This window comes from Pelodiscus sinensis, chromosome 1, assembly GCF_052426305.1.
Source record: "Pelodiscus sinensis isolate ZL-2025 chromosome 1, ASM5242630v1, whole genome shotgun sequence".
NCBI classification, from domain to species: Eukaryota; Metazoa; Chordata; order Testudines; family Trionychidae; genus Pelodiscus; species Pelodiscus sinensis.
In genome coordinates this window covers 140,842,842-140,984,567 of record NC_143052.1, presented here as the reverse complement: position 1 = coordinate 140,984,567, position 141,726 = coordinate 140,842,842, and positions in this window count along the sequence as shown.

The window sequence follows — 141,726 nt, the reverse complement described above, 5'->3', positions numbered from 1 at the left end:
GGTGAAAACGGAGACCCGGGCTGCGGAGCCAGAAATCCACGTCCGGAGGCCGAAAATGCCCTTCTCAGGCCGCAATGCCCGAAATCGACTTTTGAAGCTGTGACGGACCGGACCGTGTCTGGGCACAGCTGAGGGCATCCGCTCAGGGCGAATCGCTTGAATCCGGGGTTCCCTACAGCCCCCAGATTGGTGACCTCTCCAAACAGGCCACAAATCAGTCCCACAGAGCACTTCAGCAACCTGCCTGAAGCCTCCCGAGCAAAACCCCTCCGACACTCCAGCAATATCCGTGCCCCAGATGGCCCCGGGCCTCATACACAGGTGGCAGGTCCTAGCACCTAATCCCACCTACCCCGAAAAAGTTCTGTCCGGTTCCAAGGAACCAGCCACAGATCACTGGTCAATTTACCCTCTGGATCTTACCCAGAAATCACGCTGGGCCAATCCTTTAGAATAGATATCTAAAGGTTTATTATTACAATAAAGAAAAGCATGAGAGTAAGGTTGTTAAAGAATATTACGTTACATGCACCGAATCTCCCAGTCCTCGATGCAGGCTCTAGCAGAGATGTTACAGCTGCTGGTTTAAAAGTTCTTGTTGCACATCCTATCATCAGGATGGGTTCACAGGTCTTCGATGCCTGCAATGCTGCCTCTGGGATGAAGTGCTGAGCTGAGAACAAAATGTCATCGACCACATGGCCTCTTTATACCTCCTTCCTGGCCTCTTCTTGTATGCAGCAAGTCACCTGGTCAGAGGCCAATCTCTATGTTCCCTGCTGGCTGCTCTCAGGTGACAGCCCCCATTCTTTGGGTGTGTCTTTGGCCCATCAAGTGCCATTGTCCTACAGGGCCTGGCTAATTAGCCTGTTCATAGCAATGCTTAACCACATTCAGAGAAATATTCAGCTTCCACACAGATTACAGATTCCTACCTACACACATAGACATTATATACTCTCATAAATAGCGTACATAAGATCAACAAACAATAAGCTCCCATTCAACACCCCACATGGCTCCCTTTTATATCAATTTCTGGGGCCAACACCCCCACCAAGGGGTGCAGCAGTGATCTGTCTGCTACCCTCCAATTCAGAAATGTGACAGAAGCCAAAAATGGCGACCCGCGCTGTGGAGCCAGAAATCCACGTCCGGAGCCTGAAAATGTCCTCCTCGGGACGCGATGACCGAAATCGACTTTTGAAGACAAAAACGGTGAAACTGGCTTCGGAGTCCTAAATCCACGTCCGGAGCCCGAAAATGCCCCCCTCGAGAAGCGATGGCCGAAATCGACTTTTGTAGCCGAAAATGGTGACTCCGGCTGCGGAGCCAGAAATTCACGTCTGGAGCCCGAAAAAGCTCTCCTCTGCCAATATGGCCAAAATCGACTTTTGAAGATGAAAACGGCGACACGGGCTTCGGAGGCCAAAATGGACGTTCGGGGCCCAAAAATGCCCTCCTCGGGCAGCTATGTCCAAAGTCGACTTTTGAAGCCAAAAACGGTGACCCGGGTGCTAAAAACACGTCCAGAATCTGAAAATGCCCTACTCGGGCCACGAGGGCCAAAACCAACTTTTGTAGCCGAAACCGGCGACCCGTTCCGCGGAGCCAGAAAGTCACGTCCGGAGCCCCAAAAAGCCTTTTTCAGGCCACGATGGCCGAAATCGACTTTTGAAGGTGAAATGGATACCCGGGCTGCGGATCCAGAAATCCACGTCCGGAGCCCGAAAACATCCTCCTTGGACTGCGAAGGCCGAAATCGACTTTTCAAGGTGAAATGGATACCCGGGCTGCGGATCCAGAAATCCACGTCCGGAGCCCGAAAACATCCTCCTTGGACTGCGAAGGCCGAAATCGACTTTTGAAGGTGAAAACGGCTACCCGGGCTGATGATCAAAGTCCACACTTCATTGGGAAAACTATGCATGAACTGTGTAAAATATTAGGCATTAAGCAAAGGTTCCATATAATGGGACACCCCCAATCCTCAGGATAAGTGGAATGAACTAACCGCACTCTAAAGGAAGCTCTGAGAAAAACGGTAAAAGAAAATGGAAAAGATTGGGATGAAAAGCTGCCTATGATTCTAATGGCCCTAACCAGCAAGTCATGGTTACACTCCCTTTGTAGCAATGACAGGAAGGGACATGTGAACACCCCAACAGTGATGGTTAAATGTTGATATTCCAGATGGGTGGCAACCCAAAGTGTTACATGACCAGCGTATCTAGTCTCTTGTAGAGGCATTAACATAAATCTACAATGAAATAGCAGAACAGCTAGATGTTAACATGGAAAGAAGGCTGAGTTGGGTGAAAAGGCCTGTTGAATGGGAAGTCAGAGATCAGGTGCTGTATCGGAAGTTTGCAGAGCAAGATCACACTTTGAGAATGAAATGGGAAGGCCCAGTGCATATTGTGGAAAAGGCCAGCCCAACAGTGTACCAAGTAGAAATGTGGTCAAAGAGGCAAAGTTAAAATGTTTCCATTCTTCCCAGCTTAAACCATGGAAAGGGGACTCCAAGCAGTAACCTCTAACTGCCCCCTCCCTGCCCGCGAGTCAATGTAAAAATTGACTCAAAACTGTAAGCATTTAACAGTTTTCCTTTAGAGCACAATATCACTGTCGTAAGAAAAAAATATTTAAGAATATCAACATTATTAATACTCTTTTGAATAAATTCCCACTGTGATCTCTTAGGGTATGGCTACACTAGCTCATTAATTCGAGCTTGGTAGGGTAATGAGGGCAACCAGAGTTGCAAATGAAACCCAGGATTTAAATATCCTGGGCTTCATTTGCATGTTCCCAGGTGCCGCCGTTTTTAAATCCTCCTTAGTCCGAACTAACTGGCCGCGGCTACACACAGCAGTTTAAAGTTAATCCGAACTATGTCCTTAGTTCGGATTAACTGTTACTCCTCGTGGAACTAATTTAAAATATATATCGGCTTACAGGGTGGGTGGAGTATGCGGGGGGGGGGGGGTGAGACTAGACCAGTTCTGGGCACCACCAAAAATTATAGAAGCCTGCCACTCCTGGGTGTGACTGAACACTATTGGATTGATTCAACATTGTGCCATTACCCAGAATTTATTTCTCCATACATTTACTGCATGGATGTGGACAGGCCAGAGAATAGGGTTTGCTATGACAGCAGCTTCTTCCTAATGGTGTTCAGGTCACTTGTGTTCTTCTGCTGGAGCCAGCCTTTTCTTAGAACTTTGAAAGACAAAACAGACATTTTTCTAACCGTCCCCCCTACCCCGGGCAGGGAGGGGACAGTTAGAGGTTACTGCTTGGAGTCCCCTTTCTATGGAGCTATTTCGAACTCCGGAAGTGATTTTATCGCTCCACCGCCCGGGTCGCAGTTTTCAGCTTTAAAAGTTGATTTCAGCCATCGGTGCCCGAAGAGGACGTTTTCGGGCTCCGGACGTGGATAACTGGCTCCACAGCCCGGGTCGCCGTTTTCGCCTTCAAAAGTCGATTTCGGCCATCGCGGCCCGAGGAGGATGTTATTGGGTTCTGAACATGGATTTCTTGCTCCGCAGCCCAGGTCGCCGTTTTCGGCTTCAAAAGTCGATTTCGGCCATCGCGGCCTGAATAGGGCGTTTTCGGGCCTCGGATGTGATTTTCTCGCTTCGCGGCCCGGGTCGCCATTTTCGGCTTCAAAAGTCGATTTTGGCCATCGTGGCCCGAGGAGAGTTTTTTCGGGCTTCAGACATGGATTTCTGGCTCCGCAGCCCGGGTTGCCGTTTTCGGCTTCAAAAGTTGCTTTCGGCCATCAAGACCCAAAGGGGGTGCTTTCGGGCTCCGGACATGGATTTCTGGCTCCGCAGACAGGATCGCCGTTTCCAGCTTCAAAAGTCGATTTCGGCCACCGCAGCCCGAAGAGGAAGTTTTCGGGCTTCAGACGTATACTAGTGGTTCGGCAGCCCGGGTCGCCGTTTTCGGCTTCAAAAGTCGCTTTCAGCCATCGCGACCCGAAGGTGGTGTTTTCGGGCTCCGGATGTGGATTTCTGGGTCCGCAGCCCGGGTCGCCATTTTCGGCTTCAAAAGTCGATTTCTGCCATCGCGGCCCGAGTAGGGCGTTTTCGGGCTCCGGACGTGATTTTCTTGCTCCGTGAACTGGGTCGCCGTTTTCAGCTTTAAAAGTCGATTTCAGCCATCGCGGCCCGAGAACGGCGTTTTCGAGCTCCGGATGTGATTTTCTCGCTCCGCGGCCCAGGTCGCCATTTTCGTCTTCAAAAGTCGATTTCGGCTATCCCGGCCCGAGGAGGACGTTTTCAGGCTCCAGACGTGATTTTCGCGCTCAGCAGCCCTGGTCACCGTTTTTAGTTTCAAAAGTCGATTTTGGCCATTTCGGCTCGAGAACTGCGTTTTCGAGCTCAGGATGTGATTTTCTCGCTCCGCGTTCTGGGTCGCCATTTTCAGCTAAAAGTCGATTTCGGCCATCTCGGCCCGAATAGGGAGTTTTCGGGCTCCGGACATGATTTTCTAGCTTCGCGGCCCGGGTCGCCGTTTTTGGCTTCAAAAGTCGCTTTCGGCCATCGCGACCCAAAAGGGGTGTTTTCGGACTCCGGACGTGGATTTCTGGGTCCGCAGCCCAGGTCGCCCTTTTAGGCTTCAAAAGTCGATTTTCTGCCATCGCGGCCCGAGTAGGGCATTTTCGGGCTCCGGACGTGATTTTCTCGCTCCGTGAACTGGGTCACCGTTTTCAGCTTCAAAAGTCGATTTCTGCCATCCCGGCCCGAGTAGTGCGTTTTCGAGCTCCGGATGTGATTTTCTCACTCCGCGGCCCAGGTCGCCATTTTCGCCTTCAAAAGTCGATTTCGGACATTCCGGCCCGAGGAGGAGGTTTTCAGGCTCCAGACGTGATTTTCTCGCTCGGCACTCCTGGTCGCCGTTTTTGGCTTCAAAAGTCGATTTCGCCCATCGCGGCCCGAGAACTGCGTCTTCGAGCTCCGTATGTGATTTTCTCACTCCGCGGCCCAGGTTGCCGTTTTTGCCTTCAAAAGTCGATTTCGTCCCTCGCGTCCTGAGGAGGACCTTTTCAGGCCCCGGACTTGATTGTCTCGCTCCGCAGTCCGAGTCGCCATTTTCGGCTTCAAAAATCGCTTTCGGCCATCGCGGCCCGAGGAGAGCTTTTTCGGGCTCCAGACGTGGATTTCTCGCTCCGCAGCCGGGGTCACCATTTTCAGCTTCAAAAGTCGATTTTGGCCATAGTGGCCCGAGGGGGGTGTTTTCCGGTTCCTGACATGGATTCCTGGCTCAGCAGCCCGGGTCGCCGTTTTCGCCTTCAAAAGTTGATTTTGGCCATCACGGCCTGAAGAGTGCGTTTTCGGGCCCCAGACGTGGATTTAGGCCTCCGAAGCCAGTTTTGCCATTTTCGGCTTCAAAGGTTGATTTCTGCCATCATGGCTCTAGGAGGGCGTTTTCGGGCTCTGAATGTTCATTTTGGCCCCTGTAGCCCGTGTCACCGTTTTCGGCTTCAAAAGTCGATTTCGGCCATCGCGGCTCGAGGGGTGCGTTTTCGGACTCCGAAAGCTCATTTTGGCCTTCGTAGCCCGTGTTGCCGTTTTCGGATTCAAAAGTTTTTGGGCTCCGGACTTGGATTATTGGCTCCGCGGCCCGAGAAGGGCGTTTTTGGGCTCCGGTTGTGATTTTCTCGCTCCGCGGCCCAGGTTGCCGTTTTCGCCTTCAAAAGTCGATTTCGGCCATCGCGGCCCGAGGAGGACGTTTTTGGGTTCTGAACATGGATTTCTTGCTCCGCAGCCCAGGTCGCCGTTTTCAGCTTCAGAAGTCGATTTCGGCCATCGCAACCCGAGTAGGGCGTTTTCAGGCTCCGGACGTGATTATCTCGTTTCGCGGCTCGAGTCACCATTTTCAGCTTGAAAAGTCGCTTTCGGTCATCGCGGCCTGAAGGGGGTGTATTCGGGCTTCGGACATGAATTTCTGGCTCCACAGCCCGTGTTGCCGTTTTCGGCTTCAAAGGTCGGTTTCGGCCATCGCTGCCCGAGAAGGGCGTTTTTGGGCTCCGGATCTGATTTTCTCGCTCCGCAGCCCGGGTCGCCATTTTCGGCTTCAAAAGTCGATTTCGGCCATCGCGGCCCGAGTAGGTCGTTTTCGGGCTCCGGACGTAATTTTCTCGCTCCGTGACCCGGGTCGCTGTTTTCGGCTTCAAAAGTCGATTTCTGCAATCGCGGCCCGAGTAGGTCTTTTTCGGGCTCCGGACGTAATTTTCTCGCTCCGTGACCTGGGTCGCCGTTTTTGGCTTCAAAAGTCAATTTCGGCCTTCGCAGCCCGAGGAGAGTTTTCGGGCTTTTTCGGGCTTTGGACATGGATTTCTGGCTCAACAGCCCGGGTCACCGTTTTCGCCTTCAAAAGTGCTTCATCACCCTCCTAGTTGTGGAGGCAGGAAAAGGGAATAAGGGAATTTGTATGCAGCCATCTTCGTCTTGTTAACAAGAGCGCAAGAGTCAGGCTAAGTCCGTGGCCTGACAACACGAGATCTGTAATTAGATGCTGCCTTCGCCTCTCGCCTCCATACAGAGATAAGGATAGAATGCTGACTCTGGTAGGGACCTTGAGATAAGGAGCATCTGGGTGGAACTAAATAACTGTTAGCCATTGGTGTTTGTAATGGGAAGGAGACTAATTGTTATTGTTATTATATTTAATAGACAGGCATTTGCTTGATCAGGTCCCCATTCCAATTGCCGCCCTTTCTTTAGGAAAAATACAGCGAGCGACTCTTGTCATCAAACATTTCAATCAAATTTTCAAGAAAGTCAGGGTTCCCAAAAGGGCTCTTAAGGACGCCACATCAGTAGAGGCAGGAAGTTTTCCAATCAGTTCCACCCATTGTGCATCTTGGGTTCTTCCTTCTTTTCCCAATGTGACCCCCCTAAATACTTTACCTCTTGCTGCACCAATTGGGCTTTGGCTCAGCTAACCTTGAATCCAGTGTTTTGGATGATCTGTAACACACTCTCCGTTATCCTACCAACCTCCTCCCTCTTGTCCCCCTGCACCAGTATATCATCAACACAGGAAATTACTCTCTTTTGGTCTTCAGGTGTTAATTTTCCCACATCTTAACCACATGAGAGTGACAAATTGCAGGGGTGTCATGAAAACCCTGTGGTGTTCTTGTGAAGTAGAACTGCTTCCCCTGTAAGAGAACCCATATTTGTACGGCAACTCAGGGGCTATGTCTACACTGCTCCTATTTTGTGCAAAAATTATGCAAATGAGGCAAAGTGTGGAATATTGCCACACTTCATTTGCATAATTAACGAGGCTCCGTTTTTCTGCAAGAGGCTTTTGCACAAAAAGGGGCAGACTACAGTACTCGTTTTTGCACAAAAGACTCTTGCACAAAAACGGCTGCTCATTAATTATGCAAATGAGGCACAGTGATATTCCACACTGCCTCATTTGCATATTTTTTATCCTAAATGGGGGCAGAGTAGACATAGCCAGAGTACAAGAGAATGGCAAAAAAGGCATTTGGTAAATCCATTACTGAAAAGCAGTGTGCTCCTTCAGCTACTGCAGCAACTACTTCTTGGTACTTAGCCTCGACTGCAGCAGTGGCAGGGGTTACTGCATGTAATGCTCTAAAATCCACTGTCATTCACCAGGTTTTCCCATCCCCTCTCAGTACAGGCCAAATTGGGGCATTCTTAGTGCTAGCCATTTGCACAATAACACCCTGTTCTAACAAACTTTCAATGGTAGAGTTTAGTCCTTCTACCTCCTGGGGATACTTGTATTGATGCTGTGGAGGAGGGTCAGGCTCTCAAATTAAAACCTAAGCATCAATTTTTCCACACCAATTTATTTTAGCCCAACCCCCAGGAAACTTTTCTACTCATGTTTCCCCTGGCTTTTCACTATTTGCCCATAGAAACCCATTGGCTAAATCCACTATTCGTCTCCCCGACAAAAGTAAGGCATTCCCAATATTCCACCCTCCTTATTCCCATTAACCGTGTGATCCTGTATCTGAACACAGTATTTGATCCATGACTCCCGGGTCGCCGTTTTCGGCTTCAAAAGTCGATTTCTGCCATCGCGGCCCGAGGGGGGCGTTTTCAGGCTCGGGACGTGGATTACTGGGTCGGCGGCCAGGATAGCCGTTTTCGTCTTCAAAAGTCGATTTCGGCCATCGCGGACCGAGTAGGGCATTTTCGCCTCCGGACGTGGATTTAGGCTTCCGAAGCCCGTTTCGCAGTTTTCGGATTCAAAAGTTGATTTTGGCCATTGCGGCCCGAGAAGGGCGTTTTCGGTCTCCGGACGTGGTTTTCTCGCTCCGTGGCCCGGGTTGTGTTTTCGCCTTCAAAACTTAATTTCGGCCATCGGTGCCCGAAGAGGACGTTTTCGGGCTCCAGACGTGGATTACTGGCTCCGCAGCCCGGGTCGCCGTTTTCGGCTTCAAAAGTCGATTTCAGCCATCGCGGCCTGAAGAGTGCTTTTTCGGGCCCCAGACGTGGATTTAGGCCTCCGAAGCCAGTTTCGCCATTTTCGGCTTCAAAAGTCGATTTCTGCCATCTCGGCTCGAGGAAGGCCTTTTCGGGCTCTGAATGTTCATTTTGGCCTCCGTTGCCCGTTTCGCCGTTTTCGGCTTCAAAAGTCGATTTCGGCCATCGCGGCTCCAGGGATGTGTTTTTGGACTCCGAAAGCTCATTTTGGCCTCCGGAGCCCGTGTTTCCGTTTTCAGCTTCAAAAGTCGATTTCGGCCATCGTGTCCCGAGGAGAGCTTTTTCGGGCTTTGGACATGGATTTCTGGCTCCGCAGCCCGGGTTGCCGTTTTTGGCTTCAAAAGTCGATTTCGGCCATCGTGGACCAAAGAGAAAGTTTTCGGACTCCGAACTTGGATTACTGGCTCCGCAGCCGGGGTTGCCGTTTTCAGCTTCAAAAGTCGATTTTGGCCATCGTGGCCCAAAGAGGAAGTTTTCGGGCTCCGGACTTGGATTACTGGCTCCGCAGCTCGGGTTGCCGTTTTCAGCTTCAAAAGTCGATTTCGGCCATCGTGGCCCGAAGAGAGCTTTTTCGGACTCCGGACGTGATTTTCTCGCTTCGCTGCCGGGTCGCCATTTTCGGCTTCAAAACTCGCTTTCGGCCATCGCCGCCCCGAAGAGGGTGTTTTCGGGCTCCGGACGTGGATTTCTAGCTCTGCAGCCCGGGTCGCCGTTTTCAGCTTCAAAAGTCGATTTCGGCCATCGTGGCCCGAGGAGAGGTATTTCGCGCTCCGGACGTAATTTTATCGCTCCACTGCCCGGGTCGCAGTTTTCATCTTTAAAAGTCCATTTCGGCCATCGGTGCCCGAAGAGGACGTTTTCGGGCTCTGGACGTGGAATACTGGCTCCACAGCCCAGGTCGCCGTTTTCGGCTTCAAAAGTCGAATTCAGCCATCGCGGCCTGAAGAGTGCATTTTCGGGCCCCAGACGTGGATTTAGGCCTCCGAAGCCAGTTTCGCCAGTTTCGGATTTAAAAGTCGATTTCGGCCATCGCGGCTCGAGGAGGGCGTTTTCGGGCTCCAAAAGTTCATTTTGGCCTCCGGAGCCTGTGTCGCCGATTTTGGCTTCAAAAGTCGATTTCGGCCATCGCGGACTGAACAGGACTTTTTCGGGCTCCAGACGTGATTTTCTTGCTCCGTGGCGTGGGTCGCCATATTGGGCTTCAAAAGACGATTTTGGCAATCGTGGCCCGAGGAGAGCTTTTTGGTCTGCGGACATGGATTTCTGGCTCCGCAGCACGGGTTGCCATTTTCAGCTTCAAAAGTCGATTTCGGCCATCGCGGCCCGAAGAGGACCTTTTCGGGCTCCCGACGTGGACTACTGTCTCCGGATCCCAGGTCGCCGTTGTCGGCTTAAAAAGTCGATTTCGGCCATATTAGCACGAGGAGAGCTTTTTCGGGCTCCAGACGTGGATTTCTCGCTCCGCAGCCGGGGTCACCATTTTCGGCTTCAAAAGTCGATTTTGGCCATCGTGGCCCGAGGGGGGCGTTTTCCGGTTCCTGACATGGATTTTTGGCTCGGCAGCCCGGGTCGCCGTTTTCGCCTTCAAAAGTTGATTTGGGCCATCACGGCCTGAAGAGTGCGTTTTTGGGCCCCAGACATGGATTTAGGCCTCCGAAGCCAGTTTTCCCATTTTCGGCTTCAAAAGTAGATTTCTGCCATCTCGGCTCGAGGGGTGCTCTGAATGTACATTTTGGCCACCGTAGCCCGTATCGCCGTTTTCGTCTTCAAAAGTCGATTTCGGCCATCGCGGCTCGAGGGGTGCATTTTCGGACTCCGAAAGCTCATTTTGGCCTCCGGAGCCAGTGTTTCCGTTTTCGGCTTCAAAAGTCAATTTAGGCCATCGTGGCCCGAGGAGAGCTGTTTCGGGCTTTGGACATGGATTTCTGGCTCCGCAGCCCGGCTTGCCATTTTAAGCTTCAAAAGTCGATTTCGGCCATCGCGGTCCGAGGAGGACATTTTCAGGCTCCAGACGTGATTTTCTTGCTACGCGGCCCAGGTCTCCGTATTCAGCTTCAAAAGTCGATTTCGGCCATCGCCGCCCAAGGAGGACGTTTTCAGGTTCTGAACATGGATTTCTTGCTCTGCAGCCCAGATCACCATTTTCGGCTTCAAAAGTCGATTTCGGCCATCGCGGCCCGAGTAGGGCGTTTTCGGGGTCTGGACGTGATTTTCTCGCTTCGTGGCCCGGGTCGCCATTTTCCGCTTCAAAAGTCGCTTTCAGCCATCGTGGCCCGAAGGGGGTGTTTTCAGGTGGATTTCTGGCTAAGGAGCCCGGGTTGCCATTTTCAGCTTCAAAAGTCGATTTCTGGCATCGCGGCCCGTGTAGGGCGTTTTTGGGCTCCGGACGTGGATTTCTGGGTCCGAAGACCATTTCGCCGGTTTCAGCGTCAAAAGTCGATTACGGCTATCGCATCTCAAGGAGGGCATTTTCGGGCTCCAGATGTGGATTTATGGCTCGGCAGCCCGTGTCACCGTTTTCAGCTTCAAAAGTCGATTTCGGCCATCGTGGCCTGAGGAGAGCTTTTTCGGGCTTTGGACATGGATTTCTAGCTCTGCAGCCCGGGTTGCCGTTTTCGGCTTCAAAAGTCGCTTTCGGCCATCGTGACACGAAGGGGGTGTTTTCGGGCTCCGGACGTGGATTTTTTGCTCCTAAGCCCGGGTCGCCGTTCTCGGTTTCAAAAGTCAATTTCGGCCATCACGGCTGAAGAGGGCGTTTGAAGAGTGCGTTTTCGGGACCCAGACGTGGGTTTAGGCCTCCGAAGGCAGTTTCGCCATTTTCGGATTCAAAAGTCGATTTCGGCCATCGCGGCTCGAGGAGGGCGTTTTCGGGCTCCGAACGTTCATTTTGGCCTCCGAAGACCGTGTCGCCGTTTTTGGCTTCAAAAGTCTATTTCGGCCATTGCAGCCCCATGGGGGTGTTTTCGGGCTCCGGACGGGGATTTCTGGCTCCGTGGCCAGAGTCACCGTTTTCGCCTTCAAAAGTCAATTTGTGCCATCGCGGCCCGAGGAGGGTGTTTTCAGTCTCCGGACATGGATTTTGGCATACCAAGCCCGTCTCGGCGTCTCACTCCGCAGCATGGTGTAAACACTCTTTTTCCGTAAATACTTATAATGGAAAAATCGTCCGTTTTAAGCATTTCTGGAAATTCATGCCAGTGTAGACACAGCCAGGTAGTATAGGTGTATTACAGGGTGAAGTTGTATAAACAAGTATCCCTTGTTCAAGGAGGGAAGAGATTACAGGCTTAATGCCCTCTTGTGCCTCGCTAGACAATAGATACAGGGGTACCCTTGGGAAAGGCTTGTTGTATCTGTATGTTATTTGCACTGGTGTTGCAGAGGCTAGCAACCCCACTTCATTCACATGGGCTGCCCACAATGTCTCTGGGACATCTGAGAGATGTATGTCCTGAGGTCTCATCAGATTCCTCTGAGAGTAGTAATGCCATCAAATTTGGAGCCTGATAGGGGGGACAGTCAACAAATATCCCTTCCTCTCTACAGAGGTTTGCACCCAATTTACACAAGTCACGTCCCATAAGGTTTACAGGAGAACAGGGAGATAACAGGAAAGAATGTTCAGCTGACAAGGATCCAAGGGGGCGGGGGTGCAGATGGCACATCTGGGGAATCAAGCTGTTTCTTTAGAGTAGCCAATTCTTGCTGCAGCTTTTCAATAGAATCTTTTTGGCTAGCCATAATGCTCTGATTCTTTTTTTCTTACTGCCACATCCTCCCAGAGGCACCAATATTCCATCTAGTTAGGATGTTTTTCCTCGAGGAAAACTCTAAGATAAGCAAGCTTTTATAAGTCAAAACTCTAGTTGCCATTTTTTCTGGGAATTCCCCTGAGTATAGCCATTCCAAATGCTCAATAATTTCTTAAGTCTCCTTAGGGAGTCTGCTTTAGGTCTGTCCTTAAAACAGAGGGGGAAAGGTGCAGGCTGGGCCAGTCTTATAGCTCACACCTAGCAGGTGTGACGCAGGCTGACTCAAGCCCTTTAACCCTTCCCCCCAGGGACACTGGAGGAAATCAAAACTCTCTAAAAGAAAACTGCTGTAAGGGTTAAAAGTTTTCCAGACCTCTCTCCCTGTAACAGAGTGAAATCATCTTAACTCTAATCAAGACCCTTACAATGCCTATCTCAAGTTCATGGATACTCCTAGTCTGTCACAAATTGTCATGTAAACTCTTATCTTTGTCACAGTTTGCCTTGTAGACTCCTCACTCAGATTCTCATGTGCCTTTGTTCTGTAAAACTTACTTCTAGCACTCCTGGTGTGAACAGAAACCTCTCAGAGTACTTCTGCTGAGACTTTGATATGTTAAAGAAAACAATCAACAACTAAACTGTCTGAACATGCTGTATAAAGAATCCCTGAAACTGTCTCTCTGAGCTGCTGCTGCTCTCTGGTAGCTGTCAGCCTGCATGCATGCATAATAAAGTTTTCCTTCTAGATTTCTCTCCTGCCTCACTGCTTTGACCTCCAGCCTCAGACCCTTCTGGAGGCTCTGTACCCCAGGGGAGCGAGATTTCCCCAACAGTTGCTTCTTTCCACAAACCAATGTCCCCATCAAGTAGGGCTTTCCAGGACTTTTCACTACTTGATGGGGAACCAGGACAGAGTATTTAAATTTGTGACTGTCCCGGAAAAATCACTGTTACATCCATAAGCATCCCCATCACCACCAATTTGTCGTGGTCAGATGTATGGAGCAGCAGAAATCCAAGGGAAGCTGCCTATTCCCTTCTGTCTGCCACTCTTGTAGGGAATCATGCTTCATTCAGCTCACTCAGTTCAGATCACGTCTCTTTTAGGAGGCCATGGCTACCATTCTACAACACGGACAACAACTGAGCCCATTGTGTACCAGTTGGTGGGCTCTTTTGTATGGTTCATGCTTTTGCAATGAGCCATCTACCCTCCCTTGCCAAGTATGCACCATACACATTGTGACAGGGTGAGGTCACAGAAGATCCTTGGGGGGGGCTTCCCAAAGTGTTGACACAGCCACTGCCACTCAACTTCCCGCTCTCTGGAGCTTTCCACTGCCTGGTCCTGCTAGGCCAGCTCCTCTGGTCTCCCCCAACCAAGGCACCAAGCTGAGATCACTGACCCATCAAGAAGCAGTAGACACTGAACCTCTTCAGGTCCAAGGAGAGTGGAGTTTTGGGCCCAGGTTCCTGGGATACCACTCCACAAATGGGATCAACCCCCCCAATGAGTTATTTGGATAAGCTCCCTTTAGCAATGTTAGGGGGGATAAACACACTGGTTGCTCCCCCAAATAATTGTTTACACTGGGCTTGATAGTAAGTAAAAGTGATTTTGTTAAGTACAAGCAGTAGGATTTAAGTGGCAATAAATGAGAACAGGCAGAGCAAAGTAGATTGCAAATCAAAAGTACCAAAAAACGCTTAGCTAAACTATAGCACTAACATCCTCAGCACAAACTTATTATAAACTCACCCTAAAACTGTTTCTGTTTCAGCTGCTTTCCAAACCAGAGTTTTATCCATTCCCCTGGGGTGTCTGTTTTACCCCCTTCGGGTGTGTCCAGCCAGCCAAAGACAAAAGACACGGACCTTCCTATTCTTTTCAAAGAATTCCCTTATTTCATGGGGAGTGTCACCAGTCACTCCCCACCAACCACTGCTAAGACTTAAGGACAAAGGGCCAGCAGTAGAATTATTTTTGATTGGCTTTCCATTTACATATTTCAAAATCATAAAGGATTCCCTACTCCTCGTAGGGAGCCTAATTCGAACAACCTACTCCGTGCCGCGTGTAGCTGCGGGCACGGAGTCCGCACTAACGGGGATTTAAAAATGGTGGCGCCTGGCAAGATGCGAATGAAGCCAGGGTGGGTGTGTGCACACACACATGAAATTGTCACTCTTCTCTAGGGGAGGGGATATGCTTGAGTTCTTCAAATTTTCTAAGTTTCCTTTACTGACTTAAAACTTGCATATCCTTTGATCCCAATGGCCACACCTATTTACGAAATATAGTGTTGATAAATGTATTATCTCCTCTTCCTTCACTCGGGCTGTGAAAACACCCCAGAAACACTACTCTGTGCAGATAGTGAGAAGATCATGCATATTCTGTACCTTCTCTCTCTGTTAATGGTGCTGCTGGTCACTGCCCACTCAGGTGAAACCGTGGCTCCCTGCAATAGCCATCTGAGTGGAGTCAGGCTCCCTGGATAGATTCATAATCCCACAGGGTATCCTCCTTTGTCTTTCAGATGCAGAAAGAAGACTAGTTGAGCAGTCAGCCCCATATCTAATGCACGTTCGGAGCCAGAAAACACCCACTTCAAGCCGCGATTGCCGAAATCGACTTTTGAAGCCGAAAATGGCGAAACGGGTTTCGGAGGCCTAAATCCACATCTCGGGCCCAAAAAGTCCTTTTTGGGCCGTGATGGCCAAAATTAACTTTTGAAGGCGAAAACGGCTACCCGGGCAGAGGAGCCAGAAATCCACGTCAGGAGCCCGAAAACGCTCCCGTCAAGCCGTGATGGTCGAAATCGACTTTTCAAGTCAAAAACGGCGACCCAGGCTGCCGAGCAAGAAAATCATGTCCGGAGCCAGAAAGCGCCCTACTCGGACCGCGATGTCCGAAATCGACTTTTGAAGGTGAAAACAGCGACCCGTGCTGCGGAGCCAAAAATCCACGTCCAGAGCCCAAAAACCCTCTCATCGGGCCACGATGGCCGAAATCGACTTTTGAAGCCGAAAACGGCGACACGGGCTTGGGAGGCCAAAATCCATTTTTGGAGACCGAAAATGCCCTCCTCGCGACGTGATGGCCGAAATCGACTTTTGTAGCTGAAAACGGCAACCGGGGCAACGGAGCGAAAAAATCATATCTGGAGCCTGAAAACGTCCTCCTCGGGCGGCGATGGCCGAAATCGACTTTTGAAGGCAAAAACGGCAACACGGGCTACGGAGGCCAAAATGAGCTTTTGGAGTCCGAAATCGCACCCGTCGAGCCGCGATGGCCGAAATCGACTTTTGAAGCCGAAAACGGCGACACGGACTATGGAGGGCAAAATGAACATTCAGATCCCGAAAACGCCCTCCTCGAGCCGCAATGGCAGAAATCGACTTTTGAAGCCAAAAATGGCGAAACTGGCTTTTGAGGCCTAAATCCACGTTGGGGCCCGAAAACGCACTCTTCAGGCCGTGATGGCCGAAATCAACTTTTGAAGGCGAAAACGGCGTCCAGGGCTGACGAGCCAGAAATCCACTTCAGGAACGGGAAAACGCCCCCTCGGGCCACGATGGCCAAAATCGACTTTTGAAGCCGAAAATGGTGACCCCCGCAGCGGAGCGAGAAATCCACGTCTGGAGCCCGAAAAAGCTCTCCTCAGGCCAATATGGCCGAAATTGACTTTTGAAGCCGAAAACAGCGACACAGGCTACGGAGGCCAAAATGCACGTTCGGAGACCGAAAACGCCCTCCTCGAGCCCCGATAGTCGAAATCAACTTTTGAAGGAGAAAACGGAGATCCGGGCTGCTGACCCAGAAATCCACGTGTGGAGACGGAAAATGCCCCCCTCAGGCCGCGATAGCCGAAATCGACTTTTGAACCTGAAAACGGCAACCCGGGCTGCGGAGCCAGAAATCCATGTCCGAAGTCCGAAAACACCCCCTTTGGGGCCACGATGGCCGAAATCGACTTTTAAAGCTGAAAACTGCGACCCGGGCGGTGGAGCGATAAAATCACTTCCGGAGCGCGAAATAGCTCCATGGAAAGGGGACTCCAAGCGGTAACCTCTAACTGCCCCCTCCCTGCCCGGGGTAGGGGGGACGGTTAGAAAAATGTCTGTTTTGTCTTTCAAAGTTCTAAGAAAAGGCTGGCTCCAGCAGAAGAACACAAGTGACCTGAACACCATTAGGAAGAAGCTGCTGTCATGATTGTGTGTCTGTGTGTTTTATGTTACATGTTGTTTGTCTGATAGCAAACCCTAATCTCTGGCCTGTCGACATCCATGCAGTAAATGTATGGAGAAATAAATTCTGGGTAATGGCACAATGTTGAATCAATCCAATAGTGTTCAGTCACACCCAGGAGTGGCAGGTTTCTATAATTTTTGGTGGTGCCCAGAACTGGTCTAGTCTCACCTCCCCCCCCCCCCCGCATACTCCACCCACCCTGTAAGCCGATATATATTTTAAATTAGTTCCACGAGGAGTAACAGTTAATCCGAACTAAGGACATAGTTCGGATTAACTTTAAACTGCTGTGTGTAGCCGCGGCCAGTTAGTTCGGACTAAGGAGGATTTAAAAACGGCGGCACCTGGGAACATGCAAATGAAGCCCAGGATATTTAAATCCTGGGTTTCATTTGCAACTCTGGTTGCCCTCATTACCCTACCAAGCTCGAATTAATGAGCTAGTGTAGCCATACCCTAAGAGATCACAGTGGGAATTTATTCAAAAGAGTATTAATAATGTTGATATTCTTAAATATTTTTTTCTTACGACAGTGATATTGTGCTCTAAAGGAAAACTGTTAAATGCTTACAGTTTTGAGTCAATTTTTACATTGACTCGCGGGCAGGGAGGGGGCAGTTAGAGGTTACTGCTTGGAGTCCCCTTTCCATGGTTTACGCTGGGAAGAATGGAAACATTTTAACTTTGCCTCTTTGACCACATTTCTACTTGGTACACTGTTGGGCTGGCCTTTTCCACAATATGCACTGGGCCTTCCCATTTCATTCTCAAAGTGTGATCTTGCTCTGCAAACTTCCGATACAGCACCTGATCTCTGACTTCCCATTCAACAGGCCTTTTCACCCAACTCAGCCTTCTATCCATGTTAACATCTAGCTGTTCTGCTATTTCATTGTAGATTTATGTTAATGCCTCTACAAGAGACGAGATCCGCTGGTCATGTAACACTTTGGGTTGCCACCCATCTGGAATATCAACATCTAACCATAACTGTTGGGGTGTTCGCATGTCCCTTCCTGTCATTGCAAAGGGAGTGTAACCATGACTTGCTGGTTATGGCCATTAGAATCATAGGCAGCTTTTCATCCCAATCTTTTCCATTTTCTTTTACCGTTTTTCTCAGAGCTTCCTTTAGAGTGCGGTTAGTTCATTCCACTTATCCTGAGGATTGGGGGTGTCCCATTATATGGAACCTTTGATTAATGCCTAATATTTTACACAGTTCATGCATAGCTTTCCCAATGAAGTGTGGACTTTGATCTGCAGCCCGGGTAGCCGTTTTTGGCTTCAAAAGTCGATTTCGGCCATCGCTGCCAGAGGAGGACGTTTTCGGGCTCCGGACATGGATTTCTCGCTCCACAGCCCGGGTCGCTGTTTTCGGCTTCAAAAGTCGATTTCAGCCATCGCGGCCCGAGAAGGACTTTTTCGGGCTCTGGATGTGATTTTCTTGCTTTGTGGCCCGGGTCGCCGTTTTCACCTTCAAAAGACGATTTTGGCCATCGCGGCCCGAGGAGGATGTTTTCGGGCTCCAGACGTGATAGTCTGGCTCCGCAGCCCGAGTCGCCGTTTTTGGCTTCAAATGTAAATTTCGGCCATCACAGCCCGAGGAGGACATTTTCGGGCTCCAGACGTGAATTTCTGGCTCCGCAGCCGGATTCGCCGTTTTCGGCTTCAAAAGTCGATTTCGGCCATCGCGGCCCGAGAAGGGCTTTTTCGGGCTCTGGATGTAGTTTTCTTGCTTCGCGGCCCGTGTCGCCGTTTTCGGCTTCAAAAGTTGATTTCGGCCGTCGCGGCCCGAGTAGGGCATTTTTGGGCTCCGAATGTGCATTTTGGCCTCCGAAGCCCGTGTCACCGTTTTCATCTTCAAAAGTCGATTTCACCCATATTGGCCCGAGGAGAACTTTTTCGGGCTCCAGACGTGGATTTCTGGATCCGCTCGACGGCCAGGTTAGGCGTTTTCGCCTTCAAAAGTCGATTTCTGCTATTGCTGCCCAGGGAAGGACGTTTTCGGTCTCCGGACGTGAATTTCTGGCTCCACAGCCCGGGTCGCCGTTTTTGGCATCAAAAGTCGATTACAGCCATCGCAGCCCGAGGGGCACATTTTCGGGCTCTGGACGTGGAATTCTGGCTCAACGGCCAGGGTAGCCGTTTTCGCCTTCAAAAGTCGATTTCGGCTATCGCTGCCCAGGGGAGAACGTTTTCGGGCTCCGGACGTGGATTTCTGTTTCCGCAGCTGGGGTCGCCATTTTTGGCTTGAAAAGTCGATTTCGGCCATCGCGGCCTGAGGGGGGCGTTTTTGGGCTCCAGACGTGATTTTCTTGCTTAACGGCCCGAGTAGCCGTTTTCACCTTCAAAAGTCGATTTCGGCTATCGCTGCCCAGAGGAGAACGTTTTCGGGCTCCAGACATGGATTACTGGATCCGCAGCCCGGGTCTCCATTTTCACCTTCAAAAGTCGATTTCGGCCATCGCGGCCCGAGAAAGGCTTTTTTGGGCTCCGGACGTGAATTTCTGGCTCCACGGCACAAGTTGCCCTTTTGGCTTCAAAAGTCGGTTTTGGCCATCGTGGCCCGAGTAGGGCATTTTTGGACTCTGGACGTAATTTTATCGCCCGGGTCACCGTTTTTGGCTTCAAAAGTCGATTTTGGCCGTCGCGGCCCGAGTTCGGCATTTTCAGGCTCCGGACGTGGATTTAGGCCTCCGAAGCCAGTTTCACCGTTTTCGGCTTCAAATTCGATTTCGGCTATCGCAGCTCGAGGAGGGCATTTTCGGGCTTTGAACGTGCATTTTGGCCTCCAAAACCCGTGTCGCCGTTTTCATCTTCAAAAGTCGATTTCGGCCATATTGGCCCGAGGAGAGATTTTCGGGCTCCAGATGTGGATTTCTGGCTCTGCAGCCGGGTTCGCCATTTTCGGCTTCAAAAGTCGATTTCGGCCATAGCGGCCCGAGGAGCGCATTTTGGGCTCCGGACGTGGATTTCTGGCTCAACAGCCAGGTTAGCCGTTTTCGCCTTCAAAAGTCGATTTCAGCTATCGCTGCTCAGAGGGGGTCTTTTTCCAGCTCCAGACGTGGATTTCTGGCTCAGCAGCCCGGGTTGCCGTTTTAGGCTTCAAAAGTCGATTTCGGCCATCGCGGCCCGAGGAGGACATTTTCAGCCATCGGCCTAGTAGGGCATTTTCGGCCATCGGCCTAGTAGGGCATTTTCGGGCTCTGAAAGTGATTTTCTTGCTCCGCGGCCCGAGTCGCCGTTTTTGGCTTCAAAAGTCGATTTCCGCAATCGCGGCCCGAGGAGGACATTTTCGGGCTCCGGATGTGAATTTCTGGCTCCGCGGCCCGGGTCGCCGTTTTCGACTTCAGAAGTCGATTTCGGCCATTGTGGCCCGAGGAGAGCTTTTTCGGGCTCTGGACGTGGATTTCTGGCTCCGCAGCCCGGGTCGCCGTTTTCACCTTCAAAAGTCGATTCTGGCCATCGCGGACCATGGAGGACATTTTCAGGCTCCGGACATGATTTTCTGGTGCCGCGGCATGGGTCGCCGGTTTCGCCTTCAAAAGTCGATTTCGGCCATCATGGCCCGAGGAGAGCTTTATCAAGCTCCAGACGTGAATTTCTGGCTCTGCAGCCAGCGTCGCCGTTTTCGGCTTCAAAAGTCGATTTCAGCCATTGCGGCCCGAGAAGGGCTTTTTCGGGCTCTGGATGAGGTTTTCTTGGTTCGCGACCCGTTTTTGGCTTCAAAAGTTTATTTCGTTCGTCGCAGCCCGAGTACGGCATTTTCGGGCTCCGAACGTGCATTTTGGCCTCCGAAGCCCGTGTCGCCGTTTTCATCTTCAAAAGTCGATTTCAGCAATATTGGCCCGAGGAGAGCTTTTTCAGGCTCCAGACGTGGATTTCTGGCTCGACGGCCAGGTTAGGCGTTTTCGCCTTCAAAAGTCGATTTCTGCTATCGCTGCCCAGGGAAGGACGTTTTCGGGCTCCGGATGTGAATTTCTGGCTCCACAGCCCGGGTCGCCGTTTTCGGCTTCAAAAGTCGATTACAGCCATCGCGGCCCGAGGCGCACGTTTTCGGGCTCCGGACGTGGATTTCTGGCTCGACGGCCAGGGTAGCTGTTTTCGCCTTCAAATGTCGATTTCGGCTATCGCTGCCCAGGGGAGAACGTTTTCGGGCACCGGACGTGGATTTCTGTTTCCGCAGCCGGAGTCGCCATTTTCAGCTTGAAAAGTCTATTTCAGCCATCGCGGCCTGAGGGGGGCATTTTTCGGCTCCACACGTGATTTTCTTGCTTCGCGGCCAGAAAGTGTCTGTGGTGCAAATGCCCTAGCTGGCAACACAAAAAAAAATGTTTGCAGGTAAATAAATAGTTTGATTAGCAAACTACCTGAGACCAGAACAAAACGGTGTCTGCATATGGAAAAATTTCAAGATGGTTTTGAACACACTGGCCTCAAGGCTAGGTTGTCTAAATAAAGGCATGCTATCACAGGGTACTTAAACACCTATTGATAAGATGCACAAGGCTACTTGTTATATAATGCTAATGTTCATAAGTAACCCAGTAATATGTACATGATTTTCTTTTAAAAAAAAGAAAAACCTTTAAAATGTTAAAATAATCATTTTGTCTTTGGAAGAGGGAGTTTTAGATTTGAAACCACAGGGCAATGGGGCAAGACTTGTGTGGCCGAGGAAGGCTGCAGGTTTTTCAACCTAGAAACCCAAAATTGTCAGTGTACACTTGGGATGGATTGGTTCCTGCTACTTATGCTAACGTTCATGACCACTTTACTGCAGTTACTAAGAATGTAACAATGTTGAATGTGCAGGATTTTGTATCAAAACCCTGGAAATGGTTAAAAAAATGTACCCAAGAGCACATTGTATGTTCAAAAGCCTTGTGACACTGGTATTTTACTGTTCATACTTGTAATTAGTGTTGGAGCTTCTCACCTGAGAAAGGGGAATCCAAAATTGGTGTATAATGTGAAAAGGGAAATGGAGGCACACCACTAATTTTGTTTTCACGGCTAGATGCAAAGATGCCTACGCTATGTGAGATGAGTGCACATACATTCATGCACTGTTAATTGGGTTTCAGACTGTTGCCCAAGCTGCCCTGGATAAAATCACTATTTTCTGTCGCTCTGGGCAAAGTCACCTAACCTGGATAAAGAGAATATTGGTTACATTACAATCACAAACACATGTTGCCTCACAATATCTTCTCTTAAACAGATTAAATAAAAAGTGACACTACGATTATACCAGATATCGTAGTGTCAAAAGGGGGAGTATGTAGAGATAAAATATTAATGTATTGAAAATGATTCCTCCAAATGGAAGTGACCCCCCATAATTTGTTCCCCACAACTTAAAGTGTTTAGATTTATTATTCATTCATTCTTCTTCTTCTTCTTCTTCTTCTTCTTCTTCTTCTTCTTATTATTATTATTATTATTATTATTTGTTAAGATTGTTAAATGGTTAGATTTATTATTATTGCCCCTTTAGAGTATATTATATTAGGTCATGAACTGTTAAGACTATAATCCTATGTAGCCAGATACTGCCCCCTCCTCCCTCCCGTGCCCCAGGCATGGTCAAGTTTGTGCAAGGCGCTGCTTGAAATTGGCATTGCAGACATACATTGTAACAGTGCATTGTCAAGCCACTAACTCTGCTATGGGAGCCCATCCCTGTAATTGACTAAGGGCATTGTTACATAATTGACGCCTGTTCTCTTTAAAACATTGTAACTTTACTCAGCACTCAGAGAATTTTTTAAGCAATAACACCCAGAAACTTTTGTAACTACTTTTATTATTATACAAAATACTGTATGAATGTATGAGAGAGTGCTTGGCCGATGGATGAATGGTTCTGAGAGGTGCCAGCCTGAGAAGACAGCAACAAAGGGCTGAAGAAGGTATCAGGTGCCAGTGCAACCAAAAGGTGTCAAGTGGAGAAAACCAAGTACTGGCGGTCCACCCGATGAGATCACTGACGAGCACCTGGCAGCCACCCTGGAGACATCAGCATGATGCAGCAATTTCCATAGACTGGCATAGGAAAAAAATCCTATAAGAACTGGACTAAAAAACTATGGAATCAGAGTCCAAGGTTCTGCTGCCAGCCTACCAGGAGCTTCAGATGCGCATCTGATCAGGACTTCGCTCCCCACTACCATCACTTGTGTAGAGAATACCTGGCCAGTATTCTGTCACAAGCAACTTCCAGGCTGGTTACTATACACAGAAATAGAATGAATGGATGTATGAATGTATGGTGTGTGTGTGTGTGTGTATAAGGGTTAAGTAGTGTTAGGAATAAGTAGTTAAACAACGTTGTTTGCTTCTATCTTTTCTTTATTTTTTTATTATTATCTTTACAATAAATGTGGCTTTTTGCCTTATCCCCTCATAAAATCCTGCTTGCTTTTAATTGGTATAACATTTTGGTGGAGAATGCGAAAGGGGGAATATTGGTAAAAGAGCCTCAGGTATTGCGGACATTGGTGTGCACACAGCTGACTACAGAGAGAAGTGCTATTTTTTTCTCTCTTTCTCTTTTCTTTTTCTTTCTTTTTTTGGTTAACCAAAGCCTTCTGACCTCCAGAGGGTAGAGGCTTCACAAAAGAGCTCATAGTAAAAAGAAGCTACTATTATTGAAATAATTTAGGCTGTAAATAGAAGCTATGGTTATTGATTGAAATAATCTAGGCTGTGTAAGAAGCTACGATTATTAATTGGAATAATCTAGGCTGTGTAACTAGAAGCTACAATTATTGAAATAATTTAGGCTTTAAAAAGAAGATACGATTATTCATTGATAGTCTAGGCTTTGTCAATCGCTGCAAGGGTTCAGAGGTGATAAAGGAAACTACACAAGTATTAAAGATGTTTAAGAAAAGAACAGGGAAAGCGTCTCAGAGGAAGGAATAGAGTTTGAAGGCACTGAAACCTCACCTTTTATAAAGAAATAACACCCTTTAAAAAAATCCTTCAGAGATATGGGTACAAGTCCTTGGACTGAAAAAGCCCTTGAAGATGTTTGTAATATTTTGGACCTAGAGGATAGATTGGCACAGTACATGTACAAACCTTCTAATGCTGGCAAAGAAGATGCAGCAGCAATTTAGCTATTATGGGAGGAATAAGTAGTTAAACAACGTTGTTTGCTTCTATCTTTTCTTTATTTTTTTATTATTATCTTTACAATAAAAGTGGCTTTTTGCCTTATCCCCCTAATAAGATCCTCCTTGCTTTTAATTGGTATAACAGGGTCGCTGTTTTCGGCTCCCAAAGTCGATTTCGCCCATCGCGGCTCGAGAAGGGCGTTTTCGTGCTCTGGACGTGATTTTCTCGCGCCGTGGCCCGGGTCACCGTTTTCGGCTTCAAAAGTCGATTTCGGCCATCGCGGCCCGAGGGTGACATTTTCCTACTCCAGACGTGGATTTCTGGCTCGTCGGCCAAGTTTACCGTTTTTGGCTCCAAAATCGATTTCAGCCATCGTGGCCTGAGGAGAGCTTTTTCTGGCTCCAGACGTGGATTTCTGGCTTCGCAGCCCGGGTCTTCGTTTTTGGCTTCAAAAGTCGATTTGGGCCATCGCGGCCCGAGGAGGATGTTTTCGAGCTACGAACGTAGATTTTTGGTTCCGCAGGTCGGGACTCCATTTTTGCCTTCAAAAGTCGATATCAGCCATCACGGCCCAAGGAGGACGTTTTCAGGCTCTGGACATGATTTTCTCGCTCCGCGGCCCGGGTCGCCGTTTCAAAAGTTAATTTCGGCCATCACGGCCCAAAGAGGGTGTTTTCGGGCACTGGACATGGATTTAGGCCTACGAAGCCCGTTTCGACGTTTTCGACTACAGAAGTCAATTTTGTCCATCGCGGCTTGAGGAGGGCGTTTTCAGGCTCCAAACCTGCATTTTGACCTCCGAAGCCCGTGTCTCCGTTTTTGGCCTCAAAAGTCGATTTCGGTCATCATGGCACGAGGAGAGCTTTTTCGGGCTCCGGATGTGGATTTCTGGCTCCGCAGCCCGGATCGCCGTTTTCACCTTCAAAAGTCGATTTCGGCCATCGCGGCCCGAGAAGGGCCATTTTGGGCTCCGGACGTGATTTTCTCACTCCGCGGCCCGGGTCGCCGTTTTCGGCTTCAGAAGTGGATTTCAGCCATCATGGCCCAAGGAGGATGCTTTCAATCTCCGGACATGAATTTCTGGCGCCGTGGCCCGGGTCGCGGCCCTAGTAGGGCGTATTCAGGCTCTGGAAGTGATTTTCTCGGTCCTCGGCCCGGGTCACCGTTTTTGGCTTCAAAAGTCAATTTCGGCCATCGCGGCCCGAGGGGGACATTTTTCTGCTCCAGACGTGGATTTCTGGCTCCGGAGGAGGGGTCGCTGTTTTCGTCTTCAAAAGTCGATTTTGGCCATCGCGGCCCAAGTAGGGCGTTTTCTGGCTCCGGACCTGGATTTAGGCCTCCATAGCCCATTTCGCCGTTTTTGGCTTGAAAAGTCGTTTTTAGCTATCGCAGCTCGAGGAGGGCGTTCTCGGGATCCGAACGTGCATTTTGAACTCTGAAGCCAGTGTCGCCGTTTTGTCTTCAAAAGTCTATTTTGGACATCGAGAAGGATGTTTTCGGGCCCGGGTGTGGATTTCTGGCTCCTGAGCAAGGATCACCGCTTTCAGCATTCAAAAGTCGATTTCGGCCATTGCGGCCCAAGAGGAGCGATTTCCGGCTCCAGACGTGGATTTCTGGCTCGGCGCCCCGGGTCGCCGTTTCCGGCTTCAAAAGTCAATTTCGCCATCGTGGCCCGACGAGAGCGTTCTAGGGCTCCGGAATTGGATTTCTGGCTCCGGAGCAGGGGTCGCCATTTTCAGGATTCAAAAGTCAATTTCAGCCATCGCAGCCCGAGGTGGGCGTTTTCCGGCTCCAGACGTGGACTTCTGGCTCGGCGGCCCAGGTCGCCGTTTTCTGCTTCAAAAGTCGATTTCGGCCATCGCGGCCCGAATACGGCTTTTTCAGGCTCCGCACGTGATTTTCTGCCTTCACAGCCCGGGTCTTCGTTTTCGGCTTCAAAAGCCGAATTGGTCCATCACGGCCCGAGGAGGATGTTTTCGAGCTCCGAACGTAGATTTTTGGTTCCGCAGCTCGGGACGCCATTTTGGCTTCAAAAGTTAATTTCGGCCATCACGGCCCGAAGAGGCTGTTTTCGGGCAACGGCCGTGGATTTAGGCCTACCAAGCCCGTTTCGACGTTTTCAGCTACAGAAGTCAATTTTGTCCATCGCGGATTGAGGAGGGCATTTTCAGGCTGCGAACGTACATTTTGGCCTCCCGAAGCCCGTCTCTCCATTTTTGGCCTCAAAAGTCGATTTCGGTCATCGTGGCACGAGGAGGACGTTTTCGCGCTCTGGATGTGGATTTCTGGCTCCGCAGCCCGGGTCGCCGTTTTCACCTTCAAAAGTCGATATCGGCCATCGCGGTCCGAGAAGGGATTTTTCGGACTCCGCACGTGATTTTCTCACTCCGCGGTCCGGGTCGCCGTTTTCGGCTTCAAAAGTCGATTTCGGCCATCGCGGCCCGAATAGGGCGCTTTCGGGCTCCGCAGGTGATTTTCTCACTCCGCGGCCCGGGTCGCCGTTTTTGGCTTCAAAAGTCGATTTCGGCCATGGCGGCACGAGGATAGCGTTTTCGGGCTCCGGACATGGATTACTGGCTCCGCAGCCCGGGTCGCTGTTTTCGGCTTCAAAAGTTGATTTCGGCCATCACGGCCCGAAGAGGGTGTTTTCGGGCACGTGGATTTAGGCCTACGAAGCCCGTTTCGACGTTTTCAGCTACAGAAGTCAATTTTGTCCATCGCGTCTTGAGGAGGGCGTTTTCAGGCTCCGAACGTGCATTTTGGCCTCCGAAGCCCGTGTCTCCATTTTTGGCCTCAAAAGTCGATTTCGGTCATTGTGGCACGAGGAGGACGTTTTCGCGCTCTGGATGTGGATTTCTGGCTCCGCAGCCCGGGTCGCCGTTTTCACCTTCAAAAGTCGATTTCGGCCATCGTGGCCCGATTAGGGCGTTTACGGGCTCCGCACATGATTTTCTCACTCCGCGGCCCACGTCGCCCTTTTTGGCTTCAAAAGTCGATTTCGGCCACGCGGCACGAGGATAGCGTTTTCGGGCTCCGGCAATCGATTACTGGCTCCGCAGCCCGGATTGCTGTTTTTGGCTTCAAAAGTCGATTTCGGCCATCACGGCCCGACGAGGGTGTTTTTGGGCACCGGACATGGATTTAGGCCTACGAAGCCCATTTCGACGTTTTCAACTACAGAAGTCAATTTTGTCCATCGTGGCTTGAGGAGGGCGTTTTCAGGCTCCGAACGTGCATTTTGGCCTCCGAAGCCCGTGTCTCCTTTTTTGGCCTCAAAAGTCGATTTTGGCCATCACGGCCCGAAGACGGTGTTTTCGCGCTCTGGAAGTGGATTTCTGGCTCCGCAGCATGGGTCGCCGTTTTCAGCTTCAAAACTCGATTTTGGCCATCGCGGCCCGAGTAGGGCGTATTCAGGCTCTGGAAGTGATTTTGTCGCTCCGCAGCCCGGGTCGCCGTTTTTGTCTTCAAAAGTCGATTTCGGCCATCACAGCCCGAGAAGGGCTTTTTCAGGCTCCGGACCATATTTTCTCGCTCCGAGGCCCGGGTCGTCGTTTTCGGCTTCAAAATTCAACTTTGGCCATCGTGGCCTCAATAGGGCATTTTTGGACTCCGCACGTGATTTTCTCACTCTGCTGCCCGGGTCGCCGTTTTCGGCTTCAAAGTCGATTTCGGCCATCGCAGCACGAGGAGAGTTTTTTCGGGCTCCGGACGTGGATTTCTGGCTGCGCAGCCTGAGTCACCGTTTTCAGGATTCAAAAGTCGATTTCGGCCATCCCGGCCCGAGAAGGGCTTTTTCGGGCTCCGGACGTTATTTTCTCGCTCCGCGGCCCGGGTCGCAATTTACACCTTCAAAAGTCGATTTTGGCCATCGTGGCCCGAGAAGGGCTTTTTCGGGCTCCGCACGTGATTTTCTCGCTCCGTGGCCCGGGTCACCGTTTTCAGCTTCAAAAGTCGATTTCGGCCATCATGGCCCGAAGAGGGTGTTTTCGGGCACCGGACGTGGATTTAGGCCTACGAAGCCCGTTTCGACGTTTTCAGCTACAGAAGTCAATTTTGTCCATCGCGGGTTGAGGAGGGCGTTTTCAGCCTCCGAACGTGCATTTTGGCCTCCGAAGCCCGTGTCTCCATTTTTGGCCTCAAAAGTCGATTTCGGTCATCGTGGCGCGAGGAGGACGTTTTCAGGCTCCGGACGTGATTTTCTCGTTCCGCGGCCCGGGTCGCCGTTTTCGGATTCAAAAGTTAATTTCGGCCATCCTGGCCGGAGGAGGATGTTTTCGGGCTCCAGACATGGATTTCTGGCTCCGCAGCCGGGGTTGCCGTTTTCGGCTTCAAGAGTCGATTTCGGCCACCGTGGCCCGATTTCGGCCATCCGCCATCCTGCTCCGGACGTGGATTTCTGGCTCGTCGGCACCTGTTGCTGTTTTTGGCTTCAAAAGTCCATTTCAGCCATCGTGGCCTGACGAGAGCTTTTTCGGGCTTCGGACGTGGATTTCTGGCTCTGCAGCCCGGGTCGCCGTTTTCATCTTCAAAAGTCGATTTCGGCCATCGCGGCCCAAGTAGGGCGTTTTCGGGCTCCAGACATGCATTTAGGCCTCCGAAACCCGTTTCGCCATTTTCGGCTTCAAAAGTCGATTTCAGCTATCGCAGCTCGAGGAGGGCGTTTTCGGGATCCGAATGTGCATTTTGAACTCTGAAGCCCATGTCGCCATTTTTGTCTTCAAAAGTCGATTTCGGATATCGCGGCCCGAGAAGGATGTTTTCGGGCTCCGGATGTGGATTTCTCGCTCCGGAGCAGGGGTTGCCGTTTTCAGCATCGACTTTTGAGGCCGAAAACGGAGACACGGGATTCGGAGGCTAAAATGCACATTCAGAGCCTGCAAGCGCCCCCCTCGTGCCGCGATGGCCAAAATTGACTTTTGAAGCCGAAAATGGCGACCCGGGCCACGGAGCGAGAAAATCACGTCCAGAGCCCGAAAACTCCCTACTCGGCCCGCGACAGCCGAAATCCACATTTGAAGCTGAAAACTGCGACCCGGGCCGCAGAGCGAGAAAACCATGATCGGAGCCCAAAAACGCCCTACTCGGGCCGCGACGGCCGAAATCAACATTTGAAGCCGAATACGGCGACCCTGTTATACCAAAGAAAAGCAAGCAGGATCTTATGAGGGGGATAAGGCAAAAAGCCACTTTTTTTTGTAAAGATAATAATAAAATAAAGAAAATATAGAAGCAAACAACTTTGTTTAACTACTTATTCCTAACACTACTTAACCCTTTTTCACTTTTATATATATATATATATATATATATTTTATTTAGACAACTTAGCCTTGAGGCCAGTGTGTTCAAAACCTTCTTGAAATTTTTCCATATGCAGACACCGTTTTGTTCTGGTCTCAGGTAGTTTGCTAATCAAACTATTTATTTACCTGCAAACATTTTTTTTGGTGCTGCCAGCTAGGGCATTTGCACCACAGACACTTTCTGGCTTGCTTTTAGATTAAAAGCTGTTTGTAGCTTTGTCTTAAAAAGGGACACAATAACTTTAGCCAGAGATGTACAGTTTTGAGATTTTACTTAAAGTCCTGATCTCTCTCACAGCAACCTGAAAAGGAAATTACATCCTGTTGTGGCTCCTGGAGCCCTCCCAGGATTTAAATTTGTTTCCAGTTTTTACCCCTTCTACAGTATACATTGCATGTTACAGGAAAATGTGCATTCTTTGTTTATAATGTTATTTAGCCATATTAATTTTTGCATCGGGTATAACTATTTCTTTTATGCTCACTGAGTTTTCTTATACTTTTATTAAACAACTTGGTATGAAATGGCTTTACTGAAAGCAAAACAAACCAATTTGTTTTAAGCATACAAAACAGTTTACTAACCTACAAAACAGTAGTTCTGGATCTGAAAAACCTTACCTACTATTTACACTATATTTACACACAGATCCATGCATATATTCGCTGAATATTTCTAACACTATTTTTACATACCTGTACAAAGATTACATTCACTTTTATTCATTTGGGGGTAGTTAAGTTCCCAATAGTACCCTCTTGAAGTTCTTTAGTCAAATTTGCCTGGATTATTTACAGACACTCTTTTGGAAAAGGGCCCATTTTTCCTTCAGAATGGCTGCAAAGAAACCAAGAAATCTTTTCCTATAACATTTTAGCATTTTCACAACTGCTCAATTCCTTCCATACTCTGTAGAGTTAATTTCTGCTTGTCTGGGCCTGATCCTGTTTTTCTTGCTGAATGGCCCTTTTCCATGGACACAGGCTTTGTCCCATTACCAGTTGAGCAAGGAGGGTGGACTTGTTCACTAAACCCCACACCTCCTGGTCCTTTTTCTTAAGCATTTCCCTGAAAATTTTGAGAGTACTACTTTAACTCTCAGTACCCATCCTTAAGGGAATCTAGCTTTGTCTGGGTACTGAGGGACAGACATTTCAACCTTTTTGCTTCTGCAGCAGAGGCTTTTACATTTTGCAGTTTCATATCTGAATCCTTATATTCATTTACTTTGAGGAACACCTCTTTACAGGTTTCATAGGAGCCAAACTGAATCTTTGTTTTCTTTTCCCTTTTTCTTTTGGGTTAAGCTTTTCCTGCAGAGAGAGATTTTTTTTTCTTCTTTGCAGGTAGCTAAGTGGAGGTAACTGTTATTACATGCCTCCCATAATAGCCAAATTGCTGCTGTATCTTCCTTGGCAGCATTAGAAGGTTTGTACATGTACTTATTATTATTATTATTTGTTAAGATTGTTAAATGTTTAGCTTTATTATTATTATTGCCCCTTTAGAATATAATATGTAACTTAGAACTGTTAAGAATATAATCCTATGTAGCCAGAAACAGCCCCCCTCCCGCCCCGTGCCCCAGGCATGCTCAAGCTTGTGCAAGGCGCTGCTTGAAATTGACATTGCAGACATACATTGTTACAGTGCATTGTCAAGCCACTAACTCTGCTATGGGAGATTTCGGCTTCACGATTTTCAGCTTCAAAAGTCAATTTCGGCCATTGCGACCCGAGTAGGGCATTTTCAGGCTCCGGACGTGATTTTCTCGCTCGGCAGCCCGGGTCGCCGTTTTTGGCTTCAAAAGTCGATTTCGCCCATCGCGTCCCGAGTAGGGCATTTTCCGGCTCCAGACGTGATTTTCTCGCTCCGTGGCCTGGGTCGCAGTTTTCGGCTTCAACTGTCGATTTCGGCCATAATGGGCCGAGTAGGGCGTTTTCGGGCTCTGAACATGATTTTCTCGCTCCGCAGCCTGGGTCACCGTTTTCTGCTTTAAATGTCGATTTCGGCCATCGCGGCCCGAGGAGGACGTTTTTGGGCTCCAGAAGGGGAATTTCTGGTTCCGCAGCCCGGGTCGGCATTTTCGGCTTCAGATGTAGATTTCGGCCATCGTGGCCCAAGGGGGGCGTTTTCGGACTCCGGACATGAATTTCTGGCTGGGCAGCCAGGGTAGCCATTTTCGCCTTCAAAAGTCGATTTCGGCCATCGTGACCCGAGGAGAGCTTTTTCGGGCTCCGGACGTGGATTTCCGGCTTCGCAGCGTAGGTCGTAGTTTTCGGCTTCAAAAGTCGAATTCGGCCATCGCGGCCCGAATAGGGCTTTTTCGGGGTACGGACGTGATTTTCTCGCTCCGCGGCCCGGGTCACCGTTTTCGGCTTCAAAAGTCGATTTCGGCCATCACGGCCCGAAGACGGCATTTTCGGGCCCCGGATGTGGATTTAGGCCTCCCAAGACCGTTTCGCCGTTTTCAGCTTCAAAAGGCGATTTTGACCATTGCGGCTTGAGGAGGGCGCTTTTGGGCTCCCAACGTGCATTTTGGCCTCCGAAGCCCGTTTTCGGCTTCAAAAGTCGATTTCGGCCATCGTGGCACTACGAGAGCTTTTTCAGGCTCCGGACGTGGATTTCCTGCTCCGCAGCGCGGGTCGCAGTTTTCGGCTTCAAAAGTCGATTTCGGCCATCGCGGCCCGTGGAGGACATTTTCAGGCTCCAGACGTGTTTTTCTGGTTCTGCAGCCCGGATCGGCATTTTTGGCTTCCGATGTCGATTTCAGCCATCCTGGCCCGAGGGGCCCGTGTTCAGGCTCCGGACATGGATTTCTGGCTGGGCGGCCAGGGTAGCCATTATCGCCTTCAAAAGTTGATGTTGGCCATCATGGACCGAAGAGGGCATTTTCGGGCCCCGGACGTGGATTTAGGCCCCCGAAGCCCGTTTCACCGTCTTTGGCTTCAAAAGCCGATTTCGGCCATCGCGGCTTGAGGAGGGCGTTTTCGGGCTCCGGACGTGGATTACTGGCTACGCAGCCGGGGTCGCCATTTTCGGCTACAAAAGTTGATTTCGGCCATCACGGCCCCAAAAGGGCGTTTTCGGGCCCCGGATGTGGATTTCGGCCTCCGACGCCCATTTTGCCATTTTCGGCTTCAAAACTCGATTTGGGCCAAATCGGCTCAAGGAGGATGTTTTCGGGCTCCTCACGTGGATTTCTGGCTCCGCAGCACGGGTTGCCGTTTTCGGCTTCAAAAGTTGATTTCGGCCAACACGGCCCGAAGGGGCGTTTTCGGGCTCCGGACTTGGATTTCTGGCTCTAGCTGTTCTGCTATTTCATTGTAGATTTATGTTAATGCCTCTACAAGAGACTAGATCCGCTGGTCATGTAACACCCATCTGGAATATCAACATCTAACCATCACTGTTTGGGTGTTCGCATGTCCCTTCCTGTCATTGCTACAAAGGGAGTGTAACCATGACTTGCTGGTTAGGGCCATTAGAATCATAGGCAGCTTTTCATCCCAATCTTTTCCATTTTCTTTTACCGTTTTTCTCAGAGCTTCCTTTAGAGTGCGGTTAGTTCATTCCACTTAACCTGAGGATTGGGGGTGTCCCACTATATGGAACCTTTGCTTAATGCCTAACATTTTACACAGTTCATGCATAGCTTTCCCAATGAAGTGTGGACTTTGATCTGAATCAATTTCCTTTGGCAGCCAGTGCCGGACCTAGCCATACTTGTGCCCTGGGCAGCGGGCGCGCGGCGCATGCACAGCCCTGCCTCCAGTCGTGTGTCACCTGATTGACATGGTAAGGGGTGCCATGGCCCCGCCCCCGGGTGCCAACCTATGGGGAGTACTTGATTGAAGTAGTAAGTGGCCCCCCATAGGTTGGTGCCCTGGGCAGCTGCCTGGCTAGCCCCCCTCCCTTAATTCGGCCCTGTTGGCAGCCCCCACTGGCTAAACAACACATTAAACAATTGCCTGGCTGTAGTCAAAGCTGTGTTAATCTTTGTTGGGATGACTTCAATCCATTTTGTAAATGGATCTCCAATTACCAAACATTACTTGTTAGTCCTTTGAGTAACTGGTAGTGGTCCGATATAATCTGTCTGTAACCAGGCCCACGGACCCTCAACCCTATGGTGAGCAATGGGGCTATTTTGTACCTATGGGTCTGCATTGACCATAGCACATCGTAAACAATTATTAGACCACCACTTTACATCTTCCCTTAGGGTGGGCCACCACCCTGTATCTGACTCTTTCCACAGTTTTGTCCACCCCAAAATGCCCTTAGAATCATAGAACTGGAAGAGACCTCAGGAGGTCATCAAGTCCAGCCCCCTGCTCTAGGCAGGACCAATTCCAACTAAATCAACCCGGCCAGGGCTTTGGCAAGCTGAGACTTAAACACCTCTAAGGATGGAGTCTCCACTACTTCCCTAGGTAACCCATTCCAGTGCTTCATCACCCTCCTAGCTGTGGAGGCAGGAAAAGGGAATAAGGGAATTTGTATGCAGCCATCTTGGTCTTGTTAACAAGAGCGCAAGAGTCAGGCTAAGTCTGTGGCCTGACAACGCGAGATCTGTAATTAGATGCTGCCTTCGCCTCTCACCTCCATACGGAGATAAGGATAGAATGCTGACTCTGGTAGGGACCTTGAGATAAGGAGCATCTGGGTGGAACTAAATAACTGTTAGCCATTGGTGTTTGTAATGGGAAGGAGACTAATTGTTATTGTTATTATATTTAATAGACAGGCATTTGCTTGATCAGGTCCCCATTCCAATTGCCGCCCTTTCTTTAGGAAAAATACAGCGAGCGACTCTTGTCATCAAACATTTCAATCAAATTTTCGAGAAAGTCAGGGTTCCCAAAAGGGCTCCACATCAGTAGAGGCAGGAAGTTTTCCAATCAGTTCCACCCATTGTGCATCTTGGGTTCTTCCTTCTTTTCCCAATGTGACCCCCCTAAATACTTTACCTCTTGCTGCACCAATTGGGCTTTGGCTCAGCTAACCTTGAATCCAGTGTTTTGGATGATCTGTAACACACTCTCCGTTATCCTACCAACCTCCTCCCTCTTGTCCTCCTGCACCAGTATATCATCAACACAGGAAATTACTCCCTTTTGGTCTTCAGGTGTCAATTTTCCCATATCTTAACCACATGAGAGTGACAAATTGCAGGGGTGTTATGAAAACCCTATGGTGTTCTTGTGAAATAGAACTGCTTCCCCTGTAAGAGAACCCACATTTGTACCTCAACTCAGGGGCTATGTCTACACTGCTCCTATTTTGCCCCAAAATTATGCAAATGAGGCAAAGTGTGGAATATTGCCGCTCTTCATTTGCATAATTAACGAGGCTCCGTTTTGCTGCAAGAGGCTTTTGCACAAAAAGGGGCAGACTACAGTACTCGTTTTTGCGCAAAAGACGCTTGCACAAAAACGGCTGCTCATTAATTATGCAAATGAGGCACAGTGATATTCCACACTGCCTCATTTGCATATTTTTTATCCTAAATGGGGGCAGAGTAGACATAGCCAGAGTACAAGAGAATGGCAAAAAAGGCATTTGGTAAATCCATTACTGAAAAGCAGTGTGCTCCTTCAGCTACTGCAGCAACTACTTCTTGGTACTTAGCCTCGACTGCTGCAGTGGCAGGGGTTACTGCATGTAATGCTCTAAAATCCACTGTCATTCACCAGGTTTTCCCATCCCCTCTCAGTACAGGCCAAATTGGGGCATTCTTAGTGCTAGCCATTTGCACAATAACACCCTGTTCTAACAAACTTTCAATGGTAGAGTTTAGTCCTTCTACCTCCTGGGGATACTTGTATTGATGCTGTGGAGGAGGGTCAGGCTCTCAAATTAAAACCTAAGCATCAATTTTTACACACCAATTTATTTTAGCCCAACCCCCAGGAAACTTTTCGACTCATGTTTCCCCTAGCTCTTCGCTATTTGCCCATAGAAGCCCATTGGCTAAATCCACTATTCGTCTCCCCTGACAAAAGTAAGGCATTCCCAATATTCCACCCTCCTTATTCCCATTAACAGTGTGATCCTGTATCTGAACACAGTATTTGATCCATGACTCCCGGGTCGCCGTTTTTGGCTTCAAAAGTCGATTTCTGCCATCGCGGCCCGAGGGGGGCGTTTTCGGGCTCGGGACATGGATTACTGGCTCGGTGGCCAGGATAGCCGTTTTCGTCTTCAAAAGTCGATTTTGGCCATCGCGGCCCGAGAGGTCGTTTTCTGGTTCCAGACATGGATTTCTCGCTCGGCGGCCAGGGTCGCCGTTTTCACCTTCAAAAGTCGATTTCGGCCATCACGGCCCGAGTAGGTCACTTTCGCCTCTGGATGTGGATTTAGGCCTCCGAAGCCCGTTTCGCCGTTTTCGGGTTCAAAAGTTGATTTCGGCCATTGCGGCCCAAGTAGGGCGTTTTCGGGCTCCGGACGTGGTTTTCTCGCTCCGCGGCCTGGGTCACCGTTTTCGGCTTCAAAAGTTGATTTCGGCCATCGTGGCCCGAGGAGAGCTGTTTCGGGCTCCGGACGTGGATTTCTGGCTCAGCAGCACAGGTCGTCGTTTTCAGCTTCAAAAGTCGATTTCGGCCATCGCGGCACGAGGAGGGCGTTTTCGGGCTCCAAGCGTGCATTTTGACCTCCGTAGCCCGTGTTGCTGTTTTCGGCTTCAAAAGTCGATTTCGGCCATATTGGCCCGAGGAGAGCTTTTTCGGGCTCCAGAAGGATTTCTCGCTCCGCTGCCGGGGTCACCAATTTCGGCTTCAAAAGTCGATTTTGGCCATCGTGGCCTGAGGGGGACGTTTTCCGGTTCCTGATGTGGATTTCCGGCTCGGCAGCCCGGGTCGCCGTTTTCTCCTTTAAAAGTTGATTTCGGCCATCAGGGCCTGAAGAGTGCGTTTTCAGGCCCCAGACGTGGATTTAGGCCTCCGAAGCCAGTTTCGCCATTTTCGGCTTCAAAAGTTGATTTCAGCCATCGGGGCCCGAGGAGAGCTATTTCGCCCTCCGGAAGTGATTTTATTGCTCCACCGCCCGGGTTGCAGTTTTCAGCTTTAAAAGTCGATTTCAGCCATTGGTGCCCGAGGATGACGTTTTCGGGCTCAGGTCGTGGATTACTGGTTCCGCAGCCCGGGTCGCCGTTTTCGGCTTCAAAAGTCGATTTGGGCCATCGCTGCCTAAAGAGTGCATTTTCGGGCTCCAGACGTGGGTTTAGGCCTCCGAAGCCAGATTCGCCACTTTCGGATTCAAAAGTCGATTTCGGCCATCGCGGCTCGAGGAGGTCGTTTTCGGGCTCCGAACGTTCATTTTGGCATCCAAAGCCCGTGTCACCGTTTTTGGCTTCAAAAGTCGATTTCGGCCATCGCGGCCCGAACAGAACGTTTTCGGACTCCGGACGTGATTTTCTCGCTTCGCGGCCCGGGTCGCCATTTTCGGCTTCAAAAGTCGATTTTGGCCCGAGGAGAGCTTTTTCGGGCTTCGGGCATGGATTTTTGGCTCTGCAGCCCGGCTTCAAAAGTCTTCAAAAGTCGCTTTCGGCCATCGAGACCCGAATGGGGTGTTTTCAGGCTCCGGACATGGATTTCTGGCTCCGCAGACCGGATCGCCGTTCTCGGCTTTAAAGGTCGATTTCGGGCACCGCAGCACGAAGAGGAAGTTTTCGGGTTTCAGATGTGTACTACTGGTAACGCAGCCCAGGCCGCCAATTTCGGCTTCAAAAGTTGCTTTCTGCCATCGCGACCCGAAGGGGATGTTTTCAGGCTCCGGACGTGGATTTCTGGGTCCGCAGCCCAGGTCGCCGTTTTCGGCTTCAAAAGTCGATTTCTGCATTCGCGGCCTGAAGAGTGCGTTTTCGGGCCCCAGACATGGATTTAGGCCTCCGAAGCCTGTTTCACCAATTTCGGCTTCAAAAGTCTATTTTGGCCAACGCGGCCCGAAGAGGACGTTTCCGGCCTCCGGATGTGTATTTCTGGCTCCGCAGCCCGGGTCGCCGTTTTCGGCTTCAAAAGTCGATTTTGGCCATTGTGGCCGGAGGAGGGCGTTTTCTGGTTCCTGAGGTGGACTTCTGGCTCGGCAGCCCAGGTCGCCTTTTTTGCCTTAAAAAGTTGATTTCGGCCATCGTGGCCCAAGTAGGGCTTTTTTGGGCTCCGGACGTGATTTTCTCACTTCGCGGACCGTGTCACCATTTTCAGTTTCAAAAGTCGATTTTGGCCATCGCGCTCCGAGGGGGGCGTTTTCGGGCTCCGGACATGATTTTCTCGCTTCGCGGCCCGGGTCACCATTTTCGGCTTCAAAAGTCGCTTTCGGCCATCGCCGCCCGAAGGGGGAATTTTCGGTCTCCGGACGTGGATTTCTGGCTAAGCAGCCCAGGTCACCATTTTCAGCTTCAAAAGTCGGTTTCGGCCATCGCGGCTCGGGGAGGGCGTTTTTGGGCTCCAAAAGTTCATTTTGGCCTCCGTACCCCGTGTCGCCATTTTTGGCTTGAAAAGTTGATTTCGGGAATCGTGGCCTGCGGAGAGCTTTTTTGGGCTTCGGACATGGATTTCTGGCTCCGCAGCCCGGGTTGCAGTTTTCGGCTTCAAAAGTCGCTTTCGGCCATCGCGACCCGAAGAGGACCTTTTCGGGCTCCGGACGTGGATTACTGGCTCCGCAGCCCGGGTCGCCATTTTCGGCTTCAAAAGTCGATTTCGGCCGTATTAGCCCGAGGACAGCTTTTTCGGTCTCCAGACGCGGATTTCTCGCTGCGCAGCCGGGGTCACCATTTTCGGTTTCAAAAGTCGCTTTCGGCCATCGAGGCCCGAAGGGGGTGTTTTCGGGCTCCGGACGTGGATTTCTGGCTAAGCAGCCCGGGTCGCAATTTTCAGCTTCAAAAGTCGATTTCGGCCATTGCTCGTCGAGGAGGGCATTTTCGGGCTCCGAAAGTTCATTTTGGCCTCCGTACCCCGTGCCGCCATTTTCGGCTTCAAAAGTCGATTTCGGCCATCGTTGCCTGAGGAGAGCTTTTTCGGGCTTCGGACATGGATTTCTTCTTCGCAGCCTAGGTTGCCGTTTTCAGCTTTAAAAGTCGCTTTCGGCCATCGCGACCCGAAGGGCGTGTTTTTGGGCTCCAGACGTGGATTTCTGGCTCCGCAGACTGGGTCGTCGTTTTTGGCTTCAAAAGTCGATTTCGGCCACCGCAGCTCGAAGAGGAAGTTTGCGGACTTCAGACGTGTATTACTGGTTCCGCAGCCCGTGTTGCCGTTTTCGGCTTCAAAAGTCGATTTTGGCCATCGTGGCCCGAGGAGAGCTTTTTCGGGCTTGGGACATGTATTTCTGGCTCCACAGCCCGGGTTGCCATTTTCGGCTTCAAATGTCGCTTTCGGGCATTGCACCAGAAGGGGGTGTTTTCGGGCTCTGGCCGTGGATTTCTGGCTCCACAGCCTGGGTCACCGTTTTCGGCTTCAAAAGTCGATTGCTGCCATCGCTGCCCAAGAAGGGCGTTTTTGGGCTCCGGATGTGATTTTCTCGCTCCACAGCCCGGGCCGCCGTTTTCGGCTTCAAAAGTCGATTTCGGCCAGCATGGCTCGAAGAGGGAGTTTTTGGGCCCAGGACGTGGATTTAGGCCTCTGAAGCCCGTTTCGACATTTTCGGCTTCTAAAGTCAATTTTGGCCATGACGGCTTGTAGAGGATGGTTTCGTGCTCTGGACGTGCATTTCTAGCTCCGCAGTCCGGGTTGCCGTTTTCGCCTTCAAAATTCGATTTCGGCTATCGCGGCCCGAGTAGGGCGTTTTCAAACTCTGGCTGTGATTTTCTCGCTCCGCATCCTGGGTCGCCGTTTGTGGCTCCAAAAGATGATTTCGGCCATCGTGGCCCGAGGAGCGCTTTTTCGGGCACCAGACGTGGATTGCTGGCTCCGCAGCCCGGGTCGCCGTTTTTGACTTCAAAAGTTCATTTCGGCTATCACGGACCGAGTAGGGCGTTTTTGGGCTCCAAACGTCATATTCTCGCTCCGTTTTCCGGGTCACCGTTTTCAGCTTCAAAAGTCGATTTAGGCCCTCACAGCCCGAGGAGAGCATTTTCGGGCTCTGTATGTGGATTTCCGGCTCCGCAGTCCTGGTGGCCGTTTTCGGCGTCAAAAGTCAATTTCAGCCATCGCGGCCCGAGGAGGACGTTTTCGGGCTCCGGACGTGAATTTCTGGCGCCGTGGCCCGGGTCGCCGTTTTCGGCTTTAAAAGTCAATTTCGGCCATCGTAGAACGTGATTTTCTCGCTCCGCAACTTTTGAAGCATAAAACGGCGACCCGGGCCGCGGAGGTAGAAAATCACGTCCGGAGCCTGAATACGTCCTCCTCGGGCCGCGATGGCCGAAATCGACTTTTGAAGGCGAAAACGGCGATTCGGGCTGCGGAGCAAGAAATTCACGTCCGGAGCCCGAAAAAGCTCTCATCAGGCCACGAAGGTTGAAATCGAGTTTTGAAGCCGAAAATGGCGAGCCAAGCTGCGGAGCCAGAAATTTACGTCCGGAGCCCGACAACGTCCTCCTCGTGCCGCGATGGCCAAAATCGACTTTTGAAGCCGAAAACGGCGACCCGGGCCGCGGAGCGAGAAAATCATGTCCAGAGCCCCAAAACGCCCTACTCTGGCCACCAAGGCCGAAATCGACTTTTGAATCTGAAAACGGCGACCCGGGCCGCGGAGCCAGAAATTAACGTCCGGAGCCTGAAAACGTCTTCCTCGGGCCGCAATAGCAGAAATCGCCTTTTGAAGGCGAAAACGGCGACCCGGGTTGCGGAGCCAGAAATCCACGTCCGGAGCCCGAAAAAGCCTTTCTCGGGCCACGATGGCCGAAATCGACTTTTGAAGGTGAAAACGGCGACCCGGGCCGCGAAGCAAGAAAATTACGTCCGGAGCCCGAAAATGCCCTTCTCGGGCCGCAATGGCCGAAATCGACTTTTGAAGCTGTGACCGACCGGGCCGTGTCTGGGCACAGCTGAGGGCATCCGCTCAGGGCGAATCGCTTGAATCCGGGGTTCCCTACAGCCCCCAGATTGGTGACCTCTCCAAACAGGCCACAAATCAGTCCCACAGAGCACTTCAGCAACCTGCCTGAAGCCTCCCGAGCAAAACCCTTCCGACACTCCAGCAATATCCGTGCCCCAGATGGCCCCGGGCCTCATACACAGGTGGGAGGTCCTAGCACCTAATCCCACCTACCCCGAAAAAGTTCTGTCCGGTTCCAAGGAACCAGCCACAGATCCCTGGTCAATTTACCCTCTGGATCTTACCCAGAAATCACGCTGGGCCAATCCTTTAGAATATATATCTAAAGGTTTATTATTACAATAAAGAAAAGCATGAGAGTAAGGTTGTTAAAGAATATTACGTTACATGCACCGATGTCCCTGTCCTCGATGCAGGCTCTAGCAGAGATGTTACAGCTGCTGGTTTAAAAGTTCTTGTTGCACATCCTATCATCAGGATGGGTTCACAGGTCTTCCAGGCTCTTCGATGCCTGCAATGCTGCCTCTGGGATGAAGTGCTGAGCTGAGAACAAAATGTCATCGACCACATGGCCTCTTTATACCTCCTTCCTGGCCTCTTCTTGTATGCAGCAAGTCACCTGGTCAGAGGCCAATCTCTATGTTCCCTGCTGGCTGCTCTCAGGTGACAGCCCCCATTCTTTGGGTGTGTCTTTGGCCCATCAAGTGCCATTGTCCTACAGGGCCTGGCTAATTAGCCTGTCCATAGCAATGCTTAACCACATTCAGAGAAATATTCAGCTTCCACACAGATTACAGATTCCTACCTACACACATAGACATTATATACTCACATAAATAGCGTACATAAGATCAACAAACAATAAGCTCCCATTCAATACCCCACATGGCTCCCTTTTATACCAATTTCTGGGGCCAACACCCCCACCTAGGAGTGCAGCAGTGATCTGGCTGCTTCCCTCCAATACGGTAATGTGACACCCCCAATGCAAAATTGATGCAGGAAGTGATGCCAGTAACATCACTGAGGGCATCACAGGCCTCCCCCAACAAAATGGTGGCATGCCTCAGTTTCCCTTCTCACACAGGACCTTCTGGCTGGAACCCTTTTTGTCCGGTAAGAAGTTCCAAGACTAGTTACAAGCATTAACCATGAACTAGCAATATCACAATGTCCCCTTATATACCGTCTGTCACTGGGCACATTTCCTGACAAGTTACAAAGTGTTTCCATAAGATCATGCACATTGTATACCTTTATAATTCTCTGCCACAATAATACATTGGTTACAAGAATTAACATCAGTAACAAGAACAATCCTATACCAGGTGTAAATTGACATTCCCCATCCTGCCCCTTCTTTGGCTCCACACCATTGCAGTTTTGGCCCTTCAGGTTCAACCTGCAAATCTTCTTTGTCAAAGCAAGTCCTACCCCTCCTCCCTGTCCTGTGGGCTCCAGGCCTGAAACCTCTGGCCTGAACAAGACAAAGGGCTGGCTGGGCGTGACTCCCTGGCTCACAATGGCCCTGGAATTCTCCCCCTTCCCTCACTCAGTTGGGTAACAGCAGTAAGCTGTAGACTCCCAAGTCTCTCCTCTGTCCACCTCCAACCTCTGTTTCCACATGGAACCAGCTATCCACTTCCCTGATTGAGTATGAGTGTCCACCGTGTCCAGAGATGGGAGCTTAACTGCCATCTCCTCCATCCTAGAGAAAGTAACCACACAGCCGTTCTGCTCTGCATACTTAGCTACACAGTCCTTCTCCTGAACCTGAGACACTAACTTCCCACTCTCCTCATTCACCCGGGAATAATCCTGTTCCATACACACTGACTTCCCAGCAAGCTGGTCACACACAGTCACTGGGTTATCAGCCTGCTCCAGTTCTCTGGCTGCTCCTGCCTCATCTGGAACAACCCTCAGTCCCTCCGAGACTTCTCCAACACCATCCACACTGGGTTTCCCTAAACCCAAGTTAGTGGAGTCACTGCTAACAGACAAGTTCTGTCTGTCAGGCACTGCAACAAGTGCCTCACACAAGAAGCTGCTGCCTTTTACAGGCAGAGCTTTCTCCTGAATGCCTTCTCCCAGCAAGGCCCTGTCAGCTCCCTCAGTCACAGCAAACTGCTTGCTACAAGCACTGCCAGGACTCTCCTCCCTATGAGCTTCCTTAAGCAGCAGTTCACCCTTCCCTGGCTCTGCAGCAGCCTTGCCCTGCGGAGCCACAACCAACTCCTCCTGCAATTCCCTAACTCCCTGAGTTATCTCCAGCCCCTCTGGTGGATTCACAAACAATCCCCTCTCAGGCACATAGACAGACTCACAAGATACAGGGTCAGAGGCACCTTCTCCCCCTTTGCAGCTCTCTAGATGGCTGTAAACGTCCCCATCATCATTAGGTTCCAGAGTCAACATGCCCTCATTCTCTCCTTGTGCCTGGGCTAAGGAGTCACCCTGGTCTAACAGAGTTGCTCCCCCCTCTTCCAGCAACACAGCAGCATCAGGCACAACATTAGTGTCACCACTGTCTGGTCTCTGGGGTTCTGGCAAGACACTGCCTGGATCTACCCAAGTCACAGCATCCTCCTTCCCAGCAGATACAAACTTAGAGCCACCTCCTTTCTGGGCCTTAGCCATCTCCAGACCCAACTCCAGGACATTAGCACTGCTCTCAGCCATCACAGGTTGTGGGGCACCTTCATCAGACACAGGAAGAAACAACTCCCCACACTCAGACAGACAACCAGAGACAGTTTCTCCCTTGTCCCCACACCCCTGGCTAATTTCAGGCATACAGCTAGCCACTGAGACAGCTTCCTTTACTGCCCCACTGCTACTTCCACCAGCCAAATTGCCAGCTTGCACACACTGTGCTTCACACAACTCAATTTCAGTTTGTGCAGGTTCAATTCCACAAACCTCACCAGCCACCAACTCCTCAATTAAAACTTCACTCTGGCCAGCCACTCCAGGCTGCCCCAGAGAAACATTTCCCTGACTTCTGGGCTTTTCCTGCCCTGGTTCTGACTCCAGCCTCACCTCTGAGGCATCAGACGGGCCCTCACCCAGAGGCTCACTGCCCCCCTGCACAGACACGCAGCCATCTGCCACAGGCACGCATTTAGAGACACTTTCCCCTTGGTTACAATAAGACTGACCAGCCTCAGAGAACTTCCCAGAGTCACCTGTACCCCCCTCACAGGCCCCATACATGCTTTGGGGCTGGGTTACAACATTAGCTGGGTTACAACCATTTGCCATGTCATAGTCAGACCACATACCCACACGGTTATACATCGAACTTTCAGGAGGATACAGTCTCTGTTGTTCCATTAGACTCTTAAGCTGAAGTTCAAGTCTAGCATTTTCCTCCTTGGCTAGGGCCATCTTCTCTGCATGCTCCGCCATTTCCTTAAGCTGACGTCTGGCCCTCTCTGCCCTTCTCTCTGCATCCTCTGCCATTCTCTCTGCATGTTCTGCTTTTCTCATCTCAAGTTCCCGATCCATCTCCTGCTTTCTCTTAGCAATTTCTTCATCTGCCTTCCGCCTTCTTTCAGCAGCTTCCTTGGCTCGCTTCTGCTCCTTTTCATCCACATCTCTGGTTAGTAACAACACTACCAGATCTAGTTTACAGGCCCTTTTCCTAAAGGCAATGCCTCTCCCCGAGCACAAATCCTTCAGAGCCTCTTTATTTAGGCTCTCATACTGGCACTGACTCATTTTGGCTGCCCTTTACCCAACCAAACTCTCAGTACTAAAAATCAAATTTAGACAGCGTGGGGTCCTGATCCCAAAGCTCAATTGACCAAGATCTGTGGATCCTGCCGCCTACGCCACTGTGACGGACCGGGCCGTGTCTGGGCACAGCTGAGGGCATCCGCTCAGGGCGAATTGCTCAAATCCGGGGCTCCTTACAGCCCCCAGACTGGTGACCTCTCCAAACAGGCCACAAACCAGTCCCACAGAGCGCTTCAGCAACCTGCCTGAAGCCTCCCGAGCAAAACCCCTCCGACACCCAGCAATATCCGTGCCCCAGATGGCCCCGGGCCTCATACAGAGGTGGGCGGGGGGGTCCTAGCACCCAATCCCACCTACCCCGAAGAAGTTCTGTCCGGTTCCAAGAAACCAGCCACAGATCCCTGGTCAATTGACCCTCTGGATCTTACCCAGAAATCACGCTGGGCCAATCCTTTAGAATATATATCTAAAGGTTTATTATTACAATAAAGAAAAGCATGAGAGTAAGGTTGTTAAGAATATTACGTTACATGCACCGAATCTCCCAGTCCTCGATGCAGGCTCTAGCAGAGATGTTACAGCTGCTGGTTTAAAAGTTCTTGTTGCACATCCTATCATCAGGATGGGTTCACAGGTCTTCCAGGCTCTTCGATCCCTGCAATGCTGCCTCTGGGATGAAGTGCTGAGCTGAGAACAAAATGTCATCGACAACATGGCCTCTTTATACCTCCTTCCTGGCCTTTTCTTGTATGCAGCAAGTCACCTGGTCAGAGGCCAATCTCTATGTTCCCTGCTGGCTGCTCTCAGGTGACAGCCCCCATTCTTTGGCCCATCAAGTGGCATTGGCCCATCAAGTGCCATTGTCTTTGGCCCATCAAGTGCCATTGTCCGACAGGGCCTGGCTAATTAAACTGTCCTTAGCAATGCTTAACCACATTCAGAGAAATAGTCAGCTTCCACACAGATTACAGATTCCTACCTACACACATAGACATTATAAACTCACATAAATAGCGTACATAAGATCAACAAAGAATAAGCTCCCATTCAACACTCCATATGGCTCTCTTTTATACCAATTTCTGGGGCAAACACCCCCACCAAGGGGTGCAGCAGCGATCTGGCTGCTACCCTCCAATTCGGAAAAGTGACAGAAGCCAAAAACGGCGCTGTGGAGCCAGAAATCCACGTCCGGAGCCTGAAAATGTCCTCCTTGGGCCGCGATGGCCGAAATCGACTTTTGAAGCCGAAAACGGCTACCCGGGCTGCAGAGCCAGAAATCCACATCCGGAGCTCGAAAAAGCTCTCCTCGAGCCACGATGGCAGAAATCGACTTTTGAAGCCCAAAACGGTGAAACGGTCTTCGGAGGCCTAAATCCACGTTAGGGGCCCGAAAATGCCCTCTAAGGGGTCCGAAATCAACATTAGAAGGCAGAAACGGCGACCCCGGCTGCGGAGACAGAAATCCAAGTCCGGAGCCCGAACACGTCCTCCCCTGGGCAGCGATAGCAGAAATCGACTTTTGAAGGCGAAAACGGCTACCCTGGCCCCCGAGCCAGAAATCCACGTCTGGAGCCCGAAAAATCTCTCCTCGGGCCAATATGGCCGAAATCGACTTTTGAAGATGAAAACGGCAATACGGTCTTCGGAGGTCAAAATGCACGTTCGGAGCCCGAAAACGCCCTCCTCGAGCCGCGATAGCCGAAATTGAATTTGAAGCCGAAAACGGTGAAACTGGCTTCAGAGTCCTAAATCCACGTCCGGAGCCTGAAAACGCCCCCCTCGAGCAGCGATGGCCAAAATCGAATTTTGAAGCCGAAAATGGTGACTCCGGCTGCGGAGCCAGAAATTCACGTCTGGAGACGGAAAACGTCCTCCTAGGGCCATGATGGCCGAAATCGACTTTTGAAGCCAAAAACGGCGACCCGGGCCCCGAAGTCAGAAATCCACGTCCAGAGCCCGAAAACGCTATCCTCGCGCCCCGATAGCCAAAATCGAATTTTGAAGCCAAAAACGGTGACCCGGAGACTGAAATCCTCCTCCCAGGGCCATGATGGCCGAAGTCCACTTCTGAAGGTGAAAACGGTGACCCGGGCCGCGGAACGAGAAAATCACGTCCGGAGCCTGAAAACGTCCTCCTCGGGCCGCAATGGCCAAAATCGACTTTTGAAGCCGAAAACGGCGACCCGGCCCGCGGAGTCAGAAATCCACGTATGGAGCCCGAAAATGCACTATTCAGGCCGAGATGGCCGAAGTCGAATTTTGAAGCTGTCGAAGCAAAAACACACTCCTCTGTGTTTAGGCAGCTAACAAACAGCTTTATTAATTAATAAAGCACAGCAGAGCCAGACCCAGTAAGGCTGCTAATACAATCAATCCTAGTATCTTTATGCCCTTAACCAAACAGTCTGACGTCAGGGCATCCAATTACAGAAATCCTCTATTAAATTTGGAAAAACCAAACCTTATCAACAAGATGGCGGACGGGTGCGAGGGAGAACATCTCGTGTCCCAACCAGCCCAATTATCACATACCAATAGCCCAGCCTGTAGGCCTCTTCTCACGGGGTGACAGAAAGTTCACTCTGGTCTACATGCTTGAGAGAAAAGCTGAAATGGTTTCTGATATACAAGATGGCTTCTAGCTAAACATGAAAATGGTTTCTACAAAGCCGAAAACGGTGACCCGGGCCTCAGAGCGAGAAAATATCGTGCGGAGTCCGAAAAATCCCTTCTCGAGCCGCGATGGCCGAAATCGACTTTTGAAGGTGAAAACAGTGACCCGGGCTGCGGAGCCAGAAATCCAAGTCCGGAGCCCTAAAATGCTCTCCTCGGGCCGCGATGGCCAAACTCGATTTTTGAAGCCGAAAACGGTGACCCGGGCCTCGGAGCGAGAAAATATCGTGCAGAGTCCGAAAAAGCCCTTCTCGAGCAGCGATGGCCGAAATCGACTTCTGAAGGTTAAAACGGCGACCCGGGCCGCGGAGTGAGAAAATCACGTGCGGAGCCCGAAAATGCCCTAATCGGGCCGCGATGGCCGAAATAGACTTTTGAAGCCGGAAACGGCGACCCGGGCTGTGGAACCAGAAATTCACCTCCGGAGCCCAAAAACGTCCTCCTCATGCTGCGATGGCCGAAATTGACTTTTGAAACCAAAAACGGCGACCCGGGCCGCGGAGTCAGACATCCACGTCCAGAGCCCAAAAACGCTATCCTCGCGCCGCGATGGCCGAAATCGACTTTTGAAGGTTAAAACGGCGACCCGGGTCGCGGAGTGAGAAAATCACGTGCGGAGCCCGAAAATGCCCTAATCGGGCAGCGATGGCCAAAATCGACTTTTGAAGCCGGAAATGGCGACCCGGGCTGCGGAGCAAAAAATTCACCTCTGGAGCCCAAAAACGTCCTCCTCATGCTGCGATGGCCGAAATTGACTTTTGAAGCCAAAAACGGCGACCCGGGCCCCGAAGTCAGAAATCCACGTCCAGAGCCCGGAAACGCTATCCTCGCGCCCCGATAGCCAAAATCGAATTTTGAAGCCGAAAACGGTGACCTGGGCCGCGGCGCCAGAAATTCATCTCCGGAGACTGAAATCCTCCTCCCAGAGCCATGATGGCCGAAGTCCACTTCTGAAGGTGAAAACGGTGACCCGGGCCGCGGAGGGAGAAAAAGCACGTCCGAAGCTCGAAAACGCTCATCTCGTGCCACGATGGCCGAAATTGACTTTAGAAGTCGTAAACGGCTGGCCATGGAGCGAGAAAACCAAGTCCGGAGCCCGAAAATGGCCTACACGGGCCGCGATGGCCAAAATCGACTTTTGAAGCCGAAAACGGCGACCCGGGCCACGGCGCGAGAAAATCACGTCCAGAGCAGGAAAACTCCCTTCTCGAGTCGCAATGGGCGAAATCGACTTTTGGAGCCGAAAACAGCGACCCTGTTATACCAATTAAAAGCAAGGAGGATCTTTTTAGGGGGATAAGACAAAAAGCCACTTTTATTGTAAAGATAATAATAAAAAATATAAAGAAAAGAGAGAAGCAAACAACGTTGTTTAACTACATATTCCTCCAATAATAGCCAAATTGCTGCTGCTTCGTCTTTGGCAGCATTAGAAGGCTTGAACATGTACTGTGCCAATCTTCTAGGTCCAAAATATTCCAAACATCTTCAAGGGCTTTTTCAGTCCAAGGACTTGTACCCATATCTCTGAAGGATTTTTTTAAAGGGTGTTATTTCTTTAGAAAATGTGAGGTGCCTTCAAACTCTATTCCTCCCTCTGAGACCGCTTTCCCTGTTCTTTTTTAAATATCTTTAATACTTGTTTAGTTTCCTTTATCACCCCTGAACCCTTGCAGCGATTGACAAAGCCTAGACTATCAATGAATAATCGTAGCTTCTTTTTAAAGCCTAAATTATTTCAATAATTGTAGCTTCTAGTTACACAGCCTAGATAATTCCAATTAGTAATCATAGCTTCTTACACAGCCTAGATTATTTCAATCAATAACCGTAGCTTCTATTTACAGCCTAAATTATTTCAATAATAGCTTCTTTTTACTATGAGCTCTTTTGTGAAGCCTCTACCCTCTGGAGGTCAGAAGGCTTTGGTTAACCAAAAAAAGAAAGAAAAAGAAAAGAGAAAGAGAGAAAAAAAATAGCATTTCTCTCTGTAGTCAGCTGTGTGCACACCAATGTCCACAATACCTGAGGCTCTTTTACCAATATTCCCCCTTTCGCATTCTCCACCAAAATGTTATACCAAATAAAAGCAAGCAGGATTTTTATGAGGGGATAAGGCAAAAAGCCACATTTATTGTAAAGATAATAATAATAAAAAAAAAAAGATAGACGCAAACAACGTTGTTGAACTACTTATTCCTAACACTACTTAACCCTTACACACACACACACCATACATTCATACATCCATTCATTCAAGTTTTGTGTATAGTTACCATCCTGGAAGTTGCTTGTGACAGAATACTGGCCAGGTATTCTGTACACAAGCAATGGTAGTGGGGAGCGAAGTCCTGATGAGATGCGCGTCTGAAGCTCCTGGTAGGCTGGCAGCAGAACCTTAGACTCTAATGCCATAGTTTTTTAGTCCAGTTCTTATACGAATTTTTTCCTATGCCAGTCTATGGAAATTGCTGCATCATGCTGATGTCTCCAGGGTGGCAGCCAGGTGCTCGTCAGTGATCTCATCGGGTGGACCGCCATTACTTGGTTTTCTCCACTTTACACCTTTTGGTTGCACTGGCACCTGATACCTTCTTCAGCCCTTTGTTGCTGTCTTCTCAGGCTGGCACCTCTCAGAACCATTCATTCATCGGCCAAGCACTCTCTCATACATTCATACAGTATTTTGTATGATAATAAAAGTTGTAGTTACAAAAGTTTCTGGGTGTTATTGCTTAAAAAATTCTCTGCGTGCTGAGTAAAGTTACAATGTTTTAAAGAGAACAGGCGTCAATTATGTAACAATGCCCTTAGTCAATTACAGGGATGGGCTCCCATACAAGAGTTAGTGGCTTGACAATGCACTGTTACAATGTATGTCTGCAATGCCAATTCCATTCGGAGCCTGAAAACGCCCTCCTCAAGCCGCGATGGACAAAAATGACTTCTGTAGCCGAAAACGTCGAAACGGGCTTCGTAGGCCTAAATCCACGTCCGGTGCCCGAAAACACCGTCTTCTGGCCGTGATAGTCGAAATTAACTTTTGAAGCCAAAAACGGCGACCCGGGCCACGGAGCGAGAAAATCACATCCAGAGCCTGAAAAAGTCCTCCTCGGGCCGTGATGGCTGAAATCAACTTTTGAAGGCAAAAACGGGCTGCGGAACCAAAAATCTACGTTCGGAGCTCGAAAACATCCTCCTCGGGCCGCGATGGCCCAAATCGACTTTTGAAGCCGAAAACGAAGACCCGGGCTGCGAAGCCAGAAATCCACGTCCGCAGCCAGAAAAAGCTCTCCTCAGGCCACGATGGCTGAAATCGACTTTTGAAGCCAAAAACGGCAAACGGGGCCAACGAGCCAGAAATCCACGTCTGGAGCAGGAAAACATCCTACCCGGGCCGCGATGGCCGAAATCGAATTTTGAAGCTGAAAACGGTGACCCGGGCCGCGGAGTGAGAAAATCACATGCGTAGCCCGAAAACGTCCTCCCCGGGCCGCGATGGCCGAAATCAACTTTTGAAGCCGAAAGCGGCGACACGGGTCTCGGAGCGAGAAAATATCGTCCGGAGCCCGAAAAATCCCTTCTCGGGCCGCGATGGCCGAAATCGACATTTGAAGCGGAAAACGGCGACCCGGGCCGCGGAGCCCGAAATTCACCTCCGGAACCCAAAAACGTCCTCCACATAATGCGCTGGCCGAAATTGACTTTTGAAGCCGAAAACAGCGAAACGGGCTTCGGAGGCCTAAATCCACGTCCAGAACCCGAAAACGCCCTACTTGTTCCGCGATGGCCAAAATCGACTTTTGAAGACGAAAACGGCGACCCGGGCTGCAGAGGCAGAAATCCACGTCCGAAGCCCGAAAAAGCTCTCGTCAGCCCACGATGGCTGAAATCGACTTTTGAAGCCAAAAACAGCAACCGGGGCAGACGAGCCAGAAATCCACGTCTGGAGCAGGAAAATGCCCCCCTCGGGCCGCGATGGCCGAAATCGACTTTTGAAGCCGATAACGGCAACCCCGGCTGCGGAGCCAGAAATCCATGTCTGGAGCCCGAAAATATCCTCCTCCGGCCATGATGGCCGAAATTAACTTTTGAATCCGAAAACGGCGACCCGGGCCGCGGAACGAGAAAATCACGTCCGGAGCCTGAAAACGTCCTCCTCAGGCCGCGATGGCCGAAATCGACTTTTGAAGCCGTAAACGGCGACCCGGGCAGCGGAGTGAGAAAATCACGTGTGGAGACCGAAAAAGCTCTCCTCAGGCCATGATGGCCGAAATGGACTTTTGAAGGTAAAAAAAGCGACCCGGGCCACTGAGCGAGAAATCCACGTCCGGAGCCCGAAAACATCCTTCTCGGGCCGCGATATCCGAAATCGACTTTTGAAGACAAAAACGGCGACATGGGCTTCAGAGTTCAAAATGCACATTCGGATCCCGAAAACGCCCTCCTCGAGCTGCGATAGCTGAAATAGACTTTTGAAGCCGAAAACGGCGAAACGGGCTTCGGAGGCCTAAATGCATGTCCGGAGCCCGAAAACGCCCTACTTGGGCCGCGATGGCCGAAATCGACTTTTGAAGATGAAAACGGCGACCCGGGCTGCAGAGCCAGAAATCCACGTCCGAAGCCCGAAAAAGCTCTCGTCAGGCCACGATGGCTGAAATCGACTTTTGAAGCCAAAAACAGCAACCGGTGCCGACGAGCCAGAAATCCACGTCCGGAGCAGGATGGCCGATGGTCGAAATCGGGCCACGGTGGCCGAAATCGACTCTTGAAGCCGAAAACGGCAACCCCGGCTGCGGAGCCAGAAATCCATGTCTGGAGCCCGAAAACATCCTCCTCCGGCCATGATGGCCGAAATTAACTTTTGAATCCGAAAACGGCGACCCGGGCCGCGGAACGAGAAAATCACGTCCGGAGCCTGAAAACGTCCTCCTCAGGCCGCGATGGCCGAAATCGACTTTTGAAGCCGTAAACGGCGACCCGGGCAGCGGAGTGAGAAAATCACGTGTGGAGACCGAAAAAGCTCTCCTCAGGCCATGATGGCCGAAATGGACTTTTGAAGGTAAAAAAAGCGACCCGGGCCACTGAGCGAGAAATCCACGTCCGGAGCCCGAAAACATCCTTCTCGGGCCGCGATATCCGAAATCGACTTTTGAAGACAAAAACGGCGACATGGGCTTCAGAGTTCAAAATGCACATTCGGATCCCGAAAACGCCCTCCTCGAGCTGCGATAGCTGAAATAGACTTTTGAAGCCGAAAACGGCGAAACGGGCTTCGGAGGCCTAAATGCATGTCCGGAGCCCGAAAACGCCCTACTTGGGCCGCGATGGCCGAAATCGACTTTTGAAGATGAAAACGGCGACCCGGGCTGCAGAGCCAGAAATCCACGTCCGAAGCCCGAAAAAGCTCTCGTCAGGCCACGATGGCTGAAATCGACTTTTGAAGCCAAAAACAGCAACCGGTGCCGACGAGCCAGAAATCCACGTCCGGAGCAGGATGGCCGATGGTCGAAATCGGGCCACGGTGGCCGAAATCGACTCTTGAAGCCGAAAACGGCAACCCCGGCTGCGGAGCCAGAAATCCATGTCTGGAGCCCGAAAACATCCTCCTCCGGCCATGATGGCCGAAATTAACTTTTGAATCCGAAAACGGCGACCCGGGCCGCGGAACGAGAAAATCACGTCCGGAGCCTGAAAACGTCCTCCTCAGGCCGCGATGGCCGAAATCGACTTTTGAAGCCGTAAACGGCGACCCGGGCAGCGGAGTGAGAAAATCACGTGCGGAGACCGAAAAAGCTCTCCTCAGGCCATGATGGCCGAAATGGACTTTTGAAGGTAAAAAAAGCGACCCGGGCCACTGAGCGAGAAATCCACGTCCGGAGACGGAAAACGCCCAACCTGGGCCGCGATGGCCGAAATCGACTTTTGATCCTGAAAACGGTGACTCAGGCTGCGCAGCCAGAAATCCACGTCCGGAGCCCGAAAAACCTTTCCTCGGGCCGCGATGGCCAAAATCGAGTTTTGAAGCCGAAAACGGCGACCCGGGCTGCGGAGCCAGTAATCCATGTCCGGAGCCCGAAAACGCTATCCTCGTGCCGCGATGGCCGAAATCGACTTTTGAAGCCTTAACGGCGACCCGGGCTGCAGACCGAGAAAATCACTTCCAGAGCCTGAATACGCCCTACTCGGGCCGCGATGGCCAAAATCGACTTTTGAAGCCGAAAACGGCGACCCGGGCTGCGGAGCCAGTAATCCATGTCCGGAGCTCGAAAACGCTATCCTCGTGCCGCGATGGCCGAAATCGACTTTTGAAGCCAAAATGGCGACCCGGGCTGCGGACCGAGAAAATCACTTCCAGAGCCTGAATACGCCCTACTCGGGCCGCGGTGGCCAAAAGCGACTTTTGAAGCCGGAATCGGCGACCCGGGCTCTGGAGCGAGAAATTCACCTCCGGAGCCCAAAAACGTCCTCCTCATGCTGCGATGGCCGAAATAGACTTTTGAAGACAAAAACGGCGACCCGGGCTGCGGACCGAGAAAATCACTTCCAGATCCTGAATACGCCCTACTCGGGCCGCGATGGCCAAAATCGAGTTTTGAAGCCGAAAACGGCAACCCGGGCCGCGGTGCCAGAAATTCAGGTCTGGAGCCTGAAAACATCCTCCTCAGGCCATGATGGCCGAAATCCACTTCTGAAGGTGAAAATGGTGACCCCGGTCGGCGGAGTGAGAAAATCACCTGCGGAGCCTGAAAACACCCTATTCGGGCCGCGATGGCCGAAATCGACTTTTGAAGGTCAAAATGGCGACCCGGGCCGCGGAGCGAAAAAATCACGTCCGGAGCCCGAAAAAGCCCTTCTCGGGCCGCGATGGCCGAAATCGACTTTTGAAGGTGAAAATGGCGACCCGGGCTGCGGAGCCAGAAATCCACATCCAGAGCGCGAAAACGTCCTCCTCGCGCCACGATGACCGAAATCGACTTTTGAGGCCAAAAATGGAGACACGGGCTTCGGAGGCCAAAATGCACGTTCGGAGGCTGAAAACGCCCTCCTCAACCCGCGATGGACAAAATTGACTTCTGTAGTTGAAAACGTCGAAACGGGCTGCGTAGGCCTAAATCCACGTCCGGTGCCCGAAAACACCCTCTTCGGGCCATGATGGCAGAAATCGTATTTTGAAACCGAAAATGGCGACCCGGGCTGCGGAGCCAGTAATCCATGTCCGGAGCCCGAAAACGCTATCCTCGTGCCGCGATGGCCGAAATCGACTTTTGAAGCCAAAACGGCGACCCGGGCTGCGGACCGAGAAAATCACTTCCAGAGCCTGAATACGCCCTACTCGGGCCGCGGTGGCCAAAATCGACTTTTGAAGCCGGAATCGGAGACCCGGGCTCTGGAGCCAGAAATTCACCTCCGAGCCCAAAAACGTCCTCTTCATGCTGCGATGGCCGAAATAGACTTTTGAAGACAAAAACGGCGACCCGGGCTGCGGACCGAGAAAATCACTTCCAGAGCCTGAATACGCCCTATTCGGGCCGCGATGGCCGAAATCGAGTTTTGAAGCCGAAAACGGCGACCCGGGCCGCGGCGCCAGAAATTCATGTCCGGAGCCTGAAAATATCCTCCTTGGGCCATGATGGCCGAAATCCACTTCTGAAGGTGAAAACGGTGACCCCGGGAGGCGGAGAGAGAAAATCACCTGCGGAGCCCGAAAACGCCCTATTCGAGCCGCGATGGCCGAAATCGACTTTTGAAGGTCAAAATGGCGACCCGGGCCGCGGAGCGAAAAAATCACGTCCGAAGCCCGAAAAAGCCCTTCTCGGGCCGCGATGGCCGAAATCGACTTTTGAAGGTGAAAATGGCGACCTGGGCTGCGGAGCCAGAAATCCACATCCAGAGCGCGAAAACGTCCTCCTCGCGCCACGATGACCGAAATCGACTTTTGAGGCCAAAAACGGAGACACGGGCCGCAGAGCGAAAAAATCATGTCCGGACCCTGAAAACATCGTCCTCGGGCCATGATGGCCGAAATCCACTTCTGAAGGTGAAAGCGGTGACCCCGGGCGGCGGAGAGAGAAAATCACCTGCGGAGCCCGAAAACGCCCTATTCGGGCCGCGATGGCCGAAATCGACTTTTGAAGGTCAAAATGGCGACCCGGGCCGCGGAGCGAAAAAATCACGTCCGGAGCCCGAAAAAGCCCTTCTCGGGCCGCGATGGCCGAAATCGACTTTTGAAGGTGAAAATGGCGACCCGGGCTGCGGAGCCAGAAATCCACATCCAGAGCGCGAAAACGTCCTCCTCGCGCCACGATGACCGAAATCGACTTTTGAGGCCAAAAATGGAGACACGGGCTTCGGAGGCCAAAATGCACGTTCGGAGGCTGAAAACGCCCTCCTCAACCCGCGATGGACAAAATTGACTTCTGTAGTTGAAAACGTCGAAACGGGCTGCGTAGGCCTAAATCCACGTCCGGTGCCCGAAAACACCCTCTTCGGGCCGTGATGGCCGAAATCGACTTTTGAAGCCGAAAACGGCAACCCGGGCTGCGGACTGAGAAAATCACTTCCAGAGCCTGAATACGCCCTACTCGGGCCGCGATGGCCAAAATCGAGTTTTGAAGCCGAAAACGGCGACCCGGGCCGCGGCGCCAGAAATTCAGGTCCGGAGCCTGAAAACATCCTCCTCGGGCCATGATGGCCGAAATCCACTTCTGAAGGTGAAAATGGTGACCCCGGTCCGCAGAGTGAGAAAATCACCTGCGAAGCCCGAAAACGCCCTATTCGGGCCGCGATGGCCGAAATCGACTTTTGAAGGTCAAAATGGCGACCCGGGCCGCGGAGCGAAAAAATCACGTCCGGAGCCCAAAAAAGCTCTTCTCGGGCCGCGATGGCCGAAATCGACTTTTGAAGGTGAAAATGGCGACCCGGGCTGCGGAGCCAGAAATCCACATCCAGAGCGCGAAAACGTCCTCCTCGCGCCACGATGACCGAAATCGACTTTTGAGGCCAAAAATGGAGACACGGGCTTCGGAGGCCAAAATGCACGTTCGGAGGCTGAAAACGCCCTCCTCAACCCGCGATGGACAAAATTGACTTCTGTAGTTGAAAAGGTCGAAACGGGCTGCGTAGGCCTAAATCCACGTCCGGTGCCCGAAAACACCCTCTTCGGGCCATGATGGCAGAAATCGACTTTTGAAGCCGAAAACGGCGACCCGGGCTGCGGAGCCAGTAATCCATGTCCGGAGCCCGAAAACGCTATCCTCGTGCCGCGATGGCCGAAATCGACTTTTGAAGCCAAAACGGCGACCCGGGCTGCGGACCGAGAAAATCACTTCCAGAGCCTGAATACGCCCTACTCGGGCCGCGATGGCCAAAATCGACTTTTGAAGCCGGAATCGGAGACCCGGGCTGTGGAGCCAGAAATTCACCTCCGGAGCCCAAAAACGTCCTCCTCATGCTGCGATGGCCGAAATTGACTTTTGAAGACAAAAAACGGCGACCCGGGCTGCGGACCGAGAAAATCACTTCCAGAGCCTGAATACGCCCTACTCGGGCCGCGATGGCCGAAATCGAGTTTTGAAGCCGAAAACGGCGACCCGGGCCGCGGCGCCAGAAATTCATGTCCGGAGCCTGAAAATATCCTCCTCGGGCCATGATGGCCGAAATCCACTTCTGAAGGTGAAAACGGTGACCCAGGGCGGCGGAGAGAGAAAATCACCTGCGGAGCCCGAAAACGCCCTATTCGGGCCGCGATGGCCGAAATCAACTTTTGAAGGTCAAAATGGCGACCCGGGCCGCGGAGCGAAAAAATCACGTCCGAAGCCCGAAAAAGCCCTTCTCGGGCCGCGATGGCCGAAATCGACTTTTGAAAGTGAAAATGGCGACCTGCGCTGCGGAGCCAGAAATCCACATCCAGAGCGCGAAAACGTCCTCCTCGCGCCACGATGACCGAAATCGACTTTTGAGGCCAAAAACGGAGACACGGGCCGCAGAGCGAAAAAATCATGTCCGGACCCTGAAAACATCATCCTCGGGCCATGATGGCCGAAATCCACTTCTGAAGGTGAAAACGGTGACCCCGGGCGGCGGACAGAGAAAATCACCTGCGGAGCCCGAAAACGCCCTATTCGGGCCGCGATGGCCGAAATCGACTTTTGAAGGTCAAAATGGCGACCCGGGCTGCGGAGCCAGAAATCCACATCCAGAGCGCGAAAACGTCCTCCTCGCGCCACGATGACCGAAATCGACTTTTGAGGCCAAAAATGGAGACACGGGCTTCGGAGGACAAAATGCACGTTCGGAGGCTGAAAACGGTTTCAAAAGTCAATTTCGGCCATCGCAGCATGAGGAGGACGTTTTTGGGCTCCGGAGGTGAATTTCTGGTTCCGCAGCCCGGGTCGCCGTTTCCGGCTTCAAAAGTCGAGTTTGGCCACCGCGGCCCCATTTTTAAGGCCATTTTAACCTTCAGAAGTCGATTTCGGCCATCGCGGCTCGAGAAGGACGTTTTTGGGCTCCGGAGGTGAATTTCTGGTTCCGCAGCCCGGGTCGCCGTTTTCGGCTTCAAAAGTCGAGTTTGGCCATCGCGGCCCGAGGAGAGCATTTTAGGGCTCCCAACTTGAATTTCTGGCTCCGCAGCCCGGGTCACTGTTTTCACCTTCAAAAGTCGATTTCGGCCATCACGGCCCGAGAAGGTCTTTTTCAGGCTCCGGACGATATTTTCTCACTCCGAGGCCCGGGTCGCCGTTTTCGGCTTTGTAGAAACCATTTTCATGTTTAGCTAGAAGCCATCTTGTATATCAGAAACCATTTCAGCTTTTCTCTCAAGCACGTAGACCAGAGTGAACTTTCTGTCACCCCGTGAGAAGAGGCCTACACGCTGGGCTATTGGTATGTGATAATTGGGCTGGTTGGGACACGAGATGTTCTCCCTCGCACCTGTCCGCCATCTTGTTGATAAGGTTTTTCCAAATTTAATTGAGGATTTCTATAATTGGATGCCCTGACGTCAGACTGTTTGGCTAAGGGTATAAAGATACTAGGATTGATTGTATTAGCAGCCTTACTGGGTCTGGCTCTGCTGTGCTTTATTAATTAATAAAGCTGTTTGTTAGCTGCCTAAACACAGAGGAGTGTGTTTTTGCTTCGACAGCTTCAAAACTCGACTTCAGCCATCGCGGCCTGAATAGTGCATTTTCGGGCTCCGCACGTGATTTTCTCACTCCGCTGCCCGGGTCGCCGTTTTCGGCTTCAAAAGTCAATTTCGGCCATCGCGGCCCGAGGATAGCGTTTTCGGGCTCCGGACGTGGATTTCTGACTCCGCGGGCCGGTTCGCCGTTTTCGGCTTCAAAAGTCAATTTCGGCCATCGCTGCCTGAGGAGAGCGTTTTAGGACTCCGGAGTTGGATTTCTGGCTCCGCGGCCCGGGTCGCCGTTTTCCCCTTCAAAAGTCGATTTCGGCCATCGTGGCCCGAGAAGGGCTTTTTCCGGCTCCGGACGATATTTTCTCGCTCCAAGACCCGTGTCGCTGCTTTCGGCTTCAAAAGTTGATTTCGGCCATCGCGGCCCGGGGAGGACGTTTTCGGGCTACTCATGTGATTTTCTAACTCCGCGGCCCGGGTCGCCGTTTTCGGCTTCAAAATTCGATTTCGGCCATCGCGGCCCGGGTAGGATGTTTTCCTGCTCCAGACGTGGATTTCTGGCTCGTTGGCCCCGTTTGCCGTTTTTGGCTTCAAAAGTCAATTTGGGCCATCGCGGCCCGAGGAGGATGTATCGAGCTCTGAACGTAGATTTTTGGTTCCGCAGCCCGGGACGCCATTTTTGCCTTCAAAAGTTGATTTCAGCCATCACGGCCCGAGGAGGACGTTTTCAGGCTCTGGATGTGATTTTCTCGCTCCGCGGCCCGGGTCGCCGTTTTTGGCTTCAAAAGTTACTTTCGACCATCACGGCCAGAAGAGGGTGTTTTCGGGCACCGGACGTGGATTTAGGCCTACGAAGCCCGTTTCGACGTTTTCGGCTACAGAAGTCATTTTTGTCCATCGCGGCTTGAGGAGGGCGTTTTCAGGCTCCGAACGGAATTGGCATTGCAGACATACATTGTAACAGTGCATTGTCAAGCCACTAACTCTTGTATGGGAGCCCATCCCTGTAATTGACTAAGGGCATTGTTACATAATTGACGCCTGTTCTCTTTAAAACATTGTAACTTTACTCAGCACGCAGAGAATTTTTTAAGCAATAACACCCAGAAACTTTTGTAACTACAATTTTTATTATTATACAAAATACTGTATGAATGTATGAGAGAGTGCTTGGCCGATGAATGAATGGTTCTGAGAGGTGCCAGCCTGAGAAGACAGCAACAAAGGGTTGAAGAAGGTATCAGGTGCCAGTGCAACCAAAAGGTGTAAAGTGGAGAAAACCAAGTAATGGCGGTCCACCCGATGAGATCACTGACGAGCACCTGGCTGCCACCCTGGAGACATCAGCATGATGCAGCAATTTCCATAGGCTGGCATAGGAAAAAATTCGTATAAGAACTGGACTAAAAAACTATGGCATTAGAGTCTAAGGTTCTGCTGCCAGCCTACCAGTAGCTTCAGACGCGCATCTCATCAGGACTTCGCTCCCCACTACCATTGCTTGTGTACAGAATACCTGGCCAGTATTCTGTCACAAGCAACTTCCAGGATGGTAACTATACACAAAACTTGAATGAATGGATGTATGAATGTATGGTGTGTGTGTGTGTAAGGGTTAAGTAGTGTTAGGAATAAGTAGTTCAACAACGTTGTTTGCGTCTATCTTTTCTTTATTTTTTTTATTATTATCTTTACAATAAATGTGGCTTTTTGCCTTATCCCCTCATAAAAATCCTGCTTGCTTTTATTTGGTATAACATTTTGGTGGAGAATGCGAAAGGGGGAATATTGGTAAAAGAGCCTCAGGTATTGTGGACATTGGTGTGCACACAGCTGACTACAGAGAGAAATGCTATTTTTTTTCTCTCTTTCTCTTTTCTTTTTCTTTCTTTTTTTGGTTAACCAAAGCCTTCTGACCTCCAGAGGGTAGAGGCTTCACAAAAGAGCTCATAGTAAAAAGAAGCTATAATTTAGGCTGTAAATAGAAGCTACGGTTATTGATTGAAATAATCTAGGCTGTGTAAGAAGCTATGATTACTAATTGGAATTATCTAGGCTGTGTAACTAGAAGCTACAATTATTGAAATAATTTAGGCTTTAAAAAGAAGCTACGATTATTCATTGATAGTCTAGGCTTTGTCAATCGCTGCAAGGGTTCAGGGGTGATAAAGGAAACTAAACAAGTATTAAAGATATTTAAAAAAAGAACAGGGAAAGCGGTCTCAGAGGGAGGAATAGAGTTTGAAGGAACTGAAACCTCTCCTTTTATAAAGAAAGAACACCCTTTAAAACAAATCCTTCAGAGATATGGGTACAAGTCCTTGGACTAAAAAAGCCCTTGAAGATGTTTGGAATATTTTGGACCTAGAGGATAGATTGGCACAGTACATGTTCAAGCCTTCTAATGCTGCCAAAGAAGAAGCAGCAGCAATTTGGCTATTATGGGAGGAATATGTAGTTAAACAACGTTGTTTGCTTCTCTCTTTTCTTTATTTTTTTTATTATTATCTTTACAATAAAAGTGGCTTTTTGCCTTATCCCCCTAATAAGATCGTCCTTGCTTTTAATTGGTATAACAGGGTCGCTGTTTTCGGCTCCAAAAGTCGATTTCGCCCATTGCGACTCGAGAAGGGCGTTTTCCCGCTCTGGACGTGAGGTATAAAGAGGCCATGTTGTCGATGACATTTTGTTCTCAGCTCAGCACTTCATCCCAGAGGCAGCATTGCAGGGATCGAAGAGCCTGGAAGACCTGTGAACCCATCCTGATGATAGGATGTGCAACAAGAACTTTTAAACCAGCAGCTGTAACATCTCTGCTAGAGCCTGCATCGAGGACTGGGAGATTCGGTGCATGTAACGTAATATTCTTTAACAACCTTACTCTCATGCTTTTCTTTATTGTAATAATAAACCTTTAGATATATATTCCAAAGGATTGGCCCAGCGTGATTTGTGGGTAAGATCCAGAGGGTAAATTGACTAGGGATCTGTGGCTGGTTTCTTGGAACCGGACAGAACTTCTTCGGGGTAGGTGGGATTGGGTGCTAGGACCCCCCCCCCCCACCTGTGTATGAGGCCCGGGGCCATCTGGGGCACGGATATTGCTGGGTGTCGGAGGGGTTTTGCTCGGGAGGCTTCAGGCAGGTTGCTGAAGCGCTCTGTGGGACTGGTTTGTGGCCTGTTTGGAGAGGTCACCAGTCTGGGGGCTGTAAGGAGCCCCGGATTTGAGCAATTCGCCCTGAGCGGATGCCCTCAGCTGTGCCCAGACACGGCCCGGTCCGTCACAGTGGCGTAGTCGGCAGGATCCACAGATCTTGGTCAATTGAGCTTTGGGATCAGGACCCCACGCTGTCTAAATTTGATTTTTAGTACTGAGAGTTTGGTTGGGTAAAGGGCAGCCAAAATGAGTCAGTGCCAGTATGAGAGCCTAAATAAAGAGGCTCTGAAGGATTTGTGCTCGGGGAGAGGCATTGCCTTTAGGAAAAGGGCCTGTAAACTAGATCTGGTAGTGTTGTTACTAACCAGAGATGTGGATGAAAAGGAGCAGAAGCGAGCCAAGGAAGCTGCTGAAAGAAGGCGGAAGGCAGATGAAGAAATTGCTAAGAGAAAGCAGGAGATGGATCGGGAACTTGAGATGAGAAAAGCAGAACATGCAGAGAGAATGGCAGAGGATGCAGAGAGAAGGGCAGAGAGGGCCAGACGTCAGCTTAAGGAAATGGCGGAGCATGCAGAGAAGATGGCCCTAGCCAAGGAGGAAAATGCTAGACTTGAACTTCAGCTTAAGAGACTAATGGAACAACAGAGACTGTATCCTCCTGAAAGTTCGATGTATAACCGTGTGGGTATGTGGTCTGACTATGACATGGCAAATGGTTGTAACCCAGCTAATGTTGTAACCCAGCCCCAAAGCATGTATGGGGCCTGTGAGGGGGGTACAGGTGACTCTGGGAAGTTCTCTGAGGCTGGTCAGTCTTATTGTAACCAAGGGGAAAGTGTCTCTAAATGCGTGCCTGTGGCAGATGGCTGCGTGTCTGTGCAGGGGGGCAGTGAGCCTCTGGGTGAGGGCCCGTCTGATGCCTCAGAGGTGAGGCTGGAGTCAGAACCAGGGCAGGAAAAGCCCAGAAGTCAGGGAAATGTTTCTCTGGGGCAGCCTGGAGTGGCTGGCCAGAGTGAAGTTTTAATTGAGGAGTTGGTGGCTGGTGAGGTTTGTGGAATTGAACCTGCACAAACTGAAATTGAGTTGTGTGAAGCAGTGTGTGCAAGCTGGCAATTTGGCTGGTGGAAGTAGCAGTGGGGCAGTAAAGGAAGCTGTCTCAGTGGCTAGCTGTATGCCTGAAATTAGCCAGGGGTGTGGGGACAAGGGAGAAACTGTCTCTGGTTGTCTGTCTGAGTGTGGGGAGGAGTTTCTTCCTGTGTCTGATGAAGGTGCCCCACAACCTGTGATGGCTGAGAGCAGTGCTAATGTCCTGGAGTTGGGTCTGGAGATGGCTAAGGCCCAGAAAGGAGGTGGCTCTAAGTTTGTATCTGCTGGGAAGGAGGATGCTGTGACTTGGGTAGATCCAGGCAGTGTCTTGCCAGAACCCCAGAGACCAGACAGTGGTGACACTAATGTTGTGCCTGATGCTGCTGTGTTGCTGGAAGAGGGGGGAGCAACTCTGTGAGACCAGGGTGACCCCTTAGCCCAGGCACAAGGAGAGAATGAGGGCATGTTGACTCTGGAGCCTAATGATGATGGGGACGTTTACAGCCATCTAGAGAGCTACAAAGGGGGAGAAGGTGCCTCTCACCCTGTATCTTGTGAGTCTGTCTGTGTGCCTGAGAGGGGATTGTTTGTGAATCCACCAGAGGGGCTGGAGATAACTCAGGGAGTTAGGGAATTGCAGGAGGAGTTGGTTGTGGCTCCGCAGGGCAAGGCTGCTGCAGAGCCAGGGAAGGGTGAACTGCTGCTTAAGGAAGCTCATAGGGAGGAGAGTCCTGGCAGTGCTTGTAGCAAGCAGTTTGCTGTGACTGAGGGAGCTGACAGGGCCTTGCTGGGAGAAGGCATTCAGGAGAAAGCTCTGCCTGTAAAAGGCAGCAGCTTCTTGTGTGAGGCACTTGTTGCAGTGCCTGACAGACAGAACTTGTCTGTTAGCAGTGACTCCACTAACTTGGGTTTAGGGAAACCCAGTGTGGATGGTGTTGGAGAAGTCTCGGTGGGACTGAGGGTTGTTCCAGATGAGGCAGGAGCAGCCAGAGAACTGGAGCAGGCTGATAACCCAGTGACTGTGTGTGACCAGCTTGCTGGGAAGTCAGTGTGTATGGAACAGGATTATTCCCGGGTGAATGAGGAGAGTGGGAAGTTAGTGTCTCAGGTTCAGGAGAAGGACTGTGTAGCTAAGTATGCAGAGCAGAACGGCTGTGTGGTTACTTTCTCTAGGATGAAGGAGATGGCAGTTAAGCTCCCATCTCTGGACACGGTGGACACTCATACTCAATCAGGGAAGTGGATAGCTGGTTCCATGTGGAAACAGAGGTTGGAGGTGGACAGAGGAGAGACTTGGGAGTCTACAGCTTACTGCTGTTACCCCACTGAGTGAGGGAAGGGGGAGAATTCCAGGGCCATTGTGAGCCAGGGAGTCACGCCCAGCCAGCCCTTTGTCTTGTTCAGGCCAGAGGTTTCAGGCCTGGAGCCCACAGGACAGGGAGGAGGGGTAGGACTTGCTTTGACAAAGAAGATTTGCAGGTTGAACCTGAAGGGCCAAAACTGCAATGGTGTGGAGCCAAAGAAGGGGCAGGATGGGGAATGTCAATTTACACCTGGTATAGGATTGTTCTTGTTACTGATGTTAATTCTTGTAACCAATGTATTATTGTGGCAGAGAATTATAAAGGTATACAATGTGCATGATCTTATGGAAACACTTTGTAACTTGTCAGGAAATGTGCCCAGTGACAGACGGTATATAAGGGGACATTGTGATATTGCTAGTTCATGGTTAATGCTTGTAACTAGTCTTGGAACTTCTTACCGGACAAAAAGGGTTCCAGCCAGAAGGTCCTGTGTGAGAAGGGAAACTGAGGCATGCCACCATTTTGTTGGGGGAGGCCTGTGATGCCCTCAGTGATGTTACTGGCATCACTTCCTGCATCAATTTTGCGTTGGGGGTGTCACATTACCGTATTGGAGGGAAGCAGCCAGATCGCTGCTGCACCCCTAGGTGGGGGTGTTGGCCCCAGAAATTGGTATAAAAGGGAGCCATGTGGGGTATTGAATGGGAGCTTATTGTTTGTTGATCTTATGTACGCTATTTATGTGAGTATATAATGTCTATGTGTGTAGGTAGGAATCTGTAATCTGTGTGGAAGCTGACTATTTCTCTGAATGTGGTTAAGCATTGCTATGGACAGGCTAATTAGCCAGGCCCTGTAGGACAATGGCACTTGATGGGCCAAAGACACACCCAAAGAATGGGGGCTGTCACCTGAGAGCAGCCAGCAGGGAACATAGAGATTGGCCTCTGACCAGGTGACTTGCTGCATACAAGAAGAGGCCAGGAAGGAGGTATAAAGAGGCCATGTGGTCGATGACATTTTGTTCTCAGCTCAGCACTTCATCCCAGAGGCAGCATTGCAGGCACCGAAGAGCCCGGAAGACCTGTGAACCCATCCTGATGATAGGATGTGAAACAAGAACTTTTAAACCAGCAGCTGTAACATCTCTGCTAGAGCCTGTATCGAGAACTGGGAGATTCGGTGCATGTAACGTAATATTCTTTAACAACCTTACTCTCATGCTTTTCTTTATTGTAATAATAAACCTTGAGATATCTATTCTAAAGGATTGGCCCAGCGTGATTTCTGGGTAAGATCCAGAGGGTAAATTGACCAGGGATCTGTGGCTGGTTCCTTGGAACCGGACAGAACTTTTTCGGGGTAGGTGGGATTAGGTGCTAGGACCTCCCACCTGTGTATGAGGCCCGGGGCCATCTGGGGCACGGATATTGCTGGAGTGTCGGAGGAGTTTTGCTCGGGAGGCTTCAGGCAGGTTGCTGAAGTGCTCTGTGGGACTGATTTGTGGCCTGTTTGGAGAGGTCACCAATCTGGGGGCTGTAGGGAACCCCGGATTCAAGCGATTCGCCCTGGGCGGATGCCCTCAGCTGTGCCCAGGTACGGCCCGGTCGGTCACAGCTTCAAAAGTTGATTTCGGCCATTGCGGCCCGAGAAGGGCATTTTCGGGCTCCGGACGTAATTTTCTTGCTTCGCGGCCCGGGTCGCCGTTTTCACCTTCAAAAGTCGATTTCGGCCATCGTGGCCCGAGAAAGGCTTTTTCGGGCTCCGGACGTGGATTTCTGGCTCCGCAACCCAGGTCGCCGTTTTCGCCTTCAAAAGGCGATTTCTGCTATTGTGGCCCGAGGAAGATGTTTTCAGGCTCCGGACGTTAATTTCTGGCTCCGCGGCCCGGGTCGCTGTTTTCAGATTCAAAAGTCGATTTCGGCCTTGGTGGCCAGAGTAGGGCGTTTTGGGGCTCTGGACATGATTTTCTCGCTCCGCGGTCCGGGTCGCCGTTTTCGGCTTCAAAAGTCGATTTTGGCCATCGCGGCACGAGGAGGACGTTGTCGGGCTCCGGACGTAAATTTCTGGCTCCGCAGCTTGGCTCGCCATTTTCGGCTTCAAAACTCGATTTCAACCTTCGTGGCCTGATGAGAGCTTTTTCGGGCTCCGGACGTGAATTTCTTGCTCCGCAGCCCGAATCGCCGTTTTCGCCTTCAAAAGTCGATTTCGGCCATCGCGGCCCGAGGAGGACGTATTCAGGCTCCGGACGTGATTTTCTACAACCGCGGCCCGGGTCGCCGTTTTATGATTAAAAAGTGGATTTCAGCCATCATGGCCCAAGAAAGGCTTTTTTGGGCTCAGGATGTGATTTTCTCGCTACGCGGCCCGGGTCGCCGTTTTCGGCTTCAAAACTCGATTTCGGCCATCGCGGCCCGAATACGGCATTTTCGGACTCCGGACGTAATTTTCTCGCTCTGTGGACGGGGTCGCCGTTTTCGACTTCAAAAGTCGATTTCGGCCATCGCGGCCCGAGTAGGGCATTTTCGGGCTCTGAACGTGATTTTCTCGCTCCGCAGACTTGGTCGCCGTTTTTGGCTTCAAAAGTTGATTTCGGCCATCGTAGCCCGAGGAGAGATTTTTCGGGCTCCGGACGTGGAATTCTTGCTCCGCATCCCGGGTCGCCATTTTCCCTTTCAAAAGTCGATTTCTGCCATCGCCGCCCGAGGAGGACGTTTTCGCGCTACGGATGTGAATATCTGGCTCCGCGGCCCAGGTCGCCGTTTTCGGCTTCAAAAGTCGATTTTGGCCATCGCGCCATGAGGAGGACATATTCGGGCTCTGGACGTGAATTTCTGTCTCCGCGGCCCAGGTCGCTGTTTTTGGCTTCCAAAGTCGATTTCGGCCAGCATGGCACGAAGAGGGAGTTTTCGGGCCCCGGATGTGGATTTAGGCCTCCGAAGCCCGTTTCGACATTTTCGGCTTCTAAAGTCAATTTTGGCCATAGAGGACGGTTTCGTGCTCTGGACGTGCATTTCTAGCTCCGCAGTCCGGGTTGCCGTTTTCGCCTTCAAAATTCGATTTCGGCTATCGCGGCCCGAGTAGGGCGTTTTCAAACTCTGGCTGTGATTTTCCCGCTCCGCATCCTGGGTTGCCATTTGTGGCTCCAAAAGACGATTTCGGCCATCGTGGCCCGAGGAGCGCTTTTTCGGGCACCAGACGTGGATTGCTGGCTCCGCAGCCCGGGTCGCCGTTTTTGACTTCAAAAGTTCATTTCGGCCATCACGGACCGAGTAGGGCGTTTTTGGGCTCCAAACGTCATATTCTCGCTCAGCTTCAAAAGTCGATTTAGGCCCTCACAGCCCGAGGAGAGCATTTTCGGGCTCTGGATGTGGATTTCCGGCTCCGCAGTCCTGGTGGCCGTTTTCGGCGTCAAAAGTCGATTTCAGCCATCGCGTCCCGAGGAGGATGTTTTCGGGCTCCGGACGTGAATTTCTCGCTCCGCGACTTTTGAAGCCAAAAACGGCGACTCGGGCTGCGGAGCCAAAAATTCACGTCCGGAGCCCAAAAACTTCCTCCTCGGGCCGCGATGGCCGAAATCGACTTTTGAAGCCAAAAACGGCAACTCGGGCTGCGGAGAGAGAAAATCACAGCCAGCATTCGAAAACGCCCTACTCGGGCCGCGATGGCCGAAATCGACGTTTGAAGGCGAATATGGCGACCCGGGCTGTGGAGCCAGAAATCCACGTCTGGAGCCCGAAAATTTCCTCCTCAGGCCCCGATGGCTGAAATCGAGTTTTGAGGCCGAAAACCGCGACGCGGTCTGCGGATCCAGAAATCCACACCCGGAGCCCGAAAAAGCTCTCATCAGGCCACGATGACCAAAATCGACTTTTGAAGCTGAAAATGGAGACACGGGCATCGGAGGCGAAAATGCACGTTTGGAGCCCGAAAACGCCCTCCACAAGCCGCGATGGCCAAAATTGACTTTTGAAGCCAAAAATGGAGAACCGGGCCACAGAGCCAGTATTCCACGTCCGTAGCCCGAAAACGTCCCTCTCGGGCCGCGATGGCTGAAGTCGACTTTTGAAGCCGAAAACCGCGACCCGGGCCGTGGAGCGAGAAAATCACTTCCGGAGCCCGAAAACGCCCTTCTCGAGCCGCGATGGCCGAAATCGACTTTTGAAGCCAAAAACGGCGACCCGGGTCGTGGAGCAAGAAAACCACGTCCGGAGCCCAAAAATGCCCTACTCGGGCTGAGATGGCCGAAATCGACTTTTGAAGCTGAAAATGGCGACACGTGATTGGGTGGTCAAAATCCATGTACAGAGCCCAAAAACTCCCTCCTCAGGACGCGATGGCCGAAATCGACTTTTGAAGCCAAAAACTGCGACCCGGACTGCGGAGCTAGAAATCCACGTCCGGAGCCCGAAAAAGCTCTCCTCGGGGCACGGTGGCCGAAATCGACTTTTCAAGTCGAAAATGGAGACACGGGCTACGGAGGCCAAAATGCACGTTCGGAGCCCGAAAACGCCCTCCTCGAGCCGCCATAGCCGAAATGGACTTTTAAAGCCGAAAATGGCGAAACGGGCTTCGGAGGCCTAAATCCATGTTTTGGGCCTGAAAACGCACTCTTCGGGCCGTGATGGCCAAAATTGACTTTTGAAGATGATAACGGCGACACGGGCTATGGAGGCCAAAATGCATGTTCGGACCCTGAAAACGCCTTCCTCAAGCCGAAATCGACTTTTGAGGCAGAAAACGGTGAAATGGGCTTCGGAGGCCTAAATCCATGTTCGGGGCCTGAAAACGCACTCTTCGGGCCGCGATGGCCGAAATCGACTTTTGAAGCCGAAAATGGCGAAACTGGCTTCGGAGGCCTAAATCCACGTCTGGGGCCTGAAAACGCACTCTTCAGGCCGTGATGGCCGAAATCAACTTTTGAAGGCGAAAACGGCGACCCGGGCTGCCGAGCCATAAATCCACGTCAGGAACGGGAAACCGCCCCTCGAGCCACGATGGCCAAAATCGACTTTTGAAGCCGAAAATGGTGACCCCCGCAGCGGAGCGAGAAATCCACATCTGGAGCACGAAAAAGCTCTCCTCGGGCCAATATGGCCGAAATTGACTTTTGAAGCCGAAAACAGCGACACGGGCTACGGAGGCCAAAATGAACGTTCGGAGACCGAAAATGCGCTTCTCGAGCCCCGATAGCCGAAATCAACTTTTAAAGGAGAAAACAGAGATCCGGGCAGCCAACCCAGAAATCCACGTGTGGAGACGGAAAATGTGCCGCTCGGGCCACTATAGCCGAAATCGATTTTTGAAAATGAAAATGGCGATCTGGGCTGCGGAGCTAGAAATCCATGTCCGAAGTCCGGAAAAGCTCTCCGAGGGCCACGATGGCCGAAATTGTCTTTTAAAGCCACAAATGGCTACACCGGGTACGGAGGCCAAAATGAACTTTCAGAGCCCGAAAACGCCCTCCTCGAGCCGCGATGGCCGAAATCGTCTTTTGAAGCCGAAAATGGCAAGCCGGACCGCGGAGCGAGAAAATCAATTCTAGAGCATGAAAACGTCCTCCTCGGGCCGCGATGGCCGAAATCGAATTTTGAAGGCGAAAATGGCAACCTGGGCCGCAGAGCGAAAAAATCATATCCGGAGCTCGAAAATGCCCCTCGTGGGCCGCAATGGCCGAAATCGACTTTTGACGCCGAAAACGACGACCCGGGCTCTGGAGCCAGTAATCCAAGTCCGGAGCTCGAAAACGTCCTATTCGGGCCGTGATGGCCGAAATCGACTTTTGAACCTGAAAACAGCGACTCGTAATGGAGCGAGAAAATCACGTCCAGAGCCCGAAAATGCCCTACTCGGGCCGCGATGGCAGAAATCGACTTTTGAAGCCGAAAACGGCGGCCCGGGCTGTGGAGCGAGAAAATCACATCCGGAGCCCAAAAACGCCCCCTTCTGGTGCAATGTCTGAAAGCGACATTTGAAGCTGAAAATGGCAACCCGGGCTGTGGAACCAGTAATACACGTCTGAAGTCCGCAAACTTCCTCTTCGAGCTGCGGTGGCCGAAATCGACTTTTGAAGCCAAAAACGACGACCCAGTCTGCGGAGCCAGAAATCCACGTCTGGAGCCCAAAAACACGCCCTTCAGGTCGCGATGGCCGAAAGCGACTTTTAAAGCCGAAAACGGCAACCTAGGCTGCGAAGAAGAAATCCATGTCCGAAGCCCGAAAAAGCTCTCCTCAGGCCACGATGGCCGAAATCGACTTTTGAAGCCGAAAATGGCGGCACGGGGTACGGAGGCCAAAATGAACTTTCGGAGCCCGAAAATGCCCTCCTCGACGAGCAATGGCCGAAATCGACTTTTGAAGCTGAAAATTGCGACCCGGGCTGCGGAGCCAGAAATCCACGTCCGGAGCCCGAAAACACCCCCTTCGGGCCTCGATGGCCGAAAGCGACTTTTGAAACCGAAAATGGTGACCCCGGCTGCGCAGCGAGAAATCCACGTCCGGAGCCCGAAAACACCCCCTTCGGGCCTCGATGGCCGAAAGCGACTTTTGAAACCGAAAATGGTGACCTCGGCTGCGCAGCGAGAAATCCACGTCTGGAGACCGAAAAAGCTGTCCTCGGGCTAATACGGCCGAAATCGACTTTTGAAGCCGAAAATGGCGACCCGGGCTGCGGAGCCAGTAATCCACGTCCGGAGCCCGAAAAGGTCCTCTTCGGGCCACGATGGCCGAAATCGACTTTTGAAGATGAAAACGGCAACCCGTGCTGCGGAGCCGGAAATCCATGTCTGCAGCCCAAAAACATTCTACTCAGGCCACGATGGCCGAAAGCGACTTTTGAAGCCGAAAACTGCAACCCGGGCTGCGGAGCCAGAAATCCATGTCCGAAGCCCAAAAAAGCTCTCCTCAGGCCACGATTCCCGAAATCAACTTTTCAAGCCAAAAATGGCGACACGGGGTACGGAGGCCAAAATGAACTTTTGGAGCCCAAAAACGCCCTCCCCGAGCCGCGATGGTCGAAACCGACTTTTGAAGCTGAAAATGGCGACCTGGGCTGCTTAGCCAGAAATCCACGTCCGGAGACCGAAAATTCCCCCTTCGGGCCGCGATGGCCGAAAGCGACTTTTGAAGCCGAAAATGGCGACCCGGGCCGCGGCGCCAGAAATTCATGTCCGGAGCCTGAAAACATCATCCTCGGGCCATGATGGCCGAAATCCACTTCTGAAGGTGAAAACGGAGACCCGGGCAGCGGAGTGAGAAAATCACTTCCAGAGCCCGAATACGCCCTACTCGGGCCGCGATGGCCAAAATCGAGTTTTGAAGCCGAAAACGGCGACCCAGGCCGCGGCGCCAGAAATTCATGTCCGGAGCCTGAAAACATCATCCTCGGGCCATGCTGGCCGAAATCCACTTCTGAAGGTGAAAACGGAGACCCGGGCAGCGGAGTGAGAAAATCACCTGCGGAGCCCGAAAACGCCCTATTCGGGCCGTGATGGCCGAAATTGACTTTTGAAGCCGAAAACGGCGACCCGGGCCAAGGACTGAGAAAATCACGTGCGGAGCCCGAAAAAGCCCTTCCTGGGCCGTGATGGCCGAAATCGACTTTTGAAGGTGAAAACGGCAACCCGGGCCGCGGAGCGAGAAAATCACGTGCGGAGCCCGAAAAATCCCTTCTCTGGCCGCAATGGCTGAAATCGACTTTTGGAGCCGAAAACGGCGACCCGGGCTGCGGAGCCAGAAATACACATCCAGAGCGCGAAAACGTCCTCCTCGTGCCATGATGACCGAAATCGACTTTTGAGGCCAAAAAAGGAGACACCGGCTTCGGAGTCCAAAATGCACGTTCGGAGCCTGAAAACGCCCTCCTCAAGCCACGATGGACAAAATTGACTTCTGTAGCTGAAAACGTCGAAACGGGCTTCGTAGGCCTAAATCCACGTCCGGTGCCCGAAAACACCCTCTTCGAGCCGTGATGGCCAAAATAGACTTTTGAAGTCGAAAACGGCGACACGGGCTGCGGAGCCAGTAATCCATGTCCGGAGCCAGATAACGCTATCCTCGTGCCGCGATGGCCGAAATCGACTTTTAAGGTGAAAACGGCGACCCGGGCCGCGGAGCGAGAAAATCACTTCCAGAGCCTGAATATGCCCTACTCGGGCCGCGATGGCCAAAATCGACTTTTGAAGCCAGAATCGGAGACCCGGGCTGTGGAGCCAGAAATTCACCTCCGGAGCCCAAAAACATCCTCCTCATGCTGCGATGGCCGAAATTGACTTTTGAAGACAAAAACGGCGACCCGGGCTGCGGACCGAGAAAATCACTTCCAGAGCCTGAATACGCCCTACTCGGGCCGCGATGGCCAAAATCGAGTTTTGAAGCCGAAAACGGCGACCCGGCCCGCGGCGCCAGAAATTCATGTCCGGAGCATGAAAACATCCTCCTCGGGCCATGATGGCCGAAATCCACTTCTGAAGGTGAAAATGGTGACCCCGGACGGCGGAGTGAGAAAATCACCTGCGGAGCCTGAAAACGCCCTATTCGGGCCGCGATGGCCGAAATCGACTTTTGAAGGTCAAAATGCCCTACCCGGGCCGCGGAGCGAAAAAATCACGTCCGGAGCCCGAAAAATCCCTTCTCGGGCCGCGATGGCCGAAATAGACTTTTGAAGCCGAAAACGGCGACCCGGGCCGCGGAGTGAGAGAATCACGTGCGGAGCCCGAAAAAGCCCGTCTTGGGCCTCGATGGCCGAAATCGACTTTTGAAGGTGAAAATGGTGACCCGGGCCGCGGAGCGAAAAAATCACGTCCGGAGCCCGAAAAAGCGCTTCTCGGGCCGTGATGGCCAAAATAGACTTTTGAAGCCGGAAACGGCGACCCGGGCTGCGGAGCCAGTAATCCATGTCCGGAGCCCGAAAACTCTATCCTCGTGCCGCGATGACCGAAATCGACTTTTGAAGCCAAAAACGGCAACCCGGGCCAAGGACTGAGAAAATCACGTGCGGGGCCCTTCTTGGGCCGCGATGGCCGAAATCGACTTTTAAGGTGAAAACGGCGACCCAGGCCGCGGAGCGAGAAAATCACGTCCGGAGCCCGAAAAAGCCCTTCTCGGGCCGCGATGCCCGAAATATTCTTAAATATTTTTTTCTTACGACAGTGATATAGTGCTCTAAAGGAAAACTGTTAAATGCTTACAGTTTTGAGTCAAGTTTTACATTGACTCCCGGGCAGGGAGGGGGCAGTTAGAGGTTACTGCTTGGAGTCCCCTTTCCCTGGTTTAAGCTGGGAAGAATGGAAATATTTTAACTTTGCCTCTTTGACCACATTTCTACTTGGTACACTGTTGGGCTGGCCTTTTCCACAATATGCACTGGGCCTTCCCATTTCATTCTCAAAGTGTGATCTTGCTCTGTAAACTTCCGATACAGCACCTGATCTCTGACTTCCCATTCAACAGGCCTTTTCACCCAACTCAGCCTTCTATCCATGTTAACATCTAGCTGTTCTGCTATTTCATTGTAGATTTATGTTAATGCCTCTACAAGAGACGAGATCCGCTGGTCATGTAACACTTTGGGTTGCCACCCATCTGGAATATCAACATCTAACCATAACTGTTGGGGTGTTCACATGTCCCTTTCTGTCATTGCTACTAAGGGAGTGTAACCATGACTTGCTGGTTAGGGCCATTAGAATCATAGGCAGCTTTTCATCCCAATCTTTTCCATTTTCTTTTACCGTTTTTCTCAGAGCTTCCTTTAGAGTGCGGTTAGTTCATTCCACTTAACCTGAGGATTGGGGGGTGTCCCACTATATGGAACCTTTGCTTAATGCCTAATATTTTACACAGTTCATGCATAGTTTTCCGAATGAAGTGTGGACTTTGATCTGCAGCCTGGGTGGCCGTTTTAGGCTTCAAAAGTCGATTTTGGCCATCGCGGCCAGAGGATGACGTTTTCGGGCTCCGGACGTTGATTTCTGGCTCCACAGCCCAGGTCGCTGTTTTCAGCTTCAAAAGTCGATTTCGGCCATCGCGGCCCGAGAAGGAATTTTTCGGGCTCCGGACGTGATTTTCTTGCTTCGTGGCCCGGGTCGCTGTTTTCACGTTCAAAAGACGATTTTGGCCATCGCAGCCCGAGGAGGATGTTTTCGGGCTACGGACGTGATTTTCTGGCTCCGCAGCCCGAGTCGCTGTTTTTGACTTAAAAGTCTATTTTGGCCCTCGCAGCCCGAGTAGGACATTTTCGGGCTCTGGACGTGGCTCTCTTGCTTCGCGGCCCATGTCGCCGTTTTCGGCTTCCAAAGTTGATTTCGCCCCTCGTGGCCCGAGTAGGGCGTTTTCAGCCTCCAAACGTGCATTTTGGCCTCCGAAGCCCGTGTCGCCGTTTTCATCTTCAAAAGTCGATTTCGGCCATATTGGCCCGAGGAGAGCTTATTCGGGCTCCAGACGTGGATTTCTGGTTCGACGGCCAGGTTAGGCGTTTTCGCCTTCAAAAGTCGATTACTGCGATCAATGCCCAGGGAAGGACGTTTTCGATCTCTGGACGTGAATTTCTGGCTCCACAGCCCGGGTTGCCGTTTTCGGCTTCAAAAGTCGATTACAGCCATCGCGGCTCGAGGGGCACGTTTTCAGGCTCCGGATGTGGATTTCTGGCTTGACGGCCAGGGTAGCCGTTTTCGCCTTCAAATGTCGATTTCGGCTATCGCTGCCCAGGGGAGGACGTTTTCGGGCTCCGGACATGGATTTCTGTTTCCGCAGCCGGGGTCGCCATTTTCGGCTTCAAAAGTCGATTTCGGCCATCGCCGCCCGAATACGGCGTTTTCGGGCTCCGGATGTGATATTCTCGCTCCGTAGCCGGGATCGCCGTTTTCGACTTCAAAAGTTGATTTCGGCCATCGCGGCCCGACTAGGGCGTTTTCGGGCTCTGAACGTGATTTTCTCGCTCCGCAGACCTGGTCGCCGTTTTTGGCTTCGAAAGTCGATTTCAGATATCGCGGCCCGAGGAGGATGTTTTCGGGCTCCGGATGTGAATTGCTGGCTCCGCAGCCCGAGTCTCCATTTTTGGCTTCAAATGTCGATTTCGGCCATCGTTGCCCGAGGAGAGCTTTTTCGGGCGCCGGACGTGGAATTCTTGCTCCGCATCCCGGGTCGCCATTTTCTCTTTCAAAAGTCGATTTCCGCCATCTCCGCCCGAGGAGGACGTTTTTGGGCTCCAGATGTGAATTTCTGACTCCGCAGCCGGATCGCCATTTTCAGCTTCACAAGTCGATTTCGGCCATCGTGGCACAAGGAGAGGTTTTTTGGGTTCCGGATGTGGAATTCTTGCTCTGCATCCCGGATCACCATTTTCGCCTTCAAAAGTCGATTTCCGCCATCGCCTCCCGAGGAGGATGTTTTCAGGCTCCGTACGTGATTTTCTAGCTCCGCAGCCCGGGTTCCCGTTTTATGCTTCAAAAGTCGATTTCAGCCATCATGGCCCTAGAAAGGCTTTTTCGGGCTCCGGACGTGATTTTCTCGCTCCGCAGACCAGGTCGCCGTTTTTGGCTTCAAAGGTCGATTTCGGATATAGCGGCCCGAGGAGGACGTTTTCGGGCTCCGGATTTGAATTGCTGGCTCCGCAGTCCGAGTCTCCGTTTTCGGCTTCAAAAGTCGTTTTCGGCCATCACGTCCCAAGTAGGTCGTTTTCAGACTCTGGAAGTGATATTCTCACTCCCGGCCCAGGTCGCCGTTTCCAGCTCCAGATGTGATTTTCTTGCTTTGCGGCAGGGTCGCCGTTTTCACCTTCAAAAGTCGATTTCGGCCATCGCAGCCCAAGAAAGACGTTTTCAGCCTCCGGACATGGATATCTGGCTCCGCAGCCCGGGTCGACTTATTCACCTTGAAAAGTCGATTTCGACCATCGTGGCCCTAGGAGGACGTTTTCGGACTCCGGATATTAATTTCTGGCGCCGCAGCCCGGGTCGCCGTTTTCGGATTCAAAAGTCGATTTTGGCATCGCCGCCCGAGGAGGACATTTTCAGGCTCCGGACATGATTTTCTGCCTCCGCGGCCCGGGTTGCCGTTTTCGGCTTAAAAGTCGATTTCGGCCATCGCGTCCCAAGTAGGGCGTTTTCAGACTCTGGAAGTGATATTCTATCTCCGTGGCCCGGGTCGCCGTTTCCAGCTCCAGACGTGGATTTCTGGCTCGGTGACCAGGGCTGCGGATCCAGAAATCCACGTCTGGAGCCCGAAAAAGCTCTCATCGGGCCATGATGACTGAAATCGACTTTCAGAGCCCAAAAACTCCCTCCTCAGGACGTGATGGCCGAAATCCACTTATGAAGCAAAAAACGGCGAAACGGGATTCTGAGGCCCAAATTCACGTCAGGGGCCCGAAAACGCCCTACTCCGTCCGTGATGGACTTTTGAAGCCGAAAACGGTGACCCAGGCTGCGGAGCCAGTAATCCATGTCCGGAGCCCGAAAACGTCCTTTTTGGGCTCCGATGGCCAAAATCGCCTTTTGAAGCCAAAAACTGCGACCCGGGCTGCGGAGCTAGAAATCCCCGTCCGGAGCCCGAAAAAGCTCTCCTCGGGGCACGATGGCCGAAATCGACTTTTCAAGCCGAAAATGGAGACACGGGCTACGGAGGCCAAAATGCCCGTTCGGAGCCCGAAAACACCCTCCTCGAGCCGCGATGGCCGAAATGGACTTTTAATGCCGAAAATGGCGAAACGGGCTTCGGAGGCCTAAATCCATGTTCGGGGCCTGAAAACGCACTCTTTGGGCCGTGATGGCCAAAATCGACTTTGAAGATGATAATGGGGACACGGGCTACGGAGGCCAAAATGCATGTTCGGACCATGAAAACGCCTTCCTCAAGCCTAAATCGACTTTTGAGGCAGAAAACAGTGAAACGGGCTTCGGAGGCCGAAATCCATGTTCAGGGCCTGAAAACGCACACTTCGGGCCACGATGGCCGAAATCGACTTTTGAAGCCGAAGACGGCAATCCGGGCTGCGGAGCCAGAAATCCACGTCCAGAGCGCAAAAATGCACCCCTAGGTCCGCGATGGCCGAAATCGACTTTTCAAGCCAAAAACAGCTACCCCGGCTGCAGAGCCAGATATCCATGTCCGGAGCCCGAAAACGTCCTCCTCCGGCCGCGATGGCCGAAACCGACTTTTGATGGTGAAAACGACTACCCTGCCCGCTGAGCCAGTAATCAATGTCTGGAGCCCGAAAACGCCGCCCTCGGGCCTCAATGGCCAAAATCGATACTTGAAGCTGAAAACGCCGCCCGGGATGTGGAACCTTAAATCTACGTCCGGAGCCCGAAAACGTCCATCTCGAGTCGCGATAGCCGAAATCAACTTTTGAAGCCAAAAACGGCGAAACGGGCTTCGGAGGCCTAAATCCAGGTCCGGAGCCCGAAAACGCCCTACTCGAGCCGCTATGGCCGAAATCGAATTTTGAAGCCCAAAACGGGCTTCGGAGCCCTAAATTCACATCCAGAGCCCGAAAATGCCCCCGTCGGGACGCGATGGCCGAAATCGACTTTAGAAGGCGAAATTGGTTACCTTGCCCGCCGAACCAGAAATCCTCGTCTGGAGCCCGAAAACGCCGCCCTCTGGCCACGATGGCCGAAATCAAAGTTTGAAGCTGAAAACGCCGACCCAGGCTATGGAACCAGAAATCTACGTCTGGAGCCCGAAAACGTCCAACTCGGGCGGCGATGGCCGAAATCGACTTTTGAAGCCGAAAACAGCGACCCGGGCTGCGGAGCCAGAAATCCACATCCGGATCCCGAAAATGCCCTTCTCGGGCATCGATGGTCGAAATTGACATTTGAAGCCGAAAACGGCGACCCAGGCTGCGGAGTGAGAAAATAACGTTCAGAGCGCGAAAACGCCCTACTCTGCCCGGAATACATCCATTCATCCAAGTTCTGTGGATGTTGCATGTAACATAATAGTGGCCAGGTATTCTGTACACAAGTGATGGTAGTGGGGAGCATCTGAATTCAGATGCGCATCTGAAGCTCCTGGTATGCTGGCAGCAGAAACTTGGACTCTGATTACATGGTTTTTTAGTCCAGTTCTTATGGGAATATTTTAGACCATTTCTTATAGGAATATTTTCCTATGCCAGTCTATGGAAATTGCTGCATCATACTGATGTCTCCAGGGTGGCTGCCAGGTGCTCGTCAGTGATCTCATCGGGTGGACCGCCAGTACTTGGTTTTCTCCACTTGACACCTTTTGGTTACACTGGCACCTGACGCATTATTCAGCTCTTTCTTACTGTATTCTCAGGCTGGCACCTCTCAGAACCATTCATTCATCGGCCAAGCACTCTCTCATACATTCATACAGTATTTTGTATAATAATAAAAGTTGTAGTAACAAAAGTTTCTGGGTTGTAGTAATTAAAACATTCTCAGAGTGCTGAGTAAAGTTACAATGTTTTAAAGAGAACAGGCGTCAATTAGGTAACAATGCCCGTGGTCAATTACAGGGCTTAGCTCCCATAGCAGAGTTAGTGGCTTGACAATGCAGTGTTACAATGTATGTCTGCAATGTCAATTTCAAGCAGCGCCTTGCACAAGCTTGAGCATGCCTGGGGCACGAGGGGGGCTGTGTCCGGCTACATAGGATTCTATTCTTAACAGTTCTAAGTTACATGACCTAATATATTATATTCTAAAGGGGCAATAATAATAAATCTAAACATTTAACAATCTTAACAAATAATAATCATAAGAAGAATGAATGAATAATAAATGTAAACACTTTATGTTGTGGGGAACAAATTATGGGGGGGGTCACTTCCATTTGGAGGAATCATTTTCAATACATTAATATGTTATCCCTACATACGGCCCCTTTTGACACTACGATAGCTGGTATAATCGTAGTGTCACTTTTTATTTAATCTGTTTAAGAGAAGATATTGTGAGGCAACATGTGTTTGTGATTGTAACGTACAAATAGTCTCTTTATCCATGTTAGGTGACTTTTCCCAAAGCTAGAGAAAATAGTGATTTTTATCCAGGGCAGCTTAGGCAACAGTCTGAAACCCAATTAACAGTGCATGAATGTATGTGCACGCATCTCACATAGTGTAGGCATCTTTGCATCTAGTCGTGAAAACAAAATTGGTGGTGTGCCTCAGTTTCCCTTTTCACATTACACACCAATTTTGGATTCCCCTTTCTCAGGTGAGAAGCTCCAACACTAATTACAAGTATGAACAGTAAAATACCAGTGTCACAAGGCTTTTGAACATACAATGTGCTCTTGGGTACATTTTTTTTAACCTTTTCCAGGGTTTTGATACAAAATCCTGCACATTCAACATTGTTACAGTCTTAGTAACTGCAGTAAAGTGGTCATGAACGTTAGCATAAGTAGCAGGAACCAATCCATCCCAAGTGTACACTGACAATTTTGGGTTTCTAGGTTGAAAAACCTGCAGCCTTCCTCGGCCACACAAGTCTTGCCCCATTGCCCTGTGGTTTCAAATCTAAAACTCCCTCTTCCAAAGAAAAAGGCATGACTGTGTGTGCCTCCCCCTGGGAACACTCCTGTCCCAAACACACTGACTTCCCAGCAAGCTGGTCATATACCCAGTCACTTGGTTGCCAGACTGCTCCAATTCCCTGGCTGATTTTGCCTCTTCTGAAACAACCCTCAGTCGCTCTGAGATCTCTCCACAGCCATCCACACTGGGTTTCCTCTAAATGCAGTTAAAATGTTTAATGCTTAATGAACCTTTCCTGCCTAGTGCAGATTACCTTTAACACAGTATACTAGTTAGTCAGACAGACATGAGACAAACACAAAACATTCTTTGTTGCAACAATACGTCTATGGTGTTGTAGGGTATTTAGCTGGTACCAGCGTGTCCTGATTTTCTGAAAGACAAAAAAAAAAAAACCATACTTCTACCCCTTTTTGGGTGGCATTATTTACATACTTTCTGTTTTACAAATATGTTTTCATTTCTCTCTGCTTACACTTACTCCTATAGTTAAATATTTTTGTTTTGTAGGCGAAACAGGTTTCACTGGTTTTTACCCGTCTTGTGGTGAATTATCCCACTGTGTAATTATTAATTTTTGGAGGTGTACTTTAGTTTTCCTCTTATACAGCAGACTAAGTTCGTAAGTTTCTGCTGTGTTAAATTTATGAATAGAGAGTAGCCAAGTAGCATTATTACTACAATGCTGGGAGGGTTTTAAGTGTGAGATGTGTTTCCAATGATTATTTTAACATTTTAAAAGTTTTTTTCTTTTTTTTTTTTTAAGAAAATCATGTACATATTACTGGGTTACTTATGAACATTAGCATTATATAACAAGTAGCCCTGTGCATCTTCTCAATACGTGTTTAAGTATCCTGTGATAGCATGCCTTTTATTTAGACAACTTATCCGTGAGGCCAGTGTGTTCAAAACTACCTTGAAATTCTTCCATATGCAGACCCCTTTTTGTTCTGGTCTCAGGTAGTTTGCTAATCTAACTTTTTATTTACCTGCAAACATTTTTTTTGTGTTGCCAGGTAGGGCATATGCACCACAGACACTTTCTGGCTTGCTTTTAGATTAAGAGCTGTTTGTAGCTTTGTCTTAAAAAGGGACACAATAACTTTTGCCAGAGATTTACAGTTTTGAGTTTTTACTTTAAGACCTGCTCTCTCACAGCAGCATGAAAAGGAAATTACATCCTCTTGTGGCTCCTGGATCCCTCCCAGGAGTTTAATTTGTTTCCAGTTTTTACCCCTTCTACAGTATACATTGCATGTTACAGGAAAATGTGCATTCTTTGTTTATAATGTTATTTAGCCATATTAATTTTTGCATCGAACCAAGAAATCTTTTCCTATAACATTTTACCATTTTCACAACTGCTCAATTCCTTCCATACTCTGTAGAGTTAAATTCTGCTTGTCTGGGCCTGATCCTGTTTTTCTTGCTGAATGCCCCTTTTCTATGGACACAGGCTTTGTCCCATTACCAGTTTAGTAAGGAGGGGTGGACTTGTTCACTAAACCCCACACCTCCTGGTCCTTTTTCTTAAGCATATCCCTGAAAAGTTTGAGAGTGCTACTTTAACTCTCAGTACCCATCCTTAAGGGAATCTAGCTTTGTCTGGGTACTGAGGGACAGACATTTCTACCTTTTTGCTTCTGCAGCAGAGGCTTTTACATTTTGCAGTTTCATATCTGAATCCTTATAGTCATTTAATTTGAGGACCACCTCAAAAAAGACAAGAGAAAGCGAGAGAAAAAAATAGAACTGCTCTCTGTAGTCAGCTGTGTGCACACCAAAGTCCACAATATATGAGGCTCTTTTACCAATATTCCCCCTTTCGCATTCTCCACCAAAATCTTATACCAAATAAAAGCAAGCAGGATCTTATGAGGGAGATATGGCAAAAAGCCACATTTATTGTAAAGATAATAAGCAAACAATGTTGTTTAACTCTACTTAACCGTTATACACACACACATATATCAGTCCTTGGACTGAACAAGCCCTTGAAGATGTTTGTAATATTTGGACCTAGAGGATAGATTGGCACAGTACATGTACAAACCTTCTAATGCTGGCAAAGAAGATGCAGCAGTAATTTGGCTATTATGGGAGGCATGTAATAACAGCTACCTGCACTTAGCTACCTGCAAAGAAGAAAAAAAAAAATCTCTCTGCAGGAAAAGCTTAACCCAAAAGAAAAAGGGAAAAGAAAACAAAGAGGCAAAGAGGTGTTCCTCAAATTAAATGACTATAAGGATTCAGATATGAAACTGCAAAATGTAAAAGCCTCTGCTGCAGAAGCAAAAAGGTAGAAATGTCTGACCCTCAGTACCCAGACACAGCTAGATTCTCTCCAAAAGAGTGTCTGTAAATAATCCAGGCAAATTTGACTAAAGAACTTCAAGAGGTATACTATTGGAAAATTAACTGCCCCCAAATGAATAAATGTCAATGTAATCTTTGTACAGTTATGTAAAAATAGTGTTAGAAATGTTCAGCGAATATGTGCATGTATCTGCGTTTAAATAGTAGGTAAGGTTTTTAAGATGCAGATCTCCTGTTTTGTAGGTTAGTAAAACTGTTTTGTATGCCTAAAACAAATTCGTTTGTTTTGCTTTCAGTTAAGCCATTTCATACCAAGTTGTTTAATAAAACTATAGGAAAACTCAATGAGCATAAAAGAAATAGTTATACCCGATGCAAAAATTAATATGGCTAAATAACATTATAAACAAAGAATGCACATTTTCCTGTAACAATGTATACTGTAGAAGGGGTAAAAACTGGAAACAAATTAAAATACTGGGAGGGCTCCAGGAGCCCACAACAGGATGTAATTTCCTTTTCAGGTTGCTGTGAGAGAGAGCAGGACTTAAAGTAAAAACTCAAAACTGTAAATCTCCGGCAAAAGTTATTGTGTCCCTTTTTAAGACAAAGCTACAAACAGCTTTTAATCTAAAAGCAAGCCAGAAAGTGTCTATGGTGCAAATGCCCTAGCTGGCAACACAAAAAAAATGTTTGCAGGTAAATAAATAGTTTGATTAGCAAACTACCTGAGACCAGAACAAAAAGGGGTCTGCATATGGAAGAATTTCAAGATGGTTTTGAACAAACTGGCCACCCAAAAAGGAGGTAGAAGTATTTTTTTTTTTAATCTTTCACAAAATCAGGACAAGCTGGTACCAGCTAAATACCCTACAACACCATGGATGTATTGTTGCAACAAAGAATGTTTTGTTTTTGTCTCATGTCTGTCTATCTGACAAACTAGAATACTGTGTTAAAGGTAATCTGCACTAGGCAGGAAAGGATCAATAAGCATTAAACATTTTAACTGCATTTAGAGAAACCCAGTGTGGATGCTGAGGAGAGATCTCAGAGGGACTGAGGGTTGTTTCAGAAGAGGGAGAATCAGCAACGGAATTGGAGCAGTCTGGCAACCAAGTGACTGGGTATATGACCAGCTTGCTGGGAAGTCAGTGTGTTTGGGACAGGAGTGTTCCCAGGGGAGGCACACACAGTCAGGCCTTTTGTCTTTGGAAGAGGGAGTTTTAGATTTGAAACCACAGGGCAATGGGGCAAGACTTGTGTGGCCGAGGAAGGCTGCAGGTTTTTCAACCTAGAAACCCAAAATTGTCAGTGTACACTTGGGATGGATTGGTTCCTGCTACTTATGCTAACGTTCATGACCACTGTACTGCAGTTACTAAGACTGTAACAATGTTGAATGTGCAGGATTTTGTATCAAAACCCTGGAAAAGGATAAAAAAAATGTACCCAAGAGCACATTGTATGTTCAAAAGCCTTGTGACACTGGTATTTTACTGTTCATACTTGTAATTAGTGTTGGAGCTTCTCACCTGAGAAAGGGGAATCCAAAATTGGTGTGTAATGTGAAAAGGGAAACTGAGGCACACCACCAATTTTGTTTTCACGACTAGATGCAAAGATGCCTACACTATGTGAGATGCCTCACAATATCTTCTCTTAAACAGATTAAATAAAAAGTGACACTACGATTATACCAGCTATCGTAGTGTCAAAAGGGGCCGTATGTAGGGATAACATATTAATGTATTGAAAATGATTCCTCCAAATGGAAGTGACCCCCCCCATAATTTGTTCCCCACAACATAAAGTGTTTACATTTATTATTCATTCATTCTTCTTATGATTATTATTTGTTAAGATTGTTAAATGTTTAGATTTATTATTATTGCCCCTTTAGAATATAATATATTAGGTCATGTAACTTAGAACTGTTAAGAATAGAATCCTATGTAGCCGGACACAGCCCCCCCTCGTGCCCCAGGCATGCTCAAGCTTGTGCAAGGCGCTGCTTGAAATTGACATTGCAGACATACATTGTAACACTGCATTGTCAAGCCACTAACTCTGCTATGGGAGCTAAGCCCTGTAATTGACCACGGGCATTGTTACTTAATTGACGCCTGTTCTCTTTAAAACATTGTAACTTTACTCAGCACTCTGAGAATGTTTTAATTACTACAACGCAGAAAATTTTGTTACTACAACTTTTATTATTATACAAAATACTGTATGAATGTATGAGAGAGTGCTTGGCCGATGAATGAATGGTTCTGAGAGGTGCCAGCCTGAGAATACAGTAAGAAAGAGCTGAATAATGCGTCAGGTGCCAGTGCAACTAAAAGGTGTCAAGTGGAGAAAACCAAGTACTGGCGGTCCACCCGATGGGATCACTGACGAGCACCTGGCAGCCACCCTGGAGACATCAGTATGATGCAGCAATTTCAATAGACTGGCATAGGAAAATATTCCTATAAGAAATTGTCTAAAATATTCAAGTTTCTGCTGCCAGCATACCAGGAGCTTCAGATGCGCATCTGAATTCAGATGCTCCCCACTACCATCACTTGTGTACAGAATACCCGGCCACTATTATGTTACAAGCAACATCCACAGAACTTGGATGAATGGATGTATTCCGGGCAGAGTAGGGCGTTTTCGCGCTCTGAACGTTATTTTCTCACTCCGCAGCCTGGGTCGCCGTTTTCGGCTTCAAATGTCAATTTCGACCACCGATGCCCGAGAAGGGCATTTTCGGGATCCGGATGTGGATTTCTGGCTCCGCAGCCCGGGTCGCTGTTTTCGGCTTCAAAAGTCAATTTCGGCCATCGCGGCTCGAGGGGCACGTTTTCGGGCTCCGGATGTGGATTTCTGGCTTGACGGCCAGGGTAGCCGTTTTCGCCTTCAAATGTCGATTTCGGCTATCGCTGCCCAGGGGAGGACGTTTTCGGGCTCCGGACATGGATTTCTGTTTCCGCAGCTGGGGTCGCCATTTTTGGCTTGAAAAGTCGATTTCGGCCATCGCGGCCCGAGGAGGACGTTTTCGAGCTCCGGACATGGATTTCTGGCTCCGCAGCCGGGGTCACCATTTTCGGCTTCAAAAGTGGATTTCGGCCATCGCTGCTCGAGGGGGGCTTTTTCGGGCTCCGGACGTGATTTTCTAGCTCCGCGGCCCGGGTCGCCGTTTTATGCTTCAAAAGTCGATTTCAGCCATCATGGCCCGAGAAAGGCTTCTTCGGGCTCAATCCAATCCAATTGAATCAATCCAATAGTGTTCAGTCACACCCAGGAGTGGCAGGTTTCTATAATTTTTGGTGGTGCCCAGAACTGGTCTAGTCTCACCCCCCCCCCAATACCCCACCCACCCTGTAAGCCGATATATATTTTAAATTAGTTCCACGAGGAGTAACAGTTAATCCGAACTAAGGACATAGTTCGGATTAACTTTAAACTGCCGTGTGTAGCCGCGGCCAGTTAGTTCGGACTAAGGAGGATTTAAAAACGGCGGCACCTGGGAACATGCAAATGAAGCCCAGGATATTTAAATCCTGGGTTTCATTTGCAACTCTGGTTGCCATCATTACCCCACCTAGCTCGAATTAACGAGCTAGTGTAGCCATACCCTAAGATATCACAGTGGGAATTTATTCAAAAGAGTATTAATAATGTTGATATTCTTAAATATTTTTTTCTTACGACAGTGATATAGTGCTCTAAAGGAAAACTGTTAAATGCCTACAGTTTTGAGTCAATTTTTACATTGACTCCAGGGCAGGGAGGGGGCAGTTAGAGGTTACTGCTTGGAGTCCCCTTTCCCTGGTTTAAGCTGGGAAGAATGGAAACATTTTAACTTTGCCTCTTTGACCACATTTCTACTTGGTACACTGTTGGGCTGGCCTTTTCCACAATATGCACTGGGCCTTCCCATTTCATTCTCAAAGTGTGATCTTGCTCTGTAAACTTCTGATACAGCACCTGATCTCTGACTTCCCATTCAACAGGCCTTTTCACCCAACTCAGCCTTCTATCCATGTTAACATCTAGCTGTTCTGCTATTTCATTGCAGATTTATGTTAATGCCTCTACAAGAGACGAGATCCGCTGGTCATGTAACACTTTGGGTTGCCACCCATCTGGAATATCAACATCTAACCATCACTGTTGGGGTGTTCACATGTCCCTTTCTATCATTGCTACAAAGGGAGTGTAACCATGACTTGCTGGTTAGGGCCATTAGAATCATAGGCAGCTTTTCATCCCAATCTTTTCCATTTTCTTTTACCGTTTTTCTCAGAGCTTTCTTTAGAGTGCGGTTAGTTCATTCCACTTAACCTGAGGATTGGGGGGTGTCCCACTATATGGAACCTTTGCTTAATGCCTAATATTTTACACAGTTCATGCATAGTTTTCTGAATGAAGTGTGGACTTTGATCTGCAGCCTGGGTGGCCGTTTTAGGCTTCAAAAGTCGATTTCGGCCATCGCGGCCTGAGAAGGGCTTTTTCGGGCTCCGGACGTGATTTTCTCGCTCTGCAGCCCGGGTCGCCGTTTTCACCTTCAAAAGTTGATTTCGGCCATCGCGGCCCGAATAGGGCGTTTTCGGGCTCCGCAGGTGATTTTCTCACTCCGCTGCCCGGGTCACCGTTTTCACCTTCAGAAGTGGATTTCGGCCATCATGGCCTGAGGATGATGTTTTCAGGCTCCGGAGGTGAATTTCTGGCTCCACAGCCCGGGTCTCCGATTCCGGGTTCAAAAGTCGATTTTGGCCATCGCGGCCCGAGTAGGGCGTATTCAGGCTCTGGAAGTGATTTTCTCGGTCCGCAGCCCGGGTCGCCGTTTTTGGCTTCAAAAGTCGATTTCGGTCATCGCGGCCCGAAGAGGGTGTTTTTGGGCACCGGATGTGGATTTAGGCCTACGCAGCCCGTTTCGACGTTTTCAACTACAGAAGTCAATTTTGTCCTTCGCGGGTTAAGGAGGGCGTTTTCAGCCTCCGAACGTGCATTTTGGCCTCCGAAGCCCGTGTCTCCATTTTTGGCCTCAAAAGTCGATTTCGGTCATCGTGGCGCGAGGAGGACGTTTTCGCGCTCTGAATGTGGATTTCTGGCTCCGCAGCCCGGGTCGCCATTTTCACCTTCAAAAGTCGATTTCGGCCATCGCGGCCCGAGAAGGGCTTTTTCGGGCTCCGGACGTGATTTATTCGCTCCGCGGCCAGGGTCGCCATTTTGACCTTCAAAAGTCAATTTCGGCCATCGCGGCCCCAATAGCGCATTTTCGGGCTCCGCAGGTGATTTTCTCTCTCCGCCGCCCGGGGTCACCGTTTTCACCTTCAGAAGTGGATTTCGGCCATCATGGCACGAGGAGGATGTTTTCAGGCTCCGGACATGAATTTCTGGCGCTGCGGCCCGGGTCGCCGTTTTCGGCTTCAAAACTCGATTTCGGCCATCGCGGCCCGAGTAGGGCGTATTCAGGCTCTGGAAGTGATTTTCTCGTTCCGCAGCCCGGGTCGCCGTTTTTGTCTTCAAAAGTCAATTTCGGCCATCGCAGCATGAGGAGGACGTTTTTGGGATCCGGAGGTGAATTACTGGCTCCACAGCCCGGGTCTCCGATTCCGGCTTCAAAAGTCGATTTTGGCCATCGCGGCCCGAGTAGGGCGTATTCAGGCTCTGGAAGTGATTTTCTCGGTCCGCAGCCCGGGTCGCCGTTTTTGGCTTCAAAAGTCGATTTCGGCCATCGCGGCCCGAATAGGGCGTTTTCGGGCTCCGCAGGTGATTTTCTCACTCCGCTGCCCGGGTCACCATTCTCACCTTCAGAAGTGGATTTCGGCCATCATGGCCCGAGGAGGATGTTTTCAGGCTCCGGACATGAATTTCTGGCGCCGCGGCCTGGGTCGCCATTTTCGGCTTCAAAACTCGATTTTGGCCATCGCGGCCCGAGTAGGGCGTATTCAGGCTCTGGAAGCGATTTTCTCGGTCCGCAGCCCGGGTCGCCGTTTTTGTCTTCAAAAGTCAATTTCGGCCATCGCAGCATGAGGAGGACGTTTTTGCGCTCCGGAGGTGAATTTCTGGCTCCGCAGCCCAGGTCGCCGTTTTTGGCTTCAAAAGTCGATTTCGGCCATCGCGGCCCGAGAAGGGCTTTTTCGGGCTCCGCTCGTGATTTTCTCAGTCCTTGGCCCGGGTCGCCGTTTTCGGCTTCAAAAGTCGATTTCGGCCATCGCGGCCCGAATAGGGCGTTTTCGGGCTCCGCAGGTGATTTTCTCACTCCGCCGCACGGGGTCACCGTTTTCACCTTCAGAAGTGGATTTCGGCCATCATGGCCCGAGGAGGATGTTTTCAGGCTCCGGACATGAATTTCTGGCGCCGCGGCCCGGGTCGCCGTTTTCGGCTTCAAAACTCGATTTTGGCCATCGCGGCCCGAGTAGGGCGTATTCAGGCTCTGGAAGTGATTTTCTCGGTCCGCAGCCCGGGTCGCCGTTTTTGTCTTCAAAAGTCAATTTCGGCCATCGCAGCATGAGGAGGACGTGTTTGGGCTCCGGAGGTGAATTTCTGGCTCCACAGCCCGGGTCTCCGATTCCGGGTTCAAAAGTCGATTTTGGCCATCGCGGCCCGAGTAGGGCGTATTCAGGCTCTGGAAGTGATTTTCTCGGTCCGCAGCCCGGGTCGCCGTTTTTGTCTTCAAAAGTCAATTTCGGCCATCGCAGCATGAGGAGGACGTTTTTGGGCTCCGGAGGTGAATTTCTGGCTCCAAAGCCCGGGTCTCCGATTCCGGCTTCAAAAGTCGATTTTGGCCATCGCGGCCCGAGTAGGGCGTATTCAGGCTCTGGAAGTGATTTTCTCGGTCCGCAGCCCGGGTCGCCGTTTTTGGCTTCAAAAGTCGATTTCGGCCATCGCGGCACGAGGATAGCGTTTTCGGCCTCCGGACATTGATTACTGGCTCCGCAGCCCGGGTCGCCGTTTTCGGCTTCAAAAGTCGATTTCGGCCATCACGGCCCGAAGAGGGTGTTTTCGGGCACCGGACGTGGATTTAGGCCTACGCAGCCCGTTTCGACGTTTTCAACTACAGAAGTCAATTTTGTCCATCGCGGGTTGAGGAGGGTGTTTTCAGCCTCCGAACGTGCATTTTGGCCTCCGAAGCCCGTGTCTCCATTTTTGGCCTCAAATGTCGATTTCGGTCATCGTGGCGCGAGGAGGACGTTTTCGCGCTCTGGATGTGGATTTCTGGCTCCGCAGCCCGGGTCGCCATTTTCACCTTCAAAAGTCGATTTCGGCCATCGCGGCCCAAATAGGGCGTTTTCGGGCTCCGCAGGTGATTTCTCTCTCCGCCGCCCGGGGTCACTGTTTTCACCTTCAGAAGTGGATTTCGGCCATCATGGCCCGAGGAGGACGTTTTCAGGCTCCGGACATGAATTAATGGCGCCGCGGCCCGGGTCGCCGTTTTCGGCTTCAAAAGTCGATTTTGGCCATCGCGGCCCGAGTAGGGCGTATTCAGGCTCTGGAAGTGATTTTCTCGGTCCGCAGCCCGGGTCGCCGTTTTTGGCTTCAAATTCGATTTCGGCCATCGCGGCACGAGGATAGCGTTTTCAGCCTCCGGACATGGATTACTGGCTCCGCAGCCCGGGTCGCCGTTTTCGGCTTCAAAAGTCGATTTCGGCCATCACGGCCCGAACAGGGTGTTTTCGGGCACCGGATGTGGATTTAGGCCTACGCAGCCCGTTTCGACGTTTTCAACTCCAGAAGACAATTTTGTCCATCGCGGGTTGAGGAGGGCGTTTTCAGCCTCCGAACGTGCATTTTGGCCTCCGAAGCCCGTGTCTCCATTTTTGGCCTCAAAAGTCGATTTCGGTCATCGTGGCGCGAGAGGACGTTTTCGCGCTCTGAATGTGGATTTCTGGCTCCGCAGCCCGGGTCGCCATTTTCACCTTCAAAAGTCGATTTCGGCCATCGCGGCCCGAGAAGGGCTTTTTCGGGCTCCGGACGTGATTTATTCGCTCCGCGGCCAGGGTCGCCATTTTGACCTTCAAAAGCCAATTTCGGCCATCGCGGCCCCAATAGGGCGTTTTCGGGCTCCGCAGGTGATTTTCTCTCTCCGCCGCCCGGGGTCACCGTTTTCACCTTCAGAAGTGGATTTCGGCCATCATGGCACGAGGAGGATGTTTTCAGGCTCCGGACATGAATTTCTGGCGCTGCGGCCCGGGTCGCCGTTTTCGGCTTCAAAACTCGATTTCGGCCATCGCGGCCCGAGTAGGGCGTATTCAGGCTCTGGAAGTGATTTTCTCGGTCCGCAGCCCGGGTCGCCGTTTTTGTCTTCAAAAGTCAATTTCGGCCATCGCAGCATGAGGAGGACGTTTTTGGGATCCGGAGGTGAATTACTGGCTCCACAGCCCGGGTCTCCGATTCCGGCTTCAAAAGTCGATTTTGGCCATCGCGGCCCGAGTAGGGCGTATTCAGGCTCTGGAAGTGATTTTCTCGGTCCGCAGCCCGGGTTGCCGTTATTGGCTTCAAAAGTCGATTTCGGCCATCGCGGCACGAGGATAGCGTTATCGGGCTCCGGACATGGATTACTGGCTCCGCAGCCCGGGTCGCCGTTTTCGGCTTCAAAAGTCTATTTTGGCCATCACGGCCCGAAGAGGGTGTTTTCGGGCACCGGACGTGGATTTAGGCCTACGAAGCCCGTTTCGACGTTTTCAGCTACAGAAGTCAATTTTGTCCATCGCGGCTTGAGGAGGGCGTTTTCAGGCTCCGAACGTGCATTTTGGCCTCCGAAGCCCGTGTCTCCATTTTTGGCCTCAAAAGTCGATTTCGATCATCGTGGCACGAGGAGGACGTTTTCGCGCTCTGGATGTGGATTTCTGGCTCCGCAGCCCGTGTCGCCGCTTTCGGCTTCAAAAGTCGATTTCGGCCATCGCGGCCCGAGAAGGGATTTTTCGGGCTCCGGACGTGATTTACTCGCTCCGCGGCCCGGGTCGCCGTTTTCACCTTCCAATGTCGATTTCGGCCATCGCGGCCCGAATAGGGCGTTTTCGGGCTCCGCAGGTGATTTTCTCTCTCCGCCGCCCGGGGTCACCGTTTTCACCTTCAGAAGTATATTTCGGCCATCATGGCCCGAGGAGGATGTTTTCAGGCTCCGGACATGAATTTCTGGCGCCGCGGCCCGGGTCGCCGTTTTCAGCTTCAAAAGTCGATTTTGGCCATCGCGGCCCGAGTAGGGCGTATTCAGGCTCTGGAAGCGATTTTCTCGGTCCGCAACCCGGTTCGCCGTTTTCGGCTTCAAAAGTCGATTTCGGCCATCGCGGCCCGAATAGGGCGTTTTCGGGCTCCGCAGCTGATTTTCTCACTCCTCTGCCCAGGTCACCGTTTTCACCTTCAGAAGTATATTTCGGCCATCATGGCCCGAGGACGATGTTTTCAGGCTCCGGACATGAATTTCTGGCGCCGCGGCCCGGGTCGCCGTTTTCGGCTTCAAAAGTCGATTTTGGCCATCGCGGCCCGAGTAGGGCGTATTCAGGCTCTGGAAGCGATTTTCTCGGTCCGCAACCCGGTTCGCCGTTTTCGGCTTCAAAACTCGATTTTGGCCATCGCGGCCCGAAGAGGGCGTATTCAGGCTCTGGAAGTGATTTTCTCGGTCCGCAGCCCGGGTCGCCGTTTTTGTCTTCAAAAGTCAATTTCGGCCATCGCAGCATGAGGAGGACGTTTTTGGGCTCCGGAGGTGAATTTTAGGCTCCACAGCCCGGGTCTCCGATTCTGGCTTCAAAAGTCGATTTTGGCCATCGCGGCCCGAGTAGGGCGTATTCAGGCTCTGGAAGTGGATTTAGGCCTACGCAGCCCGTTTCGACGTTTTAAACAACAGAAGTCAATTTTGTCCATCGCGGGTTGAGGAGGGCGTTTTCAGCCTCCGAATGTGCATTTTGGTCTCCGAAGCCCGTGTCTCCATTTTTGGCCTCAAAAGTCGATTTCGGTCATCGTGTCGCGAGGAGGACGTTTTCGCGCTCTGGATGTGGATTTCTGGCTCCGCAGCCCAGGTCGCCATTTTCACCTTCAAAAGTCGATTTCGGCCATCGCGGCCCGAGAAGGGCTTTTTTGGGCTCCGGACGTGATTTTTTCGCTCCGCGGCCCGGGTCGCCGTTTTTGGCTTCAAAAGTTGATTTCGGCCATCGCGGCCCGAATAGGGCGTTTTCGGGCTCCGGAGGTGATTTTCTCACTCCGCCGCCCGGGGTCACCGTTTTCACCTTCAGAAGTGGATTTCGGCCATCATGGCCCGAGGAGGATGTTTTCAGGCTCCGGACATGAATTTCTGGCGCTGCGGCCCGGGTCGCCGTTTTCGGCTTCAAAACTCGATTTCGGCCATCGCGGCCCGAGTAGGGCGTATTCAGGCTCTGGAAGTGATTTTCTCGGTCCGCAGCCCGGGTCGCCGTTTTTGTCTTCAAAAGTCAATTTCGGCCATCGCAGCATGAGGAGGACGTTTTTGGGATCCGGAGGTGAATTACTGGCTCCACAGCCCGGGTCTCCGATTCCGGCTTCAAAAGTCGATTTTGGCCATCGCGGCCCGAGTAGGGCGTATTCAGGCTCTGGAAGTGATTTTCTCGGTCCGCAGCCCGGGTTGCCGTTATTGGCTTCAAAAGTCGATTTCGGCCATCGCGGCACGAGGATAGCGTTATCGGGCTCCGGACATGGATTACTGGCTCCGCAGCCCGGGTCGCCGTTTTCGGCTTCAAAAGTCTATTTTGGCCATCACGGCCCGAAGAGGGTGTTTTCGGGCACCGGACGTGGATTTAGGCCTACGAAGCCCGTTTCGACGTTTTCAGCTACAGAAGTCAATTTTGTCCATCGCGGCTTGAGGAGGGCGTTTTCAGGCTCCGAACGTGCATTTTGGCCTCCGAAGCCCGTGTCTCCATTTTTGGCCTCAAAAGTCGATTTCGATCATCGTGGCACGAGGAGGACGTTTTCGCGCTCTGGATGTGGATTTCTGGCTCCGCAGCCCGTGTCGCCGCTTTCGGCTTCAAAAGTCGATTTCGGCCATCGCGGCCCGAGAAGGGATTTTTCGGGCTCCGCACGTGATTTACTCGCTCCGCGGCCCGGGTCGCCGTTTTCACCTTCCAATGTCGATTTCGGCCATCGCGGCCCAGGAAGGGCTTTTTCGGGCTCCGCTCGTGATTTTCTCAGTCCTTGGCCCGGGTCGCCGTTTTCGGCTTCAAAAGTCGATTTCGGCCATCGCGGCCCGAATAGGGCGTTTTCGGGCTCCGCAGGTGATTTTCTCTCTCCGCCGCCCGGGGTCACCGTTTTCACCTTCAGAAGTATATTTCGGCCATCATGGCCCGAGGAGGATGTTTTCAGGCTCCGGACATGAATTTCTGGCGCCGCGGCCCGGGTCGTCGTTTTCGGCTTCAAAAGTCGATTTTGGCCATCGCGGCCCGAGTAGGGCGTATTCAGGCTCTGGAAGCGATTTTCTCGGTCCGCAACCCGGTTCGCCGTTTTCGGCTTCAAAAGTCGATTTCGGCCATCGCGGCCCGAATAGGGCGTTTTCGGGCTCCGCAGCTGATTTTCTCACTCCTCTGCCCAGGTCACCGTTTTCACCTTCAGAAGTATATTTCGGCCATCATGGCCCGAGGAGGATGTTTTCAGGCTCCGGACATGAATTTCTGGCGCCGCGGCCCGGGTCGCCGTTTTCGGCTTCAAAAGTCGATTTTGGCCATCGCGGCCCGAGTAGGGCGTATTCAGGCTCTGGAAGCGATTTTCTCGGTCCGCAACCCGGTTCGCCGTTTTCGGCTTCAAAACTCGATTTTGGCCATCGCGGCCCGAAGAGGGCATATTCAGGCTCTGGAAGTGATTTTCTCGGTCCGCAGCCCGGGTCGCCGTTTTTGTCTTCAAAAGTCAATTTCGGCCATCGCAGCATGAAGAGGACGTTTTTGGGCTCCGGAGGTGAATTTTAGGCTCCACAGCCCGGGTCTCCGATTCTGGCTTCAAAAGTCGATTTTGGCCATCGCGGCCCGAGTAGGGCGTATTCAGGCTCTGGAAGTGGATTTAGGCCTACGCAGCCCGTTTCGACGTTTTAAACAACAGAAGTCAATTTTGTCCATCGCGGGTTGAGGAGGGCGTTTTCAGCCTCCGAATGTGCATTTTGGTCTCCGAAGCCCGTGTCTCCATTTTTGGCCTCAAAAGTCGATTTCGGTCATCGTGTCGCGAGGAGGACGTTTTCGCGCTCTGGATGTGGATTTCTGGCTCCGCAGCCCAGGTCGCCATTTTCACCTTCAAAAGTCGATTTCGGCCATCGCGGCCCGAGAAGGGCTTTTTTGGGCTCCGGACGTGATTTTTTCGCTCCGCGGCCCGGGTCGCCGTTTTTGGCTTCAAAAGTCGATTTCGGCCATCGCGGCCCGAATAGGGCGTTTTCGGGCTCCGGAGGTGATTTTCTCACTCCGCCGCCCGGGGTCACCGTTTTCACCTTCAGAAGTGGATTTCGGCCATCATGGCCCGAGGAGGATGTTTTCAGGCTCCGGACATTAATTTCTGGCGTCGCGGCCCGGGTCGCCGTTTTCGGCTTCAAAACTCGATTTGGCCATCGCGGCCCGAGTAGGGCGTATTCAGGCTCTGGAAGTGATTTTCTCGGTCCGCAGCCCGGGTCGCCGTTTTTGTCTTCAAAAGTCAATTCGGCCATCGCAGCATGAGGAGGACGTTTTTGGGCTCCGGAGGTGAATTTCTGGCTCCCCTGCCCGGGTCTCCGATTCCGGCTTCAAAAGTCGATTTTGGCCATCGCGGCCTGAGTAGGGCGTATTCAGGCTCTGGAAGTGATTTTCTCGGTCCGCAGCCCGGGTCGCCGTTTTTGTCTTCAAAAGTCAATTTCGGACATCGCGGCCCAGGAAGGGCTTTTTCGGGCTCCGCACGTGATTTTCTCAGTCCTTGGCCCTGGTCGCCGTTTTCGGCTTCAAAACTCGATTTTGGCAATCGCGGCCCGAGTAGGGCGTATTCAGGCTCTGGAAGTGATTTTCTCGTTCCGCAGCCCGGGTCGCCGTTTTTGGCTTCAAAAGTCGATTTCGGGCATCGCGGCACGAGGATAGCATTATCGGGCTCCGGACATGGATTACTGGCTCCGCAGCCCGGGTCACCGTTTTCGGCTTCAAAAGTCGATTTCGGCCAACACGGCCCGAAGAGGGTGTTTTCGGGCACCGGATGTGGATTTAGGCCTACGCAGCCCGTTTCGACGTTTTCAACTACAGAAGTCAATTTTGTCCATCGCGGCTTGAGGAGGGCGTTTTCAGCCTCCGAACGTACATTTTGGCCTCCGAAGCCCGTGTCTCCATTTTTGGCCTCAAAAGTCGATTTCGGTCATCGTGGCCCAGGAAGGGCATTTCGGGCTCCGGACGTGATTTTCTCTCTCCGCCACCCGGGGTCAACGTTTTCACCTTCAGAAGTGGATTTCGGCCATCATGGCCCGAGGAGGATGTTTTCAGGCTCCGGACATGAATTTCTGGCGCCGCGGCCCGGGTCGCCGTTTTGGGCTTCAAAACTCGATATGGCCATCATGGCCCGAGGAGGATGTTTTCAGGCTCCGGACATGAATTTCTGGCGCCGCGGCCCGGGTCGCCGTTTTCGGCTTCAAAAGTCGATTTTGGCCATCGCGGCCCGAGTAGGGCGTATTCAGGGTCTGGAAGTGATTTTCTCGGTCAGCAGCCCGGGTCGCCGTTTTTGTCTTCAAAAGTCAATTTCGGCCATCGCAGCATGAGGAGGACGTTTTTGGGCTCCGGAGGTGAATTTCTGGCTCCACAGCCCGGGTCTCCGATTCCGGCTTCAAAAGTCGATTTTGGCCATCGCGGCCCGAGTAGGGCGTATTCAGGCTCTGGAAGTGATTTTCTCGGTCCGCAGCCCGGGTCGCCGTTTTTGGCTTCAAATTCGATTTCGGCCATCGCGGCACGAAGATAGCGTTTTCGGCCTCCGGACATGGATTACTGGCTCCGCAGCCCGGGTCGCCGTTTTCGGCTTCAAAAGTCGATTTCGGCCATCACGGCCCGAACAGGGTGTTTTCGGGCACCGGATGTGGATTTAGGCCTACACAGCCCGTTTCGACGTTTTCAACTACAGAAGTCAATTTTGTCCATCGCGGGTTGAGGAGGGCGTTTTCAGCCTCCGAACGTGCATTTTGGCCTCCGAAGCCCGTGTCTCCATTTCTGGCCTCAAAAGTCGATTTCGGTCATCGTGGCACGAGGAGGACGTTTTCGCGCTCTGGATGTGGATTTCTGGCTCCGCAGCCCGGGTCGCCATTTTCACCTTCAAAAGTCGATTTCGGCCATCGCGGCCCGAGAAAGGATTTTTCGGGCTCCGGACGTGATTTTTTCGCTCCGCTGCCCGGGTCGCCATTTTGACCTTCAAAAGTCGATTTCGGCCATCGCGGCACGAGGATAGCGTTATCGGGCTCCGGACATGGATTACTGGCTCCGCAGCCCGGGTCGCCGTTTTCGGCTTCAAAAGTCTATTTTGGCCATCACGGCCCGAAGAGGGTGTTTTCGGGCACCGGACGTGGATTTAGGCCTACGAAGCCCGTTTCGACGTTTTCAGCTACAGAAGTCAATTTTGTCCATCGCGGCTTGAGGAGGGCGTTTTCAGGCTCCGAACGTGCATTTTGGCCTCCGAAGCCCGTGTCTCCATTTTTGGCCTCAAAAGTCGATTTCGATCATCGTGGCACGAGGAGGACGTTTTCACGCTCTGGATGTGGATTTCTGGCTCCGCAGCCCGTGTCGCCGCTTTCGGCTTCAAAAGTCGATTTCGGCCATCGCGGCCCGAGAAGGGCTTTTTCGGGCTCCGCTCGTGATTTTCTCAGTCCTTGGCCCGGGTCGCCGTTTTCGGCTTCAAAAGTCGATTTCGGCCATCGCGGCCCGAATAGGGCGTTTTCGGGCTCCGCAGGTGATTTTCTCACTCCGCTGCCCGGGTCACCGTTTTCACCTTCAGAAGTGGATTTCGGCCATCATGGCCCGAGGAGGATGTTTTCAGGCTCCGGACATGAATTTCTGGCGCCGCGGCCCGGGTCGCCGTTTTCGGCTTCAAAACTCGATTTTGGCCATCGCGGCCCGAGTAGGGCGTATTCAGGTTCTGAAAGTGATTTTCTCGGTCCGCAGCCCGGGTCGCCGTTTTTGTCTTCAAAAGTCAATTTCGGCCATCGCAGCATGAGGAGGACGTTTTTGGGCTCCGGAGGTGAATTTCTGGCTCCACTGCCCGGGTCTCCGATTCCGGCTTCAAAAGTCGATTTTGGCCATCGCGGCCCGAGTAGGGCGTATTCAGGCTCTGGAAGTGATTTTCTCGGTCCGCAACCCGGTTCGCCGTTTTCGGCTTCAAAAGTCGATTTCGGCCATCGCGGCCCGAATAGGGCGTTTTCGGGCTCCGCAGGTGATTTTCTCACTCCGCTGCCCGGGTCACCGTTTTCACCTTCAGAAGTGGATTTCGGCCCTCATGGCCCGAGGAGGATGTTTTCAGGCTCCGGACATGAATTTCTGGCGCCGCGGCCTGGGTCGCCGTTTTCGGCTTCAAAACTCGATTTTGGACATCGCGGCCCGAAGAGGGCGTATTCAGGCTCTGGAAGTGATTTTCTCGGTCCGCAGCCCGGGTCGCCGTTTTTGTCTTCAAAAGTCAATTTCGGCCATCGCAGCATGAGGAGGACGTTTTTGGGCTCCGGAGGTGAATTTTAGGCTCCACAGCCCGGGTCTCCGATTCTGGCTTCAAAAGTCGATTTTGGCCATCGCGGCCCGAGTAGGGTGTATTCAGGCTCTGGAAGTGGATTTAGGCCTACGCAGCCCGTTTCGACGTTTTCAACAACAGAAGTCAATTTTGTCCATCGCGGGTTGAGGAGGGCGTTTTCAGCCTCCGAATGTGCATTTTGGTCTCCGAAGCCCGTGTCTCCATTTTTGGCGTCAAAAGTCGATTTCGGTCATCGTGGCGCGAGGAGGACGTTTTCGCGCTCTGGATGTGGATTTCTGGCTCCGCAGCCCGGGTCGCCATTTTCACCTTCAAAAGTCGATTTCGGCCATCGCGGCCCGAGAAGGGCTTTTTCGGGCTCCGGACGTGATTTTTTCGCTCCGCGGCCCGGGTCGCCGTTTTTGGCTTCAAAAGTCGATTTCGGCCATCGCGGCCCGAATAGGGCGTTTTCGGGCTCCGCAGGTGATTTTCTCACTCCGCCGCCCGGGGTCACCGTTTTCACCTTCAGAAGTGGATTTCGGCCATCATGGCCCGAGGAGGATGTTTACAGGCTCCGGACATGAATTTCTGGCGTCGCGGCCCGGGTCGCCGTTTTCGGCTTCAAAACTCGATTTGGCCATCGCGGCCCGAGTAGGGCGTATTCAGGCTCTGGAAGTGATTTTCTCGGTCAGCAGCCCGGGTCGCCGTTTTCGGCTTCAAAAGTCTATTTTGGCCATCACGGCCCGAAGAGGGTGTTTTCGGGCACCGGACGTGGATTTAGGCCTACGAAGCCCATTTCGACGTTTTCAGCTACAGAAGTCAATTTTGTCCATCGCGGCTTGAGGAGGGCGTTTTCAGGCTCCGAACGTGCATTTTGGCCTCCGGAGCCCGTGTCTCCATTTTTGGCCTCTAAAGTCGATTTCGGTCATCGTGGCGCGAGGAGGACGTTTTTGCGCTCGGGATGTGGATTTCTGGCTCCGCAGCCCGTGTCGCCATTTTCACCTTCATAAGTCGATTTCGGCCATCGCGGCCCGAGTAGGGCGTATTCAGGCTCTGGAAGTGATTTTCTCGGTCCGCAGCCCGGGTCGACGTTTTCGGCTTCAAAAGTCGATTTCGGCCATCACGGCCCGAGGATGATGTTTTCAGGCTCCGGACATGAATTTCTGGCGCCGCGGCTTGGGTCGCCGTTTTTGGCTTCAAAACTCGATTTTGGCCATCGCGGCCCGAGGAGGGCGTATTCAGGCTCTGGAAGTGATTTTCTCGGTCCGCAGCCCGGGTCGCCGTTTTTGTCTTCAAAAGTCAATTTCGGACATCGCGGCCCATGAAGGGCTTTTTCGGGCTCCGCACGTGATTTTCTCAGTCCTTGGCCCTGGTCGCCGTTTTCGGCTTCAAAACTCGATTTTGGCCATCGCGGCCCGAGTAGGGCGTATTCAGGCTCTGGAAGTGATTTTCTCGTTCCGCAGCCCGGGTCGCCGTTTTTGGCTTCAAAAGTCGATTTCGGGCATCGCGGCACGAGGATAGCATTATCGGGCTCCGGACATGGATTACTGGCTCCGCAGCCCGGGTCACCGTTTTCGGCTTCAAAAGTCGATTTCGGCCAACACGGCCCGAAGAGGGTGTTTTCGGGCACCGGATGTGGATTTAGGCCTACGCAGCCCGTTTCGACGTTTTCAACTACAGAAGTCAATTTTGTCCATCGCGGCTTGAGGAGGGCGTTTTCAGCCTCCGAACGTACATTTTGGCCTCCGAAGCCCGTGTCTCCATTTTTGGCCTCAAAAGTCGATTTCGGTCATCGTGGCCCAGGAAGGGCATTTCGGGCTCCGGACGTGATTTTCTCTCTCTGCCACCCGGGGTCACCGTTTTCACCTTCAGAAGTGGATTTCGGCCATCATGGCCCGAGGAGGATGTTTTCAGGCTCCGGACATGAATTTCTGGCGCCGCGGCCCGGGTCGCCGTTTTGGGCTTCAAAACTCGATATGGCCATCATGGCCCGAGGAGGATGTTTTCAGGCTCCGGACATGAATTTCTGGCGCCGCGGCCCGGGTCGCCGTTTTCGGCTTCAAAAGTCGATTTTGGCCATCGCGGCCCGAGTAGGGCGTATTCAGGGTCTGGAAGTGATTTTGTCGGTCAGCAGCCCGGGTCGCCGTTTTTGTCTTCAAAAGTCAATTTCGGCCATCGCAGCATGAGGAGGACGTTTTTGGGCTCCGGAGGTGAATTTCTGGCTCCACAGCCCGGGTCTCCGATTCCGGCTTCAAAAGTCGATTTTGGCCATCGCGGCCCGAAGAGGGCGTATTCAGGCTCTGGAAGTGATTTTCTCGGTCCGCAGCCCGGGTCGCCGTTTTTGGCTTCAAATTCGATTTCGGCCATCGCGGCACGAGGATAGCGTTTTCGGCCTCCGGACATGGATTACTGGCTCCGCAGCCCGGGTCGCCGTTTTGGGGTTCAAAAGTCGATTTCGGCCATCACGGCCCGAACAGGGTGTTTTCGGGCACCGGATGTGGATTTAGGCCTACGCAGCCCGTTTTGACGTTTTCAACTCCAGAAGTCAATTTTGTCCATCGCGGGTTGAGGAGGGCGTTTTCAGCCTCCGAACGTGCATTTTGGCCTCCGAAGCCCGTGTCTCCATTTCTGGCCTCAAAAGTCGATTTCGGTCATCGTGGCACGAGGAGGACGTTTTCGCGCTCTGGATGTGGATTTCTGGCTCCGCAGCCCGGGTCGCCATTTTCACCTTCAAAAGTCGATTTCGGCCATCGCGGCCCGAGAAAGGATTTTTCGGGCTCCGGACGTGATTTTTTCGCTCCGCTGCCCGGGTCGCCATTTTGACCTTCAAAAGTCGATTTCGGCCATCGCGGCCCGAAAAGGGCGTTTTCGGGCTCCGCAGGTGATTTTCTCTCTCCGCCGCCCGGGGTCACCGTTTTCACCTTCAGAAGTGGATTTCGGCCATCATGGCCCGAGGAGGATGTCTTCAGGCTCCAGACATGAATTTCTGGCGCCGCGGCCCGGGTCGCTGTTTTCGGCTTCAAAACTCGATTTTGGCCATCGCGGCCCGAGGAGGGCGTACTCTGGCTCTGGAAGTGATTTTCTCGGTCCGCAGCCCGGGTCGCCGTTTTTGTCTTCAAAAGTCAATTTCGGCCATCGCAGCATGAGGAGGACGTTTTTGGGCTCCGGAGGTGAATTTCTGGCTCCACAGCCCGGGTCTCCGATTCCGGCTTCAAAAGTCGATTTTGGCCATCGCGGCCCGAGTAGGGCGTATTCAGGCTCTGGAAGTGATTTTCTCGGTCCGCAGCCCGGGTCACCGTTTTTGGCTTCAAAAGTCGATTTCGGCCATCGCGGCACGAGGATAGCGTTATCGGGCTCCGGACATGGATTACTGGCTCCGCAGCCCGGGTCGCCGTTTTCGGCTTCAAAAGTCTATTTTGGCCATCACGGCCCGAAGAGGGTGTTTTCGGGCACCGGACGTGGATTTAGGCCTACGAAGCCCGGGTCGCCATTTTCACCTTCAAAAGTCGATTTCGGCCATCGCGGCCCGAGAAGGGCTTTTTCGGGCTCCGCTCGTGATTTTCTCAGTCCTTGGCCCGGGTCGCCGTTTTCGGCTTCAAAAGTCGATTTCAGCCATCGCGGCCCGAATAGGGCGTTTTCGGGCTCCGCAGGTGATTTTCTCACTCCGCTGCCCGGGTCACCGTTTTCACCTTCAGAAGTGGATTTCGGCCATCATGGCCCGAGGAGGATGTTTTCAGGCTCCGGACATGAATTTCTGGCGCCGCGGCCCGGGTCGCCGTTTTCGGCTTCAAAACTCGATTTTGGCCATCGCGGCCCGAGTAGGGCGTATTCAGGTTCTGAAAGTGATTTTCTCGGTCCGCAGCCCGGGTCGCCGTTTTTGTCTTCAAAAGTCAATTTCGGCCATCGCAGCATGAGGAGGACGTTTTTGGGCTCCGGAGGTGAATTTCTGGCTCCACAGCCCGGGTCTCCGATTCCGGCTTCAAAAGTCGATTTTGGCCATCGCGGCCCGAGTAGGGCGTATTCAGGCTCTGGAAGTGATTTTCTCGGTCCGCAACCCGGTTCGCCGTTTTCGGCTTCAAAAGTCGATTTCGGCCATCGCGGCCCGAATAGGGCGTTTTCGGGCTCCGCAGGTAATTTTCTCACTCCGCTGCCCGGGTCACCGTTTTCACCTTCAGAAGTGGATTTCGGCCCTCATGGCCCAAGGAGGATGTTTTCAGGCTCCGGTCATGAATTTCTGGCGCCGCGGCCTGGGTCGCCGTTTTCGGCTTCAAAAGTCGATTTTGGCCATCGCGGCCCGAAGAGGGCGTATTCAGGCTCTGGAAGTGATTTTCTCGGTCCGCAGCCCGGGTCGCCGTTTTTGTCTTCAAAAGTCAATTTCGGCCATCGCAGCATGAGGAGGACTTTTTTGGGCTCCGGAGGTGAATTTTAGGCTCCACAGCCCGGGTCTCCGATTCTGGCTTCAAAAGTCGATTTTGGCCATCGCGGCCCGAGTAGGGTGTATTCAGGCTCTGGAAGTGGATTTAGGCCTACGCAGCCCGTTTCGACGTTTTCAACAACAGAAGTCAATTTTGTCCATCGCGGGTTGAGGAGGGCGTTTTCAGCCTCCGAATGTGCATTTTGGTCTCCGAAGCCCGTGTCTCCATTTTTGGCCTCAAAAGTCGATTTCGGTCATCGTGGCGCGAGGAGGACGTTTTCGCGCTCTGGATGTGGATTTCTGGCTCCGCAGCCCGGGTCGCCATTTTCACCTTCAAAAGTCGATTTCGGCCATCGCGGCCCGAGAAGGGCTTTTTCGGGCTCCGGACGTGATTTTTTCGCTCCGCGGCCCGGGTCGCCGTTTTTGGCTTCAAAAGTCGATTTCGGCCATCGCGGCCCGAATAGGGCGTTTTCGGGCTCCGCAGGTGATTTTCTCACTCCGCCGCCCGGGGTCACCGTTTTCACCTTCTGAAGTGGATTTCGGCCATCATGGCCCGAGGAGGATGTTTTCAGGCTCCGGACATGAATTTCTGGCGTCGCGGCCCGGGTCGCCGTTTTCGGCTTCAAAACTCGATTTGGCCATCGCGGCCCGAGTAGGGCGTATTCAGGCTCTGGAAGTGATTTTCTCGGTCAGCAGCCCGGGTCGCCGTTTTTGTCTTCAAAAGTCAATTCGGCCATCGCAGCATGAGGAGGACGTTTTTGGGCTCCGGAGGTGAATTTCTGGCTCCCCTGCCCGGGTCTCCGATTCCGGCTTCAAAAGTCGATTTTGGCCATCGTGGCCCGAGTAGGGCGTATTCAGGCTCTGGAAGTGATTTTCTCGGTCCGCAGCCCGGGTCGCCGTTTTTGGCTTCAAAAGTCGATTTCGGGCATCGCGGCACGAGGATAGCGTTATCGGGCTCCGGACATGGATTACTGGCTCCGCAGCCCGGGTCACCGTTTTCGGCTTCAAAAGTCGATTTCGGCCAACACGGCCCGAAGAGGGTGTTTTCGGGCACCGGATGTGGATTTAGGCCTACGCTGCCCGTTTCGACGTTTTCAACTACAGAAGTCAATTTTGTCCATCGCGGCTTGAGGAGGGCGTTTTCAGGCTCCGAACGTGCATTTTGGCCTCCGGAGCCCGTGTCTCCATTTTTGGCCTCTAAAGTCGATTTCGGTCATCGTGGCGCGAGGAGGACGTTTTTGCGCTCGGGATGTGGATTTCTGGCTCCGCAGCCCGTGTCGCCATTTTCACCTTCATAATTCGATTTCGGCCATCGCGGCCCGAGTAGGGCGTATTCAGGCTATGGAAGTGATTTTCTCGGTCCGCAGCCCGGGTCGACGTTTTCGGCTTCAAAAGTCGATTTCGGCCATCACGGCCCGAGGATGATGTTTTCAGGCTCCGGACATGAATTTCTGGCGCCGCGGCCTGGGTCGCCGTTTTTGGCTTCAAAACTCGATTTTGGCCATCGCGGCCCGAGTAGGGCGTATTCAGGCTCTGGAAGTGATTTTCTCGGTCCGCAGCCCGGGTCGCCGTTTTTGTCTTCAAAAGTCAATTTCGGACATCGCGGCCCAGGAAGGGCTTTTTCGGGCTCCGCACTTGATTTTCTCAGTCCTTGGCCCTGGTCGCCGTTTTCGGCTTCAAAACTCGATTTTGGCCATCGCGGCCCGAGTAGGGCGTATTCAGGCTCTGGAAGTGATTTTCTCGGTCCGCAGCCCGGGTCGCCGTTTTTGGCTTCAAAAGTCGATTTCGGGCATCGCGGCACGAGGATAGCATTATCGGGCTCCGGACATGGATTACTGGCTCCGCAGCCCGGGTCACCGTTTTCGGCTTCAAAAGTCGATTTCGGCCAACACGGCCCGAAGAGGGTGTTTTCGGGCACCGGATGTGGATTTAGGCCTACGCAGCCCGTTTCGACGTTTTCAACTACAGAAGTCAATTTTGTCCATCGCGGCTTGAGGAGGGCGTTTTCAGCCTCCGAACGTACATTTTGGCCTCCGAAGCCCGTGTCTCCATTTTTGGCCTCAAAAGTCGATTTCGGTCATCGTGGCCCAGGAAGGGCATTTCGGGCTCCGGACGTGATTTTCTCTCTCTGCCACCCGGGGTCACCGTTTTCACCTTCAGAAGTGGATTTCGGCCATCATGGCCCGAGGAGGATGTTTTCAGGCTCCGGACATGAATTTCTGGCGCCGCGGCCCGGGTCGCCGTTTTGGGCTTCAAAACTCGATATGGCCATCATGGCCCGAGGAGGATGTTTTCAGGCTCCGGACATGAATTTCTGGCGCCGCGGCCCGGGTCGCCGTTTTCGGCTTCAAAAGTCGATTTTGGCCATCGCGGCCCGAGTAGGGCGTATTCAGGGTCTGGAAGTGATTTTCTCGGTCCGCAGCCCGGGTCGCCGTTTTTGGCTTCAAATTCGATTTCGGCCATCGCATCATGAGGAGGACGTTTTTGGGCTCCGGAGGTGAATTTCTGGCTCCACAGCCCGGGTCGCCGTTTTGGGCTTCAAAAGTCGATTTCGGCCATCACGGCCCGAACAGGGTGTTTTCGGGCACCGGATGTGGATTTAGGCCTACGCAGCCCGTTTTGACGTTTTCAACTCCAGAAGTCAATTTTGTCCATCGCGGGTTGAGGAGGGCGTTTTCAGCCTCCGAACGTGCATTTTGGCCTCCGAAGCCCGTGTCTCCATTTCTGGCCTCAAAAGTCGATTTCGGTCATCGTGGCACGAGGAGGACGTTTTCGCGCTCTGGATGTGGATTTCTGGCTCCGCAGCCCGGGTCGCCATTTTCACCTTCAAAAGTCGATTTCGGCCATCGCGGCCCGAGAAAGTATTTTTCGGGCTCCGGACGTGATTTTCTCTCTCCGCCGCCCGGGGTCACCGTTTTCACCTTCAGAAGTGGATTTCGGCCATCATGGCCCGAGGAGGATGTCTTCAGGCTCCAGACATGAATTTCTGGCGCCGCGGCCCGGGTCGCTGTTTTCGGCTTCAAAACTCGATTTTGGCCATCGCGGCCCGAGAAGGGCGTACTCTGGCTCTGGAAGTGATTTTCTCGGTCCGCAGCCCGGGTCGCCGTTTTTGTCTTCAAAAGTCAATTTCGGCCATCGCAGCATGAGGAGGACGTTTTTGGGCTCCGGAGGTGAATTTCTGGCTCCACAGCCCGGGTCTCCGATTCCGGCTTCAAAAGTCGATTTTGGCCATCGCGGCCCGAGTAGGGCGTATTCAGGCTCTGGAAGTGATTTTCTCGGTCCGCAGCCCGGGTCGCCGTTTTTGGCTTCAAAAGTCGATTTCGGCCATCGCGGCCCGAAGAGGGTGTTTTCGGGCACCGGACGTGGATTTAGGCCTACGAAGCCCGTTTCGACGTTTTCAGCTACAGAAGTCAATTTTGTCCATCGCGGCTTGAGGAGGGCGTTTTCAGGCTCCGAACGTGCATTTTGGCCTCCGAAGCCCGTGTCTCCATTTTTGGCCTCAAAAGTCGATTTCGATCATCGTGGCACGAGGAGGACGTTTTCGCGCTCTGGATGTGGATTTCTGGCTCCGCAGCCCGTGTCGCCGCTTTCGGCTTCAAAAGTCGATTTCGGCCATCGCGGCCCGAGAAGGGCTTTTTCGGGCTCCGCTCGTGATTTTCTCAGTCCTTGGCCCGGGTCGCCGTTTTCGGCTTCAAAAGTCGATTTCGGCCATCGCGGCCCGAATAGGGCGTTTTCGGGCTCCGCAGGTGATTTTCTCACTCCGCTGCCCGGGTCACCGTTTTCACCTTCAGAAGTGGATTTCGGCCATCATGGCCCGAGGAGGATGTTTTCAGGCTCCGGACATGAATTTCTGGCGCCGCGGCCCGGGTCGCCGTTTTCGGCTTCAAAACTCGATTTTGGCCATCGCGGCCCGAGTAGGGCGTATTCAGGCTCTGGAAGTGATTTTCTCGGTCCGCAGCCCGGGTCGCCGTTTTTGTCTTCAAAAGTCAATTTCGGCCATCGCAGCATGAGGAGGACGTTTTTGGGCTCCGGAGGTGAATTTTAGGCTCCACAGCCCGGGTCTCCGATTCTGGCTTCAAAAGTCGATTTTGGCCATAGCGGCCCGAGTAGGGTGTATTCAGGCTCTGGAAGTGGATTTAGGCCTACGCAGCCCGTTTCGACGTTTTCAACAACAGAAGTCAATTTTGTCCATCGCGGGTTGAGCAGGGCGTTTTCAGCCTCCGAATGTGCATTTTGGTCTCCGAAGCCCGTGTCTCCATTTTTGGCCTCAAAAGTCGATTTCGGTCATCGTGGCGCGAGGAGGACGTTTTCGCGCTCTGGATGTGGATTTCTGGCTCCGCAGCCCGGGTCGCCATTTTCACCTTCAAAAGTCGATTTCGGCCATCGCGGCCCGAGAAGGGCTTTTTCGGGCTCCGGACGTGATTTTTTCGCTCCGCGGCCCGGGTCGCCGTTTTTGGCTTCAAAAGTCGATTTCGGCCATCGTGGCCCGAATAGGGCGTTTTCGGGCTCCGCAGGTGATTTTCTCACTCCGCCGCCCGGGGTCACCGTTTTCACCTTCAGAAGTGGATTTCGGCCATCATGGCTCGAGGAGGATGTTTTCAGGCTCCGGACATGAATTTCTGGCGTCGCGGCCCGGGTCGCCGTTTTCGGCTTCAAAACTCGATTTGGCCATCGCGGCCCGAGTAGGGCGTATTCAGGCTCTGGAAGTGATTTTCTCGGTCAGCAGCCCGGGTCGCCGTTTTTGTCTTCAAAAGTCAATTCGGCCATCGCAGCATGAGGAGGACGTTTTTGGGCTCCGGAGGTGAATTTCTGGCTCCCCTGCCCGGGTCTCCGATTCCGGCTTCAAAAGTCGATTTTGGCCATCGCGGCCCGAGTAGGGCGTATTCAGGCTCTGGAAGTGATTTTCTCGGTCCACAGCCCGGGTCGCCGTTTTTGGCTTCAAAAGTCGATTTCGGGCATCGCGGCACGAGGATAGCGTTATCGGGCTCCGGACATGGATTACTGGCTCCGCAGCCCGGGTCGCCGTTTTCGGCTTCAAAAGTCTATTTTGGCCATCACGGCCCGAAGAGGGTGTTTTCGGGCACCGGACGTGGATATAGGCCTACGAAGCCCATTTCGACGTTTTCAGCTACAGAAGTCAATTTTGTCCATCACGGCTTGAGGAGGGCGTTTTCAGGCTCCGAACGTGCATTTTGGCCTCCGGAGCCCGTGTCTCCATTTTTGGCCTCTAAAGTCGATTTCGGTCATCGTGGCGCGAGGAGGACGTTTTTGCGCTCGGGATGTGGATTTCTGGCTCCGCAGCCCGTGTCGCCATTTTCACCTTCATAAGTCGATTTCGGCCATCGCGGCCCGAGTAGGGCGTATTCAGGCTCTGGAAGTGATTTTCTCGGTCCGCAGCCCGGGTCGACGTTTTCGGCTTCAAAAGTCGATTTCGGCCATCACGGCCCGAGGATGATGTTTTCAGGCTCCGGACATGAATTTCTGGCGCCGCGGCCTGGGTCGCCGTTTTTGGCTTCAAAACTCGATTTTGGCCATTGCGGCCCGAGTAGGGCGTATTCAGGCTCTGGAAGTGATTTTCTCGGTCCGCAGCCCGGGTCGCCGTTTTTGTCTTCAAAAGTCAATTTCGGACATCGCGGCCCAGGAAGGGCTTTTTCGGGCTCCGCACGTGATTTTCTCAGTCCTTGGCCCTGGTCGCCGTTTTCGGCTTCAAAACTCGATTTTGGCCATCGCGGCCCGAGTAGGGCGTATTCAGGCTCTGGAAGTGATTTTCTCGTTCCGCAGCCCGGGTCGCCGTTTTTGGCTTCAAAAGTCGATTTCGGGCATCGCGGCACGAGGATAGCATTATCGGGCTCCGGACATGGATTACTGGCTCCGCAGCCCGGGTCACCGTTTTCGGCTTCAAAAGTCGATTTCGGCCAACACGGCCCGAAGAGGGTGTTTTCGGGCACCGGATGTGGATTTAGGCCTACGCAGCCCGTTTCGACGTTTTCAACTACAGAAGTCAATTTTGTCCATCGCGGCTTGAGGAGGGCGTTTTCAGCCTCCGAACGTACATTTTGGCCTCCGAAGCCCGTGTCTCCATTTTTGGCCTCAAAAGTCGATTTCGGTCATCGTGGCCCAGGAAGGGCATTTCGGGCTCCGGACGTGATTTTCTCTCTCTGCCACCCGGGGTCACCGTTTTCACCTTCAGAAGTGGATTTCGGCCATCATGGCCCGAGGAGGATGTTTTCAGGCTCCGGACATGAATTTCTGGCGCCGCGGCCCGGGTCGCCGTTTTGGGCTTCAAAACTCGATATGGCCATCATGGCCCGAGGAGGATGTTTTCAGGCTCCGGACATGAATTTCTGGCGCCGCGGCCCGTGTCGCCGTTTTCGGCTTCAAAAGTCGATTTTGGCCATCGCGGCCCGAGTAGGGCGTATTCAGGGTCTGGAAGTGATTTTCTCGGTCAGCAGCCCGGGTCGCCGTTTTTGTCTTCAAAAGTCAATTTCGGCCATCGCAGCATGAGGAGGACGTTTTTGGGCTCCGGAGGTGAATTTCTGGCTCCACAGCCCGGGTCGCCGTTTTGGGCTTCAAAAGTCGATTTCGGCCATCACGGCCCGAACAGGGTGTTTTCGGGCACCGGATGTGGATTTAGGCCTACGCAGCCCGTTTTGACGTTTTCAACTCCAGAAGTCAATTTTGTCCATCGCGGGTTGAGGAGGGCGTTTTCAGCCTCCGAACGTGCATTTTGGCCTCCGAAGCCCGTGTCTCCATTTCTGGCCTCAAAAGTCGATTTCGATCATCGTGGCACGAGGAGGACGTTTTCGCGCTCTGGATGTGGATTTCTGGCTCCGCAGCCCGTGTCGCCGCTTTCGGCTTCAAAAGTCGATTTCGGCCATCGCGGTCCGAGAAGGGCTTTTTTGGGCTCCGCTCGTGATTTTCTCAGTCCTTGGCCCGGGTCGCCGTTTTCGGCTTCAAAAGTCGATTTCGGCCATCGCGGCCCGAATAGGGCGTTTTCGGGCTCCGCAGGTGATTTTCTCTCTCCGCCGCCCGGGGTCACCGTTTTCACCTTCAGAAGTGGATTTCGGCCATCATGGCCCGAGGAGGATGTCTTCAGGCTCCAGACATGAATTTCTGGCGCCGCGGCCCGGGTCGCTGTTTTCGGCTTCAAAACTCGATTTTGGCCATCGCGGCCCGACAAGGGCGTACTCTGGCTCTGGAAGTGATTTTCTCGGTCCGCAGCCCGGGTCGCCGTTTTTGTCTTCAAAAGTCAATTTCGGCCATCGCAGCATGAGGAGGACGTTTTTGGGCTCCGGAGGTGAATTTCTGGCTCCACAGCCCGGGTCTCCGATTCCGGCTTCAAAAGTCGATTTTGGCCATCGCGGCCCGAGTAGGGCGTATTCAGGCTCTGGAAGTGATTTACTCGGTCCGCAGCCCGGGTCACCGTTTTTGGCTTCAAAAGTCGATTTCGGCCATCGCGGCACGAGGATAGCGTTATCGGGCTCCGGACATGGATTACTGGCTCCGCAGCCCGGGTCGCCGTTTTCGGCTTCAAAAGTCTATTTTGGCCATCACGGCCCGAAGAGGGTGTTTTCGGGCACCGGACGTGGATTTAGGCCTACGAAGCCCGTTTCGACTTTTTCAGCTACAGAAGTCAATTTTGTCCATCGCGGCTTGAGGAGGGCGTTTTCAGGCTCCGAACGTGCATTTTGGCCTCCGAAGCCCGTGTCTCCATTTTTGGCCTCAAAAGTCGATTTCGATTATCGTGGCACGAGGAGGACGTTTTCGCGCTCTGGATGTGGATTTCTGGCTCCGCAGCCCGGGTCGCCGCTTTCGGCTTCAAAAGTCGATTTCGGCCATCGCGGCCCGAGAAGGGCTTTTTCGGGCTCCGCTCGTGATTTTCTCAGTCCTTGGCCCGGGTCGCCGTTTTCGGCTTCAAAAGTCGATTTCGGCCATCGCGGCCCGAATAGGGCGTTTTCGGGCTCCGCAGGTGATTTTCTCACTCCGCTGCCCGGGTCACCGTTTTCACCTTCAGAAGTGGATTTCGGCCATCATGGCCCGAGGAGGATGTTTTCAGGCTCCGGACATGAATTTCTGGCGCCGCGGCCCGGGTCGCCGTTTTCGGCTTCAAAACTCGATTTTGGCCATCGCGGCCCGAGTAGGGCGTATTCAGGTTCTGAAAGTGATTTTCTCGGTCCGCAGCCCGGGTCGCCGTTTTTGTCTTCAAAAGTCAATTTCGGCCATCGCAGCATGAGGAGGACGTTTTTGGGCTCCGGAGGTGAATTTCTGGCTCCACAGCCCGGGTCTCCGATTCCGGCTTCAAAAGTCGATTTTGGCCATCGCGGCCCGAGTAGGGCGTATTCAGGCTCTGGAAGTGATTTTCTCGGTCCGCAGCCCGGGTCGCCGTTTTTGGCTTCAAAAGTCGATTTCGGGCATCGCGGCACGAGGATAGCGTTATCGGGCTCCTGACATGGATTACTGGCTCGGCAGCCCGGGTCGCCGTTTTCGGCTTCAAAAGTCTATTTTGGCCATCACGGCCCGAAGAGGGTGTTTTCGGGCACCGGACGTGGATTTAGGCCTACGAAGCCCATTTCGACGTTTTCAGCTACAGATGTCAATTTTGTCCATCGCGTCTTGAGGAGGGCGTTTTCAGGCTCCGAACGTGCATTTTGGCCTCCGGAGCCCGTGTCTCCATTTTTGGCCTCTAAAGTCGATTTCGGTCATCGTGGCACGAGGAGGACGTTTTCGCGCTCTGGATGTGGATTTCTGGCTCCGCAGCCCGGTTCGCCGTTTTTGGCTTCAAAAGTCGATTTCGGCCATCGCGGCCCGAATAGGGCGTTTTCGGGCTCCGCAGGTGATTTTCTCACTCCGCCGCACGGGGTCACCGTTTTCACCTTCAGAAGTGGATTTCGGCCATCATGGCCCGAGGAGGATGTTTTCAGGCTCCGGACATGAATTTCTGGCGCCGCGGCCCGGGTCGCCGTTTTCGGCTTCAAAACTCGATTTGGCCATCGCGGCCCGAGTAGGGCGTATTCAGGCTCTGGAAGTGATTTTCTCGGTCAGCAGCCCGGGTCGCCGTTTTTGTCTTCAAAAGTCAATTCGGCCATCGCAGCATGAGGAGGACGTTTTTGGGCTCCGGAGGTGAATTTCTGGCTCCCCTGCACGGGTCTCCGATTCCGGCTTCAAAAGTCGATTTTGGCCATCGCGGCCCGAGTAGGGCGTATTCAGGCTCTGGAAGTGATTTTCTCGGTCCGCAGCCCGGGTCGCCGTTTTTGGCTTCAAAAGTCGATTTCGGGCATCGCGGCACGAGGATAGCGTTATCGGGCTCCGGACATGGATTACTGGCTCCGCAGCCCGGGTCGCCGTTTTCGGCTTCAAAAGTCTATTTTGGCCATCACGGCCCGAAGAGGGTGTTTTCGGGCACCGGACGTGGATTTAGGCCTACGAAGCCCATTTCGACGTTTTCAGCTACAGAAGTCAATTTTGTCCATCGCGGCTTGAGGAGGGCGTTTTCAGGCTCCGAACGTGCATTTTGGCCTCCGGAGCCCTTGTATCCATTTTTGGCCTCTAAAGTCGATTTCGGTCATCGTGGCGCGAGGAGGACGTTTTTGCGCTCGGGATGTGGATTTCTGGCTCCGCAGCCCATGTCGCCATTTTCACCTTCATAAGTCGATTTCGGCCATCGCGGCCCGAGTAGGGCGTATTCAGGCTCTGGAAGTGATTTTCTCGGTCCGCAGCCCGGGTCGACGTTTTCGGCTTCAAAAGTCGATTTCGGCCATCACGGCCCGAGGATGATGTTTTCAGGCTCCGGACATGAATTTCTGGCGCCGCGGCCGGGGTCGCCGTTTTTGGCTTCAAAACTCGATTTTGGCCATCGCGGCCCGAGTAGGGCGTATTCAGGCTCTGGAAGTGATTTTTTCGTTCCGCAGCCCGGGTCGCCGTTTTTGGCTTCAAAAGTCGATTTCGGGCATCGCGGCACGAGGATAGCATTATCGGGCTCCGGACATGGATTACTGGCTCCGCAGCCCGGGTCACCGTTTTCGGCTTCAAAAGTCGATTTCGGCCAACACGGCCCGAAGAGGGTGTTTTCGGGCACCGGATGTGGATTTAGGCCTACGCAGCCCATTTCGACGTTTTCAACTACAGAAGTCAATTTTGTCCATCGCGGCTTGAGGAGGGCGTTTTCAGCCTCCGAACGTACATTTTGGCCTCCGAAGCCCGTGTCTCCATTTTTGGCCTCAAAAGTCGATTTCGGTCATCGTGGCCCAGGAAGGGCATTTCGGGCTCCGGACGTGATTTTCTCTCTCCGCCACCCGGGGTCACCGTTTTCACCTTCAGAAGTGGATTTCGGCCATCATGGCCCGAGGAGGATGTTTTCAGGCTCCGGACATGAATTTCTGGCGCCGCGGCCCGGGTCGCCGTTTTGGGCTTCAAAATTCGATATGGCCATCATGGCCCGAGGAGGATGTTTTCAGGCTCCGGACATGAATTTCTGGCGCCGCGGCCCGGGTCGCCGTTTTCGGCTTCAAAAGTCGATTTTGGCCATCGCGGCCCGAGTAGGGCGTATTCAGGGTCTGGAAGTGATTTTCTCGGTCAGCAGCCCGGGTCGCCGTTTTTGTCTTCAAAAGTCAATTTCGGCCATCGCAGCATGAGGAGGACGTTTTTGGGCTCCGGAGGTGAATTTCTGGCTCCACAGCCCGGGTCTCCGATTCCGGCTTCAAAAGTCGATTTTGGCCATCACGGCCCGAACAGGGTGTTTTCGGGCACCGGATGTGGATTTAGGCCTACGCAGCCCGTTTCGACGTTTTCAAATCCAGAAGTCAATTTTGTCCATCGCGGGTTGAGGAGGGCGTTTTCAGCCTCCGAATATGCATTTTGGCCTCCGAAGCCCGTGTCTCCATTTCTGGCCTCAAAAGTCGATTTCGGTCATCGTGGCACGAGGAGGACGTTTTCGCGCTCTGGATGTGGATTTCTGGCTCCGCAGCCCGGGTCGCCATTTTCACCTTCAAAAGTCGATTTCGGCCATCGCGGCCCGAGAAGGGATTTTTCGGGCTCCGGACGTGATTTTTTCGCTCCGCTGCCCGGGTCGCCATTTTGACCTTCAAAAGTCGATTTCGGCCATCGCGGCCCGAATAGGGCGTTTTCGGGCTCCGCAGGTGATTTTCTCTCTCCGCCGCCCGGGGTCACCGTTTTCACCTTCAGAAGTGGATTTCGGCCATCATGGCCCGAGGAGGATGTCTTCAGGCTCCAGACATGAATTTCTGGCTCCACAGCCCGGGTCTCCGATTCAGGCTTCAAAAGTCGATTTTGGCCATCGCGGCCCGAGTAGGGCGTATTCAGGCTCTGGAAGTGATTTTCTCGGTCCGCAGCCCGGGTCGCCGTTTTTGGCTTCAAAAGTCGATTTCGGCCATCGCGGCACGAGGATAGCGTTATCGGGCTCCGGACATGGATTACTGGCTCCGCAGCCCGGGTCGCCGTTTTCGGCTTCAAAAGTCTATTTTGGCCATCACGGCCCGAAGAGGGTGTTTTCGGGCACCGGACGTGGATTTAGGCCTACGAAGCCCATTTCGACGTTTTCAGCTACAGATGTCAATTTTGTCCATCGCGTCTTGATGAGGGCGTTTTCAGGCTCCGAACGTGCATTTTGGCCTCCGGAGCCCGTGTCTCCATTTTTGGCCTCTAAAGTCGATTTCGGTCATCGTGGCACGAGGAGGACGTTTTCGCGCTCTGGATGTGGATTTCTGGCTCCGCAGCCCGGTTCGCCGTTTTTGGCTTCAAAAGTCGATTTCGGCCATCGCGGCCCGAATAGGGCGTTTTCGGGCTCCGCAGGTGATTTTCTCACTCCGCCGCACGGGGTCACCGTTTTCACCTTCAGAAGTGGATTTCGGCCATCATGGCCCGAGGAGGATGTTTTCAGGCTCCGGACATGAATTTCTGGCGCCGCGGCCCGGGTCGCCGTTTTCGGCTTCAAAACTCGATTTGGCCATCGCGGCCCGAGTAGGGCGTATTCAGGCTCTGGAAGTGATTTTCTCGGTCAGCAGCCCGGGTCGCCGTTTTTGTCTTCAAAAGTCAATTGCCATCGCAGCATGAGGAGGACGTTTTTGGGCTCCGGAGGTGAATTTCTGGCTCCCCTGCCCGGGTCTCCGATTCCGGCTTCAAAAGTCGATTTTGGCCATCGCGGCCCGAGTAGGGCGTATTCAGGCTCTGGAAGTGATTTTCTCGGTCCGCAGCCCGGGTCGCCGTTTTTGGCTTCAAAAGTCGATTTCGGGCATCGCGGCACGAGGATAGTGTTATCGGGCTCCGGACATGGATTACTGGCTCCGCAGCCCGGGTCGCCGTTTTCGGCTTCAAAAGTCTATTTTGGCCATCACGGCCCGAAGAGGGTGTTTTCGGGCACCGGACGTGGATTTAGGCCTACGAAGCCCATTTCGACGTTTTCAGCTACAGAAGTCAATTTTGTCCATCGCGGCTTGAGGAGGGCGTTTTCAGGCTCCGAACGTGCATTTTGGCCTCCGGAGCCCTTGTATCCATTTTTGGCCTCTAAAGTCGATTTCGGTCATCGTGGCGCGAGGAGGACGTTTTTGCGCTCGGGATGTGGATTTCTGGCTCCGCAGCCCATGTCGCCATTTTCACCTTCATAAGTCGATTTCGGCCATCGCGGCCCGAGTAGGGCGTATTCAGGCTCTGGAAGTGATTTTCTCGGTCCGCAGCCCGGGTCGACGTTTTCGGCTTCAAAAGTCGATTTCGGCCATCACGGCCCGAGGATGATGTTTTCAGGCTCCGGACATGAATTTCTGGCGCCGCGGCCGGGGTCGCCGTTTTTGGCTTCAAAACTCGATTTTGGCCATCGCGGCCCGAGTAGGGCGTATTCAGGCTCTGGAAGTGATTTTTTCGTTCCGCAGCCCGGGTCGCCGTTTTTGGCTTCAAAAGTCGATTTCGGGCATCGCGGCACGAGGATAGCATTATCGGGCTCCGGACATGGATTACTGGCTCCGCAGCCCGGGTCACCGTTTTCGGCTTCAAAAGTCGATTTCGGCCAACACGGCCCGAAGAGGGTGTTTTCGGGCACCGGATGTGGATTTAGGCCTACGCAGCCCATTTCGACGTTTTCAACTACAGAAGTCAATTTTGTCCATCGCGGCTTGAGGAGGGCGTTTTCAGCCTCCGAACGTACATTTTGGCCTCCGAAGCCCGTGTCTCCATTTTTGGCCTCAAAAGTCGATTTCGGTCATCGTGGCCCAGGAAGGGCATTTCGGGCTCCGGACGTGATTTTCTCTCTCCGCCACCCGGGGTCACCGTTTTCACCTTCAGAAGTGGATTTCGGCCATCATGGCCCGAGGAGGATGTTTTCAGGCTCCGGACATGAATTTCTGGCGCCGCGGCCCGGGTCGCCGTTTTGGGCTTCAAAATTCGATATGGCCATCATGGCCCGAGGAGGATGTTTTCAGGCTCCGGACATGAATTTCTGGCGCCGCGGCCCGGGTCGCCGTTTTCGGCTTCAAAAGTCGATTTTGGCCATCGCGGCCCGAGTAGGGCGTATTCAGGGTCTGGAAGTGATTTTCTCGGTCAGCAGCCCGGGTCGCCGTTTTTGTCTTCAAAAGTCAATTTCGGCCATCGCAGCATGAGGAGGACGTTTTTGGGCTCCGGAGGTGAATTTCTGGCTCCACAGCCCGGGTCTCCGATTCCGGCTTCAAAAGTCGATTTTGGCCATCACGGCCCGAACAGGGTGTTTTCGGGCACCGGATGTGGATTTAGGCCTACGCAGCCCGTTTCGACGTTTTCAAATCCAGAAGTCAATTTTGTCCATCGCGGGTTGAGGAGGGCGTTTTCAGCCTCCGAATATGCATTTTGGCCTCCGAAGCCCGTGTCTCCATTTCTGGCCTCAAAAGTCGATTTCGGTCATCGTGGCACGAGGAGGACGTTTTCGCGCTCTGGATGTGGATTTCTGGCTCCGCAGCCCGGGTCGCCATTTTCACCTTCAAAAGTCGATTTCGGCCATCGCGGCCCGAGAAGGGATTTTTCAGGCTCCGGACGTGATTTTTTCGCTCCGCTGCCCGGGTCGCCATTTTGACCTTCAAAAGTCGATTTCGGCCATCGCGGCCCGAATAGGGCGTTTTCGGGCTCCGCAGGTGATTTTCTCTCTCCGCCGCCCGGGGTCACCGTTTTCACCTTCAGAAGTGGATTTCGGCCATCATGGCCCGAGGAGGATATCTTCAGGCTCCAGACATGAATTTCTGGCTCCACAGCCCGGGTCTCCGATTCAGGCTTCAAAAGTCGATTTTGGCCATCGCGGCCCGAGTAGGGCGTATTCAGGCTCTGGAAGTGATTTTCTCGGTCCGCAGCCCGGGTCGCCGTTTTTGGCTTCAAAAGTCGATTTCGGCCATCGCGGCACGAGGATAGCGTTATCGGGCTCCGGACATGGATTACTGGCTCCGCAGCCCGGGTCGCCGTTTTCGGCTTCAAAAGTCTATTTTGGCCATCACGGCCCGAAGAGGGTGTTTTCGGGCACCGGACGTGGATTTAGGCCTACGAAGCCCATTTCGACGTTTTCAGCTACAGATGTCAATTTTGTCCATCGCGTCTTGAGGAGGGCGTTTTCAGGCTCCGAACGTGCATTTTGGCCTCCGGAGCCCGTGTCTCCATTTTTGGCCTCTAAAGTCGATTTCGGTCATCGTGGCACGAGGAGGACGTTTTCGCGCTCTGGATGTGGATTTCTGGCTACGCAGCCCGGTTCGCCGTTTTTGGCTTCAAAAGTCGATTTCGGCCATCGCGGCCCGAATAGGGCGTTTTCGGGCTCCGCAGGTGATTTTCTCACTCCGCCGCACGGGGTCACCGTTTTCACCTTCAGAAGTGGATTTCGGCCATCATGGCCCGAGGAGGATGTTTTCAGGCTCCGGACATGAATTTCTGGCGCCGCGGCCCGGGTCGCCGTTTTCGGCTTCAAAACTCGATTTGGCCATCGCGGCCCGAGTAGGGCGTATTCAGGCTCTGGAAGTGATTTTCTCGGTCAGCAGCCCGGGTCGCCGTTTTTGTCTTCAAAAGTCAATTCGGCCATCGCAGCATGAGGAGGACGTTTTTGGGCTCCGGAGGTGAATTTCTGGCTCCCCTGCCCGGGTCTCCGATTCCGGCTTCAAAAGTCGATTTTGGCCATCGCGGCCCGAGTAGGGCGTATTCAGGCTCTGGAAGTGATTTTCTCGGTCCGCAGCCCGGGTCGCCGTTTTTGGCTTCAAAAGTCGATTTCGGGCATCGCGGCACGAGGATAGCGTTATCGGGCTCCGGACATGGATTACTGGCTCCGCAGCCCGGGTCGCCGTTTTCGGCTTCAAAAGTCTATTTTGGCCATCACGGCCCGAAGAGGGTGTTTTCGGGCACCGGACGTGGATTTAGGCCTACGAAGCCCATTTCGACGTTTTCAGCTACAGAAGTCAATTTTGTCCATCGCGGCTTGAGGAGGGCGTTTTCAGGCTCCGAACGTGCATTTTGGCCTCCGAAGCCCGTGTCTCCATTTTTGGCCTCAAAAGTCGATTTCGATCATCGTGGCGCGAGGAGGACGTTTTCGCGCTCTGGATGTGGATTTCTGGCTCCGCAGCCCGTGTCGCCGCTTTCGGCTTCAAAAGTCGATTTCGGCCATCGCGGCCCGAGAAGGGATTTTTCGGGCTCCGCACGTGATTTACTCGCTCCGCGGCCCGGGTCGCCGTTTTCACCTTCCAATGTCGATTTCGGCCATCGCGGCCCAGGAAGGGCTTTTTCGGGCTCCGCAGGTGATTTTCTCACTCCGCTGCCCGGGTCACCGTTTTCACCTTCAGAAGTGGATTTCGGCCATCATGGCCCGAGGAGGATGTTTTCAGGCTCCGGACATGAATTTCTGGCGCCGCGGCCCGGGTCGCCGTTTTCGGCTTCAAAACTCGATTTTGGCCATCGCGGCCCGAGTAGGGCGTATTCAGGTTCTGAAAGTGATTTTCTCGGTCCGCAGCCCGGGTCGCCGTTTTTGTCTTCAAAAGTCAATTTCGGCCATCGCAGCATGAGGAGGACGTTTTTGGGCTCCGGAGGTGAATTTCTGGCTCCACAGCCCGGGTCTCCGATTCCGGCTTCAAAAGTCGATTTTGGCCATCGCGGCCCGAGTAGGGCGTATTCAGGCTCTGGAAGTGATTTTCTCGGTCCGCAGCCCGGGTCGCCGTTTTCAGCTTCAAAAGTCGATTTCGGCCATCACGGCCCGAACAGGGTGTTTTCGGGCACCGGATGTGGATTTAGGCCTACGCAGCCCGTTTCGACGTTTTCAACTCCAGAAGTCAATTTTGTCCATCGCGGGTTGAGGAGGGCGTTTTCAGCCTCCGAACGTGCATTTTGGCCTCCGAAGCCCGTGTCTCCATTTTTGGCCTCAAAAGTCGATTTCGGTCATCGTGGCACGAGGAGGACGTTTTCGCGCTCTGGATGTGGATTTCTGGCTCCGCAGCCCGGGTCGCCATTTTCACCTTCAAAAGTCGATTTCGGCCATCGCGGCCCGAGAAAGGATTTTTCGGGCTCCGGACGTGATTTTTTCGCTCCGCTGCCCGGGTCGCCATTTTGACCTTCAAAAGTCGATTTCGGCCATCGCGGCCCGAATAGGGCGTTTTCGGGCTCCGCAGGTGATTTTCTCTCTCCGCCGCCCGGGGTCACCGTTTTCACCTTCAGAAGTGGATTTCGGCCCTCATGGCCCGAGGAGGATGTCTTCAGGCTCCAGACATGAATTTCTGGCGCCGCGGCCCGGGTCGCTGTTTTCGGCTTCAAAACTCGATTTCGGCCATCGCGGCCCGAGTAGGGCGTATTCAGGCTCTGGAAGTGATTTTCTCGGTCCGCAGCCCGGGTCGCCGTTTTTGGCTTCAAAACTTGATTTTGGCCATCGCGGCCCGAGTAGGGCGTATTCAGGCTCTGGAAGTGATTTTCTCGGTCCGCAGCCCGGGTCGCCGTTTTTGTCTTCAAAAGTCAATTTCGGACATCGCGGCCCAGGTAGGCTTTTTCGGGCTCCGCACGTGATTTTCTCAGTCCTTGGCCCTGGTCGCCGTTTTCGGCTTCAAAACTCGATTTTGGCCATCGCGGCCCGAGTAGGGCGTATTCAGGCTCTGAAAGTGATTTTTTCGTTCCGCAGCACCGGTCGCCGTTTTTGGCTTCAAAAGTCGATTTCGGGCATCGCGGCACGAGGATAGCATTATCGGGCTCCGGACATGGATTACTGGCTCCGCAGCCCGGGTCACCGTTTTCAGCTTCAAAAGTCGATTTCGGCCAACACGGCCCGAAGAGGGTGTTTTCGGGCACCGGATGTGGATTTAGGCCTACGCAGCCCGTTTCAACGTTTTCAACTACAGAAGTCAATTTTGTCCATCGCGGCTTGAGGAGGGCGTTTTCAGCCTCTGAACGTACATTTTGGCCTCCGAAGCCCGTGTCTCCATTTTTGGCCTCAAAAGTCGATTTCGGTCATCGTGGCCCAGGAAGGGCATTTCGGGCTCCGGACGTGATTTTCTCTCTCCGCCACCCGGGGTCACCGTTTTCACCTTCAGAAGTGGATTTCGGCCATCATGGCCCGAGGAGGATGTTTTCAGGCTCCGGACATGAATTTCTGGCGCCGCGGCCCGGGTCGCCGTTTTCGGCTTCAAAACTCGATTTTGGCCATCGCGGCCCGAGTAGGGCGTATTCAGGTTCTGAAAGTGATTTTCTCGGTCCGCAGCCCGGGTCGCCGTTTTTGTCTTCAAAAGTCAATTTCGGCCATCGCAGCATGAGGAGGACGTTTTTGGGCTCCGGAGGTGAATTTCTGGCTCCACAGCCCGGGTCTCCGATTCCGGCTTCAAAAGTCGATTTTGGCCATCGCGGCCCGAGTAGGGCGTATTCAGGCTCTGGAAGTGATTTTCTCGGTCCGCAGCCCGGGTCGCCGTTTTTGGCTTCAAATTCGATTTCGGCCATCGCGGCACGAGGATAGCGTTTTCGGCCTCCGGACATGGATTACTGGCTCCGCAGCCCGGGTCGCCGTTTTGGGCTTCAAAAGTCGATTTCGGCAATCACGGCCCGAACAGGGTGTTTTCGGGCACCGGATGTGGATTTAGGCCTACGCAGCCCGTTTCGACGTTTTCAACTCCAGAAGTCAATTTTGTCCATCGCGGGTTGAGGAGGGCGTTTTCAGCCTCCGAACGTGCATTTTGGCCTCCGAAGCCCGTGTCTCCATTTTAGGCCTCAAAAGTCGATTTCGGTCATCGTGGCCCAGGAAGGGCATTTCGGGCTCCGCAGGTGATTTTCTCTCTCCGCCGCCCGGGGTCACCGTTTTCACCTTCAGAAGTGGATTTCGGCCATCATGGCCCGAGGAGGATGTTTTCAGCCTCCGGACATGAATTTCTGGCACCGCGGCCCGGGTCGCCGTTTTGGGCTTCAAAACTCGATTTTGGCCATCATGGCCCGAGGAGGATGTTTTCAGGCTCCGGACATGAATTTCTGGTGCCGAGGCCCGGGTCGCCGTTTTCGGCTTCAAAAGTCGATTTTGGCCATCGCGGCCCGAGTAGGGCGTATTCAGGGTCTGGAAGTGATTTTCTTGGTCCGCAGCCCGGGTCGCCGTTTTTGGCTTCAAATTCGATTTCGGCCATCGCGGCACGAGGATAGCGTTTTCGGCCTCCGGACATGGATTACTGGCTCCGCAGCCCGGGTCGCCGTTTTCGGCTTCAAAACTCGATTTTGGCCATCGCGGCCCGAGTAGGGCGTATTCAGGCTCTGGAAGTGATTTTCTCGGTCCGCAGCCCGGGTCGCCGTTTTTGTCTTCAAAAGTCAATTCGGCCATCGCAGCATGAGGAGGACGTTTTTGGGCTCCGGAGGTGAATTTCTGGCTCCACTGCCCGGGTCTCCGATTCCGGCTTCAAATGTCGATTTTGGTCATCGCGGCCCGAGTATGGCGTATTCAGGCTCTGGAAGTGATTTTCTCGGTCTGCAGCCCGGGTCGCCGTTTTTGGCTTCAAAAGTCGATTTCGGCCATCGCGGCACGAGGATAGCGTTATCGGGCTCCGGACATGGATTACTGGCTCCGCAGCCCGGGTCGCCGTTTTCGGCTTCAAAAGTCTATTTTGGCCATCACGGCCCGAAGAGGGTGTTTTCGGGCACCGGACGTGGATTTAGGCCTACGAAGCCCATTTCGACGTTTTCAGCTACAGAAGTCAATTTTGTCCATCGCGGCTTGAGGAGGGCGTTTTCAGGCTCCGAACGTGCATTTTGGCCTCCGAAGCCCGTGTCTCCATTTTTGGCCTCTAAAGTCGATTTCGGTCATCGTGGCGCGAGGAGGACGTTTTCGTGCTCGGGATGTGGATTTCTGGCTCCGCAGCCCGTGTCGCCATTTTCACCTTTATAAGTCGATTTCGGCCATCGCGGCCCGAGTAGGGCGTATTCAGGCTCTGGAAGTGATTATCTCGGTCCGCAGCCCGGGTCGCCGTTTTCGGCTTCAAAAGTCGATTTCGGACATCGCGGCCCAGGAAGGGCTTTTTCGGGCTCCGCACCTGATTTTCTCAGTCCTTGGCCCTGGTCGCCGTTTTCGGCTTCAAAAGTCGATTTCGGCCATCGCGGCCCGAATAGGGCATTTTCGGGCTCCGCAGGTGATTTTCTCACTCCGCTGCCCGGGTCACCGTTTTCACCTTCAGAAGAGGATTTCGGTCATCATGGCCCAAGGATGATGTTTTCAGGCTCCGGACATGAATTTCTGGCGCCGCGGCCAGGGTCGCCGTTTTCGGCTTCAAAACTCGATTTTGGCCATCGCGGCCCGAGTAGGGCGTATTCAGGCTCTGGAAGTGATTTTCTCGGTCCGCAGCCCGGGTCGCCGTTTTTGTCTTCAAAAGTCAATTTCGGCCATCGCAGCATGAGGAGGACGTTTTTGGGCTCCGGAGGTGAATTTCTGGCTCCACAGCCCGGGTCTCCCATTCCGGCTTCAAAAGTCGATTTTGGCCATCGCGGCCCGAGTAGGGCGTATTCAGGCTCTGGAAGTGATTTTCTCGGTCCGCAGCCCGGGTCGCCGTTTTCGCCTTCAAAAGTCGATTTTGGCCATCGCGGCCCGAGTAGGGTGATTTCGGGCACCGGACGTGGATTTAGGCCTACGCAGCTCGTTTCGACGTTTTCAGCTACAGAAGTCAATTTTGTCCATCGCGGCTTGAGGAGGGCGTTTTCAGGCTCCGAACGTGCATTTTGGCCTCCGAAGCCCGTGTCTCCATTTTTGGCCTCAAAAGTCGATTTCGATCATCGTGGCACGAGGAGGACATTTTCGCGCTCTGGATGTGGATTTCTGGCTCCGCAGCCCGTGTCGCCGCTTTCGGCTTCAAAAGTCGATTTCGGCCATCGCAGCCCGAGAAGGGATTTTTCGGGGTCCGCACATGATTTTCTCGCTCCGCGGCCCGGGTCGCCGTTTTCACCTTCAAAAGTCGATTTCGGCCATCGCGGCCCAGGAAGAGCTTTTTCGGGTTCCGCACGTGATTTTCTCAGTCCTTGGCCCGGGTCGCCATTTTCGGCTTCAAAAGTCGATTTCGGCCATCGCGGCCCGAATAGGGCGTTTTCGGGCTCCGCAGGTGATTTTCTCACTCCGCTGCCCGGGTCACCGTTTTCACCTTCAGAAGTGGATTTCGGCCATCATGGCCCGAGGATGATGTTTTCAGGCTCCGGGCATGAATTTCTGGCGCCGCGGCCCGGGTCTCCGATACTGGCTTCAAAAGTCGATTTTGGCCATCGCGGCCCGAGTAGGGCGTATTCAGGCTCTGGAAGTGGATTTAGGCCTACGCAGCCCGTTTCGACGTTTTCAACTACAGAAGTCAATTTTGTCCATCGCGGGTTGAGGAGGGCGTTTTCAGCCTCCGAATGTGCATTTTGGTCTCCGAAGCCCGTGTCTCCATTTTTGGCCTCAAAAGTCGATTTCGGTCATCGTGGCGCGAGTATGGCGTATTCAGGCTCTGGAAGTGATTTTCTCGGTCTGCAGCCCGGGTCGCCGTTTTTGGCTTCAAAAGTCGATTTCGGCCATCGCGGCACGAGGATAGCGTTATCGGGCTCCGGACATGGATTACTGGCTCCGCAGCCCGGGTCGCCGTTTTCGGCTTCAAAAGTCTATTTTGGCCATCACGGCCCGAAGAGGGTGTTTTCGGGCACCGGACGTGGATTTAGGCCTACGAAGCCCATTTCGACGTTTTCAGCTACAGAAGTCAATTTTGTCCATCGCGGCTTGAGGAGGGCGTTTTCAGCCTCCGAACGTGCATTTTGGCCTCCGAAGCCCGTGTCTCCATTTTTGGCCTCTAAAGTCGATTTCGGTCATCGTGGCGCGAGGAGGACGTTTTCGCGCTCGGGATGTGGATTTCTGGCTCCGCAGCCCGTGGCGCCATTTTCACCTTCATAAGTCGATTTCGGCCATCGCGGCCCGAGTAGGGCGTATTCAGGCTCTGGAAGTGATTTTCTCGGTCCGCAGCCCGGGTCGCCGTTTTCGGCTTCAAAAGTCGATTTCGGACATCGCGGCCCAGGAAGGGCTTTTTCGGGCTCCGCACGTGATTTTCTCAGTCCTTGGCCCTGGTCGCCGTTTTCGGCTTCAAAAGTCGATTTCGGCCATCGCGGCCCGAATAGGGCATTTTCGGGCTCCGCAGGTGATTTTCTCACTCCGCTGCCCGGGTCACCGTTTTTACCTTCAGAAGAGGATTTCGGTCATCATGGCCCAAGGATGATGTTTTCAGGCTCCGGACATGAATTTCTGGCGCCGCGGCCAGGGTCGCCGTTTTCGGCTTCAAAACTCGATTTTGGCCATCGCGGCCCGAGTAGGGCGTATTCAGGCTCTGGAAGTGATTTTCTCGGTCCGCAGCCCGGGTCGCCGTTTTTGTCTTCAAAAGTCAATTTCGGCCATCGCAGCATGAGGAGGACGTTTTTGGGCTCCGGAGGTGAATTTCTGGCTCCACAGCCCGGGTCTCCCATTCCGGCTTCAAAAGTCGATTTTGGCCATCGCGGCCCGAGTAGGGCGTATTCAGGCTCTGGAAGTGATTTTCTCGGTCCGCAGCCCGGGTCGCCGTTTTCGCCTTCAAAAGTCGATTTCGGCCATCGCGGCACGAGGATAGCGTTATCGGGCTCCGGACATGGATTACTGGCTCCGCAGCCCGGGTCGCCGTTTTCGGCTTCAAAAGTCTATTTTGGCCATCACGGCCCGAAGAGGGTGTTTTCGGGCACCGGACGTGGATTTAGGCCTACGAAGCCCATTTCGACGTTTTCAGCTACAGAAGTCAATTTTGTCCATCGCGGCTTGAGGAGGGCGTTTTCAGGCTCCGAACGTGCATTTTGGCCTCCGAAGCCCGTGTCTCCATTTTTGGCCTCTAAAGTCGATTTCGGTCATCGTGGCGCGAGGAGGACGTTTTCGCGCTCGGGATGTGGATTTCTGGCTCCGCAGCCCGTGTCGCCATTTTCACCTTCATAAGTCGATTTCGGCCATCGCGGCCCGAGTAGGGCGTATTCAGGCTCTGGAAGTGATTTTCTCGGTCCGCAGCCCGGGTCGCCGTTTTCGGCTTCAAAAGTCGATTTCGGACATCGCGGCCCAGGAAGGGCTTTTTCGGGCTCCGCACGTGATTTTCTCAGTCCTTGGCCCTGGTCGCCGTTTTCGGCTTCAAAAGTCGATTTCGGCCATCGCGGCCCGAATAGGGCTTTTTCGGGCTCCGCAGGTGATTTTCTCACTCCGCTGCCCGGGTCACCGTTTTCACCTTCAGAAGAGGATTTCGGTCATCATGGCCCAAGGATGATGTTTTCAGGCTCCGGACATGAATTTCTGGCGCCGCGGCCAGGGTCGCCGTTTTCGGCTTCAAAACTCGATTTTGGCCATCGCGGCCCGAGTAGGGCGTATTCAGGCTCTGGAAGTGATTTTCTCGGTCCGCAGCCCGGGTCGCCGTTTTTGTCTTCAAAAGTCAATTTTGGCCATCGCAGCATGAGGAGGACGTTTTTGGGCTCCGGAGGTGAATTTCTGGCTCCACAGCCCGGGTCTCCCATTCCGGCTTCAAAAGTCGATTTTGGCCATCGCGGCCCGAGTAGGGCGTATTCAGGCTCTGGAAGTGATTTTCTCGGTCCGCAGCCCGGGTCGCCGTTTTCGCCTTCAAAAGTCGATTTTGGCCATCGCGGCCCGAGTAGGGTGTTTTCGGGCACCGGACGTGGATTTAGGCCTACGCAGCTCGTTTCGACGTTTTCAGCTACAGAAGTCAATTTTGTCCATCGCGGCTTGAGGAGGGCGTTTTCAGGCTCCGAACGTGCATTTTGGCCTCCGAAGCCCGTGTGTCCATTTTTGGCCTCAAAAGTCGATTTCGATCATCGTGGCACGAGGAGGACATTTTCGCGCTCTGGATGTGGATTTCTGGCTCCGCAGCCCGTGTCGCCGCTTTCGGCTTCAAAAGTCGATTTCGGCCATCGCAGCCCGAGAAGGGATTTTTCGGGGTCCGCACGTGATTTTCTCGCTCCGCGGCCCGGGTCGCCGTTTTCACCTTCAAAAGTCGATTTCGGCCATCGCGGCCCAGGAAGAGCTTTTTCGGGTTCCGCACGTGATTTTCTCAGTCCTTGGCCCGGGTCGCCATTTTCGGCTTCAAAAGTCGATTTCGGCCATCGCGGCCCGAATAGGGCGTTTTCGAGCTCCGCAGGTGATTTTCTCACTCCGCTGCCCGGGTCACCGTTTTCACCTTCAGAAGTGGATTTCGGCCATCATGGCCCGAGGATGATGTTTTCAGGCTCCGGACATGAATTTCTGGCGCCGCGGCCCGGGTCTCCGATACTGGCTTCAAAAGTCGATTTTGGCCATCGCGGCCCGAGTAGGGCGTATTCAGGCTCTGGAAGTGGATTTAGGCCTACGCAGCCCGTTTCGACGTTTTCAACTACAGAAGTCAATTTTGTCCATCGCGGGTTGAGGAGGGCGTTTTCAGCCTCCGAATGTGCATTTTGGTCTCCGAAGCCCGTGTCTCCATTTTTGGCCTCAAAAGTCGATTTCGGTCATCGTGGCGCGAGGAGGACGTTTTCGCGCTCTGGATGTGGATTTCTGGCTCCGCAGCCCGGGTCGCCATTTTCACCTTCAAAAGTCGATTTCGGCCATCGCGGCCCGAGAAGGGCTTTTTCGGGCTCCGGACGTGATTTTTTCGCTCCGCGGCCCGGGTCGCCATTTTGACCTTCAAAAGTCAATTTCGGCCATCGCGGCCCGAATAGGGCGTTTTCGGGCTCCGCAGGTGATTTCCTCTCTCCGCCGCCCGGGGCCACCGTTTTCACCTTCAGAAGAGGATTTCGGCCATCATGGCCCGAGGATGATGTTTTCAGGCTCCGGACATGAATTTCTGGCGCCGCGGCCAGGGTCGCCGTTTTCGGCTTCAAAACTCGATTTTGGCCATCGCGGCCCGAGTAGGGCGTATTCAGGCTCTGGAAGTGATTTTCTCGGTCCGCAGCCCGGGTCGCCGTTTTTGGCTTCAAAAGTCGATTTCGGGCATCGCGGCACGAGGATAGCATTATCGGGCTCCGGACATGGATTACTGGCTCCGCAGCCCGGGTCACCGTTTTCGGCTTCAAAAGTCGATTTCGGCCATCACGGCCCGAAGAGGGTGTTTTCGGGCACCGGATGTGGATTTAGGCCTACGCAGCCCGTTTCGACGTTTTCAACTACAGAAGTCAATTTTGTCCATCGCGGGTTGAGGAGGGCGTTTTCAGCCTCCGAACGTGCATTTTGGCCTCCGAAGCCCGTGTCTCCATTTTTGGCCTCAAAAGTCGATTTCGGTCATCATGGCCCGAGGACGATGTTTTCAGTCTCCGGACATGAATTTCTGGCGCTGCGGCCCGGGTCGCCGTTTTCAGCTTCAAAACTCGATTTTGGCCATCGCGGCCCGAGTAGGGCGTATTCAGGCTCTGGAAGTGATTTTCTCGGTCCGCAGCCCGGGTCGCCGTTTTTGTCTTCAAAAGTCAATTTCGGCCATGGCAGCATGAGGAGGACGTTTTTGGGCTCCGGAGGTGAATTACTGGCTCCACAGCCCGGGTCTCCGAATCAGGCTTCAAAAGTCGATATTGGCCATCGCGGCCCGAGTAGGGCGTATTCAGGCTCTGGAAGTGATTTCCTCGGTCCGCAGCCCGGGTCGCCGTTTTTGGCTTCAAAAGTCGATTTCGGCCATCGCGGCCGTTTTCGGGCTCCGCAGGTGATTTTCTCACTCCACTGCCCGGGTCACCATTTTCACCTTCAGAAGTGGATTTCGGCCATCATAGCCCGAGGAGGATGTTTTCAGGCTCCGGACATGAATTTCTGGCGCCGCGGCCCGGGTCGCCATTTTCGGCTTCAAAACTCGATTTTGGTCATCGCGGCCCGAGTAGGGCGTATTCAGGCACTGGAAGCGATTTTCTCGGTCCGCAGCCCGGGTCGCCGTTTTTGTCTTCAAAAGTCAATTTCGGCCATCGCAGCATGAGGAGGACGTTTTTGCGCTCCGGAGGTGAATTTCTGGCTCCGCAGCCCGGGTCGCCGTTTTCGGCTTCAAAAGTCTATTTTGGCCATCACGGCCCGAAGAGGGTGTTTTCGGGCACCGGACGTGGATTTAGGCCTACGAAGCCCGTTTCGACGTTTTCAGCTACAGAAGTCAATTTTGTCCATCGCTGCTTGAGGAGGGCGTTTTCAGGCTCCGAACGTGCATTTTGGCCTCCGAAGCCCGTGTCTCCATTTTTGGCCTCAAAAGTCGATTTCGGTCATCGTGGCGCGAGGAGGACGTTTTCGCGCTCTGGATGTGGATTTCTGACTCCGCAGCCCGGGTCGCCGTTTTCGGCTTCAAAAGTCGATTTCGGCCATCGCGTCCCGAGAAGGGATTTTTCGGGCTCCGCACGTGATTTACTCGCTCAGCGGCCCGGGTCGCCGTTTTCACCTTCAAAAGTCGATTTCGGCCATCGCGGCCCAGGAAGGGCATTTCGGGCTCCGCACCTGATTTTCTCAGTCCTTGGCCCGGGTCGCCGTTTTCGGCTTCAAAAGTCGATTTCGGCCATCGCGGCCCGAATAGGGCGTTTTAGGGCTCCGCAGGTGATTTTCTCACTCCGCTGCCCGGGTCACCGTTTTCACCTTCAGAAGAGGATTTCGGTCATCATGGCCCAAGGATGATGTTTTCAGGCTCCGGACATGAATTTCTGGCGCCGCGGCCAGGGTCGCCGTTTTCGGCTTCAAAACTCGATTTTGGCCATCGCGGCCCGAGTAGGGCGTATTCAGGCTCTGGAAGTGATTTTCTCGGTCCGCAGCCCGGGTCGCCGTTTTTGTCTTCAAAAGTCAATTTTGGCCATCGCAGCATGAGGAGGATGTTTTTGGGCTCCGGAGGTGAATTTCTGGCTCCACAGCCCGGGTCTCCCATTCCGGCTTCAAAAGTCGATTTTGGCCATCGCGGCCCGAGTAGGGCGTATTCAGGCTCTGGAAGTGATTTTCTCGGTCCGCAGCCCGGGTCGCCGTTTTCGCCTTCAAAAGTCGATTTTGGCCATCGCGGCCCGAGTAGGGTGTTTTCGGGCACCGGACGTGGATTTAGGCCTACGCAGCTCGTTTCGACGTTTTCAGCTACAGAAGTCAATTTTGTCCATCGCGGCTTGAGGAGGGCGTTTTCAGGCTCCGAACGTGCATTTTGGCCTCCGAAGCCCGTGTGTCCATTTTTGGCCTCAAAAGTCGATTTCGATCATCGTGGCACGAGGAGGACATTTTCGCGCTCTGGATGTGGATTTCTGGCTCCGCAGCCCGTGTCGCCGCTTTCGGCTTCAAAAGTCGATTTCGGCCATCGCAGCCCGAGAAGGGATTTTTCGGGGTCCGCACGTGATTTTCTCGCTCCGCGGCCCGGGTCGCCGTTTTCACCTTCAAAAGTCGATTTCGGCCATCGCGGCCCAGGAAGAGCTTTTTCGGGTTCCGCACGTGATTTTCTCAGTCCTTGGCCCGGGTCGCCATTTTCGGCTTCAAAAGTCGATTTCGGCCATCGCGGCCCGAATAGGGCGTTTTCGGGCTCCGCAGGTGATTTTCTCACTCCGCTGCCCGGGTCACCGTTTTCACCTTCAGAAGTGGATTTCGGCCATCATGGCCCGAGGATGATGTTTTCAGGCTCCGGACATGAATTTCTGGCGCCGCGGCCCGGGTCTCCGATACTGGCTTCAAAAGTCGATTTTGGCCATCGCGGCCCGAGTAGGGCGTATTCAGGCTCTGGAAGTGGATTTAGGCCTACGCAGCCCGTTTCGACGTTTTCAACTACAGAAGTCAATTTTGTCCATCGCGGGTTGAGGAGGGCGTTTTCAGCCTCCGAATGTGCATTTTGGTCTCCGAAGCCCGTGTCTCCATTTTTGGCCTCAAAAGTCGATTTCGGTCATCGTGGCGCGAGGAGGACGTTTTCGCGCTCTGGATGTGGATTTCTGGCTCCGCAGCCCGGGTCGCCATTTTCACCTTCAAAAGTCGATTTCGGCCATCGCGGCCCGAGAAGGGCTTTTTCGGGCTCCGGACGTGATTTTTTCGCTCCGCGGCCCGGGTCGCCATTTTGACCTTCAAAAGTCAATTTCGGCCATCGCGGCCCGAATAGGGCGTTTTCGGGCTCCGCAGGTGATTTCCTCTCTCCGCCGCCCGGGGCCACCGTTTTCACCTTCAGAAGAGGATTTCGGCCATCATGGCCCGAGGATGATGTTTTCAGGCTCCGGACATGAATTTCTGGCGCCGCGGCCAGGGTCGCCGTTTTCGGCTTCAAAACTCGATTTTGGCCATCGCGGCCCGAGTAGGGCGTATTCAGGCTCTGGAAGTGATTTTCTCGGTCCGCAGCCCGGGTCGCCGTTTTTGGCTTCAAAAGTCGATTTCGGGCATCGCGGCACGAGGATAGCATTATCGGGCTCCGGACATGGATTACTGGCTCCGCAGCCCGGGTCACCGTTTTCGGCTTCAAAAGTCGATTTCGGCCATCACGGCCCGAAGAGGGTGTTTTCGGGCACCGGATGTGGATTTAGGCCTACGCAGCCCGTTTCGACGTTTTCAACTACAGAAGTCAATTTTGTCCATCGCGGGTTGAGGAGGGCGTTTTCAGCCTCCGAACGTGCATTTTGGCCTCCGAAGCCCGTGTCTCCATTTTTGGCCTCAAAAGTCGATTTCGGTCATCATGGCCCGAGGACGATGTTTTCAGTCTCCGGACATGAATTTCTGGCGCTGCGGCCCGGGTCGCCGTTTTCAGCTTCAAAACTCGATTTTGGCCATCGCGGCCCGAGTAGGGCGTATTCAGGCTCTGGAAGTGATTTTCTCGGTCCGCAGCCCGGGTCGCCGTTTTTGTCTTCAAAAGTCAATTTCGGCCATGGCAGCATGAGGAGGACGTTTTTGGGCTCCGGAGGTGAATTACTGGCTCCACAGCCCGGGTCTCCGAATCAGGCTTCAAAAGTCGATATTGGCCATCGCGGCCCGAGTAGGGCGTATTCAGGCTCTGGAAGTGATTTCCTCGGTCCGCAGCCCGGGTCGCCGTTTTTGGCTTCAAAAGTCGATTTCGGCCATCGCGGCCGTTTTCGGGCTCCGCAGGTGATTTTCTCACTCCACTGCCCGGGTCACCATTTTCACCTTCAGAAGTGGATTTCGGCCATCATAGCCCGAGGAGGATGTTTTCAGGCTCCGGACATGAATTTCTGGCGCCGCGGCCCGGGTCGCCATTTTCGGCTTCAAAACTCGATTTTGGTCATCGCGGCCCGAGTAGGGCGTATTCAGGCACTGGAAGCGATTTTCTCGGTCCGCAGCCCGGGTCGCCGTTTTTGTCTTCAAAAGTCAATTTCGGCCATCGCAGCATGAGGAGGACGTTTTTGCGCTCCGGAGGTGAATTTCTGGCTCCGCAGCCCGGGTCGCCGTTTTCGGCTTCAAAAGTCTATTTTGGCCATCACGGCCCGAAGAGGGTGTTTTCGGGCACCGGACGTGGATTTAGGCCTACGAAGCCCGTTTCGACGTTTTCAGCTACAGAAGTCAATTTTGTCCATCGCTGCTTGAGGAGGGCGTTTTCAGGCTCCGAACGTGCATTTTGGCCTCCGAAGCCCGTGTCTCCATTTTTGGCCTCAAAAGTCGATTTCGGTCATCGTGGCGCGAGGAGGACGTTTTCGCGCTCTGGATGTGGATTTCTGACTCCGCAGCCCGGGTCGCCGTTTTCGGCTTCAAAAGTCGATTTCGGCCATCGCGGCCCGAGAAGGGATTTTTCGGGCTCCGCACGTGATTTACTCGCTCAGCGGCCCGGGTCGCCGTTTTCACCTTCAAAAGTCGATTTCGGCCATCGCGGCCCAGGAAGGGCATTTCGGGCTCCGCACCTGATTTTCTCAGTCCTTGGCCCGGGTCGCCGTTTTCGGCTTCAAAAGTCGATTTCGGCCATCGCGGCCCGAATAGGGCGTTTTAGGGCTCCGCAGGTGATTTTCTCACTCCGCTGCCCGGGTCACCGTTTTCACCTTCAGAAGAGGATTTCGGTCATCATGGCCCAAGGATGATGTTTTCAGGCTCCGGACATGAATTTCTGGCGCCGCGGCCAGGGTCGCCGTTTTCGGCTTCAAAACTCGATTTTGGCCATCGCGGCCCGAGTAGGGCGTATTCAGGCTCTGGAAGTGATTTTCTCGGTCCGCAGCCCGGGTCGCCGTTTTTGTCTTCAAAAGTCAATTTTGGCCATCGCAGCATGAGGAGGACGTTTTTGGGCTCCGGAGGTGAATTTCTGGCTCCACAGCCCGGGTCTCCCATTCCGGCTTCAAAAGTCGATTTTGGCCATCGCGGCCCGAGTAGGGCGTATTCAGGCTCTGGAAGTGATTTTCTCGGTCCGCAGCCCGGGTCGCCGTTTTCGCCTTCAAAAGTCGATTTTGGCCATCGCGGCCCGAGTAGGGTGTTTTCGGGCACCGGACGTGGATTTAGGCCTACGCAGCTCGTTTCGACGTTTTCAGCTACAGAAGTCAATTTTGTCCATCGCGGCTTGAGGAGGGCGTTTTCAGGCTCCGAACGTGCATTTTGGCCTCCGAAGCCCGTGTGTCCATTTTTGGCCTCAAAAGTCGATTTCGATCATCGTGGCACGAGGAGGACATTTTCGCGCTCTGGATGTGGATTTCTGGCTCCGCAGCCCGTGTCGCCGCTTTCGGCTTCAAAAGTCGATTTCGGCCATCGCAGCCCGAGAAGGGATTTTTCGGGGTCCGCACGTGATTTTCTCGCTCCGCGGCCCGGGTCGCCGTTTTCACCTTCAAAAGTCGATTTCGGCCATCGCGGCCCAGGAAGAGCTTTTTTGGGTTCCGCACGTGATTTTCTCAGTCCTTGGCCCGGGTCGCCATTTTCGGCTTCAAAAGTCGATTTCGGCCATCGCGGCCCGAATAGGGCGTTTTCGGGCTCCGCAGGTGATTTTCTCACTCCGCTGCCCGGGTCACCGTTTTCACCTTCAGAAGTGGATTTCGGCCATCATGGCCCGAGGATGATGTTTTCAGGCTCCGGACATGAATTTCTGGCGCCGCGGCCCGGGTCTCCGATACTGGCTTCAAAAGTCGATTTTGGCCATCGCGGCCCGAGTAGGGCGTATTCAGGCTCTGGAAGTGGATTTAGGCCTACGCAGCCCGTTTCGACGTTTTCAACTACAGAAGTCAATTTTGTCCATCGCGGGTTGAGGAGGGCGTTTTCAGCCTCCGAATGTGCATTTTGGTCTCCGAAGCCCGTGTCTCCATTTTTGGCCTCAAAAGTCGATTTCGGTCATCGTGGCGCGAGGAGGACGTTTTCGCGCTCTGGATGTGGATTTCTGGCTCCGCAGCCCGGGTCGCCATTTTCACCTTCAAAAGTCGATTTCGGCCATCGCGGCCCGAGAAGGGCTTTTTCGGGCTCCGGACGTGATTTTTTCGCTCCGTGGCCCGGGTCGCCATTTTGACCTTCAAAAGTCAATTTCGGCCATCGCGGCCCGAATAGGGCGTTTTCGGGCTCCGCAGGTGATTTCCTCTCTCCGCCGCCCGGGGCCACCGTTTTCACCTTCAGAAGAGGATTTCGGCCATCATGGCCCGAGGATGATGTTTTCAGGCTCCGGACATGAATTTCTGGCGCCGCGGCCAGGGTCGCCGTTTTCGGCTTCAAAACTCGATTTTGGCCATCGCGGCCCGAGTAGGGCGTATTCAGGCTCTGGAAGTGATTTTCTCGGTCCGCAGCCCGGGTCGCCGTTTTTGGCTTCAAAAGTCGATTTCGGGCATCGCGGCACGAGGATAGCATTATCGGGCTCCGGACATGGATTACTGGCTCCGCAGCCCGGGTCACCGTTTTCGGCTTCAAAAGTCGATTTCGGCCATCACGGCCCGAAGAGGGTGTTTTCGGGCACCGGATGTGGATTTAGGCCTACGCAGCCCGTTTCGACGTTTTCAACTACAGAAGTCAATTTTGTCCATCGCGGGTTGAGGAGGGCGTTTTCAGCCTCCGAACGTGCATTTTGGCCTCCGAAGCCCGTGTCTCCATTTTTGGCCTCAAAAGTCGATTTCGGTCATCATGGCCCGAGGACGATGTTTTCAGTCTCCGGACATGAATTTCTGGCGCTGCGGCCCGGGTCGCCGTTTTCAGCTTCAAAACTCGATTTTGGCCATCGCGGCCCGAGTAGGGCGTATTCAGGCTCTGGAAGTGATTTTCTCGGTCCGCAGCCCGGGTCGCCGTTTTTGTCTTCAAAAGTCAATTTCGGCCATGGCAGCATGAGGAGGACGTTTTTGGGCTCCGGAGGTGAATTACTGGCTCCACAGCCCGGGTCTCCGAATCAGGCTTCAAAAGTCGATATTGGCCATCGCGGCCCGAGTAGGGCGTATTCAGGCTCTGGAAGTGATTTCCTCGGTCCGCAGCCCGGGTCGCCGTTTTTGGCTTCAAAAGTCGATTTCGGCCATCGCGGCCGTTTTCGGGCTCCGCAGGTGATTTTCTCACTCCACTGCCCGGGTCACCATTTTCACCTTCAGAAGTGGATTTCGGCCATCATAGCCCGAGGAGGATGTTTTCAGGCTCCGGACATGAATTTCTGGCGCCGCGGCCCGGGTCGCCATTTTCGGCTTCAAAACTCGATTTTGGTCATCGCGGCCCGAGTAGGGCGTATTCAGGCACTGGAAGCGATTTTCTCGGTCCGCAGCCCGGGTCGCCGTTTTTGTCTTCAAAAGTCAATTTCGGCCATCGCAGCATGAGGAGGACGTTTTTGCGCTCCGGAGGTGAATTTCTGGCTCCGCAGCCCGGGTCGCCGTTGTCGGCTTCAAAAGTCTATTTTGGCCATCACGGCCCGAAGAGGGTGTTTTCGGGCACCGGACGTGGATTTAGGCCTACGAAGCCCGTTTCGACGTTTTCAGCTACAGAAGTCAATTTTGTCCATCGCTGCTTGAGGAGGGCGTTTTCAGGCTCCGAACGTGCATTTTGGCCTCCGAAGCCCGTGTCTCCATTTTTGGCCTCAAAAGTCGATTTCGGTCATCGTGGCGCGAGGAGGACGTTTTCGCGCTCTGGATGTGGATTTCTGACTCCGCAGCCCGGGTCGCCGTTTTCGGCTTCAAAAGTCGATTTCGGCCATCGCGGCCCGAGAAGGGATTTTTCGGGCTCCGCACGTGATTTACTCGCTCAGCGGCCCGGGTCGCCGTTTTCACCTTCAAAAGTCGATTTCGGCCATCGCGGCCCAGGAAGGGCATTTCGGGCTCCGCACCTGATTTTCTCAGTCCTTGGCCCGGGTCGCCGTTTTCGGCTTCAAAAGTCGATTTCGGCCATCGCGGCCCGAATAGGGCGTTTTAGGGCTCCGCAGGTGATTTTCTCACTCCGCTGCCCGGGTCACCGTTTTCACCTTCAGAAGAGGATTTCGGTCATCATGGCCCAAGGATGATGTTTTCAGGCTCCGGACATGAATTTCTGGCGCCGCGGCCAGGGTCGCCGTTTTCGGCTTCAAAACTCGATTTTGGCCATCGCGGCCCGAGTAGGGCGTATTCAGGCTCTGGAAGTGATTTTCCCGTTCCTCAGCCCGGGTCGCCGTTTTTGGCTTCAAAAGTCGATTTCGGCCATCACGGCCCGAAGAGGGTGTTTTCGGGCCCCGTATGTGGATTTAGGCCTACGCAGCCCGTTTCGACGTTTTCAACTACAGAAGTCAATTTTGTCCATCGCGGATTGAGGAGGGCGTTTTCAGCCTCCGAACGTGCATTTTGGCCTCCGAAGCCCGTGTCTCCATTTTTGACCTCAAATGTCGATTTCGGTCATCGTGGCGCGAGGAGGACGTTTTCGCCCTCTGGATGTGTATTTCTGGCTCCGCAGCCCGGGTCGCCATTTTCACCTTCAAAAGTCGATTTCGGCCATCGCGGCCCGAGAAGGGCTTTTTCGGGCTCCGGACGTGATTTTTTCGCTCCGCGGCCCGGGTCGCCATTTTGACCTTCAACAGTCAATTTCGACCATCGCGGCCCAGGAAGGGTATTTCGGACTCCGCAGGTGATTTTCACTCTCCGCCGCCCGGGGTCACCGTTTTCACCTTCAGAAGTGGATTTGGGCCATCATGGCCCGAGGAGGATGTTTTCAGGCTCCGGACATGAATTTCTGGCGCCGCAGCCCGGGTCGCCGTTTTCGGCTTCAAAACTCGATTTTGGCCATCATGGCCTGAGGAGGATGTTTTCAGGCTCCGGACATGAATTTCTGGCGCCGCGGCCCGGGTCGCCGTTTTCGGCTTCAAAAGTCGATTATGGCCATCGCGGCCCGAGTAGGGCGTATTCAGGGTCTGGAAGTGATTTTCTCGGTCAGCAGCCCGGGTCGCCGTTTTTGTCTTCAAAAGTCAATTTCGGCCATCGCAGCATGAGGAGGACGTTTTTGGGCTCCGGAGGTGAATTTCTGGCTCCACAGCCCGGGTCTCCGATTCCGGCTTCAAAACTCGATTTTGGCCATCGCGGCCCGAGTAGGGCGTATTCAGGCTCTGGAAGTGATTTTCTCGGTCCGCAGCCCGGGTCGCCGTTTTTGGCTTCAAATTCGATTTCGGCCATCGCGGCCCGAAGAGGGTGTTTTCGGGCACCGGATGTGGATTTAGGCCTACGCAGCCCGTTTCGACGTTTTCAACTACAGAAGTCAATTTTGTCCATCGCGGGTTGAGGAGGGCGTTTTCAGCCTCCGAACGTGCATTTTGGCCTCCGAAGCCCGTGTCTCCATTTCTGGCCTCAAAAGTCGATTTCGGTCATTGTGGCGCGAGGAGGACGTTTTCGCGCTCTGGATGTGGATTTCTGGCTCCGCAGCCCGGGTCGCCATTTTCACCTTCAAAAGTCGATTTCGGCCATCGCGGCCCGAATAGGGCGTTTTCGGGCTCCGCAGGTGATTTTCTCACTCCGCTGCCCGGGTCACCGTTTTCACCTTCAGAAGTGGATTTCGGCCATCATGGCCCGAGGATAATGTTTTCAGGCTCCGGACATGAATTTCTGGCGCCGCGGCCCGGGTCGCCGTTTTCGGCTTCAAAAGTCTATTTTGGCCATCACGGCCCGAAGAGGGTGTTTTCGGGCACCGGACGTGGATTTAGGCCTACGCAGCCCGTTTCGACATTTTCAGCTACAGAAGTCAATTTTGTCCATCGCGGATTGAGGAGGGCGTTTTCAGGCTCCGAACGTGCATATTGGCCTCCGAAGCCCGTGTCTCCATTTTTGGCCTCAAAAGTCGATTTCGGTCATCGTAGCACGAGGAGGATGTTTTCGCGCTCTGGATGTGGATTTCTGGCTCCGCAGCCCGGGTCGCCGTTTTCGGCTTCAAAAGTCGATTTCGGCCATCGCGGCCCGAGAAGGGATTTTTCGGGCTCCGCACGTGATTTACTCGCTCCGCGGCCCGGGTCGCCGTTTTCACCTTCAAAAGTCGATTTCGGCCATCGCGGCCCAGGAAGGGCATTTCGGGCTCCGCACGTGATTTTCTCAGTCCTTGGCCCGGGTCGCCGTTTTCGGCTTCAAAAGTCGATTTCGGCCATCGCGGCCCGAATAGGGCGTTTTCGGGCTCCGCAGGTGATTTTCTCACTCCGCAGCCCGGGTCGCCGTTTTTGGCTTCAAAAGTCGATTTCGGCCATCACGGCCCGAAGAGGGTGTTTTCGGGCCCCGGACGTGGATTTAGGCCTACGCAGCCCATTTCGACGTTTTCAACTACAGAAGTCAATTTGTCCATTGCGGATTGAGGAGGGCGTTTTCAGCCTCCGAACGTGCATTTTGGCCTCCGAAGCCCGTGTCTCCATTTTTGGCCTCAAATGTCGATTTCGGTCATCGTGGCGCGAGGAGGACGTTTTCGCGCTCTGGATTTGGATTTCTGGCTCCGCAGCCCGGGTCGCCATTTTCACCTTCAAAAGTCGATTTCGGCCATCGCGGCCCGAAAAGGGCTTTTTCGGGCTCCGGAGGTGATTTTTTCGCTCCGCGGCCCGGGTCGCCATTTTGACCTTCAAAAGTCAATTTCGGCCATCGCGGCCCAGGAAGGGCATTTCGGGCTCCGCAGGTGATTTTCTCTCTCCGTCGCCCGGGGTCACCGTTTTCACCTTCAGAAGTGGATTTCGGCCATCATGGCCCGAGGAGGATGTTTTCAGGCTCCGGACATGAATTTCTGGCGCCGCGGCCCGGGTCGCCGTTTTCGGCTTCAAAACTCGATTTTGGCCATCATGGCCCGAGGAGGATGTTTTCAGGCTCCGGACATGAATTTCTGGCGCCGCGGCCCGGGTCGCCATTTTCGGCTTCAAAAGTCGATTATGGCCATCGCGGCCCGAGTAGGGCGTATTCAGGGTCTGGAAGTGATTTTCTCGGTCAGCAGCCCGGGTCGCCGTTTTTGGCTTCAAATTCGATTTCGGCCATCGCGGCCCGAAGAGGGTGTTTTCGGGCACCGGATGTGGATTTAGGCCTACGCAGCCCGTTTCGACGTTTTCAACTACAGAAGTCAATTTTGTCCATCGCGGGTTGAGGAGGGCGTTTTCAGCCTCCGAACGTGCATTTTGGCCTCCGAAGCCCGTGTCTCCATTTCTGGCCTCAAAAGTCGATTTCGGTCATTGTGGCGCGAGGAGGACGTTTTCGCGCTCTGGATGTGGATTTCTGGCTCCGCAGCCCGGGTCGCCATTTTCACCTTCAAAAGTCGATTTCGGCCATCGCGGCCCGAATAGGGCGTTTTCGGGCTCCGCAGGTGATTTTCTCACTCCGCTGCCCGGGTCACCGTTTTCACCTTCAGAAGTGGATTTCGGCCATCATGGCCCGAGGATAATGTTTTCAGGCTCCGGACATGAATTTCTGGCGCCGCGGCCCGGGTCGCCGTTTTCGGCTTCAAAAGTCTATTTTGGCCATCACGGCCCGAAGAGGGTGTTTTCGGGCACCGGACGTGGATTTAGGCCTACGCAGCCCGTTTCGACATTTTCAGCTACAGAAGTCAATTTTGTCCATCGCGGATTGAGGAGGGCGTTTTCAGGCTCCGAACGTGCATATTGGCCTCCGAAGCCCGTGTCTCCATTTTTGGCCTCAAAAGTCGATTTCGGTCATCGTAGCACGAGGAGGATGTTTTCGCGCTCTGGATGTGGATTTCTGGCTCCGCAGCCCGGGTCGCCGTTTTCGGCTTCAAAAGTCGATTTCGGCCATCGCGGCCCGAGAAGGGATTTTTCGGGCTCCGCACGTGATTTACTCGCTCCGCGGCCCGGGTCGCCGTTTTCACCTTCAAAAGTCGATTTCGGCCATCGCGGCCCAGGAAGGGCATTTCGGGCTCCGCACGTGATTTTCTCAGTCCTTGGCCCGGGTCGCCGTTTTCGGCTTCAAAAGTCGATTTCGGCCATCGCGGCCCGAATAGGGCGTTTTCGGGATCCGCAGGTGATTTATTCACTCCGCTGCCCGGGTCACCGTTTTCACCTTCAGAAGTGGATTTCGGCCATCATGGCCCGAGGATAATGTTTTCAGGCTCCGGACATGAATTTCTGGCGCCGCGGCCCGGGTCGCCGTTTTCGTCTTCAAAACTCGATTTTGGCCATCGCGGCCCGAGTAGGGCGTATTCAGGCTCTGGAAGTGATTTTCTCGGTCCGCAGCCCGGGTCGCCGTTTTTGTCTTCAAAAGTCAATTTCGGCCATCGCAGCATGAGGAGGACGTTTTTGGGCTCCGGAGGTGAATTTCTGGCTCCACAGCCCGGGTCTCCGATTCCGGCTTCAAAAGTCGATTTTGGCCATCGCGGCCCGAGTAGGGCGTATTCAGGCTCTGGAAGTGATTTTCTCGGTCCGCAGCCCGGGTCGCCGTTTTCGGCTTCAAAACTCGTTTTCGGCCATCGCGGCCCGAATAGGGCGTTTTCGGGCTCCGCAGGTGATTTTCTCACTCCGCAGCCCGGGTCGCCGTTTTTGGCTTCAAAAGTCGATTTCGGCCATCACGGCCCGAAGAGGGTGTTTTCGGGCCCCGGACGTGGATTTAGGCCTACGCAGCCCATTTCGACGTTTTCAACTACAGAAGTCAATTTTGTCCATCGCGGATTGAGGAGGGCGTTTTCAGCCTCCGAACGTGCATTTTGGCCTCCGAAGCCCGTGTCTCCATTTTTGGCCTCAAATGTCGATTTCGGTCATCGTGGCGCGAGGAGGACGTTTTCGCGCTCTGGATTTGGATTTCTGGCTCCGCAGCCCGGGTCGCCATTTTCACCTTCAAAAGTCGATTTCGGCCATCGCTGCCCGAAAAGGGCTTTTTCGGGCTCCGGAGGTGATTTTTTCGCTCCGCGGCCCGGGTCGCCATTTTGACCTTCAAAAGTCAATTTCGGCCATCGCGGCCCAGGAAGGGCATTTCGGGCTCCGCAGGTGATTTTCTCTCTCCGTCGCCCGGGGTCACCGTTTTCACCTTCAGAAGTGGATTTCGGCCATCATGGCCCGAGGAGGATGTTTTCAGGCTCCGGACATGAATTTCTGGCGCCGCGGCCCGGGTCGCCGTTTTCGGCTTCAAAACTCGATTTTGGCCATCATGGCCCGAGGAGGATGTTTTCAGGCTCCGGACATGAATTTCTGGCGCCGCGGCCCGGGTCGCCATTTTCGGCTTCAAAAGTCGATTATGGCCATCGCGGCCCGAGTAGGGCGTATTCAGGGTCTGGAAGTGATTTTCTCGGTCAGCAGCCCGGGTCGCCGTTTTTGTCTTCAAAAGTCAATTTCGGCCATCGCAGCATGAGGAGGACGTTTTTGGGCTCCGGAGGTGAATTTCTGGCTCCACAGCCCGGGTCTCCGATTCCGGCTTCAAAACTCGATTTTGGCCATCGCGGCCCGAGTAGGGCGTATTCAGGCTCTGGAAGTGATTTTCTCGGTCCGCAGCCCGGGTCGCCGTTTTTGGCTTCAAATTCGATTTCGGCCATCGCGGCCCGAAGAGGGTGTTTTCGGGCACCGGATGTGGATTTAGGCCTACGCAGCCCGTTTCGACGTTTTCAACTACAGAAGTCAATTTTGTCCATCGCGGGTTGAGGAGGGCGTTTTCAGCCTCCGAACGTGCATTTTGGCCTCCGAAGCCCGTGTCTCCATTTCTGGCCTCAAAAGTCGATTTCGGTCATCGTGGCGCGAGGAGGACGTTTTCGCGCTCTGGATGTGGATTCCTGGCTCCGCAGCCCGGGTCGCCATTTTCACCTTCAAAAGTCGATTTCGGCCATCGCGGCCCGAATAGGGCGTTTTCGGGCTCCGCAGGTGATTTTCTCACTCCGCTGCCCGGGTCACCGTTTTCACCTTCAGAAGTGGATTTCGGCCATCATGGCCCGAGGATAATGTTTTCAGGCTCCGGACATGAATTTCTGGCGCCGCGGCCCGGGTCGCCGTTTTCGGCTTCAAAAGTCTATTTTGGCCATCACGGCCCGAAGAGGGTGTTTTCGGGCACCGGACGTGGATTTAGGCCTACGCAGCCCGTTTCGACGTTTTCAGCTACAGAAGTCAATTTTGTCCATCGCGGATTGAGGAGGGCGTTTTCAGGCTCCGAACGTGCATATTGGCCTCCGAAGCCCGTGTCTCCATTTTTGGCCTCAAAAGTCGATTTCGGTCATCGTAGCACGAGGAGGATGTTTTCGCGCTCTGGATGTGGATTTCTGGCTCCGCAGCCCGGGTCGCCGTTTTCGGCTTCAAAAGTCGATTTCGGCCATCGCGGCCCGAGAAGGGATTTTTCGGGCTCCGCACGTGATTTACTCGCTCCGCGGCCCGGGTCGCCGTTTTCACCTTCAAAAGTCGATTTCGGCCATCGCGGCCCAGGAAGGGCATTTCGGGCTCCGCACGTGATTTTCTCAGTCCTTGGCCCGGGTCGCCGTTTTCGGCTTCAAAAGTCGATTTCGGCCATCGCGGCCCGAATAGGGCGTTTTCGGGCTCCGCAGGTGATTTTCTCACTCCGCAGCCCGGGTCGCCGTTTTTGGCTTCAAAAGTCGATTTCGGCCATCACGGCCCGAAGAGGGTGTTTTCGGGCCCCGGACGTGGATTTAGGCCTACGCAGCCCATTTCGACGTTTTCAACTACAGAAGTCAATTTGTCCATTGCGGATTGAGGAGGGCGTTTTCAGCCTCCGAACGTGCATTTTGGCCTCCGAAGCCCGTGTCTCCATTTTTGGCCTCAAATGTCGATTTCGGTCATCGTGGCGCGAGGAGGACGTTTTCGCGCTCTGGATTTGGATTTCTGGCTCCGCAGCCCGGGTCGCCATTTTCACCTTCAAAAGTCGATTTCGGCCATCGCGGCCCGAAAAGGGCTTTTTCGGGCTCCGGAGGTGATTTTTTCGCTCCGCGGCCCGGGTCGCCATTTTGACCTTCAAAAGTCAATTTCGGCCATCGCGGCCCAGGAAGGGCATTTCGGGCTCCGCAGGTGATTTTCTCTCTCCGTCGCCCGGGGTCACCGTTTTCACCTTCAGAAGTGGATTTCGGCCATCATGGCCCGAGGAGGATGTTTTCAGGCTCCGGACATGAATTTCTGGCGCCGCGGCCCGGGTCGCCGTTTTCGGCTTCAAAACTCGATTTTGGCCATCATGGCCCGAGGAGGATGTTTTCAGGCTCCGGACATGAATTTCTGGCGCCGCGGCCCGGGTCGCCATTTTCGGCTTCAAAAGTCGATTATGGCCATCGCGGCCCGAGTAGGGCGTATTCAGGGTCTGGAAGTGATTTTCTCGGTCAGCAGCCCGGGTCGCCGTTTTTGTCTTCAAAAGTCAATTTCGGCCATCGCAGCATGAGGAGGACGTTTTTGGGCTCCGGAGGTGAATTTCTGGCTCCACAGCCCGGGTCTCCGATTCCGGCTTCAAAACTCGATTTTGGCCATCGCGGCCCGAGTAGGGCGTATTCAGGCTCTGGAAGTGATTTTCTCGGTCCGCAGCCCGGGTCGCCGTTTTTGGCTTCAAATTCGATTTCGGCCATCGCGGCCCGAAGAGGGTGTTTTCGGGCACCGGATGTGGATTTAGGCCTACGCAGCCCGTTTCGACGTTTTCAACTACAGAAGTCAATTTTGTCCATCGCGGGTTGAGGAGGGCGTTTTCAGCCTCCGAACGTGCATTTTGGCCTCCGAAGCCCGTGTCTCCATTTCTGGCCTCAAAAGTCGATTTCGGTCATCGTGGCGCGAGGAGGACGTTTTCGCGCTCTGGATGTGGATTCCTGGCTCCGCAGCCCGGGTCGCCATTTTCACCTTCAAAAGTCGATTTCGGCCATCGCGGCCCGAATAGGGCGTTTTCGGGCTCCGCAGGTGATTTTCTCACTCCGCTGCCCGGGTCACCGTTTTCACCTTCAGAAGTGGATTTCGGCCATCATGGCCCGAGGATAATGTTTTCAGGCTCCGGACATGAATTTCTGGCGCCGCGGCCCGGGTCGCCGTTTTCGGCTTCAAAAGTCTATTTTGGCCATCACGGCCCGAAGAGGGTGTTTTCGGGCACCGGACGTGGATTTAGGCCTACGCAGCCCGTTTCGACGTTTTCAGCTACAGAAGT